General features: G+C 43.1%; 1 protein-coding gene across 1 annotated transcript; it reads right to left on the bottom strand.

Annotated features, from left to right (window-relative positions):
- Positions 1–61,783: 61,783 nt before the first annotated feature.
- On the bottom strand, positions 61,784–124,510 carry LOC138673005 (organic solute transporter subunit alpha-like). Its single transcript, XM_069761534.1, has 8 exons — positions 124,163–124,510; positions 93,042–93,193; positions 90,194–90,267; positions 86,757–86,915; positions 84,508–84,619; positions 79,225–79,371; positions 70,705–70,810; positions 61,784–62,553 (listed from the first exon to the last, which is right to left on the bottom strand). The coding sequence occupies exons 1-8, from the start codon at positions 124,272–124,274 to the stop codon at positions 62,369–62,371; spliced, it is 1,047 nt and encodes a 348-aa protein (XP_069617635.1). The 5' UTR covers positions 124,275–124,510; the 3' UTR covers positions 61,784–62,368.
- Positions 124,511–144,179: the final 19,669 nt, after the last annotated feature.

Below are 144,179 nucleotides of genomic sequence, written 5' to 3'. Positions count from 1 at the left end.
TGCAGATTTAGCAGGTTTACACATTTGGAATTAACTTGGCATTGTGACATTTGGACTGTAGATCAGCCTGAAAGTGTGAAATGCACTGCAGCAAAAAAGAATGTTATTTCTTTGTTTATTTTTTTTTTTAAATTGTGAAAAGTCTTTTCAGAGGGTCATTTATTATTCAACCCCTCAACACACCAGAATTCTGTTTGGTTCCCCTAAAGTATTAAGAAGTAGTTCAGGCACAAAGAACAATGAGCTTCACATGTTTGGATTAATTATCTCTTTTTCCAGCCTTTTCTGACTATTTAAGACCCTCCCCAAACTTGTGAACAGCACTCATACATGGTCAACATGGGAAAGACAAAGGAGCATTCCAAGGCCATCAGAGACAAGATCGTGGAGGCTCACAAGGCTGGCAAGGGGTACAAAACCCTTTCCAAGGAGTTGGGCCTACCTGTCTCCACTGTTGGGAGCATCATCCGGAAGTGGAAGGCTTATGGAACTATTGTTAGCCTTCCACGGCCTGGACAGCCTTTGAAAGTTTCCTCCCGTGCCGAGGCCAGGCTTGTCCGGAGAGTCAAGGCTAACCCAAGGACAACAAGGAAGGAGCTCCGGGAAGATCTCATGGCAGTGGGGACATTGGTTTCAGTCAATACCATAAGTAACGTACTCCACCGCAATGGTCTCCGTTCCAGACGAGCCCGTAAGGTACCTTTACTTTCAAAGCGTCATGTCAAGGCTCGTCTACAGTTTGCTCATGATCACTTGGAGGACTCTGAGACTGACTGGTTCAAGGTTCTCTGGTCTGATGAGACCAAGATCGAGATCTTTGGTGCCAACCACACACGTGACGTTTGGAGACTGGATGGCACTGCATACGACCCCAAGAATACCATCCCTACAGTCAAGCATGGTGGTGGCAGCATCATGCTGTGGGGCTGTTTCTCAGCCAAGGGGCCTGGCCGTCTGGTCCGCATCCATGGGAAGATGGATATCACAGCCTACCTGGAGATTTTGGCCAAGAACCTCCACTCCTCCATCAAGGATCTTAAGATGGGTCGTCATTTCATCTTCGAACAAGACAACGACCCAAAGTACACAGCCAAGAAAACCAAGGCCTGGTTCAAGAGGCAAAAAATCAAGGTGTTGCAGTGGCCTAGTCAGTCTCCTGACCTTAACCCAATTGAAAACTTGTGGAAGGAGCTCAAGATTAAAGTCCACATGAGACACCCAAAGAACCTAGATAACTTGGAGAAGATCTGCATGGAGGAGTGGGCCAAGATAACTCCAGAGACCTGTGCCGGCCTGATCAGGTCTTATAAAAGACGATTATTAGCTGTAATTGCAAACAAAGGTTATTCCACAAAATATTAAACCTAGGGGTTGAATAATAATTGACCCACACTTTTATGTTTAAAATTTATAAAAATTTAACTGAGCAACAAAACTTTTTGGTTTGTAAGATTTATGCATCTGTTAATAAATCCTGCTCTTGTTTGAAGTTTGAAGGCTCTAACTTATTTGCATCTTATTAAACCTGCTAAATCTGCAGGGGGTTGAATACTACTTGTAGGCACTGTATGCGGTGCCATCATATTATATACTGTATGTGGGGGCTATCATACTATATATATGGGGACCATCATACTATATATACAGTATATGGGGTTAGTATATCTCAAATGTCAAATAAGTAATATAAATGGCACTTCATATAGCTAATTTCAAAATATATGAAGGCTAATATTAATTAGACCCAAAAATAAAAAGAGAACCATGATAAAAAGTAAAACATCTTTATTTAAATCCAAATATAAAAACAAGTAAAAAAAACTACAGAGTGCTTGGTATGAGGGACGCCACTATGCACTGACTACAACAACTACTGCTGAAATACATAATAAACGATGATATTCTTATATAGCGTCAGGGACCTACCAACTATGCATATGAGTACAATAAATTAGTACATCTATACCATATCTTATGTTTATGACCTTACAGGGATTGTTGCAGCCAGCTGTATTATATTTGTCCATTCCTCATTTGCATTTTTAGGTCTAAAACGTCAGTATAGATCCTACACAGAGAAAGGAGTACAAGTCCAAACAAAAATTAATAAAATAAATATTTTATTAGTAAATGAATAATCGTAACCTGCATAAGAGCAGACATGCTTTATAGTGCGCACTGACAGATACGTCTCATGGGTGAGTCCGGCAGTCCGTAAAGGGGTACCCCTTTTTAACTTTACACTATGTTAGGTAAGTTAGAATAAGGGTTGATGGAACATCTCATGCTGGTATGCATGGCCCCCTCATCCCTATCCAGGTATGTATGCCCCCCAGATCCCCATCCTGGTATGCATGGCCTCTCATCCACATCCGCGTCCCTCTTTCAAAGCATTCTGTAGTTTTTTACTTGTTTTTATATTTGGATTTAAATAAAGATGTGTTACCGTATTTTTCAGACTATAAGACTTGTACTTTTTTCCTTCAAAAATGTGGAGGAAAATGGGGAATCCGGACGTACCTGCTGTGGATGGGTAGGTGTGGGAGTGACAGCGGCAAAGCAGCAGGTCACATGAGGCAGGAGCCAGCTGCTGCGGCTAACACCTGGGCCCACTACTAAAGAGAAATGAATATAGACTGCTCTCCACACCCGTGGGAGTAGAGAGCAGTGAATATTAATTTCTCTTTAACAGCAGACACGCTGTTAGCCGCAGCTGCCTGCTTCCTGCAGCTGCTGGGCTCTGAAGTGTGTTACCGCTACTAATGGTAATTAATAGTCACTGCTCTTCACTCCCATGGGAGTGGAGAGCAGTGAATATTCATTGATCATTAATAGTGGGCACACTAACCTTAGCCACCAACTTACTGCAGCTGCCGGGTGATCACATGTGCCTGCTATTAAAGAGAATGAACATGAGAGTGGAGAGTAGTGAATATTTATTCCCTTTAGGGATGAGGGGGGCCATGCATACCAGGATAGGGGTGAGGGGGCTTTGCATACCAGGCTAGGGATGAGGGGGCTATGTATACCAGGATAGAGATGAGGAGGCCATGCATACCAGGATGGGGATGAGGGGGCCATGCATATCAGGATAGGGATGAGGGGGCTATGCATACCAGGCTAGGGATGAGGGGGCTATACATACTAGGATAGGGATGAGGGGGCCATGCATACCAGGATAGAGATGAGGAAGCCATGCATACCAGGATGGGGATGAGGGGGCCATGCATACCAGGATAGGGATGAGGGGGCCATGCATACCTCCATAGGGATGAGGGGGCTATGCATACCACGATAGGAATGAGGGGGTCATGCACACTAGGATGTGGATGAGAGGCCATGCATACCAGGATGGGGATCTGGGGGGCATACTTACCTGGATAGGGATGAGGGGGCCATGCATACCAGCATAGGGATGAGGGGGCCATGCATACCAGGATAGAGATGAGGAAGCCATGCATACCAGGATGGGGATGAGGGGGCATGCATACCAGGATAGGGATGAGGGGGCCATGCATACCTGCATAGGGATGAGGGGGCCATGCATACCAGGATAGGGATGAGGGGGCCATGGGTACCAGATGGGGATGAGGCCATGTCTTCCTGAATTGGGGACATATATATATACCAGGATTGGGATATTAGTACAGAATTGATCACATTTTTTGCTTCAGGTTCAGACACATCTAGGTTTATTGTCCGGTGCGTCTTTAGGTCTGAAAAATACGGTACTTTTTATCATGCATCTCTTCTTATTTTGGGGGCTAATTAATGTTAGCCTTCATGTGTTTGGAAATTATATATATGGCGGGACCATCATACTATATCTATTGCCACCACCAATCAGTGACGGGCACAGTCCGGCGGCAACATGGCAAATCCTTCCTCCCTGCAGTCAGTGCCCGCTCCATACTCCCTTCCAGTCAGCGCTCACACAGGGTTAATGTCAGCGCCAACGGACCACGTTATGCTGCGGTGTTATGCACTCCATTAACGCTATGTATACCAGGATAGAGATGAGGAGGCCATGCATACCAGGATGGGGATGAGGGGGCCATGCATATCAGGATAGGGATGAGGGGGCTATGCATAGCAGGCTAGGGATGAGGGGGCTATACATACTAGGATAGGGATGAGGGGGCCATGCATACCAGGATAGAGATGAGGAAGCCATGCATACCAGGATGGGGATGAGGGGGCCATGCATACCAGGATAGGGATGAGGGGGCCATGCATACCTCCTTAGGGATGAGGGGGCTATGCATACCACGATAGGAATGAGGGGGTCATGCACACTAGGATGTGGATGAGAGGCCATGCTTACCAGGATGGGGATCTGGGGGGCATACATACCTGGATAGGGATGAGGGGGCCATGCATACCAGCATAGGGATGAGGGGGCCATGCATACCAGGATAGAGATGAGGAAGCCATGCATACCAGGATGGGGATGAGGGGGCATGCATACCAGGATAGGGATGAGGGGGCCATGCATACCTGCATAGGGATGAGGGGGCCATGCATACCAGCTTTTACTATTGATGCTGCCTATGCATAAAAAATCGTTATATACTCACCGTCCGTCGGCCCCTCGGATCCACAACTGGCCTTTCCCGCTCCTCGTGACGCTCCGGTGACCACTCTATGCATTGCGATCTTGCGAGATGATGACGTATCGGTCTCACGAGACCGCTACGTCATCATCTCGCGAGACCGCAATGCACTCTTGAGACCGGAGCGCGCGAGGAGTGTCGGTAAACGCTTCCTGGATCCGGGGGCCAACAGAAGTGAGTATATAACTATTTTTTATTTTATTTCTTTTTTTTTAACAGGGATATGATGCCCACATTGCTATATACTACGTGGGCTGCGCAATATACTACGTGGGCTGCGCAATATACTACGTGGGCTGTGCAATATACTACGCGGGCTGTGCAATGTACTACGTGGGCTGTGCAATGTACTACGTGAGCTGTGCAATGTACTACGCGGGCTGTGCAATATACTATGCGGGCTGTGCAATGTACTACATGGGCTGTGCAATATACTACGCGGGCTGGGCAATATATTACGCGGGCTGGGCAATATACTACGCGCGCTGGGCAATATACTACGCGGGCTGTGCAATATACTACGCGCTGGGCAATATACTACACGGGCTGGGCAATATACTACGCGGGCTGTGCAATATACTATGCCGGCTGTGCAATATACTACGCGGGCTGTGCAATATACTGCGTGGGCTGTGCAATATACTATGCGGGCTGTGCAATATACTACGTGCGCTGGGTAATATACTACGCGGACTGTGCAATATACTATATACTAGCCATGATGAAGATCTTTTAGATCGAAACGCGTTGCTATTAGCAGGTTTTTGTCGCTGTTCACATTCCCTTCTGTGCAGGGATGATTTTTAAGGATATGGATCAATAAAGGACTTTTAATCGCAAAGGAGCTGGAACAATCTTCACATTTCTTGTGCTATATACTGCGTGGGCTGTGCAATATACTACGTGGGCTGTGCAATATACTGCGTGGGCTGTGCAATATACTGCGTGGGCTGTGCAATATACTTCATGGGCTGTGCAATGTACAACGTGGGCTGTGCAATGTACTACGTGGGCTGTGCAATGTACTACTTGGGCTGTGCTATACACTACGTGGGCTGTGCTATACACTACGTGGCCTGTGCTATACACTACGTGGCCTGTGTTATACACTACGTGGCCTGTGTTATACACTATGTGCGCGGGCTGTTATTTACTACGTGAGCTGTGTTATATGCTATGTGAGCTGTTACACACTCCGTGGGCTGTGCTCCATACTACGTGGCTGTGCTATATACTCTGTGGCTCTGCTACATACTCTGTGGGCTGTGCTATATACTCCGTGGGCTGTGCTATATACTCCGTGGGCTGTGTTATATACCGTACTCCGTGGGCTGTGTTATGTACTACGTGGTGTGCTATATACTACGTGGCTCTGCTATATACTCTGTGGGCTGTGCTAAATACTCCGTGGGCTGTGCTATATATTCCGTGGGCTGTGCTATATACCACGTGGCTGGCCGTGAACAATCAGCAACAGGCGCAGTCCGCCCACAAATTGGCGCGGGAGTTGAACCACGCTTCGCTAATTGGTCGCGGCTGGCCAAATCCTGTGTATTCAATGTATTATTCTAAAATCTTCATAAATAAACTACCTACATATTCTAGAATACCCGATGCATTAGAATCGGGCTACCATCTAGTAGTATATATATTTGGCTGTGTGGGCCATCATATCATATATGGGGCTGTGGGGACTAACACATTATATATATTGGGTTGTGGGGACCATCATAGTATATATATATGGGGCTGTGGGGACTATTATCTAATATATAAAGCTGAATGTGTGTATGTGTGTGTGTGTGTGTGTGTGTGTGTGTGTGTGTGTGTGTGTGTGTGTATGTATGTATGTATGTCCGGGATTGGCATCTGCACCGTCGCAGCTACAGCCACAAAATTTTGCACAGTCACACGTCTGGACCCCGAGAGCGTCATAGGCTATGTTGTGAAGCGAAATTTTAACCCCGCGCGTTCCAATTCACCAAACAATTTTGCCCCTATCTACATAATGGGGAAAAAAGTGAAAGGAAAAGTGTTGGAGGCGTCGCAGCTACAGCCACAAAATTTTGCACAGTCACACGTCTGGACCCTGAGAGCGTCATAGGCTATGTTGTGAGGTGAAATTTTAACCCCGTGCTTTCCAATTCACCAAACAATTTTGCCTCTATCTACTGTACATAATGGGGAAAAAGTGAAAGGAAAAGTGTTGGAGGCGTCGCAGCTACAGCCACAAAATTTTGCACAGTCACACGTCTGGACCCCGAGAGCATCATAGGCTATGTTGTGAGGTGAAATTTTAACCCCGCGCTTTCCAATTCACCAAACAATTTTGCCCCTATCTACATAATGGGAAAAAATGAAAGGAAAAGTGTAGGAGGCAAATTGACAGCTGCCAGATGTGAACAAGGGAGACTTAAAGAATGAGAGCGATGGCGCCAAAGAGTATATACCGTACAGTTGCTAAGATGGGGCCCCGACATGGGATACTCACCACACACGGGGATATGAACATAGTAACATAGTAACATAGTTAGTAAGGCCGAAAAAAGACATTTGTCCATCCAGTTCAGCCTATATTCCATCATAATAAATCCCCAGATCTACGTCCTTCTACAGAACCTAATTGTATGATACAATATTGTTCTGCTCCAGGAAGACATCCAGGCCTCTCTTGAACCCCTCGACTGAGTTCGCCATCACCACCTCCTCAGGCAAGCAATTCCAGATTCTCACTGCCCTAACAGTAAAGAATCCTCTTCTATGTTGGTGGAAAAACCTTCTCTCCTCCAGACGCAAAGAATGCCCCCTTGTGCACACACACAACACACACACAAAATGCGCCACACACTACCACGTGCTTGAACACATATTACCCTCAGCACACATTTCACCACAAATACACCAACCTCGCCACATAGAAGTCGAAACACAAAAGTCGCCACTCAAAATTCGCCACGCGCAGAACTCACCACATGCAAAAACTAGGCTCTTGCAAAACTCGCCACAAGTGCAAAACTCACCTCATGCAAAACTCGCCACACGCAAAACTTGCACACGCGGAAAAATTGCCACATGCACAAAAGTTGCAACACATGCAAAAGTTGCCTCACACAAAACTTGCACATACTCAAAAGGCACCACACATAAAACTCGCCACGCGCAAAACTCACCATGCGCAAAACTTGCTGCACACAACTTGCTACACTAACCTGTCACATGCAACTCGACACACAAAAAGTTGCTACACGCATGTTGCCACACAAAACTCATCTCACAAAAGTCGCTACATGCATGTCGCCACACGCAACTCAACACACACAACTTGACAAACGAAACTCGCCCTAAAACACACACAAGTCTGGTATTATCCTTCAAAAATAAAAATCTGATTAATAAGCAGACAAACTACAGCAAATGTACCATATAGGAAATACGGCAGCTGTCAGTCACATGACCTGTCTATTATGTGTATGTGTGAGCTAATATATACTGCCAGGGGGAGGGCTTCCTGTTGGCTGGGGATTTATCAGGCTGCCAATTTAGCTTACAAATACTGAGGTAAAAATACTGAGCAAATAACGTGTGAACGAAGTCTAATACAGGAGAAGATGACACACAGGTATATAGTATATACAGGAGAGATGACACACAGGTATATACTATTTAGAGGAGGAGATGACATACAGGTACATATATATACAGGAGGAGATGACATACAGGTATATACTATATACAGGAGGAGATGACACACAGGTATATACTATATACAGGAGCAGATGACCTACAGGTATATACTATATACAGGAGGAGATGACATACAGGTATATGCTATATATAGAAGATGACATGCAGGTATATACTATATACAGGAGGAGATGACACACAGATATATACTATATACAGGGGAGATGACACACAGGTATATACTATATACAGGAGGAGATGACATACAGGTATATACTATATATAGAAGGAGATGACATTCAGGTATATACTATATATAGGGGAGATGACACACAGGAGGTATATACTATATACAGGGGAGATGACATACAGGTATATACTATATACAGGAGATGACATACAGATGTATACTATATATAAGGGAGATGACAAACATGTATATACTGAGGTGATGAGGTGAAAATGAGAGGTGTGAGGTGAAAATGAAAAGGTGTGAGTGCAAAATGAGAGGAGTGAGGAAAAATAGTGGAGTGATCAGAAAATGACAGATGTGAGGTTGAAATGACAAGTGTTAGGGGGGAATGAGAGGAGTGAGGGAGAAAATGAGAGGTGTGAGGGAGAAAATGAGACATGTGAGGGGGAAAATGAAAGATGTGATTGGGAAAATGAGAGGCGTGATGGGAAAATAAGAGAAGTGAGGTGCTATATCTAACCACAGATATTTACTATGCCCAGGCAACGCCGGGCTCTTCAGCTAGTATTATATATATGGGGCTGTGCGGACCATCATAGTATACACAGTGGGTACGGAAAGTATTCCTTTACATTTTTCACTCTTTGTTTCACTGCAGCTATTTGGTAAATTAAAAAAAATCATTTTTGTTCTCATTAATGTACACTCTGCACCCCACGGTTGGGCCGTGCACCAGCACAGTCATCTGTGGATACAACCTCTTAGGGAGGCAAGCTCTTCCCTCCTTTTGCCATAGCCCATCATCCTCCCCAGATTGTGACTGAAGCTTGAGAAGAAGCCTAAGACTTATTGGCCCTGTTGACTCTGGTTGAGCAGGTTGGGTGGCCTGGGCTGTTAAGACCTCAAGATCTGAGGGGTCCTTCAGAACTGCCCCTTAAGCTGCCTGACCTGCTAGTGCATTTTCCTTGGCCTGTGATGTTTTGGCATACGTATGGACCTTCACCTTGATTATGGCCACTTTGCTAGCTTCCATCGGTTTCATAACTGCCTGCATGTTTTTAATAGGTTTTCCCATTGCTGTGATGAAAGATTTAGCCTTCCATATGGGTCCATAGTTATGTGCTATGCTGAATCCATATCTGCTATGTGTATGAATGCTAGCAGTGTGATCAATAGCTAGTGTGCAAGCTTCAGCAAGGGGCTTCAACTCTGCTTCCTGTGCTCACATGTGTACTGAGAGTGGTCTTGCTTGCATAACTGCGTGTTTCATAGCGATTGTATAACCTGCATGGAAAGTCCCATCTAGGGCATATCTGGAACCGTCCCCACAAAAATTTAAAGTCTGGATTTTGCAAAGGGATTTCTGTCACGTTTGACAATCCAGCTGTCTCTTGTTCCATTAACCAGAGACAATCATATTTCACTTGCTACTCCACCTTCATTCCCACATCACCCTCCTTTGGGAGAAGAGTGGCTGGATTGACTGTAGCACACTTTTTGAAAGAAAGTGAAGGGAGTGAAGCAATGCACATTGAAGTCTGAGATGTCTGGCCATGGATAGGTGTTTATGCTGGACTTAGGACAGAACTTCATGTATGTCATGCAGTGTATGAATGACAGTTGGAAAGTCAAGAACAATAGAGTATGCCTTGTGAACTATTATGTCAACAGCAGCAATAACTCTGATGCATGAAGGAGCATCTCTTGCTACTGGGTCCAGGTGAGCCGAATACTATGCAATAATGCGTTGTCGGGAACTATGGGTTTAAGTCAAAACAGCTGATGCAAAGCCTTGGAACTCAGCACAATAAAGGTTAAAAGGAATCTCATAAATGGGAATGCCCAGTGCTGATGCAGACATGATGGCATGTTTAAGGGCGTAAAAGCTATCAAGAGCATCTTTCGATAAATGAAAGGGTAACTTAATTGAATCATAGAGAGGCTGCATATATGAAGCAGCATTAGGGATCCATACAATAAGAGACTAGGCCCAGAAAGGTACAGATCTGATTGACAGGTGTGGGGACAGAAATGGATTTTAAGGCCTGAATGCGATCAGTAGTGAGTTACCTGGTAGGTCCATACAGGCCGTGACCCAAAAGACAAACCTTTGGTTTACAAAACTGAAGTTAATCCTTGGAGTTCTTACATCCATTTTGTGCTAGAAGCTGCATGACACTTATGGAAGCAGTCCTATAGCTCTCAGCATCTGGTGCACATGTGAGGGGAGCCAGGGCCGTAGTCGTGGCTGGCAAAGACTGCTCAATCACGCCCTGGTCTCCCAACACATGAATACAATGTCCCCTTTTCAGCATACCTTCTGCTTCACCTTCTGCACCATCAGGGTCCCAGCGGGGCTGTTGAAGTTCTGCTGCTGGCATCATTAAACATAAAGAGGCAGAGTCCAGTTCTAACTCAACAATAAAAAATGTACTTGCTTCAGTACACTTTTGTACAGCTTCACCAACTTTAGAAGTTCCCCTGTCCATTTTGCACCAGACATGTAGTTTGCTGCCATATCCTGGTGTTGCCCTGCATCGCCTTCCTGCTGCAACCTTCATCCACCATCCGGCCCTGGATAAACTGGGGTCCTAACTTTAATGTTGCAGGGTCACTGTGCTGTCTCAGGCTCTAAGCCCTACAGGACTACTTGGGCTTCCTGGCTCCACTGGGCTGTCTGGGCTCCCTGGCCCTACTGACCAAAAAACAGTAAGGTTACTATTTTATCCCACAGTTGACTCCTCCTATGTAAACAATGTACACTAATGTACCCCCATCTAGTGTCCACCTTGATGTACTGCACGTACCCTAAACTACAGCATAATATCGTACAATACACTATATACAGTTATATATATTACACATTAATGCAGAGGGGTGGGGTACACATCAGTCCTGGTACACCCCTTAAACACAGATAAACAAATCATCCACATACTGTAGCAGCACGACTGTGTGTGGATTCAGTTTTGAAGGACTTACTGCAGTTCTGCTGAGTATTGTGTCAGTGAATTATGGGCACCTTGTGGTAATACTGTCCAAGAATATTGTTTTCTCTGAAAGATCTCCTTCCTTTGATTTAGTCAGAGCTTCTAAATCCTTTCAGGCATAGTCATAGGTCTCTCATATCTCCTGTAGGGATCTGACAAATGCTGTTGGGTTCTTTTCAGGGTCTGGGAGCTGTTTTAGTATGGCCAGCTGGTCTCCTGGGTTCCATGGATGGTATTCAGTCACTCTAACCTCCCTTGTGTCACCTGTCCCCCCCCCCACCGTTTTGGGTATCTTATAAGAGGTCGAGGCCTCACCCTTCATCTCTCTATTCTGCCGGCTGTCCTGTCTGATCCAGGGTACTTATTTTTGCAGCAGTGGGGGGGGGGGGGGGGGGGGGGGGGAGAGAGAGGATATCTAGCCTATTCTGTAGGGAATCTGTTTTTATAAATTGGGTCTTAGTGTACAGTAGGTACATGTGGGCAGTACGTCCAGTATTTGTCAGGTATGCACCTTTTGCAGTGCTATGTCTTGGAGCATCACAGGCAAGCCAAGTGTCTCTGCAGTCTGGGTTCTGTTGTCCACAGTTCCAATATGTCCATCCTACAGGTCCATTGAACGAAGGAGGCACCTGAGGAGTAGGGCTGGCAACAAGACTACTCGGAGTGCTAGTCAGCTGAATTGTTTGGGGATCATACACATGATAACAATACTTATTGCCAATCTTATCTTCTTTGTAGCCACCCATCTTCAGATCCTTTGAAACTTTCAACCAACTCTGGCGGTACTCTCCAAACCGTGATCTTTCAACCAACCACATTATTCTGTATAAACCTTTCATATTTAACATCACTTAGAACACCGCTCGAAGGCATTCCTGCCCTTGTCAACAACTTTCCACATTTTTCCACTGAACGCTTTCCTTCTCTGCTCTCAATTATCTAATAAGCGGTTCCAACAAATTTATTCTCATCCCCACCTTCTTCCTTCTCCAGTTTTTTTCCATCTTGCTCTGTTCTTTACTAATACACAAAAGTCTCCACTGAAAACGATTGCGCAGTACTATTGTAATGAGTTTACTGTGACAGAGTGAAGCCAGGAGACCACAGCATCTGATTTCTCCTACTCTTGCACAAATTAGAAGGACTTCACCTTCATATTAAACTATGCAAGTTTCTTCTAGCAGTGAAGGTATTAATCTGCTCAGTTGAGAGCTCCTGGAAACTTTCCTGTGTTAAGGCTCTCAGCTGTGCACTGTTAGCTACTCCCAACTCTTACATAATCTGAGCGCTCGCTAGCACTCATAGTCAGAGCTAGCTTTTGCTGAATGGCTGGAGGTTGTTGGTGGCTGTTATTGGAGAAAACGTTTGTTGAATGTATCTGTGACTGTTGCTAGGTTTTGAGCGTGTGATCAATCCCTTTCTTCTCCTGCTTTGGTTTAACCCCATCCTCCACTCCTCGGTGCATACCTTTGTTGTCTGTGTGAGTATATTTGTATGTTTGATATTTTTCGTTATCTCTGTTCGTATTATTTTGTTAGTCTGGTTGGTGTATTACGGTACACTACTACTCCCCTCTTCCCTGGGTGCGGGAATGGTACAGACTAAAGCCGGATTCAGGAGCTAATGCAAAGTATGTGGCTCCGGCATCTTCACCATCAAAAGTAATCCAGGGAACAGGGCTAGCTAGGGTGCCCCTAGCGGTTGGGTCAGGGAAGGAGACCCTGGCCCCGGGGCACCTGTAAACAGAAACTCCTATTCCGGATTCCTTACTTAAACACAGATTCTTCTACTGAATCTGATTGCACAGTATTCTTATTCCAGACTCTCAAAGCAAGGCAAACAGCTGCAGGGCTATGGCCCCCTCTCTCTCCCTTTTCTTATCCTACCTACTAATTTAACTCTTTAATTCTGTCTGGCTCAACAGGGATCAGCAGGAAGGACTTCTACTCTTTTGATCACAACCTATTCAGAATTTTTGAGGGGAATCATCCAGGTCAGCTATTCTTTTACGTATGCTACAGACCAAACACAAACCATGTGTGTACAGACCAAACACAAACCAAAAAATGCAGAGATTCAAAAACAGCGATTGGCTTCCTGGGAAAACAGCATAATTTACTTACGCATGAAATCTATTTTTATTCAGTATAATTGACTGGACTTAGCATACAACTCACCTGGTCTTAGAAAATGTCACCAGGAGGGATCAGATAAATTGTAAGAAAAAATTTCTTACCTTGCTGTTCATAAGTGGCCACTTTATCTGTCCATTCCAGGAAACACGAATCAAGAGTAGTCCAGATGGGAGTAGTTGTTGTCCGGTCTCTGTTCAGGCACCAAATGTACTGTGAGTGCAACGCGCCCGACAGAGTTGATGTGCAAGGCCGGATTAGAGGTGTTGTGATGAACAAGCTCAGTGAAACAATACAGTACACAGTACACACACACTCACACACACAGTGTCCAGCAACTATTTTGTGGGATTCAGAGATAGATGTGTCTAAGTGTCTGGTTCGATCCAGAACATCAGGGCCTTGGAATGTGTAGGGGAGGTTTCTTTATAAAAGTGCTACAGGATAGATTAAGAGCATAAAATGGGGTTTGAGAAAACAAAGAGGATCCTGATTTCCCACAACCTTCTGACTGACATTTTTGACTGCCAGAAATAGCATAAGTTTGAACATACCCTTGATACACAAAAAAACACAGGCTGCTTTATAGAATACAATGTTCTATCTAGGGATGGGCGAACATGCTCGTTGATACCTGGATATTACTAGAGTATCTGGGTACTTGGCGAGCATTAGCCTGTGCTTGATTTCAAACTCGAATCCCTGCCCCGCATGTTTGGTGCCTGCAACACAGCCAGTATTGCCTGTGGATCATTGTAATGCTGTAGCCATCTTTGTAGTGGCATTACTATAATTGGCTGGCCATATGACATCATCAGACGCCATGACGCTTGGCACACTGATGTCATTGCACAGCTCTGAGACAGTTGTTATTGGAGGTAAAGAGTGCTTGTCCAGGCTTGTGTGTGCACAGTTTAGCGAGTTAGAGTCCTGTAGTGTTGATACTGGTGCTGAAGTTGAACCATCATCCTTCTAAGGGCTAATCTTGTGCTTTATTTGTTTGAATTAGAGACATTATGTATTTAGCATAGGGAGGGAGAGTTGCAGGAGCAGGAAGAGTGGCTGAACATAGTCTCTAGTCAGGGATTAGGGCTTTGCAGCCCTTTGCTAAATATGTAGCCACAGCAGTTAACCACATCCTTTTTTTGTGTATGAAACATTTGACTATATTGTGATCCATAGAGAATTACATGCTTTATTTCAAATACTTACCCATAGAGTATTCCATGCTCTGGGGTACATGTCAATGGCATATAACACTCCAAAAAAGCATTTACTTTTTTTAATGTATTCACGTACTCATTCATAGAGTATTCTATGCTCTGCGGTACATTTCTGTGGCATATAACACTCCAAAAAAGTGTTGAAATTTTTTTCTGGATTCACTTATTCATTCATAGAGTATTTTGTGTTCTGGGCTACATTTCTGTGGCATATAATACTCCAAAAAGTGTTGAAAATTTTTCCTGTATTCACTTACTCATTCGTAGAGTATTCCGTGCTCTGGGGTAAATTTCTGTGGCAAATAGCACTCCAAAAAATCATTCAAATTTTTTTCTGGATTCACTTACTCATCCTTAGAGTATTCAATGCTTTAGGGTACATTTCTGTGGCATATAACCCTCCAAAAAATATTGAAAAATTTTCCTCTGTTCACTTACGTATCCATAGAGTATTCAATGCTTTGGAGTACATTTCTGTGCATATAACACTCCAAAATTGTGTTCAACAATTTTTCTGGATTCACTTACTCATCAATAGATTATTTCGTGCTCTGGAGTTTATTTCTGTAGCGTATAATACTCCAAAAAAGTTTAGCTTTTTTCTATATTCACTTACTCAACCATAGAGTATAACATGTTCTGGGTACATTTCTGTGGCATATAACTCTCCAAAAAAGTGTTGAAAAAAATTCTGTATTCACTTACCCATCCATAGAGTATTTCATGCCCTGAGGTACATTTCTTTGATTCATAATACTCTAATTCAATTAGTAATCCATACAGAGTAATGTGCTAAGTTGACAACAAAGATGGCAAAATCACATGAGAGTCTCGAGGTAGTGACCAGAAGAATGTTGGAGCCAGAAGAAGCTGGTGCAACAGTGGTGGCAGGAGCCTGTGGTCCAAAACCGAACGATTTCCCACAGAGGCCCGAGCCTCATTGATGGGGGTTCTTGTGGAGTGCGGATAGGAGAGCCAAGATCTAGAACAGACCTGGGCAAGATGCGGCCCGCGGGCCGCATCCGGCCCGCCTGATGTTTTTAAACGGCCCACCAGCTAGCTGTCACTTCTGACAGCTGCCCCGGCACCGCTCGGCCATCCGCCAGATGCTTCTGAGGAGGACCGCTGGCGGCTGGAGTGAAGGCCCCGAGCTCATACGCATCGGCCCTGTACGTCACGTGCAATGTGAGCAGCAGAGCCGGGTTGATCACCTGTTTATCGGTGGTGGCAGCCATCTTCCCGAGGCCGCGCATGCGCAGATGGAGTGCTCTGCTTCACGGGGCTTCAGGAAAATGGCCGCGGGAGGCCGCACGTGCGCAGATGGAGATCGCGGCGGCCATTTTCCTGAAGTCAAGTTTGCAGATTTAGATCTCGGCTTCAGGAAAATGGCCGCCGCGATCTCCATCTGCGCATGCGCGGCCTCCCGCAGCCATTTTCCTGAAGCCCCGTGAAGCAGAGCACTCCATCTGCGCACGCACGGCCTCAGGAAGATGGCCGCCGCCACCGATATTCAACCGGGCTCTCTGCTGCTCACATTGCATTCCGGGCCACTGCGTCACCTCACCAGTGGAAGGGACCCTGCGCACGCCACACTGCACCTCTGCCGCCGCACCTATGCTGTTGCCACACCACTGCTGCAACCCCCCCATGGACACCAGGTCGTGGCGTCGCCCACCTAAGCAGGAAGGGACCCTGCTCAGGTGCAAGCCACACCGCATCACCCCACCTCTGCTGACACCATGCCTCCTGTGACCCTGCTCTGCCACCACCAGCCCTCAGGTAAGATACTGTAAATTCGGGCAATAAGACGGACCCCCATCTTATAAAAAATCTTTTTTTCTGCAATTTTCACCCCAAATTTGGGGTGCGTCTTATAGTCCGAAAAATACAGCAATTATATTAATCCGGCCCTCTAAAACCATCCCAATTTCTCATGCGGCCCCATGGCAAAATTAATTGCCCACCCCTGATCTAGAAACTGGTCAGCAGACTGCAAGGCATAGGCTGGTCGGAAGAAACAGGGAGGCGAGCCAGGACCAGAGTTGGAGAAATTCTATTGGGCCCGCTAGCTGCAAGGTACCAATAGTTTGCATCCCGGGGAGAAGTCGCTACATATGATCGGCAGCGGAAATGGGAGTCCATATAAGAGTTTGGGATCCGTCATCATATCTCATTCAACCAGCGGGCAGTAGAGACAGAACACTAGCCTCAAAGGCTCAAAGAATGTAAGTCCGCAAGGACAGGGTCCTCTCCCCTCTGTACCAGTCTGTCACTGTAAATTTGTTTACTCTAAACGATATCTATAACCCTGTATGTAACCCCTTTCTCATGTACAGCACCATGGAATAAATGGTGCTATATAAATAAATAATAATAATAAAAAGGCTACAAGATCTGATGGCTGGAACCATAGTCACATTTCTCAACACAGATGGGCAACATTTTTGGTATGCTGTGAGTGTGATCCTAGAAGGAAGGGAGCAGGATGAACCCTTCTTGAGGAATGAACGGATCTGGGAGAGGCTCCCCAAGATGGCTCGAGATGGGGCTGCTACCATCCTGAGAGATCGTACTGTCCCTGAGGTTCCCCAGCTCCTATGTGGAAGCAGGCAGGTTAAAAAGGGGTCTGTCGCTCATTTCTATATGTCGGGGCTCCAGCACTACCTAACGCTGGGTCATGTACAGCCCAGGCACCTAGGAATCAGACTCCTGGAAACACGTCAAAGCTGTCCCCCCAGTCTCTGGAGGAAGAAGAAGAAGCGGACACCTGAAAAGGATTTCTGTATCATCCGCCTTATAATTTTTTCCTGGATTTGGACTTTCGGCAAAGTCTTTATGAGTGTAAGAGTGTGGCAACTACACTTTAAAAATATTTGAATGAGGCTCTCCAGATGTTGCTTTTCAGATGTCCCTCCTTATAATTCCTGGCTTTGCCTTTATGAGTGTAGAAGTACATTAACTACACTTTCAAAATATTTACATTCAAAAAGTTTTTCTGGATTCAGTTAGTCATCCGTACAGTTCAATGCAATTATTGCTACATTACGGTGGTATGTAAAACTACAAAAATAAGCGTTGAAAAATATTTTCTGGATTCACTTAGAGTATTATGTGCTTTTTGTAACATTTCGGTGACATATACCCCTGTAAAAAAGCATTAATTTTTTTTCGATATTATATTGCTCATCCATATAGAATTATATTCTTTTCAGTACATTTTGGTGGTATATAACCCTCCAAAAACGGATAACTTTTTTTCGCAATTATATTGCACTTCCATAAAGTATTACATGCTCTGGGGTACATTTCAGTACTAAAAACCCTCCAAAAAAGCGTTTTTTCATTATTCAATAACTCATCCATATAGTATTATGTCCTCTGGAATACATTTTGGTGGTATATAACACTACAAAATGCGTTAGGAAATGTTTCTGTATTCATTTATTTTAGTTATTCAATTATATAGTGCTATAGAGACATTATTGGCAATGTCCCCATTGGGGTTCACAATCTAACTTCCCTAACAGTATGTCTTTGGAATGTGGGAGTAAACTGAAGAACCCAAAAGAAAGTTCCACAAAGGCAGGGAGAGCATACAAACTCCTTGCAGATGTTGTCCTTTAGTTGAATTACCCATCTATATACTATTACATGCTCTGGGATAATTTTCTGTGGTATATAACCCTTGAAAAAAGCATAAAAAAATGTATCTGCATCCAATTACTCATCCATAGAGTATTACGTGCTTTCGGTTACATTTCATTGGTATATACCCCTCCAAAAAAGCGTTCAAAAGTTTTTCTGCATTCAATTAATCATCAGCATTTGATGCTTTCTGTGACATTTTGGTGGAACATAAAACTTCAAAATGCATTTAAAATTTTGTCTGGATTCAATTAGTCATGCATACAGTATTAGGTTCCTTCTGTTAAATTTCTGTGGTACATAACACTCCAAAAAAGGGTTGAAAAATTTGTGTGTATTCAATTAGTCACTCATAGAGCATTGGGTGTTTTCGTGACACTTCGGTGGTATATAAGACTCCAAAAATACATTTAAATATTTGTCTGGATTCAAATACTGATCCATAGAGTATTACATGCTTTTTTACATGCTATAAAACTCCCAAAAACCCTTCAACATTTTTTATGGATTCAGTGATTCATCCTAAGGGCTCCTTCTCACTTGCGAGAAATACGTCCGAGTCTCGCAGGTTAAAACCCTGCTCTGGCGCCGGCACTCCAGAGCGGAGCGTGCAGCTCCATATATTGCTGTACGGCCGCACACTTCGCTCTGGAGTGCCGGCACCAGAGCAGGGTTTTAACCTGCGAGACTCGGACGTATTTCTCGCAAGTGAGAAGGAGCCCTTAGATTGTAATACTGTTCTTTTTACATTACTCAACATGGGAGAAGGGAAAAAAGGATTTTCACAGTGCTCGCCAGAGTATCACAGGACCACGGGTGCAGGTTCAATGTCTCTGGAGTCCACTTGCAGGCAAAAAAAGAATAAACCAGCACCAGGTGATTTCCATAAAAATTCTAATTTTGTCTTTTATTTAATCCATTGTTTGTAAAAAGTTAAAAACATATATGTTATAGAATGACAAAGGGCAAACATCCCCAGCATGCCTGATGTGTTTCGGACTTTATGTCCTTACTCATAGGCATCTAAAAATACAATGAACATGCAAAAAAAATTTGAAATGCCAGAATGACGTTTTTTTGGTGCCGCTGCATTGCAATAAAATGCAATAATAAGTGATCAAAAGATTGTATCTATACCAAAATGGTGACTATAAAAATGTCAGCTCAGTGCACAATAAAATAAGCCCTCACCCAGCCCAGATTACGAAAAATGGAGACGCTACTCGTCTCGGAAAATGGTGTTATTTTTTTTTTATTTTTTTTTTTACAAATTTTGGATTTTTTTTACCACCTAAATAAAAAAGAACCTAGACATGTTTGGTGTCTGTGAACTCATAATGACCTGGAGAATCATAATGGCAGATCAGTTTTAGCATGTAGTGGACATGGTAAAAAAAAAAAACAACCAAAAAACAATTGTGGAATTGCACTTTTTTGCTATTTCACTGCACTTGGAATTTTTTTTTTCCCATTCTCCAGTACATGATATGTTAAAACCAATGGTGTCACTCAAAAGTACAACTTGTCCCACAAAAAACAACTGCTCACATGCCCATATTGACTGAAAACTAAAAAAAAGTTATGGCTCTTTGAAGAAGGGGAGCAAAAATCAGAAACTCGAAAACTGACATACCTCTGGTCGTTAAGAGGTTAAAAAGTAACCGTTTCAATTTTTATTTCATAAATCAATAGTACACATAAAAATAAAAATGTGATATATCTTATCAGAGAAATCTGCTTCTTTCGTTGCCAGGACTAATCATTAATTCTCAGTGAACATAGATTTTTACATTACTGAGATAGGGGATGGCAGCTGCTACTGATAAGGTCTGACCCATAACTGATGTTTGGAGGGGGTGCCCTTACCGATCAGATATTGATGGCCTATCCAAAAGATATCAATAAAAACATACTGGTCAACTAGTTTAAAGGGGCTTTACACTCATAGTTAGGGGTCTAATATGCTGCTGCCAGGGCCACCTAAAATCTGGTTCCCATGTGTGATTTAATAATGAATAAGCCGTCATTCTGATCAATTAAACCTCTTTTGTAGCAATTACATTTTTAACAATTTTTAAATAAAAGGGTTTTTCTAATACTATCAGTAATATTGGAAAATCCTAATACATACTAATCTATGGTGTTTGCTGTATGGAGCAGCTCAAAACCAGTCTTTACTGCCATCTTGTGTCAAACGTTTGTAGTTACACAAATTGTATCCATTTTTAAATTAATTTCTTAGATCAGGGGTCCCCAACTCCAGTCCTCAAGGCCCACCAACAGGTAATGTTTTCAGGATTTCCTTTGCATTGCACAGGTGATGCAATTATTACCTGGGCAAGACTAAGGAAATCCTGAAAACATGACATGTTGGTGGGCCTTGAGGACTGGAGTTGGGGACCCCTGTCTTAGATGACCTGACATGGCTGATGAATTTACATGGAAAATCCATGTCAGAATGGCCCTGTAATCTTTCTTTTTTAATTTTGCCTTTCTTGTATCAGAATAAATATCTTTTTTATACGCTAGATTCACAAAGTGCCCTGTTTAAGATCAGGATGATATAGCTATTCTGGCATGCATTGGATTTTCATAGTAAATATGCCAGCCTCATCAGGCTGAATACATCAAATTAATAATGTATACATGTTGGATTGGGAAATCCGCTGACAGATTCAGGCTTTGTTTACATGTTTAAAGAGGTTTCTGTTCATAACAATCACAATGAAATATTGGTTCCTATGTACAATAGTCACCACCAGAGCCTGCTGAGTGCCACTTGTAGATGACAGATCCCAGAGCCTGTTGATTTAAAGAAAAAAAGAACACTGCATAGAGCACTGTTTTTCTCATTATTTAGGGCAGTGTTCCCCAACTCCGGCCCTCAAGAGCCACCAACAGGTCATGTTTTCAGGATTTCCTTAGCATTGCACAGGTGATGCAAGTATCCATTATATCCATTCCCTGTACTGCATCACTGTATCCTGTTTGGTGTTTTAAGAACCACACATGAGTAGGTAGAACATAATGAAGGATACATACTGTAGGAGAATATGCCAGAAACAGGACGAAAAAGATGGGAGAAGACATATAGCGAAAAACACAGTGCAGAAGACATGAAGATGACACAGGAAGAGCATTTAACATAGATAAGACACAATGGCAGGGTCACTACAAAAACGCACCAGAATTTCGACATCATGTGCCGTGCGACACATTTGTCAGGTGTTTTAGACCCTTTTTTTCATGTATTGTCACAAAGAGTCTGTGGCTCAACATGCACCAAATTGAGGCACAAAAGAATGATCTACATCTATAATATAACGCTGGGAGCGTCACTCTGTCCGAAGCCTTTATAGACTGCGCAAGCGCAAGCGCCGGCGCAGTCTGGACCCCACAGAGTGACGCTCCCAGGAGATCGCGGGAAGCGTAAACACTGAATGCACACCGCGATCTCCACCGGAGAGTCAGGGACTGCCCATGAGGGTAAGTATATTCACCTGTCCCCCATTCCAGCGCTGCGTGCGGCTCCGTCTCCGTGTCCCGGTCCTCTGCCTGGGACGTTCAGTTCAGAGGGCGCGATGACGCGCTTAATGCGCGCCGCCCTCTGACTGACCAGTCACAGCCAGAGGACCCAGAAGATGGCAGCGCGCAGCGGTGGAACGGGGCCAGGTGAATATAGCAAGTGTCGGGGGTCTGAGCTAGCGACGATACCGGCACCTGACCCCCACAGCGCGCCGGTGTCCCCGCCTGCTCAGGCCCCCCCGGAACTCGGCGCCCAGCGACGATAGGTGAGTATGTTTTTTTTTTATATATATATTGCAGCAGCATACGGGTCATATACAATGGAGCATCTTATGGGGGCCATAAACCGTAATGGAGCAGCATACGGGGGCATATACAATGGAGCATCTTATGGGGCCATCAACCATAATGGAGCAGTGTACGGGGCATATACAATGGAGCATCTTATGGGGGCCATAAACCATAATGGAGCAGTGTACGGGGGCATATACCATGGAGCATCTTATGGGGGCCATAAACCTTTATGGAGCAGTGTACGGGGGCATATACCATGGAGCATCTTATGGGGGCCATAAACCATAATGGAGCAGTGTACGAGGGCATATACTATGGAGCATCTTATTGGTGCCATAAACCTTTATGGAGCAGTGTATGGGGCATATACTATGGAGCATCTTATGGGGGCCATAAACCTTTATGGAGCAGCGTATGGGGCATATGGATGGGAGCAGCAAATTAAAGAACTGTGGCGCAGGATGGGAGCAGCACATGACAGAATGGGGTGCAGGATGGCAGCAGCACATGACAGAACGGGGGTGCAGGATGGCAGCAGCACATGACAGAACGGGGGTGCAGGATGGAAGCAGCACATGACAGAACGGGGGCGCAGGATGGGAGCAGCACATGACAGGATGGGGGCGCAGGATGGAGCAGCACATGACAGGATGGGGACGCAGGATGGGTGCAGCACATGACAGGATGGGGACGCAGGATGGGTGCAGCACATGACAGGATGGGGACGCAGGATGGAGCAGCACATGACAGGATGGGGACGCAGGATGGAGCAGCACATGACAGGATGGAGACCATATACCAATATAAATGCTCACCACCTGGGCGTAGAACGGGTTCAATAGCTAGTTAAATAAATAAGGGGGTAGGAGTGAATCCTGCATTGAGCAGGGGGTTGGACACGATGAACCTGGAGGTCCCTTCCAACCCATTCTATGATTCTTAACCGGGAAGCAGGACGAAGTAAGAATACTGTCATAGGATTTATTGACAAAATTATCACCTTGCCCGAGCCACTGTATAGTGCCCCCTTTAGAGCAATTTGCATGGGAGAAGCATAGGATCACGGCACCCTATACACCAGGGGTGTCAAACTGCATTCCTCGAGGGCCGCAAACCATGCGTGTTTTCAAGATTTCCTTAGCTTTGCACAAGGTGCTGTAATCATTATGTGTGTAGGTGATTAAATTATCACCTGTGCAGTACAAGGAAATCCTGAAAACATGACCTGTTTGCAGCCCTTGAGGATTGCAGTTTGACACCCCTGCTATACACCATCTTTCTCTCCCCTGTCTTTTGAGGCATTAGTTTAATCAGGGTAGTGTTTGGTAGATTTAACTTTGTAGCTCCTTTTTCTACCCCTATATTTTACCTCAGGTTGATGTTTTGGTATGGGCCGTTCCCCCCCTCCGGCAGGGAGGGTTAATGGTACTCACTTTCTGGATTCTCATTCAACCACTCAGCTGATTGGGCAGTTTTGGACAGCAGACATTTGATTGGCAGAAGGTGTTAAGCGGGAATCAGAAGATGATATATGCCTGAGATTCCTGTCAGAGGCGTTAGTGCCAGCAGTTGAAGCAGATGGAAGCGGCTCCCCACAAAGTCAGGATGGAGGAACTTTTAAACCTGGTTGCTGCGAGAGCAGAGAAGAGTGGGGGTGAAGACTGGCTGAAGATGGTTCTCCTGTCCAGTGGGGATGAAGATACAGTCATGGCCAAAAGTATTCACTCCATTGCAATTCTGTCAGATAATACTCAGTTTCTTCCTGAAAATGATCGCAAACACAAATTCTTTGGTATTATTATCTTCATTTAATTTGTCTTAAATGAAAAAACACAAAAGAGAATGAAGCAAAAAGCAAAACATTGATCATTTAACACAAAACTCCAAAAATGGGCCAGACACAAGTATTGGCACCCTCAGCCTAATACTTGGTTGCACAACCTTTAGCCAAAATAACTGCGACCAACCGCTTCCGGTAACCATCAATGAGTTTCTTACAATGCTCTGCTGGAATTTTAGACCATTCTTCTTTGGCAAACTGCTCCGGGTCCCTGATATTTGAAGGGTGCCTTCTCCAAACTGCCATTTTTAGATCTCTCCACAGGTGTTCTATAGGATTCAGGTCTGGACTCATTGCTGGCCACCTTAGAAGCCTCCAGTGCTTTCTCTCAAACCATTTTCTAGTGCTTTTTGAAGTGTGTTTTGGGTCATTGCCCTGCTGGAAGACCCATGACCTCTGAGGGAGACCCTGCTTTCTCACAATGGGCCCTGCATTATGCTGAAACATTTGTTGGTAGTCTTCAGACTTCATAATGCCATGCACACGGTCAAGCAGTCCAGTGCCAGAGGCAGCAAAGCAACCCCAAAACATCAGGGAACCTCCACCATGTTTGACTGTAGGGACCGTGTTCTTTTCTTTGAATGCCTCTTTTTTTCTTCTGTAAACTCTATGTTGATGCCTTTGCCCAAAAAGCTCTACTTTTGTCTCATCTGACCAGAGAACATTCTTCTAAAACATTTTAGGCTTTTTCAGGTAAGTTTTGGCAAACTCCAGCCTGGCTTTTTTATGTCTCGGGGTAAGAAGTGGGGTCTTCCTGGTTCTCCTACCATACAGTCCCTTTTCATTCAGACGCCGACGGATAGTATGGGTTGACACTGTTGTACCCTCGGACTGCAGGGCAGCTTGAACTTGTTTAGATGTTATTCTAGGTTCTTTATCCAACATCCGCACAATCTTGCTTTGAAATCTCTTGTCAATTTTTCTTTTCCGTCCACATGTAGGGAGGTTAGCCACAGTGCCATGGGCTTTACACTTCTTGATGACACTGCGCACGGTAGACACAGGAACATTCAGGTCTTTGGAGATGGACATTGAGATTGCTCATGCTTCCTCACAATTTGGTTTTGTCAAGTCCTCAGACAGTTCTTTGGTCTTCTTTCTTTTCTCCATGCTCAATGTGGTACACACAAGGACACAGGACAGAGGTTGAGTCAACTTTAATCCATGTCAACTGGCTGCAAGTGTGATTTAGTTATTGCCAACACCTGTTAGGTGCCACAGGTAAGTTACAGGTGCTGTTAATTACACAAATTAGAGAAGCATCACATGATTTTTCAAAGGGTGCCAATACCTTTGTCCACCCCCTTTTTATGTTTGGTGTGAAATTATTTCCAATTTGGCTTTGGGACAATTCTTTTTGTGTTTTTTTTTTATTTAAGACAAATTAAATGAAGATAATAATTACGCATGCGGATTTCTTGCAGAAAATGTCCAGTTTTGCTCATGAAATTTCTGCAAGAAATCCTGAACGTGTGCACATAGCCTGAGAGTGGCATCAGAATAACAGGATGACGTGGGACCAGTGCTTGACGTAAGCATGACAGGAGAGCGGGAGCCAGACCCGGAAGCAAAAAAGGCATTACTCACCATCTGGAGGTCAGGTGAAGAAAAAGAACAGCCCGTCTGGTCAACTTCATTAGCAGAGTCTCGGAGATATACGGGCGCTATGCCAATAGTTTGTCACACCAACCTGGGAGATCTGGGGTAGAAGATCATTGCTTATTGTGAATTGCAGATCTTCCATTTAGGCCGGAGTCACACTACAGCGAGATATGGCCGAGTCTCGCAGGTTAAAAACAAGTTCTGGCACCGGCACTCCGGAGCGGAGCGCGCGGCTCCATGTATTGCTGTGTGCCCGCACGCTCCGCTTTGGAGTGCCGGTGCCAGAGCTTGGTTTTAACCTGCGAGACTCGGCCAAATCTCACTGTGTGTGACCCCGGCCTTAGCTTGTGTATTTGGATCCTATATTAAATGAATTTGGTTTTCTTTGGTGCTGAAGAGGTTAACGACCCTTTCTTTGCTGAAATATGCAGCTCCATTTCAGCTGCTTATGATCTGGTCATCAAGTTTTTCTATAAAACCTGGCCAGACCATCTTTGTCTTGCCAGTGTAAACTCTGGTTTCTTGCTCTTATGAGACGCTGTGCTGAATAGGAGTTCGTTGTTGCTATTGGATATTCATCTTCCTGTGCTAAAGCTAAGTAGTTGGAGTTGGAGTTGGAGTTGTGGTGTTCTGTAGGTTCTTCCCTGGTTGACTAAACACAATCTGGTCATAGACTGGTAGGCCAGAGAGATCAAGGGGAGTGATTTTTGCAAAAATAATTGCCTAGGTGTTACTTTCGCTAATGTCTGCGCTAAAATCACTGCATCGTGCCTTTTCAATTTTGAGGAAGTGTTCTCTGAAAAGGGGTGTCAAGAACTGCCTCCTCATTGTATGTATGTATGTATGACTGTCTTGGGATTAAGAACGTCAAAGCAGATGCTTTTTCTCAGTTTCCCTGGTGGTGGAAGTACTGATGATGCAGTAGATTGCAAGTAGGGTGGCCATCTCTGCAGTGTGTTCTGAACTTGAGGGTGATATATTGGAAGCTCAGGGGGACGCCCCTGCTGGTCCTTCAGGGAAATTGCTTGTACCTGTTCATCTGCATCTTAAAATTTTGAAGACATATCATAACTCGGCTCTAACTGGTCACCCAAGTAGTAAGGCGACTTTGACCTCCTTTCTCGTTTCTGGTGGCCAAGGTTGCGTAAGGATGTAGTTAACTTATTGCCTTTGTTGTGTCTGTGAACATTCCAAGACCCCGCATACTCGTCCATCTGGGGCTCTATTGCTATTTGACCATTCCTGATCGACTATGTACTCCTTTATCCATGGATTTCATCATGGATTTTCATTTGTCCTCTGGTAAAACTGTTATCTTAGTTGAGGTGGATAGATTTAGAAAAATAACACGCTTTATTGCTTTACCTGCTTTTCCTAACGCCAAGATACTGGCTCAGGTGTTTATCACTGAGATTGTGAAGCTTCACGGAGTTCCCTCCGATGTGGTGTCAGATCGGGGGACCCAATTTGTATCTAAATTTTCAAGAGCGGTTTGTGCTAGTTTAAGGTTGCGTCTATATTTTTCTTCGGTGTTCCCTCTTCAAACTAATGACCAGACTGAACGCCTAAACCAAAGTTTGGAAACTTACCCCATATGTTTTCTGTCAGATAACCAGGAGGATTGGTCTTCCTTTGTATGAATTGGCTGTCCGCTGGTAAGTTGCCATTTTTTGGCACATATGAGCTGATACTTTCTCTTCATTTGGCCCATCTGGTTAAGGCTGCTTTGACACATCAGTTTTTTGCATCATCCGCAATCCATTGAATTTTGAAAAAAAACAGATCCAGCGTTTGATGCCGCTGGAATTACCGACGGATTGCAATGGATGGCCTCACGTTTCATTCATCATTCACCGGATCAGTCGACAATTGTCTGTCCTGTGGCCGGAGACCATGGACAAAGTAATGTTTTTTTGTCTCCGTTGAAAAAGCGGACAGCGACGGATCCGTCGCCGTCCGTTGCTTGTTAGAATGGAAGCCTATGGGCACCGGCTCCGTCAAATGACTGAATCCGGTGATGGATTCCATTTTTTTTAACTGAGCATGCTCCTATTGTTTTAGGATCCTTTAGCCAGCCCCCCTAGTCGGATACATCGAAAAAAAGGATCCGTCGCATCAGTTTTTCACAATCTGCGACGGATGTTTTTTTCAAAATACGACGGATTGCGACTAATGGCAAAAAACTGATGTGTGAAAGCAGCAATCTGGCCCCAAAAGGTCCTGGGGCTCATCGTAGAAGGTTGATACTGTCACGAGTGTGTCACGCCAACCTGGGAGATCGTGAATAGAAGATCACTGCGTATTGTGAATTGCAGATCTTCCATTTAGCCTGTGCATTTGGATCCCATATTAAATTAATTTGGTTTACTTTGGTGCTGAAGAGGTTAATGACCCTTTCTATGCTGGTCAGAAATATGCAGCTCCATTTCAGCTGCTTCTGATCTGGTCCTTAACTCTTCCTATAAATACCTCAGCCACTGAGGACTCTCAATTCCTAATATTTTTCTATAAAAACCTGGCCAGACCCTCTCTGTCTTGCCAGTGTAAGCTCTGCTTTCTTGCTCTTAGGAGACACTGTGATGAATAGGAGTTCATTATTGCTATTGGGGATTCATCTTCCTGCGCCGTGTGCTAAAGCTAAGTAGTTGAAGTTTGAAGTTGGAGTTGTGGTGTTCTGTAGGTTGCTATTGTGTGTGTGTGTGTGTGTGTGGGCGTTTATCTCCTGTTCCCCTTTCCCATGTAGTTTATTCCTCCCTGTAGCTATCACCCTCCATATTGTTTGCCTTTCATTTCTGTTCCTTGCCTCATGGGGTGGAGGAGAGGACAGATTATGGTTTTTACAGGAGCATAGTAAATTCAGAGACTCAGGCCTCTCTACCTTAAAAGCACAACCCCCCCCTCCCTCCCCCGGGCTGGGATAGTTCAGGTCCCAGCTCCAGGAACAGTTTGAGGCTCCTCCTTCTTACTGAAAACCATCACAGCATGATACGCTGATGAATGTAAAGCACATGGTGCCAGTAAGTAGCGGAGAAGGCATGAGGAGAGCAGCTATGAGGTGGCAAGGGTGGTAGTCATGGTTAGGGGCTGCTGTTTTGGCACACCTTGGCACCCCACAAAGAAAATGTAATATCCCGTCTATTGTGTGGTTTGTGTGTAATGCAAGTCACTCACTTTTGGATTGGAGGTCTCCTCAGGTTGCACGGTCCCAGTTCCAGATGTCACCACACACTGATTGACAGACTCCGAGTCCATTTTTAACAACTCAATTTTACTCAACAAGTTCTGTTCAGTCACAGACACCGCACAGAAATTCTCAATGATCACAGTTCCTTCCCGCTGTGCTGTCCCTTGCTTTCCTGACAATCTTTATTCTGGAAACATACCACCCGGTACCACAGCTTCCCATGTAGCCAAACTAGTTCTTGCTTGGGGGGTCCCCACCCGTTTTCCCTTCCGAGTGCAAAATAAAGAATGGTTCTTACAAACGTTTTCCAGACTATAGGTTTTGGACTTTCCCGGACATCCCACTGAACCTAGTCGATGTCGTTCTCATGCTCCTCATGTTTCCTCGTACCCGTGTGACGTTTAGCCCTATGGCCCTGAACTGTTGGATCTTTGAACTTGTTTCTGGATCAACCTCACAGATCTCCATCCAACTCACTAACTTACTATGACTAGGAAGTGTCTCAACAATCGCTACTATCACTAATCCTACACCTCCCCAGTTGAAAATTCCCTATTTCCTGACTTCTATCCTGAACTTATCTAGCTTCCTAATATACAATGCCGCCACTGTACTAAACCCTATACTAACTGTTGCTATTGCTCTAACTAAATCCTACACTTGTGCTATAATTCCATAACTCCATCCCTAGTCCCATAAAGATACATAACTATACATTACACATACATCATCACATAATAAACCATTTTACACTTAAAAAATACCTGTTTAACTAGGTAAGGATGCAGGGCATGACTTCACCCCAACACACCCTTACACAGCCAGGAGCCATGTCAGAGCCAGCTATTGGTGAGAACCTTAAAGAGAACCTGTCACCCCCCAGGGCCTATTAAGGTAAAAGAGCCACCTTCTGCAGCACTAAGGCTGCATTCTGTGAAGGTGTCTCTTATGTTTTTGATCCCTAACAACGCTGAAATATTCACTTTTATAAATTGTAATTGTGTTAATACCTGTATTGAGTCTGTGGGGTACGTTTTCTCCTCCTGACTCAGCCGACCATTATCCCCTCAGTGCACCGGGTGCTGCCTCCTCTGTGTTTCCTCATGTCACCAGTGCCTGTGCTCTCATTTTTCGGGCATGCGCCATGCAAGCTGCCTTGGAACTCACGTCAGCTGATATACTGATATCGTGCCTGAGTGTAGCGGAGGCCCGAGATCCCACCCCACAGTGTGTTATGAGTTATTCACACTGCAGGACTGAGAATCTGGCACTGTGCGCAGGCGCGGTCTACTTTCATCACTTGATGTAAGTTCCAGGGTAGCGCGCTTGCCCGAGAAATAATTGCAGAGCGCAGGCATCCGTGACGGCACAAGACAGAGAGGAGGTGGCACCCGGTGGGATGATGGACGGCTGAGTCAGAAGGAGAAAACGTACCCCCCGAACTCAATACAAGTATGGCACGCAATTTATAAAAGTGAATATTTCAGCATTATTAGGGATCAAAAACATAAGAGCCACCTTCACAGAAGGTGGCTCTTTTACCTTAATAGGCAATGGGGGGGTGACAGGTTCCCTTTAACAGTGATATGACATTAAATAAGGGTAAGCAGATGACTGGATGTTAATTGTTCTGGCATGTGTTGTCATTATTTGAAGGTTTTATGGAATTGGTTAATAGCTCGGTGGGCAAGACCAACATCCTGAGTTTTGATCTGTATGGTAGTACAGACCCTGGAAGTAGTAGGGCTAATGTCCCACCTGCCAGCGAAATATGAATGTCTGATCTACTCAGGGCCGGCTCCCGGTTTTTGAGGGCCCCGGGCGAAAGAGTCTCAGTGACCCCCCCTTTAACACATACCACGATTCATGATCGCTTATAAACACAGCCATGTAGTATAACACAGCCCACGTAGTATATAACACAGCCCACATAGCATATAACAGCCCATATAGTATATAACACAGCCACATAGTATATAACATGGCCCACGTAGTTTATAGAACAGCCCATGTAGCATATAACAGCCCATGTAGTATATAACACGGCCCACGCAGTTTATAGAACAGCCATGTAGTTTATAGAACAGCCATGTAGTATATAGCACAGACATGTAGTATACATCACAGCCCCCTCAACCCCAAGAATGGCCCCATAGTCCAGTACTCACTGTTAGTTACAGAAAAAAAAACACTCCTCACCTCTCAATGTTCCTGCGCCGCGCTTCTCCCTCCCTGCTCCGGTCTCAGCGGCTGCCGCTGCACTGCCTGACACACAGCAAGTGCGCAATGACGTCATCACGCACCCGCAGCGGCAGTGTCAGAGATAGAGTGAGGAATGATGGGAGAGGGAGCGTCTGGTGACGCTCTCTCCTCCATCATTTGCTTTGAACTTTACCGGCAGACACCAGTAAAGTTCAAAGCGGCGGCTGGGGAGTTGGCGCCTGCGACAGGTGGCCCCCTGCCTCACAGGGGCCCCATAGCAGCTGCGTGATGTGCCACTAGGGGGGAGCAGGGGCGCTAAGCACTGGCAGCTGCCTGCCCCTAACGCCGGCCCTGGATGGGCCCCCCTGTCTCGCCAGGGTCCCGGCACTTGCCCGGGTACGCCGGGTGCTGACGCCGGCCCTGGATCTACTGATATAGCTGCAGGGGTTAATCCTCCTGTGGAAAGGAGAAATGTAATAGTAACATGCCTGGCAATATGGTAAATGTTATCCGAAATGTGAGAGACCCGGCCGTAGCTGGAGATGGAAGATTGTGTGATACTGCTGCTGTGTGGGTTAATCCTCCCATGGGAGGGAGTGAAGAAAATAATATTCTTAACAGTGGTGCAGCAGCTCCAGTTAGATCCAATAGTGTACCTGGGATTTGTTTGAAAGAATCATTAACATGCGATATGGTTTACATTTGACTCTTGCAGTGAAAGAAAATATTTAGAAGGGTGATTAGGTTGATATATTTTCATTATTACCTTTGGGTAGAGAACATAAAGTTGAAAAAAAGGATAAGGAAGAGGATAAGAAACGCACTGTGTTTTTGTCACGACACAGCTGTCAGGTTATCCGGGACCAAGGGCTCCTTCCCTGTCCCTATCACTAGGAGCCCCTTAGCTCACCCTATTCCCCGGGATACTTCTGAAAGTGAAGATGCTGGGGCCTCTACCTTTGCCTTATCTCCTGAGTTAGCCCTCCGTCTGTTCTCTTCCCCCACCCAGGGAAGAGGGGTGCTATTGTGCACCGTAGTACACCAACCTAACAAGCAAGGCTACACAAGTAAGGGTTAACAGAAAACTCCAGGCATACAAAATATTCACTCAGATAACAGAGGAATGCACCAGGGATTGAAGCATGGAGAATAAATAGAGAAGAAGGGAGTTACCACACTTACAAACCATGCAACAGTCACAGATGACTACTCCAACACTCCTTCTCATATGAACACCTCTTCTTCCTGAAGCCATGCAGCAATTGCTAGCTTTGACAAGGATTTACATCAGAGCATCAGAGCCCAGGATATAAGGTGAATGGGAGTGGCTAACTGAGCTCAGCTGCGAGCACAGGGCTCTCTAACATGGCTGACTAAGGCTACGTTCACACTAGCGTTGTGCGCCGCTGCGTCGGCGACGCAACGCACAACGCACGCATGCGTCGTTTTTTGCCGAAAATCGGACGCAAGAAAAATGCAACTTGTTGCGTTTTCTTGGTCCAACGCTTGCGGCAAAAAAGACGCATGCGTCGCACAACGCAACTAACAAAAACGCATGCGTCCCCCATGTTAAGTACAGGGGCGCATGACGCGTGCGTCGTCGCTGCGTCGCCCAACGCTAACCCGACGCACACTAGCATAACGCTAGTGTGAACGTTACCTAACCCCTGTTCTTCCAGGAGGAACAAACACCATTAAAATGAAGGAGAAGTGCTTGTTCTCAGCGTAGGAGTAGGAGCAATCAGATGCCACTGTCTTCTAGCTCCTCTCTGTTACTGAAACTCAGACAGTTTTAAGTCATTTCATAACTGGATTTTGTGTTTTTGTTTCAATTTGGGGGGGAAAAGTCACTGAATAAATGTTCGGAACACTTTCATTATCTTGATAGTGCTGGAGGCCTATGGGAACTTTGGTGGGTCTGCGTGGTATATATAAGTATATAAGATGAAATGTTCTGGCAAACATTTATGTTACATCCTATGATGAGGCGAGATCAGAAACACATTGGCTTATGGATTAGTCTTTTGATCTCTTGGCGTTCAATGCCATCAGGACAGACCGTTGGTCAGAGCTCATTTCGTAAAGGAGTCTGCTTAGCTTTCAATGAAGGTCAATGTAAGTGTCTCAATAACTGCCAATAGCGGCATGAATGATCATTTTGTGGATCCCCTCACCCAATGGTTAGATGCTTCAAGAAAGCGAATCAGTCTCTGCAACAGCAACCCAGTACTTACAAGTTGCTTTCTAAAAGTTCAAAGCAGTAAAGTTAGCAAACATTTTTTCTACATCAATTGAGTGCCAAGTTCTTCATTGATATTATACTACGGTTTGGTCTACTACTTGTGCACCTGCTGCCAGGAGTGCCGTACTCTACTACTTCAACACTGAGAGGCAGGGCATGCAAAACCAGTGGGCAGAAGGGTGCCCTAATTATCATCGACTGATTAGGTTAAAATTCAGTTTCTGCAGAATAAAGACAGTGATTTGAACACTCAAGATGCATTTTATAAAATTAGTACATGGGCTATGTCCCCCACAAGACTATGTGCTTAGTTTATACTGTCAGACCAGGCTGCAGAAAATGAGAAGCCTTGGAGCTTCAGATAATGTTTTTATTAGTACCAACACATTTCGGCATTGGATTGGCACCTTTCTCAAGATCAAATAGCCAAATGAGCAGCTACAATCTTTATAAAGGGTAAAGTTGGGTAATAATAAAGAGAAACACCCATGAATGAAGAGGGTGGAAAGACAAGAAAAAAGTGAAGATACAGAGGAGGTAGAATAGTCAAAAAAGAGGGGAGAAGAAAAAAACTCTCCTCTGTATCTTCACTTATTTAGTTATTTTACTCACTTATATAGTGACATTAATTCCACAGATACAGATATCATCTTTAAGGTTGGACTTCAAAAAGTGAGATTTTAATGGGCTCAGAATGAGGGTAGGAAAGGTCCAATGACTGAATATTCTATAGGACAGAAATATACAAGAAGGATGGGAGATTTTGCCTAATGAAATTGTCACTGTACAATTGATAACAATCCGGAAAAGAAGGAAGAATTGGAAGCATTTAAAGAGATCAGGGTGGATGAACACAGAACTTAATCACTTGTTAAAAGGAAAAAAAATAAATGTATATTAAATGGAAAGAGGGGATATATCTGAAGAAAGATACTGTATAATGCTGTCTGCAGGGAATGGAGGGCAAGAGTTAGAAGAGCTAATGCCAGTAATGAAGTGAGGCTTGCAAGGGAGATCAAAAGCAGTAAAAAAAGGATTGAGGGGGTATGTCAAAAGCAAAAGAATAGTTAAATATGCTATAGGATTTTTACAGAATGAAAATGGTGAAGTGGTCAAAAATGATGCTGAGAAGGCTGAACTTTTAAATTCCTATTTTGCGTCTGTGTTCTCTAAGAAAGCAATTGTAACATCACCTGATATTCTTGGTGCCATCAAAGGAATAAAATAATCCATACTATCTATAAACAGAGAGATGGTGAACACACAGCTAATTTAAATTAATTTAAATCTCCTGGTCCAGATGAATTAAATCCTAGGGTATTGGAAGAGTTAGCAGAGGAAACTGCAAAACCAGTAGCCAGAATCTTTGAAAAATCAGGGAAATGTGGTATATATAATATATCTCAACTTCAGCAAAGCATTTGATAAAGTATCTCATACTATCCTTATTGAAAAAATTACCAAGAATGGGATTGACAAGGCTATGGCTAGGTGGATTCATGTTTAATTACAAAAAAGAAGGTTAAGAGAAGACTTAATAGCTGTTAACAAATATCTGAAAGGATGCCAGTGTAGATGGACTATTCTCATTTGCACATGGAAACACTAGAAGCAATGGAATGAAGCTGAAAGTGAGAAGTAACAAATTAGATACTAGAAAAAACTTTTTAGACAGTGAGGGTGATTAATGAGTGGAACAGGCTGCCACGAGAGGTGGTGAGTTCTCCTTCAATTGAAGTCCTAAAACAGAGCCTGGACAGACATCTGTCTGAGATGGTTTAGTGAATCCTGCATTGAGCAGGGGGTTGGACACGATGACTCTTGAGGTCTCTTCCAACTCTAACATTCTATGATCACAATCTACATTCCCTATTAGTATGTCTTTGGAGTGTGGGAGGAAACCAGAGATCGCAAAGGAATCCTACGCAAAAAAGGGAGAACATGCAAACTCCTTACACTTTTTTTCTTGTCCTTACAACTCTCCCCCCCCCCTTTTACAGGGACATTTACCTCTATTGTTGCCACCCCTTAACCCTTCATAAGCTTGTAGTTGTTGTACCCTGCTCATTTGAGTTTACGACCCAGAGAAAGGGATGATCTGAACATACCGCAGCTCCTGGGCAGGGGAGGAAGCAAGAGAGTATAAAGAAAGGATAGCATTGGATCACAGCTGTTTTTTTCTGTGAGGTAAAAATTTGTTTAACCCCTTCATGACCGTGGGTTTTTTTGTTTTTCCGTGTTCGTTTTTCGCTCCCCTCCTTCCCAGAGCCATAACTTTTTTATTTTTCCGTCAGTTTGGCCATGTGAGGGCTTATTTTTTGCGGGACGAGTTGAACTTTTGAACAACATCATTGGTTTTACCATGTCGTGTACTAGAAAACGGGAAAAAAATTCCAAGTGCGGTGAAATTGCAAAAAAAGTGCAGTCCCACACTTGTTTTTTGTTTGGCTTTTTTGCTAGGTTCACTAAATGCTTAAAATGACCTGACATTATGATTCTCCAGGTCATTACGAGTTCATAGACACCTAACATGTCTAGGTTATTTTTTACCTAAGTGGTGAAAAAAAATTCCAAACTTTGCTTAAAAAAAAAAAAAAAAAATTGCGCCATTTTCCGATACCCGTAGCGTCTTTATTTTTCATGATCTGGGGTCGGTTGAGGGCTTATTTTTTGCGTGCCGAGATGACGTTTTTAATGATGGCATTTCAGTGCAGATACGTTGTTTTGATCGCCCGTTATTGCATTTTAATGCAATGTCGCGGCGACCAAAAAAACGTAATTCTGGCGTTTCGAATTTTTTTCCCGCTACGTTGTTTAGCGATCAGGTTAATGCTTTATTTTAGTTGATAGATCGGGCGATTCTGAGCGCGGCGATACCAAATATGCGTAGATTTTATATTTTTTTTATTGATTTATTTTGATTCGGGCGAAAGGGGGGTGATTTAAACTTTTATATTTTTTTTATTTTTTTCACATTTTTTTTAACTTTTTTTTTTACTTTTGCCATGCTTCAGAAGCAGGCACAACTCGATCACCTCTGCTACATAGCAGCGATCTGCTGAGCGCTGCTATGTAGCAGAAATGGACGTGTGCTGTGAGCGCCGACCACAGGGTGGCGCTCACAGCCACCGGCGATCAGTAACCATAGAGGTCTCTAGGACCTCTATGGTTACAATGGAGACGCATCGCCGACCCCCGATCATGTGACGGGGGTCGGCGATGACGTCATTTCCGGCCGCCCGGCCGGAAGCGGTAGTTAAATGCCGCTGTCTGCGTTTGACAGAGGCATTTAACTAGTTAATAGGTGCGGGCAGATCGCGATTCTGCCTGCGCCTATTACGGGCACATGTCAGCTGTTCAAAACAGCTGACATGTCCAGGCTTTGATGCGGGCTCACCGTGGAGCCCTGCATCAAAGCAGGGGAGCAGGCATCGGACGGTATAGTACGTCCGATGCCGGTAAGGGGTTAAAAACAGTCAATGAAATGTTTTACCTCAGAAAGAGAATCCGCTGGGACAAGGGCGTACACTGACAGCTTGGAGCCCCTTTACAAGGAATGTGTATGGGCCCCCCTCCCTGCCCAACATACCGCATATGATGAGGGGAATTTGGCCATGGCACCCCCCGGAGCCTCGGGTCTTGAGCAACAGGCCAGATTGCCTTCATTATTACCAACCTGCAAGCAGGGTCGTACATAGAGTTCACAGGGCACCATAGAAAAGTTCTATGTGGACCTCCCAACTCCTCTAAAAATATATATATGCTTAGATTTTTTTACTCAGAAGGAGATAGAAATAAATATATATCTGTTAGCATTCAGTTCTGCTGGTTCCATAGCAGTCATACTTGCAGTCAGGTGACAACTAGTGTCAGCTATGTCCGTGAATAGAACAATGCAGACGTGGCTGACACTGTAGTTGGCCCATGACAGCAAGTGTGCAAAGCGCATCCTCGTGAGAACTGCTGGACCTGGCAGAGCCCAACCATGTATACAATAAAGGAAATAATTATTTGATGCCCACTGACAGACATAAATAATAATTTTAAGGGTAGGTTAATTTTAACAATGAGAGTTAGAATATCAAAAATAAAACCAGAAAATCACATTGTATAAATTATATAAATTTATTAGCATTTTGCAGTGACAAATAAGTATTTGATCCCTCTGGCAAACAAGACTTAATACTTAATGGCAAAACTCTTGTTGTCAAGCACAGCTGTCAGACGTTTTTGGTAGTTGATGATGAGGTTTGCACACATGTCTGGAGGAATTTTGGTCCACTCCTCTTTGCAGACCATCTCTAAATCATTAAGATTTTGAGGCTGTTGCTTGGCAAATCAGAGCTTCAACTCCCTCCAAAAGTTTTCAATGAAATTAAGGTCTGGAGACTGGCTAGGCCTCTCAGTGACCTTAATGTGCTTCTTTTTGAGCCACTTTGCTTCCTTGGATGTATGTTTTGGGTCATTGTCTTGCTGGAAGACCCAGCCATGACCCATTTTTAATGTCCTTGTGGAGAGAAAGAAGTTGTCACTCAGGATTTTATGGTACATAGCTCCATTGATTCTCCCATTGATGCGGTGAAGTAGTCCTGTGCCCTTAGCAAAGAAACACCCCCAAAACATAATGTTTCCACGCTTGACAGTGGGGACTGTGTTTTTTGGGTCAAGGGCAGCATTTCTCTTCCTCCAAATGCGGCGAGTTGAGTTAATGCCAAAGAGCTCAATTTTTGTCTCATCTGACCACAGCACCTTCTCTCAATCACTCACAGAATCATCCAGATGTTCATTGGCAAACTTCAGACAGGCTTGCACATGTGCCTTTTTGAGCAGGGGGACCTTGCGGGCACTGCAGGATTTTAAACCTTTAAAGCGTAATGTGTTACCAATGGTTTTCTTGGTGACTGTGGTCCCAGCTTCCTTGAGATCATTAACAAGTTCCACCCATTTAGTTTTAGGCTGCTCTCTCACCTTCCTCATGATCAAGGATACTCCATGAGGTGAGATTTTGCATGGTGCCCAAGATCGATGTCGATGAACAGTCATTTTGTATTTCTTCCATTTTCTTACTATTGCACCAACAGTTGTCTCCTTCTCACCCTGCATCTTACTTATGTTTTGTAACCCATTCCAGCTTTGTGCAGGTCTATGATCTTGTCCCTGACATCCTTATAAAGCTGTTTGGTCTTGTCCATGTCGTAGAGATTAGTCTGACTAATTAATTGAGTGACTGTGTGGACAGGAGTCTTTTATAAAGGTGACTATGTAAGACAGCTGTCTTTAATGCAGATAACGAGTTGATTAGGAGCTTTTAACTGGTCTGTAGGAGCCAGAACTCTTAATGGTTGGTAGGGGATCAAATACTTATTTCTTACTGCAAAATGCAAATAAATGTACCATACTTTTCGGACTATAAGATGCAACGGACCATAAGACGTAACCCACATTTTTAGAAGAAAAAGGGAAAAAATTAATTAGTCAAATGAGGGTCCGTCTTACAGTCCAAATTCAGCTTACCGGGGGTATGGTGTGATCGGGAGCAACTGGGAGCGCTGGTGGAGCGGGGTCACAGGAGGTGTTCGGTGGTCTGGTGATGATCTGACTCATCCCAGGCTGGTGCGGCAGGTTCAGTGCAGCGGGGGCTCTGCCATTTTGTGAAAGCCCCAACACATCCATTCCAGGATTTTGCGCAGCTGTTTCGCAGATGCTCGGTGGTCAGGGGGCTCCACTGACATTTTGTGAATTTGCAGAACTCCCACACATCCAGCCCTTGATGTTCACATTGGCCATAAAACATACAAAACCTACAAGAAACAAAATGAGCAAAAACCCTGCTGTAACTAAATAAGTAAACAGCAAAAGTGCATCTAAATAACAAAGTTCTTAGCAATACTGTTTTTGATCAAAATAGCATAAAAGCCATCCCACCGCGGTAAGGTGACTCTGATCAGGAGGTCCTACACTGTCTAATATTAAAAACCTTAGAGTTTTTCCTCATTTTGTTTCTTGTAGATTTTGTATGTTTTAAGGCCAATGTGAACATGCGTTTATGTGCTGCATGTATACCAACTCAAACCAAACTCAATTTTTGTGTGTTTTTTCTTTATATTTTTGCATTCTGTGCAAGCTGGGGTGTGGCCTCCTTCTTCTGAGCTGGAAATTACATTTAACGGCTTCCCCAGACTGGTGTCCACTGGTTGGGACTCTGTCCTTTTGTCTACCCTTATTCACATACTGAGGTCAACTTTGACACATGGTAAGGTTTTTAATACTAGACAGTGTAGGACCTCCCGATCAGAGTCACCTTGCCGCAGTGGGATGGCTTTAATGCTTTTTTTTTTAATCAAAAACAATATTACTAAGAACTCTGTGTTATTTAGATGCACTTTTGCTTTTTACTTATTTAGTTACAGCAGGGTTTTTGCTTATTTTGTTTCTTGTTGGTTTTGCATGTCTTAATTATGTAGCAGGGGTTGGGGTAACCCCCTCATAGAATATAATGTAGCCCCCTCATAGAATATAAAGTAGCCACCTCATATAGTATAATGCAGACCCCTCATAGAATATAATGTAGGCCCCATAGAATATAATGCAGTCCCCCATAGAATATAATGTAGCCCCCCCTCATAGGGTACAATGCAGCCCCCTCATATTATATAAAGCACCCCCTCATAGAATACAATGTAGCCCCTCATAGGGTATAATGTAACTCCCCTCATATAGTATAATGCAGCCCTCCACAGAATATAATGTAGCCCTCTCAGAGTATAATGCAACCACCTCATAAGGTATAATGTTGTCCCCTCATAGAATATAATGTAGCCCCCTCATAGGGTATAATCCAAACCCCTCGTAGGGAATAATGCAGAGCCCCTCATAGGGTATAATGCAGCCCCCCACACAGAACATAATGCAGCCTCCCCCCCACAGAATATAATGCAGCCATCCCTCATAGGTTATAATGCAGCTCCCCTCATAGGGTGTAATGCAGCCTCCCCCACAGAATATAATGCAGTCTTCCTTAATAGGGTATAATGCAGCCCCCCACAGAATATAATGCAGCCTCCCCTCATAAAGTATAATGCAGCTCCTCCCACAGAATATAATGCAGCATCCCCTCATAGGGTATAATACAGCCCCCCTGCTGTTGTGAATTCTGTTGTCGAACTCCCTCCTGTGGTCGTGAATGGTACTTCGGCGAGTTCTGTCCATGGACTCCCTCTGGTGGCTGTGAGTGAAGCTGCTGCTTCTGAGGTTCCTTACACAGGTGACGTGGTTTATCCTTTGGTTGGCTGCTCTATTTAACTCCACTCAGATCGTTACTCCATTTCAGCTGTCAATGTTCCTGTGCTGGTTCAGTTCGCTCTTGGATCTTCTGGAGACCCGTCTCTTCCTGCAAGAAGCTAAGTCCCCGTTTGTTATTTTCTGTTCATGGTTTTCTAGTCCAGCTTGCTTTCATGATTTTGTCTTGCTAGCTGGAAGCTCTGGGATGCAGGGTGGCGCCTCCGCACCGTGAGTCGGTGCGGGGGTCTTTTTGCACACTCTGCGTGGTCTTTTGTAGTTTTTGTGCTGACCGCAAAGATACCTTTCCTATCCTCTGTCTATTTAGTTAGTCTGGCCTCCCTTTGCTAAACCTGTTTCATTTCTGTGTTTGTGACTTTCATCTTAACTCACAGTTAATATTTGTGGGGGGCTGCCTTTTCCTTTGGGGAAATTTCTCTGAGGCAAGGTAGGCTTTATTTTCTATCTCTAGGGCTAGCTAGTTCTTAGGCTGTGCCGAGGCGTCTAGGCCTGTTAGGTACGCTCCACGGCTATTTCTAGTGTGTGTGATAGGATTAGGGATTGCGGTCAGCAAAGTTCCCACTTCCCAGAGCTTGTCCTGTGAGTTTAACCATCAGGTCATTCCGGGTGCTCCTAACCACCAGGTCATAACACCCTGCCCAGAATATAATGCAGCCAGAACTCAGTGATATATATAAAAAACAAACACAATACTCACTTCTCTTCACTCCCACACTGATTCTGGCTCTGTTCCGGTATCAGCAGCTGCACTGCTGTCTGCCTGGCGCACAGCTGGTACGCGATGAAGTGACGTCATCGCGCACACGCAGTGTCAGAGGCAGAAGGGAGTGATGGCAAAGGGAGAGTCACCTGACGCTCGCTCCTCTATTGTTGCTTTCAACTGTATCAGCATCTATGATGATGATACAGTTGAATGTGGCATGCACTGAGGGGCAAGCTGGCGCCTGGCCCCCCTGACTTAAGTTACAGCACCATAGCGCCCGCATGGGCTGGGGCCCCTGGGGGAGTGGGGGGCCTTGGTCTGTCGGCCATGATAGCAGGCAGTGCTAGATGCAGTCTATTAAAGTGAAATTAATATTCACCCCTATCCATGCCCACGGGGGCATGGGGAAGGGTGAATATTCATTTCTGTTTAGCAGCGGGGACAGGCTATAGCCACAGCAGAAAGCTTCTGCCTCCTGTCACCCGCTGCTGCTCCGCTGCCCCCTAGCAGTTGCGTAGTGTGCCGCTATTAGTGACACGCCACTGGCTGGGGCCCAATGGAGCAGCGGTGGCCCTAGGTAGCTGCTGGACTTGTATGCCGGCAGGTGTCAGTGCCTGGGCCCACCGGAGAATCCTCCAGTTCTCTGGTGGGGCAGTCCGACCCTGCACTCAGGAGATATCAACTCCAGCCACAGGGTCGCAGCAGTGGATTTTCACGCTTAAGTAGGTGTTGTGCCTTCAATAAACACCACCAGGTGAGAGCTACCACCCCTCACTGGTGATTTTTTTTAAAATGGGTCTGCCCTATTCTGTGTGCTCTGCCGCTCTCTAGTTATTCTATCAAAGTATTTGGCACCTAATGAGTTAACTTTTGCTAAGTCCAAGTGGGTGTTATCAGATAGCAACTCATACAGGGAGTAGTGCACACGCTCAGTGAAGTTAACTCATTATGTGGCAAATACTTTTTTTGCTAATATTTCTGCAATAGGTAGGCAAAAAAAACAACATGAAATGATTTATTCCGTTCTGCAGCCACTATTATATCATGTCCATCTCAATATGAAAAATTTGGTGTAAACTTCTACATCTTGTGGTTATTGAATTACTCAAAACTCCTACACTATCACATTCTGAATCCACGTGTCTTTCCTGGAGGAGTCAGTACAATATTTTTGTGGTGACCATTAAATCTAGATGTAGTCGCTGGAATTACATTTATCAAATGGTTTATTGCCCTTTTATAATACTTGACTAGGGTTTGTGTGATCTGAGTGTACTTTGTGTTCTTGGAAGATATCCTATGAGTCAGCCACCTCTGAGATTGGCTTTTTACTTTAATGGTGTCACGTAATTATCTTCTTGGTCACGACTGTTTTTACTATAGTCTCTTGGCTCATATTCCTAATGTGCTTTATTTGTCTCCATTTAGATCATACACTCCATCACTTTGAACACATCAGTCCGTAACAATACCATTACTGAATCCACTGACATGTTTCTAGATTTCAAAATATCGTAAAAGGAATCAGTCTCATCACACATGCAAAAATTTTAACCTATTAAAAAAATGGAAATGATGAATTTACTTACAGTTTTTAATTTATAGTTCAACATGTTTCTTAGGTGATGTTCCTAGAAATGTGAAAAGTCGGTCACATTATTAAAATAATTCTAACTAAATGAGATTCATAAAGCAAATTTTTTTATTACTCTTTGACAGCTTAGACATCTTCAAATTAGTTAAAATTAGACTGGATGTGCCACATTTATCACACTCATGATCATGATAAATTTGGTGCATCTTTAGACTCCAATGTCTAAATTTATACCACATCTTCGCATATCTTAGACCATTTTTCCTCCAAAATTTTGACATAGCGTGGTGCATTATAAAACTATAATCCCTTTCACACTATAAACAAACCCAAATAACAATGGAAGTAAAAAAGCCAACATAAAATATAAGGACATTTATTTGTTAACTAATCAAAGATAAAAGATAGACATGATATAATAAGAGTGTATGGGACACAGAGATCCATCCTCCAAGGAAGCCAATTGACAATAAAATTGCAAGTATGCCATAATCATGCAATCATATACAAATCTGTATGTATGTGTGGCATCCCAGGAGTTCAGGTACTCAAAACCCTGTTTTAGGGCAGCTTCCCTGGATAAAGATCCTGGTTTGGAGGAGGAGCTAGTTTAGTCTAGATCAGACAGTCTGTGAGCGAGAGCAGACAGGAAAGGAGCAGAGGAGAGATTTCAGGGCTCAAGGAGCATATAAGTGGGCCTCTGAGGAGCCAAAGCGCAGAGACCGGGTACCAGGAGCCCGAGGCTAGAGTGGAACTGTAGGACACCTAGCAGAACCGGAGGGCATAGGATTACACGGACAATGCCCAAATTAAGCCTGTGGTACAGCAGCATCCTGGAGCTTGGAATCACCATGTGGAGACCCCAGGAGGAGCGGTTCAAGCTGCCTACCATACAGGTGCCTGTCCCAGGACAGGAGAAAAAACTGAAAGAATTAGGACCTTGTTTGGAACACTTCAGGCAGCAAGGGACTTTAGCAAGTGCAGAGTGGAAGGCTCTTAACCTGACTTGCCAAGGGGATTCCACTTGTTTCCGGGCTGCCTGGACTCCTATGTACCTGTTGCCGGTGCCCTGGACTGTGGCCTCCCAACTACAGTAAACCAGGTAAAGACTTACAACTTGTGTCCTTTACTCATTTACCGGGAACCATCATCACCGCCATACACTTTAGGACCCCTGGGGACCCCGCTTCACCTGTGGGAAGTATACCATCAGTGCTGCAATAACATTCCCCAGAGGACCCCTTTAACGCAGTGTGACTCCCACTATTGACCGAACACCACAGGTGGCGTCATGACAGACTTATTCACAATTCTCCTTTAAAGACCATTCCCCTTTACAGTGAGTCCCAGGGCCACGGACCGGGTCGTAGTCACTGTCACATCCCCTTTAAAAGTGACCAGACCAGGTGCCGAGTACCCTACCCATTTGGGCGACTCACATGTAATAAAATCATAGGCCCAGTGGCCAATAAACTGACCACATATATATGTATAAAAGCAGATAGAAAACTCACAAGAGTGCTCTAGTGTAGCACCCCGGGTTCCAGTCCAGGTCCTTCCAAGTCTCTTCTATTGATTTATTATTATCTTATTCAAGCCACAGTTGGGCACCATTGTGAGGATATACAGAGGGTACAGAAAGTTTTCAGACCCCTTTAAATTTTTCACTTTGTTTCATTGCGGCCATTTGGTAAATTCAAAAAAGTCGATTTTTTTTTTTTACATTAATGTACACTCTGCACCCCATCTTGACTGAAAACAGAAATGTAGAAATTTTTGCAAATTTAATAAAAAAGATAAACTGAAATATCACATGGTCATAAGTATTCAGACGCTTTGCTCAGACACTCATATTTAAGTCACATGCTTTCCATTTCCTTGTGATCCTCTTTGAGATTGTTCCAGGGCCGGATTTAAGAGGTGGGTGGCCCAGGGCCCATTTTGGAGGGAGGCCCATTTTTCAAGGTGTTGCAATATACACAAAATGAAAACGAACGCAAGTTTATTTACAAAAATCAATTACGCAGAGTAATTCTGGTAAAATCTTTCATTTTTTACAATCCAGGCACTTTCCTTGATTTTCGTGCTGCAAAATCACTAATGATGTCACTAAAGTGCAATTCACGCAGTATATTTGACTCGATGCTCATGATAGCCAAATTTACAAGTAGATCCTGCTTCATGGATGTCTTTAATCGGTTTTCAACTAATTTGAGTTTTCAGAAGGAACGCTCACCACTGCAGTTTGTTACCATCAAAATTAGATATATCCTTAGAGCTCAGCTATCTCAATATTTGGGAAAGTGTCCTACACACCCTTTTCCATGGTAAGCATGCATATGAAAAGTTCAGTGCTGATATCTTTTGGCTCCTTGTCTGTGAATATATTGGCAAATGTTGCAAACTGACACAGTTCATCGATAAATATAATGTCCAAGTCATCTGAATAAGGCCTGACGAGTTGCTCTGCTGTGGCCTTAAGCTCATCTGAAGACAGGTCTTTCAGATGGCTAAAAAACCTAAATTTGCTTGATATATCTTTATATGCTTGAAGATGTTGGTCAAGAGAAGCGATAAACTGATCAATGATAGGCAAGAAAGTTTCTGTTCTTTACTTTTTGGAAGGGCTGAGTTATACTTCTTCCGTATGGCCATAATCCAATGGAATGAGACACACGTTTTGGCGCCTGTGTCGAGTTATCGTCTGAACATACTCAGATGAACCAGTCTGCTCTTCGCCTTGCTTCTCATAAATTTTGAAGGAGTAACGCTTTGATACGACATAGTTTTTTAAGCTGGTCAGTGACGCCACAGCAGTGTTAAGATCAGTTTTGCGTGTTGCTGAATAGGTAGCGCCTAGAAGCTTCTGTTGGGATCAGAGAAGGCTGCCGCATGCCATAAGCTAAGCATTAGGTACAGGGAGGGTACTAAGGAAGTCTGTCTAGGCCAGCTAGGTCAGTGGATGCTGATACAGGTCAGGTGCCATGACTCTGCCACTTTGCGCCAGCCACTGAGATGTAGGACCGTAGCCAGGTCCCTACACATTCAATAGTTTCTCTTTTGTTAAATGTTCCTTAACATTAGAAATGGTTCACAGCAAAGAGACGTGTATATTACATGTTTTGAGATATTTATCTCTATATTGGTGGGAGGCCCCCGCCTGGTGGGTGGCCCAGGGCCCGGGCCTAAATCCGGGCCTGGATTGTTCTACTCCTTCATTGGAGTCCACCTGTGTTTAATTTAACTGATAGGACTTGATTTGGAAAGGCACACATCTGCCTATTAAAGACCTCACAGCTCACAGTGCATGTCAGACCAAATAAGAATCATGAGGTCAAAGGAACTGGCCAAGGAGCTCAGAGACAGATTTGTGGCAAGGCACATATCTGTCCAAGATTACAAGAGAATTTCCACAGTACTCAAGGTTCCTAAGAGCACAGTGGCCTCCATAATCCTTAAATGGATGAAGTTTAGGACCACCAGAAGTCTTCCTAGACCTGTCTGTTCAGCCAAACTGAGCAATCATGGGAGAAGAGCAATGGTGAGAGAGGTAAAGAAGAACCCCAAGATCACTGTGTCTGAGCTCCAGAGATGAAGTAGGGAGATGGAAAGTTCCACAAAGTCAACTATCACTGCAACCCTCCACTAGTCAGGCCTTTATGGCAGAGAGGCCTGACGGAAGTCTCTCCTCAGTGCAAGAGATATGAAAGCCTGCATAGAGTTTGCTAAAAAACAAAAGATGGACTCCCAGACTATGAGAAATAAGATTCTCTGGTCTGAGGAGACAAAAATAGACCTTTTTGGTGATAATTCTAAGTGGTATGTGTGGAGAAAACCAGGCACTGCTCATCACAATCCCAACAGTGAAACATGGTGGTGGCAGCATCATGCTATGGGAGTGTTTTTCAGCTGCAGGGACAGGACTGGTTGCCATTGAAAGAAACATGAATGCGGCCAAGTACAGAGATATCCTGGATGAAAACCTCTTCCAGAGTGCTTTGAACCTCACACTTGGCTGAATATTCACCTTCCAACAAGACAATGACCCTAAGCACACAGCTAAAATAGCAAAGGAGTGGCTTCAGAACAACTCTGTGACCATTCTTGACTGACCCAGCCAGAGCCCTGACCTAAACCCAATTCAGCATCTCTGGAGAGACCTGAAAATGGCTGTCAACCAATATTCAGGATCCAACCTGACGGAACTGGAGAGGATCTGCAAGGAAGAATGACAGAGGATCCCCAAATCCTCTGCAAGGAAGAATGACAGAGGATCCCCAAATCCAGGTATGAAAAACTTGTTGCATCATTCCCAAGAAGACTCATTGCTGTGCTAGCTCAAAATGATGCTTCTACTCAATATTGAGCAAAGGGTCTGAATACTTATGACCATGTGATATTTCAATTTTTCTTTTTGAATACATTTGCAAAAATTTCTATATTACTGTTTTTTTCAGTCAAGATAGGGTGCAGAGTGCACATTAATGAGAAAAAGATGAACTTTTTTGAATTTATCAAATAGCTGCAATGAAACAAAGAGTGAAAAATGTAAAGGGGTATGAATACTTTCTGTACCCACTGTATGTGTGCCTCTAGGCCTTTCATCTTTGTTATAAACACATAGTATAGTATGGTATAGCTACATAAATTGAAAAAAGACCTAGGTCCATCAAATTCAACCTTTCTCCACCAATTATACATTTTTGTCACAAAATTATCTATAACCCACAATGTTATATGCACTTATGAAACTATCCCAAACTTTTTAAATAGCTGTTACAGTGTTTGCCATTACTACCTTTTGTGGTCGGGCTCTAATTATAAAGAACCCTTTCCTATTTAGCTGCCGGAATTGCCTTTCTTCCACCCATAATGAGTGCCCTCTGGTGCTTACTATGGCGTTAGGAGGGAATAACAGAAAAACGACTGGCAAATCCAAACTATTGTGAATAGGTGCATACCACGATGAGCTACCTCCATACACAATATGCAAAAAAGGTTGCACTCTATTGTGCCAAAGCATGTCTAATATGAAATACATGAAATATGAATAGCAAAATGGCTTTTTGAACATTAGGAAAAATATTTGAGACGCTTTGCACAGAATTTGGCCAAATAGTGTGAGCGCATCAACCATCGTCAAGGTGGTCTCATTAATCTGATGGGTCCCTGACCTCCCTGTCCAAATGTGAACACTTACCGAAGGCCAATGTCTGTATGCCTGGGTGAATGTGGACACCTCTCTCAGTAAAACCTACATATATGGGTTGGCCGGAACCAAGTGTGATTAGATGTAATTAAAAACCACATGGTGAAGGGAGGAGTGCTCAGTCAGTAAGCTAACATAGAAATGACAGAAAAACGACTGGCACATCCAAACTAGTATGAATAGGTGCATACCAGGAGCAGATACCTTTTTTTGTATATGGAGGTAGCTGCTCCTGGTATGCACCTATTCACAGTAGTTTTGGATGTGCCAGTCATTTTTCTGTCAAAAGCAAAGCCTCTCAAATATTTTTCGTAATGTTCAAAAAGCCATTAGGAGGGAATAAGTCATGTGCCAGTCCTTTGTATAGACAACATACAGGTGCATCTCCGAAATTAGAATATTATCAAAAGGTTAATTTATTTCATGTTCTTCATTACAAAAAGTGAAACTCATATATTAGACAGTCATTACAGACAGATTGATCTATTTCAAGTATTTATTTCTTTTAATGTTGATGATTATGGCTTACAGCCAATGAAAACCCAAGTCAGTATCTCAGTAAATTAGAATACTTTATAACAGCTTGAAAAAATGATTTTAAAATCCAAAATATTGGCCTACTGAAATGTATGTTCAGTAAATGCACTCAATACTTGGTCAGGGCTCCTTTTGCATCAATTACTGCATCAATGTGGCATGGCATGGAGGCGATCAGCTTGTGGCACTGCTGAGGTGTTATGGAAGCCCAGGTTGCTGTGATAGCAGCCTTCAGCTCATCTGCATTGTTGGGTCTGGTGTCTCTCATTTTTCTCTTGACAATACCCTATAGATTCTCTATGGGGTTAACATCAGGTGAGTTTGCTGGCCAATCAAGCACAGTAATACTGTTGTTTTTAAACCAGGTATTGGTACTTTTAGCTGTGTGGACAGGTGCCAAGTCCTGCTGGAGAATGAAATTTGCATCTCCAAAACGTTTGTCAGCAGAGGGAAGCATGAAGTGCTCTAAAATTTCATGGTAGACGGCTGCGCTGACTTTGGTCTTCATAACACAGCAGACCTACACCAGCAGATGACATGGATCCCCAAACCATCACTGATTGTGGAAACTTCACACTACACCTTGAACATCAAGGTCCAAAAGTCGGGAGGAAGAGTGGAGAGGCACACAATCTAAGCTGCTTGAGGTCTAGTGAAAAGTTTCTACAATCAGTGATGGTTTGGAGAGCCATATCATCTGCTGGTGTAGGTCCACTGTGTTTGTTTTGTTTTTTATTACAAATTATTATTTTTATTACTATTTATTTATATAGCACCATTCATTCCATGGTGCTGTACATGAGAAGGGGGTTACATACAAATTACAGTAAACAGACTAACAATAACAGACTGATACAGAGGGAAGAGGATCCTGCCCTTGCGGGCTTACATTCTACAGAATTGTGGGGAAGGAGACAGTAGGTTGAGGGTTGCAGCAGCTCTGGTGTTGGTGAGGCAGTAGCTCCGATAGTGGTGAGGAGGCAGCGGGGTCATTGCAGGCTGTAGGCTCTCTTGAAGAGGTGGGTTTTCAGGTTCTGTCTCTTGATGAGCTAAGCAGGGTTAAGGATGGACTGGAGAGGTGCAAGAGTCTTAGCGAGAGTCTTAGCAGGGAGGCCACAGAACAGAAAAGGATGTTGCAGTAGTCGAGACTGGAGATGAGGACGTGCACAAGCATTTTATTAGATTGAGGGTTGAGAAAAGGACAGATTCTGGAGATATTTTTGAGCTGGAGGTGACAGGAGGTGGAAAGAGCTTGGATGTGCGGTTTGAAGGACAGGGCAGAGTCAAGGTTTACTCCAAGGCAGCGGACTTCCAGTACGGGGAAACCGTGATGTCATTAATTGTGATAGATAGATCAGGTAAGGAAGGTCTGTGAGATGGAGGAAAGAGGATGAGTTCAGATTTGTCCACATTGAGTTTGAGGAAGCGGGAGGTATAAGCTGTGGGGGTCCAGGATTGGGAGATATGTCACCAGCAGTGAGGAGAAGCAGAGAGGGAGAGCAGGTGGTTGGAGAGTGGCCAGCTTGTTTTATGTTATGTAAGAGGGAAGTGGAGATGATGCCATGGACTATAGCCCCCACCCTGGATCTGCCCCATCCACCTCCCCTATGCCATGGACTATAGCCCCCACCCTGGATCTGCCCCATCCACCTCCCCTATGCCATGGACTATAGCCCCCACCCTGGATCTGCCCCATCCACCTCCCCCACCGCTCCTACCCAACATCCCCACAGTCCCTATCCCTATTGCCTCTATACACTTGCTTTGGCAAAACTGATGTGTATTTGCTCCTGCCAATAAAGCTTCTTTGAATCTTGAATCTTGATTATTTGGTTAGAGGGTGCTGGGGTTTGGGGATAGTGAAGGAGAGTGAGGAGGAGTAGTGGAGCAAACACGGTAAGAGCATATGTAAACATGGTGAAGGAGTAAGATGTGTTAAAAGAAAAGCTAGGTCCAAGTAATAAGAAATGCTTACTCGGCAGACATACCCAAAACAGACAGATACATAATGTGGTGTCCTGACTCCTGCCATTGAAAAAACTGCAGCTTCTTGATGCTTAGCTGCAGTGATGCTTTGCTGCATGGGGACGCGTGCCAGACCCCACACTGCGTGCACCCCTTAGAATGCTACTAAATGCTACCAAATAAAGGCTGTTATATTTGATGTGGTCGTTTCTGCTTCTATTGTTATTGAATTGATATGTTTCATTGAGAGTGCCCTTAATTCACTCTGGCCACATGCAGATATTTATCCCTTTCACACTATACCTGGTTTCACACATCCAATTTTAACAGTCTGAGTACAGACCGTGATGTGTGGACGCGTCACAGGTTTCCTGTCCCATACTCACTAGTCGCTTATATGCCTATTAGGACATATACAGCCAGTCCAGACATTATGGTCTGAAATCAGACTCACTCATTTCCTACTAAGCCATACATCCATATGAATGTCTGAATTCTGGTTTGATGTGAGCCATGATTCTGGTGTATTTTGAATGGTAAATTTGACCCATAGTGTAAATTTAATATGTGGTGATCCTTCTTACTAACTTACATTATGAACAAGCAATACTTTTTGAAATTGCAGTCCTGAAGCTTTAATGTTGAGTGTCAGGTACCCAAGAAGTTAAAACTTCTTTCTTCAGCTATATGCGTGTGTAGCAATATGATGTGGAGAAAGTGTTGTTCTTTTTACCGTCTAAAAGAATTAGTGACACCTCACAATCTTTTCTCCTGGCCCTCCTATATCGATGAAAAGCTTTTTTTAATATATTTTTCATAATATATATGTGTTTATTTATTTTATAAACTGCTAAGTGACAGACTCTAAGGCCTTGTTCATTTGACTGCTACTGCATCCTTTCTGAATTGATTTAGGACAGATATGACAAATCATTTTCAAACAGATCTTAATAAATCCTAATAGATTTCTGACTTTTAATAGAGTCTTTGAGAGTTCCACTGTCCTTGATGGCAACAACATCACTGCTCACCGTGCTATACAAGTTTTTTGGTCAGTACTTAATTAGTATTTATAGGCTAAAAGGTCCAAGACATACTGTAGAATAAGAGTGAATCTTTCAATTTTCATTTTTCTCTTTGTAGGTCCCACTCCTGGTTTTGATTTACAATTACTGATGAAACACTGAACAAAATAACAGATCTGACTAAAACATAACTCTTCCTTAGCCTGGTTTCAGATGTCCAGCACTCGTTGTCCAAGTGCAGACCATGATGTCTGGACTGGCCGCCAGTCTCCTGAGCAGTCCATCCAGATATCGTGGCTCGTGCTCGGGCCGTGAATGACCGAACTGCGAAAGCGACCTTATCATTTGTGAACCCTTGTGGACACTGTAAACTTGTTTTTGTTACACATTTTGCTACAATATAATCTGCCATAGTCAAGGTCTTATAATTTGCATTTGTTTTGGCTACAGCACTGTCTGTAATATAACATTTAAGAAAACAAGAAGATATTGAGAAAACTAATTATGAAATCTAATGAAAAAAGAGAAAAATGAAGTGCACTTACCCGTATTGATAATTCACAAAACTTTATTCGGACATAGTACAGGAAAAATGCAGGGAGGGAAGTGAAACAAACGGACAACGGCCGTTTCGTGCCTTAGCACTTCAACGGGTCCTCAACGGGTGGTGAGGACCCGTTGAAGTGCTAAGGCACGAAACGGCCGTTGTCCGTTTGTTTCACTTCCCTCCCTGCATTTTTCCTGTACTATGTCCGAATAAAGTTTTGTGAATTATCAATACGGGCAAGTGCACTTCATTTTTCTCTTTTTTCATTGGACTGCTATGTTGTACTTTGGAAGCTGCACCCCGTACAGGTTTTTGGCTCTCTGATGAGTTTTGGGTTGTTATCCACAGGGTCCAACTATATAGCAGCAGTGCAGTGGTTTTTTCTACTTTGCTTTTTGCCTCAGATAATTATGAAATCTGTCTGACTGAAAAACAATGGTTTACTTTTGTAATGTTACACTTTATGAAGTTTTTGAGAAGATTCTTCATCCTTGCAGGTGAACTTGACATGTTTACATAAATCCATAAAATGTAATAATTAGTGATGAGCGAGTATGCTCGTTACTTGAGTTTCTTCAAGCATACTTGGGTGGTCTCCGAGTATTTCAGCGTGCTCGGAGATTTAGTTTGTCGACGCAGCTGCAGGATTTGCGGCAGCTAGACAGCTTGAATACATGTGGGGATTCCCTTACAAATAGGCAATCCCTGCATGTGTTCAGGCTGTCTAGCAGCCACAAATCATGCAGCTGCATCAACATAAACTAAATGTCCGTGCACGCTGAAATACTCAGACCACCCAAGCATGCTCGGAAAAACTCAAGTAACGAGCATACTCGCTCATCACTAGTAATAATCTGACATATACTGGTTCACATTGATGCAAATAACAGTGCTAATTTGATGTTGGGGATCTGCAGTGTTTCTCTATTTTGTAAATCATATATGACTCCTATTATACACAATACATATCTTCATTTATTACTTAAAGGAAATCTGTCAGCAGGATTTCACCCCCTCACCCAAAATATTTATGTGCACTAGATGGTGGCCCGATTCTAACGCATCTTGTATTCTAGAATATGTATTTATGTATGTATATAGCAGCCACATAGTATATAGCACAGGCCACGTAGTATATAGGAGCCATGTAGTATATAGCAGACAAATACTACGTGGCCTGTGCTATATACTATGTGGCTGCTATATACATACATATTGTAGAATACCCAATGCGTTAATACAGGCCACGCAATATATAACAGTGGCCACGCAGTATATAACACACCCACGTACTATATAACACAGCCCATGCAGTATGTAGCAGCCACGCAGTATATAACACAGATGACGTAGTATATAACACAGGCCATGCAGTATATAACACTGGCCATGTAATATATAGCAAAGCCCACGCAGTATATAGCAGCCACGTAGTATATAACACTGCCCACTCAGTATAAAGCAGCTACGTAGTATATAACACTGCCCATGCAGTATATAACAGTGGCCACGTAATATATAGCACAGCCCACGCAGTACATAGCACAGCCCACATAATATATAACACTGCCTATGTAGTAAATAGCAGCCACGCAGTATCAAACACAGCCCACGTAGTATACAGCAGTGTGGGCACCATATCCCTGTTAAAAAAAGTAATTTAAAATAAAAAATAGTTATATACTCACTCCTGGGATCCACCGTAGCTCCGGCGATACGCGCGCGGCTGCTGCCATCTTCTGTTCCCAGGATGCATTGTGAAATTATCCAGATGACTTAGCGGTCTCGCGAGACCGCTAAGTCTTCTGGGTAATTTCGCAATGCATTACCGGGAACGAAAGATGGCGGCAGGCGCGAGCGCATCGTCGGACAATGGAGGGTGAGAATAGCAGGGTTTTTTTTAATTATTTTTAACATTACATTTTTTTACTATTGATGCCACATAGGCAGCATCAATAGTAAAAAGTTGGGGACACACAGGGTTAATAGCAGCGGTTACGGAGTGCATTACCCGCGGCATACTGCAGTCCGTTACCGCCGGCATTAACCCTGTGTGAGTGGTGACTGGAGGGGAGTATGCGGGCGCCGAGCACTGACTGAACGGGAGTAAGGAGCGGCCATTTTCTTCCAGACTGTGCCCGTCGCTGATTGGTCGTGGCTGTTTTGCCGTGACCAATCAGCGACTTGGATTTCCATGACAGACAGAGGCCGCGACCAATAAATATCCGTGACAGACAGACAGGACAGACAGAAAGACGGAAGTGACCCTTAGACAATTATATAGTAGATGTGGCTCTAGCAAAGGCAAGTCCAGCAATATCTTTACATGACCAGTCCATTCCTTCATTGCTAAGAAAACAGCCTTGGAATTAATTTGCATATGAGGTTGTAGATCTGAAGCCTCTGTCACTCCAGCTCTATTTTCACTCAGCACTATCTCCTGCTTGACTGATAGCTCTTTTGCCTGAAGTCACACAGCATTGAAGCTGTGAGCTAAGCAGGAGGAGGCAGCACTGGGCGGGAAATAGAGCTGGAGTGACAAAGGCTTCAGATCTTCAGACTCATTTGTATATCAATTCGAATGCTGATTTCTTAGTAATAGAGGAAAGGACTGATCATGTAAAGTTATTGCTGGATTTGTCTTTGAAAGAGCTACATGCACATATAAATAATTTGGGTGTAAAATCCTGCTGACAAATTCTTTTTAATTGTCTAAATTATGCTGTGTCAACTTTTAGAAAATAGCCACTGTAGTGACCAAATGATCAACGGTCCTTCAAAACTAGGTGGCATTACAGATTCATGGTCGCCTAATAAATAAATGGCCTGGACAGGGATCGTCTTTACAACTCTGGTTTACAGAGGTGTCCTAAATGGGCCCTTTTCTGTGACATCTCTTTTCCCTAACAGGTTATATGGACAGGGAATGGCTTTACTTTAATGCTAAGAGAGAAACTTATGCCATAAAATTTTATTATGTTTAATACTAAATATCTTGTATTATTACTATCATGAACATTACTTTTTATTGAAGCATTTTTGTGGCGCTTTATCAGGCAGGTTCCAAACAGAATCTGCCAGAAAAAGACATCATGTGCTCAAAGTTTAATGAAGCTTTTCTGAAGCCTTTTGATTGACAGCGTCTAGTTTGAAGAGTATTCCATTATGAACTGTATCAAAGAAGTGACAAGCGGTTTTACTTTTTCCACCAGAAGTTTTTTTTTAAATTTTAAAGCAGAAAAAAAAATGCCCAAAACATTGAACGTCTGAACAGCAAAGTGGTTTTACAATAGCAATAAAGAGGAATAGGTTTTTTCAAGTGTTTTTAAGTAGACCCACTCCAAAGCTAAAAGTAAATTAATTCTTGTTCACACGCAAATACTAAATGTTATTTAATCTTTGCCAGAGTCATTATTTAAGGGAGTGATTCTGCTTTAATGTGAGTTTATGGAGGCGGTCATTTTTTCTTTGTGTAGAGTGGGGATAAAGATCATCTCTCCATTTGGAGGACCTGTCATGTCCCGAATTACACAGACAATCCACTGATTTATAGAAGAACTCACCACCTCTCATGGCAGCCTGTTCCACTCATTGCTCACCCTCATTGTCAAAACGTTTTTTCTAGTATCTAATCTGTATCTTCTCCCTTTCAGTTTCATTCAATTGTTCTTGTGTTCCCATGTGCAAATGTGAATAAGGATGATCCCTCTACACCAGGGATGTCAAACTCAAGTACAGAGCGGGCCAAAATTAAATACTTGGACAAAGTTGTGGGCCAGCCTTCATATTTATTAAAACAATGTCTACAATTGAGGATGTTTTTCCTTATCAACAAATATAAGTACATTCATATGCTGTGAAGGAGCTAAAGGTATTGTCCGGTCTAAAATGACAAGTCTGCAGTCACTCTGTGTGACTGCAGACTTGTGAATCTTCCCTGCGCGTGCTCTGTGAGGATTCTCTGAGTCAGTCGGGAACAGCGGTCACGACACCGCATGTATGCATTATGCAAACTCCTGGCCAGAACCTGACTGGGCTGTATTTGGCATGCTTAATATTAGAATATTGCACAAGGCCAGAAGCAGTTTAGTCAGATTCTGGCCAGGAGTTTGCATATCAAATACTTGCAGTCACATGATCGCTGTTTCCGGCACTGATATCAGAGAATCCTCATAGTGAGCAGTGTGCCCTGGGAGGATTCACAAGTCTGCAGGTACACAACTACATATTCACTATTTGCTGCAGGGGTGAGTGACCGCACAGGGAAGAGCACTAGTTTCAGGCACTTTATGCAGGACCCCATTCGTACTTTAGTGTGTATGGGAGAGAGGAAGAGGGAGAGGGAGGGAGGAGTGATGCTGCGTGTATTTTTCTGGGGGGTTTTAAGGTGGCAAATTTTGTATATTGAAGAAAACAAGTAAAACTTAAGCACACTAGCAATTCGACAAAACTGACATCAAAAGCCTCAAGTCTGTAGTAAAGGAAAGAACAAATGGCATGGTATAATAATAATAATTTTTATTTATATAGCGCCAACATATTCCGCAGCACTTTACAATGAAGCGGGGACATGTACAGACAATAAATTCAGTACAAGATAAGACAATTTAAACCGTGACATTAGGGGTGAGGTCCCTGCTCGCAAGCTTACAATCTACAAGGAAATGGGGGGACACAATAGGTGAAAAGTGCTTGTTATTTCAGGTCTGGCAATTATAATAAATAGGGATTTTCATATAAGGCTGCATGATCCGGTCATCAGCTCGTGTGTTTAAGTGCAATAGTCAAGCTTCAAGTATGGTATAAAAATTTAAGCAAACCTACAGTGCTGTAATCTTCAGAACAGGAGAGCAACATATGCGAGTAATCCCTTCTGTGTTTGTGAATGACTCAGGAGCCAGTACAGTTCTTCTGCCCCTTCCAGGAGAGGCAAGCTGTGGTCAGGTGGGGATTTACTACATATAGAAGAAAGGTCTTAAGGTACCGTCACACTAAGCGACGCTGCAGCGATACCGACAACGATCCAGATCGCTGCAGCGTCGCTGTTTGGTCGATGGAGAGCTGTCACACAGACAGCTCTCCAGCGACCAATGATGCCGGTAACCAGGGTAAACATCGGGTTACTAAGCGCAGGGCCGCGCTTAATAACCCGATGTTTACCCTGGTTACCATCGTTAAAGTAAAAAAAAACAAACACTACATACTTACCTTCCGCTGTCTGTCCCTCGGCGCTCTGCTTCTCTGCCCTGTGTAAGCACAGCGGCCGGAAAGCAGAGCGGTGACGAGGTAAGTATGTAGTGTTTTTTTTTTTTTTCTTACTTTTACGCTGGTAACCAGGGTAAACATTGGGTTACTAAGCGCGGCCCTGCGCTTAGTAACCCGATGTTTACCCTGGATACCAGTGAAGACATCGCTGAATCGGCGTCACACACGCCGATTCAGCGATGTCAGCAGGAAGTCCAGCGACGAAATAAAGTACTGGACTTTCTGCAGCGACCAACAACATCACAGCAGGATTCTGATCGCTGCTGTGTGTCAAACTGAACGATATAGCTAGCCAGGACGCTGCAACGTCACGGATTGCTAGCGATATCGCTCAGTGTGACGGTACCTTTAGCCTTTTTTGCAGGCTAAACATTCCCAGATCCTTTAACTGTTCCTCGTAGGACATAGTTTACAGTTTACTCACCATCCTAATCTTTAATACTAACCTAATTAGAACATTAGCATGCTTGATATGAAACCTTAGAATTGAAAAATCAAATCCACAGCAGCTATGTTTTAGGTAAAACCTGTTCATATATTATAGGGCTGAGATAGAAACATATGAAATCGAATCTTTCTGTTTATCTATCTATCTACCTACAGTGGGGGAAATAAGTATTTGATCTCTTGCTGATTTTCTAAGTTTGGCCCTGACAAAGACATGAACAGTCTGCAATTTTAACCCTTTTATCCCCAAGGGTGGTTTGCATGTTAATGACTGAGCCAATTTTTACAATTCTGACCACTCTCCCATTATGAGGTTATAACTCTAGAACGCTTCAACGGATCCCGGTGATTCTGACATTATTTTCTCGTGACATATTGTACTTCATGGTAGTGGTAAAAAAAAAATTTCCAACTTTGAATTTTTATGCCCTTAAATCACAGAGAGATGTCACACAAAATACTTAATAAGTAACATTTCTCACATGTCTACTTTACATCAGCACAATTTTGGAACCAAAATGTTTTTTGTTAGGGAGTAATAAGGGTTAAAAGTTGACCAGCAACTTCTCATTTTTACAACACCAATTTTTTTGAGGGGACCACATCACATTTGAAGTCATTTTGAGGGGTCTATATGATAGAAAATACCCAAGTGTGACACCATTCTAAAAACGGCACCCCTCAAAGTGCTCAAAACCACATTCAAGAAGTTTGTTAACCCTTCAGGGAATTTTTGGAATGTTTAACAAAAAATGAACATTTAACTTTTTTTCACAAAAAAATTAATTCAACTCCAATTTGTTTTATTTTACCAAGGGTAACAGGAGAAAATGGACCCCAAAAGTTGTTGTGCAATTTGTCCTGAGTACGCTGATGCCCCATATGTGGGTGTAAACCACTGTTTGGGCGCATGGCAGAGCTCAGAAGGGAAAGAGCCCCATTTGAATTTTCAATGCAAAATTGACTGGAATTGAGAGGATGCCATGTTGCGTTTGGAGAGCCACTAATGTGGCTAAACATTGAAACCCCCCACAAGTGACACCATTTTGGAAAGTAGACCCCCTAAGGAACTTATCTAGATGTGTGGTGAGCACTTTGACCCACCAAGTGCTTCACAGAAGTTTATAATGTAGAGCCATAAAAATAAAAAATCATATTTTTTTTCCACAAAAAATGATCTTTTTGCCCCCAATTTTTATTTTCCCAGGGGTAACAGAATAAATTGGACCCCAAAAGTTGTTATGCAATTTTTCCTGAGTACGTTGATACCCCATATGTGGGGGTAAACCACTGTTTGGGCGCATGGCAGAGCTCGGAAGGGAAGGAGCAATGAAATTAAGATCGGACGCCATGTCGCGTTTGGAGAGCCGCTGATGTGCCTAAACAGTGGAACCCCCCAATTCTAACTGAAACCCTAACCCAAACACTCCCCTAACCCTAATCCCAACCCTAACCATAACCCTAACCACACCCCCAACCCGAACACGCCCCTAACCCTAATCCCAACTATAACCCTAACCACACCCCTAACCCTGACACACCCCTAACCCTAATCCCAACCGTAAATGTAATCCAAACCCTAACCCTAACTTTAGCCCCAGCCCTAACCCTAATGGGAAAATGCAAACAAATACTTTATTTTATTATTTTTCCCTAACTAAGGGGGGTTTAATTTACTATTTATAGCTGGGTTTTTAGCGGATTTTTATGATTGACAGCCGTCACTCACTGAAAGACGCTTTTTATTGCAAAAAATAGTTTTTGCGTCTCCACATTTTGAGAGCTATAATTTTTCCATGTTCTGGTCCAGAGTCATGTCAGGTCTTGTTTTTTGCGGGACAAGTTGACATTTTTATTGGTGCCATTTTCGGGCACGTGACATTTTTTGATCGCTTTTTATTCCAATTCTTGAGGCAGAATGACTAAAAACCAGCAATTCATGAATTTCTTTTGGGGGGGCGTTTATACCGTTCCACGTTTAGTAAAATTAATAAAGCAGTTTTATTTTTCGGGTCAGTACGATTACAGCGACACCTCATTTATATCTTTTTTTTATGTTTTGGCGCTTTTATACGATAAAAACTATTTCATAGAAAAAATAATTATTTTTGCATCGCTTTATTCTGAGGACTATAATTTTTTAATTTTTTTGCTGATGACGCTGTATAACAGCTAGATTTTTGTGGGACAAGATGACGCTTTCAGCGGTACCATGGTTATTTATATCTGTATTTTTGATCGCGTGTTATTCCACATTTTGTTCGGTGGTATGATCATAAAGCGTTATTTTTTGCCTCGTTTTTTTTTTTTACGGTGTTCACTGAAGGGGTTAACTAGTAGGACAGTTTTATAGGTCGGGTCGCTACGGACGCAGTGATACTAAATATGTGTATCCTGTATGTGTATTTTTTTTTTATTTAGATAAAGAAATGTATTTATTGGAACAATATTTTTTTTTCTTTATTTAGGATTTTTTTATTTTTTACACATGTAAATATTTTATTTTTTTACTTGTTTACTTTGCCCCAGGGGGGACATGACTATATATTATCAGATCGCTGATCTGACACTTTGCAGTGCACTGTGTCAGATCAGCGATCTGACAGGCACTGCAGGAGGCTTGCTTGCTCAGAGCAGGCGCTTGCATGCCACCTCCCTGCAGGACCCAGAAGGAGCCCTGCAGCCATTTAGGATCTGGGGCCTGCAGGGAGGAGGTAGGAGACCCTCGGAGCAACGCGATCACATCACGTTGCTCCGAGGGTCTCAGGGAAGCATGCACGGAGCTCTTTCCCTGCGCGATGCTTCCCTATGCTGCCGGAACGCTGCGATCATGTTTGATCGCAGTGTTCCGGAGGTTAATGTGCCGGATGTCAGCTGTGATAGTCAGCTGACACCCGGCCCCGATCGGCGGCACTACCCCCGTGAGCGCGGCTGATCGGTGATGATGTACTATCCCGTCGGTTGTCATACTGGCCCATACCACCTCGACGGGATAGTACGTCATATGTCAGAAAGGGGTTAAGGGTAGGTTAATTTAACATTGAGAGCTAAAATGTAAAAAATAAAATCCAGAAAATCACCTTGCATAAATTATTTAAATTTATTTGCATTTTGCAGTGAGAAATAAGTATTTTATCCCTCTGTCAAACAAGACTAGACTTGATGGTAAAACCCTTGTGGGCAAGCACAGCTGTCAGATGTTTTTTGCAAGGGATCAAATACTTAAGGTACTGTCACACTAGACGATATCGCTAGCGATCCGTGACGTTGCAGCGTCCTCGCTAGCGATATCGTCCAGTGTGACAGGCAGCAGCGATCAGGCCCCTGCTGGGAGATCGCTGGTCGGGGAAGAAAGTCCAGAACTTTATTTCGTCGCTGGACTCCCCGTAGACATCGCTGAATCGGCGTGTGTGACACCGATTCAGCGATGTCTTCACTGGTAACCAGGGTAAACATCGGGTAACTAAGCGCAGGGCCGCGCTTAGTAACCCGCTGTTTACCCTGGTTACCAGCGTAAAAAAACAAACAGTACATACTTACATTCAGCTGTCTGTCCCTTGCCGTCTGGTTCCTGCACTGACTGCTGGCCGTAAAGTGAAAGCAGAGCACAGCCACAGCGGTGAGTCACCGCTGTGTGACTCACCGCTGTGCTGTGCTTTCACTTTCACTTTACGGCCAGCAGTCAGTGCAGGAACCAGACGGCAAGGGACAGACAGCTGAATGTAAGTATGTACTGTTTGTTTTTTTACGCTGGTAACCAGGGTTAACATCGGGTTACTAAGCGCGGCCCTGCGCTTAGTTACCCGATGTTTACCCTGGTTACCGGGGACCTCGGGATCGTTGGTCGCTGGAGAGCTGTCTGTGTGACAGCTCTCCAGCGACCAAACAGCGACGCTGCAGCGATCCGGATCGTTGTCGGTATCGCTGCAGCGTCGCTAAGTGTGACGGTACCTTTATTTCCCCCACTGTATCTATCTCTTATCTATCAGACAGATGGCAGATAAAGATGAGATTATAGATATTTGTTAAATAATTCCCGTATAAACTACAAAAAGACAAAAAATATGAAATAAAATTTGTTAGGATATTAGCAGCTCAAGCTGATGTTATAAATTAACTCGATATATTTATATTAGTCTAAGTGGGGCCAGTAAGTCAGAACCAAAAACTGAAATGCACAATTTCGCTTTACAATCTTTAGATTTGATAATGATTATTATCAGTCTATACATAATATATCAAACCTTAATTCTATGTATACAAATATAAAGTTATATAAAGGGATTTCCATTAGTTCAACAAAAGTTCAACATAATGAATCATCTGTCTGTACAAGGAGATGACGAAACTCCACAGAATTTCTATGCGTTATTCTGTTAAAAATCCCGTAATTGTTTTGGGGTATCTTTTAAACCTTCTGAAATCCTTCATCAATTGCCTTTCCATTGAGACAAAGTGTACTATTCTGCAGATTATCCTTGGTCCCCTCATCTTCACTAAGTGCAGGTCTCTGTTCGTATCTCCTCCGATAGAGCATTCGGCAGATCACTGTGGTCAGGAACATTTCAATGATTAGAAGTTGCTGATTCATGTCTGAAATAAAAATGACATTCACACAATATAAGATTTAGGGTGATTTATGGTCAATAGAGGTTTTGCTTCTATTTACTGGAACTTAAATTTAGTTTAGCTGCAAATTTACGGTAAGTGTAAAACTAACAATTACATTTTAAAACATATTATTATAAAAAACAAATTCATAATCATTCTGGAGGAAGCTGTAGATATATCTTCTATTTAAGATACAAGAAATTGTGTGTTTAATCACAATTTCAGGCTGGATAGTCTCACAAGAATGGCCTCCTAGTGATCCCTGTGAGGTAGTGATACCATAGAGTGTGGACAAGATCTATATGAATGGTAATTGCCCTGGCCAAATCTTATAAAGGCTTACCACCATAGCAAAGATAGAAAAGGTTGTTTAGAAGTAAAATCTCCACTAAGACGTAAAAGAATAGGTAAGCATATGCTGGGCCTCACGAAAAATGGCCTCAAAATGGAGTGTTGATTACAAGGGCCCACTGGGTCCTCAAGAGGGTAGAGGCCACAAGCTTTCAACTTTATGCCCTCCCTATAATTTAGTGCTGACTCACTGCCCAACCTCTCTGGGTGCCCAGCATTTTCCTCCTGGCTGCCACTCTTCTCTTCTTTTGCAGCCCACCACTCCGCATGTGCTTGTTCATGACATTTTAAAGATCAAAAATCACAAATTGCTCCAGACTCTGGCCAATGCCCCAATGCCCAAGACTTGACAACAGTCCTATTCTGGCCTGAAGCCGTGAAGTAGATTTAGTTTGTGAGCCTGTTATGATGTGTATGTACCAACTCCAAATAGTTAAGACTTGGCTTATGATCTTGATTTCAATTATCTGCTGCACTCCCTGTCCTCTGCTTGGTCTTCACTTATGACTGATCTGATCACAGACATAGCTTCCCTTCATGACACAGATGCTGCTGCCACTTTTTATAACACCACAATAACAACAACACTCGATTCGTCCGCCCCACTCATGCATAGTAAAACTCGTACAATTAACAGGCAGCCCTGGCTGACCAGCCTGACCAAAGAATTGAGACGGGCTTCCAGGATTGCTGAGCGGAGATGGAAGCGATCCCACTCTGCCGACCACTTCACTGCATACAAGCAGTCCCTCGCCAGCTTCAAGTCTGCGCTCACTGCCGCAAAACAAACTTACTTCTCATCCCTCATATCCTCCCTGTCCCACAACCCTAAACAGCTTTTCAACACTTTCAATTCTCTACTCCGTCCCCCCGCACCTCCTCCCTCCCCCCTCATTTCTGCTGATGACTTCGCCTCTTTCTTTAAACAGAAGATCGATACGATCAGAGAAAGCTTTGGCCCACAGCGCCCACTGCCCCTCTTAGCTGCTCAACCCTGCTCCTCCAAAACCAGCTTCTCCACCATGACAGAAGATCAGCTCTCCACCCTCCTGTCAAGATCACACCTCACCACCTGCACGCTTGACCCGCTCCCATCCCACCTCATCCCTAACCTTTCCACGGTCTTCATCCCAACCCTAACGCCTCACTCACAACAGGTGTCTTTCACTCATCCTTCAAGCATGCCAAGATCACACCCATCCTCAAAAAGCCCTCCCTCGACCCATCCTCTGTGTCTAGCTATCGCCCAATATCTCTTCTCCCTTATGCCTCCAAATTGCTGGAGCAGCACGTCCATCTTGAACTGTCCTCCCACTTCTCCTCCTGCTCCCTCTTTGATCGGTTACAATCAGGCTTCCGTTCCCATCACTCAACTGAAACTGCCCTAACTAAAGTCACCAATGACCTACTAACTGCCAGGAGCAAGCGACACTACTCTGTCCTCCTTCTCCTGGACTTGTCTTCTGCCTTTGACACTGTTGACCACTCCCTTTTGCTACAAATCCTCTCATCCCTTGGCATCACAGACTTGGCCCTTTCCTGGATCTCGTCATATCTAACAGACTGAACATTCAGTGTCTCCCTCCCTCACACCACCTCCTCACTTCGCCCCTTGTCAGTCGGTGTTCCTCAAGGCTCTGTTCTAGGACCCCTACTCTTCTCCATCTACACTTTCGGCCTGGGACAGCTCATAGAATCCCACGGTATGCAGTACCATCTCTACGCTGACGACACGCAGATCTACCTCTCCGGACCTGACCTCTCCTCCTTGCTTACCAAAATCCCGCACTGTCTGTCTGCCATTTCAGCCTTCTTTTCTGCTCGCTTTCTACAACTGAACATGGACAAAACAGAATTCATCATCTTTCCCCCATCTCACTCTACCCCTCCACCAGACCTATCCATCATTGTCAATGGCTGCTCACTATCCCCAGTCCCACTCGCCCGGTGCCTCGGGGTGATCCTCGACTCTGCCCTCTCTTTCAAGCCACATATCCAAGCCCTTGCCTCCTCCTGTCGTCTCAAACTCAAAAATATTTCCCGGATCCATGCTTTCCTTGACCGCAACACTGCAAAAACGCTAGTGCATGCCCTTATCATCTCCTGCCTCGACTACTGCAACCTCCTACTCTCTGGACTCCCCTCTAGCACTCTGGCACCACTCCAATCCATCCTACACTCTGCTGCCCGACTAATCCACCTGTCCCCCCGCTATTCCCCAGCCTCTCCCCTGTGTCAAGCCCTTCACTGGCTTCCTATCGCCCAGAGACTCCAGTTCAAAACCCTCACACTGACATACAAAGCCATCCACAACCTGTCTCCTCCATACATCTGTGACATGGTCTCCCGGTACCTACCTACACGCGACCTCCGATCCTCCCAAGACCTCCTTCTCTACTCCCCTCTCATCTCTTCTTCCCATAACCGCATCCAAGACTTCTCCCGTGCTTCCCCCATACTCTGGAACTCTCTACCCCAACACATCAGACTTGCGCCTACCATAGAAACCTTCAAAAAGAACCTGAAGACTCATCTCTTCCGACAAGCCTACAGCCTGCAGTGATCCTCAACCTACTGAACAGCCGCACAGCCAGCTCTTCCCTCTCCTAGTGTATCCTCACCCACCCCCTGCAGACTGTGAGCCCTCGCGGGCAGGGTCCTCCCTCCTTATGTACTCGTGTGCCTTGTTATCTGCTCATGTTTAATGTATTTGTCTATATTTGCCCCGTATTCACATGTAAAGCGCCATGGAATAAATGGCGCTATAAAAATGTATAATAATAATAATAATAATAATCTGTGCTCCTTCTGACTATGATTCCTGCTTTCTGCTGTGTATCTGCAGCTTTGACATGTGTTTTTTTCTTCTCCTCCGCCATAAACCTGGGAATTCCCTGAGTAGGAAAGTCCACACTACCTTGCAGAGGTTAAAAGTAAAGTCCGCAGAATACTAGAGGTTAAAAGTAAAGTCCGCAGAATACCTAAACTCCCAGGTTTATCTTGAAGCCAAATCCTTTAGTGACTCTGTGAGTAAATGTTTACAATTAGACACATTAATTTGGATTGAGATTGGACAATGTGATGTGGCTGGAGAACAAGGCACAAGGTGTTGTGAAGTGGCCTATTCAGATCTTTAAAACATTGTGTAAAAGGCCTGATAGTTCTATTTAAGTTCCTATTTAAGTTCCAATACATGAACTAGCATTGTACCACATGCTCCATATCAGCTTCAGTGTGTAGGTGTACTAATACATTGAATGTTTAAAAGCTTGTCAAAAATGTATTGGAAAATTGTACTTTTATAGAGATTTATTTTGCTTCTTTCTTTCCTTCCTACCTCCAGCCCTTCCTTCCTACTGTCATCCCTCTGTCCCCGCCTTTCTTTTCTTTCTTTCTTTCTTTCTTTCTTTCTTTCTTTCTTTCTTTCTTCTTTTCTTTCTTTCTTTCTTTCTTTCTCTAAATTATGCAGACTGTAGCACTTGCTGTAATCCCAGGACCACATAGTTTTCTTATCGCCTCACTCCCATGTTTTGTTGTGATGTGATAACTAATCATCGATCACACTTCCAAAGTGCATAGTAGCCCTGTCAGGCTAACCCGCCCACTAATATCGTGTGTCGGAATGAGATGATAATAGAGAAAGGACAAGAGCTATACAACTAGTTTGATTGTGTGTCAGACGGCATATTACATGTTTTATAGCTATTGAGGATAGTGTTAAACAAACAATCAACCTCTTCTATAGTTCCTATTATTAGTATTGTTACACAATGAAACATTTTCCAATTCTCTTTGTTACAAAATATACTGTAACCTTAACAACAGGTCAATATAATGATACCCCAAACTATCATCTGTGTCTGTGACATTTTCCATTTATATTGTCAGACAAATGTTATTTTATTTCTATTTAATTGTGTAATTTGCTATTTCTTGGGATTCAGCTCTAATTTTTGGTGTGAGTATTATTTCTCGCTGTCTGTGTTTTTGCTAGTGAGCGGAACGAGACATTATCAGGACCTTTCTTCTGTCTGATTATTCAGTTCTGCTTTTAATTGCACAAAGGTTTGAATCTCTCAAATAAAACTTAAAATGGAGAAGACACTAAAAAGGGATTGTCTCAATTTGGTAAATTTGTACAAAGTGCTTGTAAAAAGCAAGGCCCTCTGCAATTTACTTCTTATTAAAAATTCTCTCTTGCCTCAAGAACGGAGGAATTTTTAATTTTATTCTTCACAATCACAACGTGTCTGCTAGGCAAGGAGAGAACGCTTCCTATCTCTGTGCTGTAGAACCTTACAACTCTGCACTGTGATGCCGAGGCAAGGCTGCATTTGGTAGCATCACTGGCACCTGATGCTACTTTGGTTTAATTTTACAATTAATACTGAGAAATGTATCATATTTAATGGAGACATTGGTGATCTCAGGGGCACATTATCTATATTTTTTTATGAATATTATATATTTCTCAGTATTAATTGTAAAAAATAAAATAAAATAACTATCCTATAGCTGGGATATATATATGTATATATATGTGTGTATATATATATATATATATATATATATGTATATGTATATATATATGTGTGTGTGTTAAGTATAAATTATTTTAATCAATATCTCACTGAACACAAGGACATGTTTCATAAAACATTTTTTAACTCATGATGTGAAAGTAGGGTTAAAAAAATATAACTTTCAGTACAGAAAGTTCTGTTTTACTCCAATTAGTTGATGCGAACATAATTAAACCTAACCTTAAAAACTACTTAATCTAGTATTTTGTATGACCTCCATGATTTTTAAGACCATACCAAGTCTTCTAGGCATGGAAGGAACAAGTTGGCAACATATTAGAAAATCTATCTTTTTCCATTCTTCAAGAATGACATCTTTTAGAGTCTGGAGGCTGGATGGAGAGTGATGCTCAACTTTTCTCTTCGGAATTCCACATAGGTGTATGATTGGGTTCAGACCAGGACACTTCGTCACCGAATCTTTCTCCTTCAGAAATGCAATAATGGTCTTAGATGTGTGTTTTGGGTCATTTGTTAAGGTGGAAAAGAAAGTGTATGTCTACCAAGGGCAAGGTGTGATGGCAGCATGTTCTCTTTCAGTATATATGCCACTCTAGCACTTGAAGGTTCTGACAAGAATGCTTTATATCCCTCTGCTCCACTGAAATAATAAATACACATTGGACATGGCTAAACCTGCATATTGAGCGCAGCAGGACTAGTAGGCCGATCTTACAGCAAATTGCTAACCCAGGTCTATGACCAGCTTTATCTTTTAGTGCCTACTAGAGATTTCAGATCAGATATCCCAGATATCTGATCATCTTGTCACCATAAATGTATGGTTACGGTTAGCAGTTAAGGTACCTTCACACTCAGCAACTTTACGAGAACGACAACAATCTGTGACGTTGCAGCATCCTGGATAGCGATCTCGTTGTGTTTGACACGCAGCAGCGATCTGGATCCTGCTGTGCCATCGCTGGTTGGAGCTAGAAGTCCAGAACTTTATTTCGTCGTCAGGTCGGCGTATATCGTCATGTTTGACAGCAAAAGCAACGATGCCAGCAATGTTTTACATGGAGCTAACGACCTGCGAGATCGATAAGTGAGTCGCCGTTACGTCACAGGATCGCTCCTGCATCGTTCTGGAGTTGCTGTGTTTGACGTCTCTACAGCGACCTAAACAGCGACACTCCAGTGATCGGCTCGTTGTCTATATCGATGCAGCGTCGCTGAGTGTGACGGTACCTTTAGAAATGTATCTTATCATTTCTTATCTTATCTATGGTTATCTCAGTCTCTGGGTCAAATCCGCTGTATTGTTATAGTGCAAATAGTGATATACATGGTGTGTTTTGGTGGAGAAAGTGTCCTTTCTCTTTGGTGTGAAGACAGAAGAGATGTCACTTCATCTTCAGGGGCAGTCTAGAGCAGCTGCAATAACTCCTTAAAGGGGTTGCCTAGTATTTTATATTGATGGCCTACCCTTAGGACAAGTCAACGATCTTAGATTGGAGAGGGTGTGATGAATTGCAGAGTGGAACTACAAAGCATAGTCAACTGCATAGCCGGGGAATTCCTCCACCCCACATGTAGAACCCCACCGCACACATAGAACCCATTCCACATGTAGTACCCCATCCAACCCATAGAACACCTCCCTTAGAACTCCACCCCACCCATAGAACCCCACCCTAACTTCTGATTTTCAGCTTTCTGTATTCGTAGAAAACTGCCAATCAGTGGTGTGGGCGGGGTTATACACAGCTCAGCATTCACAGAACTGCTAAATCTGCATCAGATAATACAGTGATTTTATCAGAACTGCAATAAACAGACCAGTAAGTGACACATCATTGGAACTAGGGCCTTTCCCTCTACATTATGTTGCTCTCAGATGAGGTAGCAAAAACCTACTGACAGATTTCTTAAATATTATTTGTATTGCTTTGCCATGAATGAGTAAATTGCATCCAGTTATTAAAAGAAATCCACTGTTGCTATGATTCAATGAATTATCAAATCCAGAATCCAAGAGCTATGGCAAGTATATGACTAGATTTATAGTATTTAGCGCACGATGTGGTGGTACTGCCCTGCTAACGATCTTCCCAAGTTAGAAGCCTACTGAAACAGACTAAAGGACCTTTTGAAAAGCTTAGGAAGCCTTTGCAGGTGTTTTTAGTTATTCTAATTTACTGAGATAATGACGTTTCATTGGCTGTGCGCCATAATCATCAACATTAACATAAATAAACACTTGAAATAAATCACTAGGTTGTATTGACTCTATATAATATATGATCTTCACTTTTTGTATTGAAGAACTGAAATTAACTTTTTGATGATATTCTCATTTTGTGAGAAGCACCTGTATGTAATTAGTGAGCGATATCTATAAGGCCGGGTTCACATAGCATTAATGGCGTCCATTAAATGGACTACGTTACACCGCTGCATAACGCGGTGGTAACGTAGTCCCTAACACCGCCATTAGCTTCTATGTCGGACGCATCGCTAGCACACGCCCACAATGGGTGTGCGCTAGCGATGTGCCGTCATTGAGTGACGGACCCTGAGACGCGGGCTGCAGCGTTTCCGGGTCCGTCACTGCTAGCGCATATAGAGATAGATGCGCTAGCGCGATGGAGAATGTCGGCACTTGCGTCAGCAGCCCATTCACATATGTGTTGAACGGGCTGCTGTTTAACGCAATGTGAACACGGCCTAATACAGCTGTAGATCATTGAATGTATGGCATTTATATTGCACATCATCGTAATACATGAAATAGCAGTAAAAGCCACTGCAGTAAATACTTTTATCACAGGTTCCATTTACATAAGGCATTTTAAAGGGAAGTGCAGGAAAAAAACAGGAATAATGAGTTCTGCCAAAAAAAAAGAATTATTAAAAAATGCTATGCAATTCCAAACCAATACCGTTTCTTCATTAGGTAAGTTCCTGCACTGCCGTGAACCATGACAACCTATGTGCACTGAGGAAACTATTATAGATCACTCAGGGCACTTCGTTTACTTTGGTCTCACTGTATAAGCGACCACCGATCAATACAAATTTACTGATCAGCTGCCATAACATGCCATGGTCGATCCATGTAAACAAGACCATAAGCCCTGTTCAGTTCAAGCCCAGAGATCAGCAAGTTATCACTAATCCTTTGGATAAATCCAAACTAAGAAAGTTTATATTTTACAATATGTCCAAATATACATATTTACTCATATTTACTCACATGAGGCTCTGGCTGTACTGGGAAGTGGTGGAACGCAGGAAATAACACGTGTGGTGCCAAGAATATTGATGATTGAAGTCTGAAGTTGGCTCAAAATAACAATGAACTAAAACAATGGAAATGAAAATGTTACATCAGTTGTCTAAAAGGAGAAAATAATTACACATCATGGTTCGCCTTCTAGAATGTACTGTAATGTGATTGTCATGGATATATTGGATGGATGATAGCAATGGATTATACAGATAACTATCTCTCTGGCCTAAATTTGGTTGGTTGTTATTGAATTTACATATAAATCCCTGCATTGTTGGACTGAGGTGCCAAGGGCTCACCAGTAACATTGATTTTACAGGTCCACTCTACAGCTACATGCAAGTATTACCTGACCCTTGTGTTCAATTTTTCAGCCAACACATTCTCTTTACACGTACATGAAACGATGGCTGCAGCCACATCTCCACTAGAGATCAGCGAACCTTTCAAGGTTTCGGATCGGCGAATGTCCCGATGTTCATCCAACATGTTCGACGAATATACCTGAACCCCATTGACTTCAACGGAGGCAAAACCAAATGCATAGACAACATCTTCAGGAGGGGCAAAAAAAGCTGCCAAAACACCTCTCCATTACTAAGCCATAGGCTTGATGTCACTGGATAATAAAAAGGTGACATCAACCCCACAAATATAACCCCACTTGCCGCCACCACCACAGGGCAAGTGGGAAGAACTGGGTAAAGCGCCAGCACCATTACAACTCTTCCCATGGCGCTTGTGCTGACGTTAGTGAGTTGAACTGAGTTCATTGGCTGTGAACTCTCAGGGCCTTTCTGACACCACCGCAAGCATGAGAACTTTCTCACGCTCTCAGTGACGTTAGTCATGCCTTAGGAGTTCACCGCCAGGTACAGAGCAGCGGTAGCACATGTTGCTCAGTATCTCTGCTTGATGCCTTTCTGTATAGTTGCAACATGCAACAATGCAGCCTGCCATCTAGATCTAGCAAAGCTAGACCCGTCGCGGGGCAAATGAATTATTATCTTCTCTGCGGACAGGTGAGGAATATTGTTGTTTATTATTTTAATTCTGTTACAGGAGACATTGGCTTCTGTGGACTATGCGATTACGTGAGTATGGTTTAATTTAGATTCATTAAATGAGTCTGTGTCATTCTTTCAATTAAATGACTTTATTCTGGGCGTGTGCTTATTTACAATATAACCGTAGGATTAGTAATGGATAGGCACCTTATAGCTGCCTCTCCATTACTAACCCATGGACCTGATGTCACCGGACAATACAAAGGTGATATCAACCCCACAAGTATGAACTCCACTTGCCACCACCACAGGGCAAGTGGGAAGAGCCGGGCAAAGCACCGGAATAGGTGCATCTATTAACTGCGCCTTTTCTCAGGTGGGTGCGGGCTGCTATTTTTAGGTTGGGGGGACAATATTCATAGCCCCTTACCAGCCTGATAATACCAGCCCCCAACTGCCTGCTGTGCAATGACCTTCTTCATTGAGAAGGAGAATGGTAACACCCAGCTGTTAAATTATTATGTTTCCAGGTGGGATAACAGAGTTCTAAGAACAGATGCTATAAAATTGTTATGAATATTATTAAAATTGTTGATGAAAATATTTAGGACAGACAGACCAGTAGAGTTGCTAAGTCCTCTTTAAAGGGAGTCTGTCACCCCTTTTTTTCAATTTGAGAAAAAATATGGTTCAATTGTGCATGAGCTCTGCATTACAGCAGTACCTTTCATGTCCCCTGATTCCCCACCTTTGCTAAGAAAATACCTTTGTAATCTCTCTGTTTTACTATGTAAATTACCCCGGTCCTGTCCAATGGGCGGGGCCTATTTGCTGTCTCTCCTCCCTCTCCTCGGTGTTCTCGACGTAACGAGATCTGTGAATAGCACAGATCATGTACAGTTTCTGGGCATGTGCATTGAATTGGCCTCTAGCGCCTGCACAGTATGCTTTTCCAAATGGTGGTCAAAGCATAAAATCACTATTGCGCATGCGCCCGCATTTTTCATTATGTTCTATGCCCCCTTGCATGGCAAGACTTCCGTGGTTCAGAACGTAATGTAAAATGGCGCATGCGCAATAATGATTTTTATGCTTTGCCCACTGCTGGGCAAAACATACTGCGCACGCGTGAGAGGCCACTTCAATGCGCAGACACAGGAAAACAATGCCAACACAGGAAAGAAGAAAAATGAATGCGTAGAGCAAGGCAGGAGGTGGGGAGAAACGGCCCCGCCCATCGGACAGGATCGGGGTAATTTACATAGGAAAACGGAGAGATTACAAAAGTATTTTCTCAGGGAAGGTGGGGAATCGGGGGATATGAAAGGTACTGCTGTAATGCAGAGCTCATGCACAATTGAACCATATTATTATCTCAAATCTAAAAAAAGGGGTGACAGATTCTCTTTAAAGGGAACCACAAGCTCCATGAATCAAACTCTAGATGCATGAGTGCAGCCAGGATATATTTTACTCTGAAAGGTTATGGAGTTTCAAAATGGTTTGAAAATCCAGCCAGGGACTATAAGTCTCGAATGACTAGTCCAAGAGGCAGGTGCCTGGCGGCTTCCCCCTACTCCACTCCAGTTGACTTACAGGTCTCCCACTATATGTGTTATAGGGAAAGATCTGTCAGTCAAAGGGATCATGGCTGGGAGAAGCAACCAACGACCACACTTGTCAGCTGAGACACATAGACCCTGATACATCAAAGTGTTTACCCGAGTTTCTTATAAAAAAGCTTCAAAAAGTCGCTGTCATGATCCCGTCAGTCACCGTGTCCTAGGGATGCTGTGGGTGGCAGGTAAGCCACCCTATGGATAGGAGGGGCGTGTTGGGCTGTCAGTGTAGTGTTTGAGTTAGGGTACCGTCACACAGTGGCATTTTGATCGCTACGACGGCACGATTTGTGACGTTCCAGCGATATACTTACGATCTCGCTGTGTCTGACACGCTACTGCGATCAGGGACCCCGCTGAGAATCGTACGTCGTAGCAGATCGTTTGAAACTTTCTTTCGTCATCAAGTGTCCCGCTGTGGTGGCATGATCGCATCGTGTAACAAAGGTGTGCATGATATTGTATACGATGTGCGCATAGTAACCAACGGCTTCTACATCACAAATATGTCATGAAATTATCGCTCCAGCGTCGTGCATTGCGAAGTGTGACCACAGTCTACGACGCTGGAGCGATAATGGTGCGATGCTGGAGCGTCACGGATCGTGCCGTCGTAGCGACCAAAGTGCCACTGTGAGACGGTACCCTTAACTCCAGGTGTTTTCCTTTCTAGATAATTGCCAAGCTATTTAATTGACTGTCAATGTTGGATCATTGCCAATTGTAGCTTCAGCTCAGTGGAGTGCTTACTATGTGCTCTGTATTTTGACTACCCGTTTGTATAAACCCTCTTGCTTTTCACGTATTCTGACTTTGGTTACCAGACTCCGGACTTTGCTCTTTATCCATTTGTCTTATCCCCCTGTCTTTCACGTACCTTCCTGGCTTTTGACATTGGACTACTTGACCACTCTGTCTCATGACTAGTCCATGACCAGTGACTAGTGTCAGTCGCACAATGCAGAGTTGAGCAAAAATTCAGCTAATTTTGGCATCTTCAGTTTGGGCAGCTCCACCAAATGGGTTGTATCTAGTGAGGAGTTGGGATAGGTCATTGTAATTCCCAGCCATCAAATGCATCAATACTGGCAGCTTTTTTTTCGACAGAGATGTTATTCCAGTGCCTGACCAGAGTAGCATTCCAGTGGAGGTGCACCATATTCAATAAGTAGTGTGCTCCTCCTAATGAATTTGGTGCATCATTCTCCAAAACGACCCCCTCCCCACTTATTTTCCAGGTGGCTTTTCAAAGTATAATTACTCTCAAATGCTGCAGTGTTTCAGAGTAAAACATTGACGGCTACTGGCAGGTTCCCTGTTTGAATGTTTTAGGTCTTTTGAATATTTTCCCCAGCCCTTGCAATGTGTAAAAGATGGACAATTTTGTTTGAGTTCTGAAATTTTTCTTGTGATGTTACAGAAATTGACTGGTAATCATGTTTTCTCTCACAGCTATAAAATCTCATGAGAACCCTTGTGGGACTTTCCTTTTTTCTCAAGAAGAGTGTTTTTTTTTTTTTGCTTTTTTTTTTTACAAAACACTTAATCAGGAATTCTGGGAAGCGGCTTTGGCACCGTGACATATATTATTATCAGTAAGTAATATTTATGGAAACTGTATTTTCATTTTTAGCAAGCGTTGTTTAAAGGAAGTTGTGAACATTGTAGAATGTATGTTTAGACCCACAATATTTCTGTATATTGGAATTCAAATTTAAAAACACAAATTATTGTCCCCTGATAAAGTAGCTCACAAAACGTGCATTGGCCAGTGTGAGGTTTGGCAGATATGGCTTATGGTTGGCATGGGCTTATATTTAGGATGTTTTATGGGGTCTGTTTGTATTTATATATATATATATTTTTTACGAAGTAGTCCTGTTGCTCTTACTTACACTTGTTACCTTCCATGATATTTATCTTTAGAAACTTTATTGTTCAAAATGTATTAAGCCTGTGAACTGAAAAGCACACTCTCCAATAAGTTTTAATGTTTTTTAAAGGTGTTTTATTTAGCTTTTTTGCTTGACAATTTGTATTTTTGTATATTGGATTAATAAAGTAATTGAATTTATACTATTTTCATGTTTATTTCTATGTTTGCAGCCAGAGTATATATAGTTTTTCATTTGCTTTTGGGACTCTTAGTTGCTTTTAATTACATACAAGTATTTATGATGATAAGGAATCAGATTACTTTTTTATGCGATCAAATGTTAAGCCTACATGTTGCAAGAGTCTAAATTTTACTATGTTCACACCACTACAGTCTCTGTTGAATGGGTACTCTAAAGACTCATTCAGACATTCGTAGATCTTGATCCAGTCTCGGACCACGATCTATGGACTGGCTGCGAACGGACTGACTTAAGGTACCGTCACATTAAGCGACGCTGCAGCGATCTAGACAACGATGCCGATCGCTGCAGCGTCGCTGTTTGGTCGCTGGAGAGCTGTCAGACAGCTCTCCAGCGACCAACGATCCTGAAGTCCCCGGGTAACCAGGGTAAACATCGGGTTACTAAGCGCAGGGCCGCGCTTAGTAACCCGATGTTTACCCTGGTTACCACTGTAAAAGTAAAAAAAAAAAAAAACACTACATACTTACATTCCTGTCGCATCCCCCGGCCTCAGCTTCCCTGCTCTGTGTAAGGGCGCTTGCCGGAAAGCAGAGCGGTGACATCACCGCTGTGCTTTGCTTTACAGCCGGCCGGTGCTGACACTGGGGGACGCAGGGAAGCTGACGCTGAGGAACGTGACAGGAATGTAAGTATGTAGTGTTTTTTTTTTTTTACTTTTACCAGCGCGGCCCTGCGCATAGTAACCCGATGTTTACCCTGGTTACCAGTGAAGACATCGCTGAATCGGCGTCACACACGCCGATTCAGCGATGTCAGCAGGAGATCCAGTGACGAAATAAAGTCCTGGACTTTACCCAGCGACCAACGATCGCCCAGCAGGGGCCTGATCGTTGGTTGCTGTCACACATAACTCATATATATAATCTCGAAGAGCATAGGGTTATCAAGTAGTAACAGGTGAACTCGTAAATGTTTGGGTCCAACGGGTTCTGCCAAATATTTTGAAAAAGTTTGGTTCGGGTACCAGAACGGTACCTGAACTCAAACCTGAACCCAATACCAATGAGGAACATCCAGTGTTTCCCATGTTGTCATCTATGCGACAGCACGAGAAGTGCTGTCTCTGATCGGCGATAAGTTCATTACCGCCAGTCAGTGGTGCGGTTCCCATGCTGTCATACAGATGACAGCATATGAGGCAGCAGCTGTGACCGGCGGTAAAAAGGTTACCACCAGTCACAGGCATCGGCTGATAAGAGTACAACTCTCATCATTGTAAGGCTTCTTTCACACTAGCGTCGCAATGCGTCGGGGAGAGATTCCGACGCTAGCGTTTAACGCATTCCAAAATGGAGGCAGCAGATGCATTTCTCCGGCGCATCCGCTGACCCATTGTAAGGTGCGGGGAGGTGGGGGCGGAGTTCCGGCCGCGCATGCGCGGTCGGAAAAAGCGGTCCGTCAGGAGCAAAAAACGTTACATGTAGCGTTTTTTGCTCCCGACGGTCCGCCAAAGCACGACGCATCCGTCGCTCGACGGATGCGACGTGTGGCAATCCGTCGCAAATGCGTCGTCAATACAAGTCTATGGGGAAAAAAACGCATCCTGCAAGCACTTTTGCAGGATGCGTTTTTCTGCAAAACGATGCATTGTGATGGATTGCAGAAAACGCTAGTGTGAAAGTAGCCTAAGCCGGTATCTCTGATAGATAGGGCCCGGTCTCGTTACCGCTGATAAGAGCTGTTGTTTCCCGCGCTGTCACACAGATGACAGCAGGAGAAACACTGGATGTTTGGGGAGAAGTCCGTGTTCGGGGTCCGTGCAAAGACACTAGATGTTCGGTACGGACCACTAACTTTAACGTTCGGGTTTGCCCATTCCAATTATTAAGCCAAATTCATAGGCTTTTTTTATTTGCATAGGATAATTTAATATGGCCACATATTAGGTTTCCAATACTGTTTATTAAGGGTTATCCACTATCCACTCAGGCTGAATTGCTATGTTTCTAATGGATTAATTGTAGAATTTAAATCAGTTCTGTCCATACTGTTGCAATGAATATAAATTATTTGACTGACTGGTGGCAACACTTGTGTTAATATAGATTTTCAAGTCCTAGATATTCAGTTTCTAAAATACATGCTTACATTTACTTTGTTTTAACAAAAATGAACCTGCAGTACATTACTAATTTCCCAATATTAGGTCCATCATTGTGGGCTGACATTTTGTAACATATCTTTAGTGCAACCAAAACTCAAAAATCCATATATACTGATAGAATTCAATAGTAATGTTATAGCTGCCAAAAAGAGCTGAAGCCAAAGTTTTCAGCTGATTCATGCCTCCTGAACCTTGGGCAAAATGAATTACAAACTGGTTCCATGCTGTGTTTTTTCGTTTTACAGAAAACAAACTTTGAAAAGCAGGCTGGAGACTCCCGGGACAATTCTTTAAAGTGTTTATGCCAGAAAACACAGTGCGGAGTTGCACAAAAATGTTGTAACTTTAGGTGTTTTCACACCACACCAGTTTTGGGCAGCTCTGCCAAAATGTGCAGGTCCGGGGAAGAGCCAGGGCAGATTGGGGCATGGCTACGCATGCCCATCAAGTTCATCAACAGTGGTTGCCTGTCCTTCACCAGAAATTTTCCGCTTGTCCTTAACTGGAGAAACATTGGAAGCCCACGCACCGCTGATAAGATGCTCCAAATTCATTAGGTGGTATACGCCTCTTAACAAATTCGGCTTATCTAATTCCTGTACACCCCTCATTAAGACTGGCATAGGAAAAGCCTGTCTTAATGCGTCTCTGCTGACTAGTCTGAGGCGGGTCCCTGTTGGTTTCTCCCCGCCCTGCTCCCCTTGACTGACAGGTCTGTCCCTAAAAACACACAAAGAGAGAGACCTGTCTTGTCTAGAAGACAGGGAGGGAAAAAAAACACCAGTTATTTGCTGGACTAGTCATCCTAGTTTCGTCATCCCTGGTCAGTGTTTTATATGCTGTCTCTGATCTTCCACTGCTTTAAAGTGAAACATACACGGCTGCAATAACGGAGCCAGACCGATTCTAGCTGCCTGCGGTTCAGGTGATATGTTCAGGTGACTGCTTCTCTTTAGAAGCTTACTGCCTACAGTTTTTTTTTTTATAAAGAAAGGGTTGTCAGGGATTTTGTTAAAATGAGCTAAGAGCAAGTAACATTATCAAATAATAAAATAACATGTCACATTCATCTTTCATGAGAATGCTCCAGCCAATCGCTAATTGAGAGCTCTCTTGGCCATCGTGACCATTGGTGACAGTGATTGGAAGGACGCAATGTTGGCACTAAGTTGTTATTACCAGGATTCGGGATAGGTTACCGGGATCCAACTACTGGGACTGACCAGATATCCATAGAATTGTGCTCTGGAGCCCAGGGCTCTGTATGGAGCGGAGGTGCGCATACACTACTCTGCTATATTCATTGTTTATGGGACTGCTGGAAACATCCAAGAGCTGTGCTTTGCTTTCTCTGGCAGTCCCATAGACAATAAATAAAGAGCAGATAGAGCATGTGCACCTTGCCCCATTGAAGGCGAGGCTTTGCAAAGTCTGGTCCTCAGGTTCTAGAACCCATTTCTCAAGATTGCTGCAGGCCCCAGCGGTCAGAACTTCAGTGATCAGTAAATTAGGGGATAACTAAATATCTTGGAATTAACCCATTAACTCAGTGTAAGTCTCATAGTCACAGTTATGCAAGTTAAAAAAGTAAAGTATAATAATTTGATTCTTACCTGGTAACAAGCAAATTTTGGAATAATATTTCTGTCCACTAAGGAAGGTCTGACGAGATTAAACATGATTCCCACTGCCCAGAGTGCAACAATAGTGATCACGCCAACAATTAGATTAATGTAAATTGTAGAAGATTCTGCGCGTGCCTGAAAAGACCAGAGCACAGTCATTAATAGAGCTCATGTTGTACTACATTATTGGATGCTGATATGACATTGATTAAAGTGAATCTGTCACTAGGTTTTAGCTATCTCCTCTAAGTGCAGTATAGTATAAAGTAAGAAATCCTGATTCGAGTGATGTATCACTTAGTTTACTGGGTGGAGCCGTTGTGCTGCAACCAGAGTTTTCAGATGTAGCATGTAGAAGCGCTCAGAAAGCTAACTATGCCCACACCCCCCTGATTAGCAGCTTCCTGTCTACAATGTGGAGTGATGGTAAGCTGCTAATTAGTGCTGGGGGTGTGGTTGGACAAGAAGGTACCTGGCCATCTAGTGATAATCTCCTGCTGATAAGACACTCATTGTATTGCACACAGCCTAATAAGTGAAACCTTCCTGAAATCAGTGCCTCATGCTGCCCTCAGATTACATAGAAAAAACCTAATGATGACAGATTCCCTTTAAGCTAAATCTTTTTTGAAGGCGCAGTATGCATTGTATAATTCTTTATTATAGTGCTAATTCAACTGTCCATGGACTGATATAATATGGACTACTTTTAATCATTGTTTTTTAACCACAGACTGTTTTTCTACAATAGAAATACAAGCGTCTAGTGTGACATTCATGCCATATTTTATGGGAAAACAACTTTCCAGTATCTCTGACAAAATCTTAAACAGAGAGTGCGGAGTATGATAGTTTAAAAATGCGAGCGACCATTCTAAAGAGGAAATTAAGTAAAAAAGTCATTAATATATCATACATAACATCACAGTTTCATCACTGAACTTTATTCTGGAACGACCACTGATTTTTAGAATTAAAGAGCCTTATAGAGGGTCACATCTCCTCATAGTACCCCACTCCTGTAATCAGCTAATTAGTGACAGTATCTGTTAGTACAGAATGACTGTTCAAACCAAGCACAGGCCCTTGGAACACCCAGGGTGTGGCCAAACATATTTTTGCATCTTCCCACCTACTTGTTTAGTATCTATTTCCATCCCTTCTTCATTGATTGATAGCTCTGTCTGTACAGGAGCCAAATAAGAGCGAAGATAGATGGAAGACATGAAAGTAGACGTTGCAATGAACTGCTTAGCTACGTCACTGGTGCATTTAGTGTATGAGCTTAGTTTGAATAGTCATCTTGTGCTGACAGATTCCTTGTAAAACCTGTGGCACTAAGTTGTCATTACCAGGGAAATAACTTAACAATGGCCTCATCTAACAGTAAGGCTGGGTCACACTGTCAGTATTTGTTCAGTATTTTACCTCAGTATTTGTAGCCAAAACCAGGAGTGGAACAATCATAGGAACAGTATAATAGAAACATATGCATCACTTCTGTATTTATCACCCACTCCTGGTTTTGGCTACAAATACTGACCAAACACTGACCAAATACTGATAGTGTGACCCCGGCCTAAAAGTTTATTAGTTATCCAAACCAACCAATCAGCATTTAACTTTCAGTTTCCCAGATCAATTTATGAAATTAAATCTGAATTTTGATTGGTTGCTATGTAAGATTGTCTTACTATTCCACATTTTTGGTAAATGAGGTCTGATGACTGTCATTGGATTGAATGTCGTGACAGATTTTAAGCAGCAATAACTGACTAAGGAGTTAGGCAACTTTCGCTCTGAGAATCAGAGTAGCTTTAGGTGAGACCTCACAAATCTGATCTTTTTTGTATTTATAATACATGAGAACATTATGTTGTCTGGATTTTTTCTTTATAGGCAATGTCCGACATATTCTGTGGTTTGCAAATGGGGAGCAAAAAATGGCTAAATCTTATATCCATATGTAACTGCCTATTGCGCCATAGAAGTAGAGCACAAATTGAAAAAATGTGCTGGCAAGTACTGAATTGAAAATACACCTATGAAAAAAAAGATAAATATATGATAAAAATGAATATAATAACAAACATCAGATCACAGATAATCAAAAAAACAAATGAGGAACCTTCTGGATATTCTGGATATACATGTAACACTGCAATACACTCAAGAGCAATGTAAGCCTACCAATAAGGGCCAGAAAGAAGAGAAGGAAACTAGAAAATTGTCTTAGAGTAAATATGAAAATTGATATTAGAAAGTAGTGAAAGAATAATAGACCAAAGTAATTCAACAGGGAACCAGGGATCCATTTCTCCCAAAACATGTTTCACTGGGAAAGCTTCATCTGGAGGTCTTTAAAGGGACACTGTCAGCTGAATTTGGAGGGAACAATCTTCAGCCATGGAGGCGGGGTTTTGGGGTTTTTGATTCACCCTTTCCTTACCCGCTGGCTGCATGCTGGCTGCAATATTGGATTGAAGTTCATTCTCTGTCCTCCATAGTACATGCCTGCAAAAGGTGCAATCTTGCCTTGCGCAGGTGTGTACTATGGAGGACAGAGAATGAACTTCAATCCAATATTGCAGCCAGCATGCAGCCAGCGGGTAAGGAAAGGGTGAATCAAAAACCCCAAAACCCCGCCTCCATGGCTGAAGATTGTTCCCTCCAAATTCAGGTGACAGAGTCCCTTTAATGGTGCATGCATAGCAGCTTTACATGTACAGTACAGACCAAACGTTTGGACACACCTTCTCATTTAAAGATTTTTCTGTATTTTCATGACTGTGAAAATTGTACATTCACACTGAAAGCATCAAAACTATGAATTAACACATGTGGAATTATATACTTAACAAAAAAATGTGAAACAATTGAAAATATGTCTTATATTCTAGGTTCATCAAAGTAGCCACCTTTTGCTTTGATGACTGCTTTGCACACTCTTGGCATTATCTTGATGAGCTTCAAGAGGTAGTCACCGGAAATTGTTTTCACTTCACAGGTGTGCCCTGTCAGGTTTAATAAATGGGATTTCTTGCCTTATAAATGGGGTTGGGACCATCAGTTGTGTTGAGCAGAAGTCTGGTGGATATACAGCTGATAGTTCTACTGAATAGACTGTTAGAATTTGTATTATGGCAAGAAAAAAGCAGCTAAGTAAAGAAAAACGAGTGGCCATCATTACTTTAAGAAATGAAGGTCAGTCAGTCCGAAAAATTGGGAAAACTTTGAAAGTGTCCCCAAGTGCAGTTGCAAAAACAATCAAGCGCTACAAAGAAACTGGCTCACATGAGGACCGCCCCAGGAAAGGAAGACCAAGAGTCACCTCTGCTTCTGAAGATAAGTTTATCCGAGTCACCAGCCTCAGAAATCGCAGGTTAACAGCAGTTCAGATTAGAGACCAGGTCAATGCCACACAGAGTTCTAGCAGCAGACACATCTCTACAACAACTGTTAAGAGGAGACTTTGTGCAACAGGCCTTCGTGGTAAAATAGCTACTAGGAAACCACTGCTAAGGACAGGCAACAAGCGAAAGAGACTTGTTTGGGCTAAAGAACACAAGGAATGGACATTAGAGCAGTGGAAATCTGTGCTTTGGTCTGATGAGTCCAAATTTGAGATCTTTGGTTCCAACCACCGTGTCTTTGTGCGACGGAGAAAAGGTGAACGGATGGACTCTACATGCCTGTTTCCCACCGTGAAGCATGGAGTAGGAGGTGTGATGGTGTGGGGGTGCTTTGCTGGTGACACTGTTAGGGATTTATTCAAAATTGAAGGTATACTGAACCAGCATGGCTACCAAAGCATCTTGGAGCGGCATGCTATTCCATCCGGTTTGCGTTTAGTTGGACCATCATTTATTTTTCAACAGGACAATGACCCCAAACACACCTCCAGGCTGTGTAAGGGCTATTTGACAAAGAAGGAGAGTGATGGGATGCTACGCCAGATGACCTGGCCTCCACAGTCACCAGACCTGAACCTAATCGAGATGGTTTGGGGTGAGCTGGACCGCAGAGTGAAGGCAAAAGGGCCAACAAGTGCTAAGCATCTCTGGGAACTCTTCAAGATTGTTGGAAGACCATTCGAAGTGACTACCTCTTGAAGCTCATCAAGAGATCGACAAGAGTGTGCAAAGCAGTCATCAAAGCAAAAGGTCGCTACTTTGAAGAAACTAGAATATAAGACATAATTTCAGCTGTTTCACACTTTTTTGTTAAGTATATAATTCCGCATGTGTTAATTCATAGTTTTGATGCCTTCAGTGTGAATTTACAATTTTCATAGTCATGAAAATACAGAAAAATCTTTAAATGAGAAGGTGTGTCCAAACTTATGGTCTGTACTGTATATCCAGCGGGTTTCCCATGTTTTTTTTAAGAATATTTATTATCTGATGTTTGTTTTTTAAATTAATGTTTAAAATATTTTTTTATCTGGTTTTATTATATATTAGCAAATTTGAAAAGTAGCATAAAGCTACAAACAAGGATACAAAGCGCAATAGGGAGTTATCTGAGTATTTTGGATTGTTGATAACGGTTAGCATAGTTATCAGGCGCTGCCTGATCCACAAAAGGTTTACACTGTGTAAAGAGCCAGGATATATGGACTTCAAGTGCACTGCTGATTTAAAGGATCAATTAATATGGTGGTTTATTGTCAACGCATTTCAACATCAAATCTTACTTACGGTATGTGGTTGTCCTAAGGAAGGAGTCAAATTTGACTCTGAAATGCGTTGATAATAAACCAACTTATATTAATTTGCTTTTGGATACATTCTTCAAATCAGCGCACTTGAAGTTCACGTATCCTGGCTCTTTATATAAGACTAAAAATGACATTTGTCGGTTCAACTCGGCCTAAAATTCTGTAACCCAACGGAAGGAAACCCCAACTTTTTCTCTTTCTCTTAGAGAACATTTTATTGCATACTACAAATATGGCATTCAGAAGTAATCCTTGGATCAGGGACCCATATATAATAATCTAGTACATGTAATTTGTAATATTGTTACATTCAACATGGGCATCCAGGATCCTTTTGAACCTTTAGTGACTGCATCATTACAACTACAAAATAAAGCAACAACAGTATACTGATACTCAAAATCTCCCAAATTGCCTGATTTCACCCAACACCACCTATTACACCTACTTTAGTCTAATGTGAAACACACTACTCAGTCATACTCTTATTGTGTCCTCTGTTCTAAAGAAAGAGATGAACGTTGTATATCCATTAACAGTACAATACTTACATCACCAAGGGCGTATGTTCCATTAGTCCAAAGCACAACTGACAAAAACATAAATATTGGCCTCAACAAGGCAAACTGAAAGGTTCCCAACTTCAGGATAAATAAAGTACGACTGAAAAAATGGAAAACAAATCGGAATATTATAACTTATTGTTTCATTTTTTTGATTTATGCTGATATTTATTATTTTATAATTTTGCATTTATATCAAGAGAATTTCTGACACATAACATTCGAATCATTATATTCCATTTCTATTATACATTGCACACGGTATATATATTTATAAAACTGTTGGATTTTTTTTTAGGAAAAATGGACTACTAAATTGGAAATCAGTAAAGTCAGAAACAAATGCCAAATATCAGCGTCATCTGTTCAATTTCTCTTATATTTGTTGATAATATCAAGATTTTTCCCTTGGATAATTTCAATAGACAATACCATTTTAAATTATGCAGTCTGATTCAACTAACTTTTTTTAGGTGCCTATACAACTTGAACAATTATGCGTCAGACAGCTATTCCTCCTAACGCTACCGCTTTTTCAGTATACATGCTTGCTCATCTTAAATGAGCATGCATGTATTCTCAGTGGATAGAGGGAAAAAAGCAGCTTCCAGACACCTGCGGCAGAAGCTTAACTCCCATTGAAACAAAGGATGGCTAATGTTGAGATGCCTTGCCATCGGGGCTAATGTTGAGATGCCTTGCCATCAGGGCTCATGTTGAGATACCTTGCCATGAGGGCTATTGTTGAGATGCCTTGCCATGAGGGCTAATGTTGAGATGCCTTGCCATGAGAGCTAATGTTGAGATGCCTTTGCCATTGGGGCTAATGTTGAGATGCCTTGCCATTGGAGCTAAAGTTGAGATGCCTTACCATTGGGGCTAATGTTGAGATGCCTTGCCATTGAGACTAATGTTGAGATGCCTTGCCATCGGGGCTAATGTTGAGATACATTGCCATGAGGGCTAATGTTGAGATGCCTTGCCATGAGTGATAATGTTGAGATGCCTTTGCCATTGGGGCTAATGTTGAGATGCCTTGCCATTGGGGCTAATGTTGAGATGCCTTTGCCTTCGGGGCTAATGTTGAGATGCCTTTGCCATTGGTGCCAATGTTGAGATGCCTTGCCATCGGGGCTAATGTTGAGATGCCTTGCCATCGGGGCTAATGTTGAGATACCTTGCCATCGGGGATAATGTTGAGATGCCTTGCCATCGGGGCTGTCACGGCCACTCCTTCTGCAGCCGTGCCTGCTGCTGGGACCACCACCGCTCCCCTGCTCATACTTACCCGCTGCGGCGCGCTCCTCCTGCAGGCGAGCATCCTCTCCTTCATTCTTCTCCGCTCCCTGGTTGCCGTCGGGTGCGCGTGCGCACTGCCCACTCCAACACTTCCTCTTTCTGATTTACAGGCGCTCCCTATCTCCTCTCTGTGATCCTGGAGGACCGTGACTCGGAAGTCCTTCAGCACTCCATGTATTTAAGGTGATTCCTTCCTCTGCTCCTTGCCTGTCTGTCATTTGTGTCTGTGTCTGTCAGCTCTTACCAAACTGTACTTCATCTTACGCTGCTCTATCCGTCCTATGCCCAGCTTCTCTATTTTGTACCTCCTACTATCTGTCTCCGGGTTCCAGCTTCTGTGGTAATAGTCTCCATTGGGTCTGCCCCTAACGCTCCCTGTATAGGGGTGGTCTTCCTGGTCAGCTCACCTTGGGAGGTTTGTTGTTGTGGATCTGCAGGTCCATTCCAGGTGTTCGAAAAGATCTCACAGGGGCTAATGTTGAGATACCATGCCATCGGGGCTAATGTTGAGATGTCTTGCCATCGGGGCTAATATTGAGATGCCTTTGCCTTTGGGGCTAATGTTGAGATGCCTTGCCATCAGGGCTAGTGTTGAGATGCCTTGCCATTGGGGCTAATGTTGAGATGCCTTGCCATCAGGGCTAATGTTGAAATGCCTTGCCATCGGTGCTAATGTTGAGATGCCTTGCCATTGGGTTAGGCCAACATTTTTCTAATGTGTTTTAGTTCTCCAGCAGAAGGAAGAGTGGCCTACTGATTCCTATCATTGCTGTAAAAAAAATCATTGCCTACTAGAAAAACTGTCACATAAAATCCATGTATGTATCATTATAATCAGATAACATATCAGAATCTACGTGTGTATAGCAAGCCAAGCAGATTATCTTCTGTGATAACAGAACCGTGGAAGGGTAGGTATTAACACCTTGTACACCAACCTGTGAATATTTTTTCTTGGAAAGCACACACAGCAGCAGCACAGCGGTCCAGTGGAAAGCTCAAGCCTTGTGTCGGCATACTTTGTGAGGAACGCTCTGCTACCGCCACTTTCACTCACCAGCATCAGCTGAAATTTGTGTATGAGGACAGACAGAAACCTAACAGAGAGGAGAAAACTCAGATTATGGTGTCTCAATGGGCCATAATTATTCTAAACAGCGGAATGTCCAACATCACATATAGAAATGGTGGCTGCATGGTAAAGGGATGTTGGGTGATATGACTTGGCTGGGCCAAAGAGAAAAGGTGATGGATTGGTACTGTGGAAGTACTAAATACGGCCATACTGATTTTTGATAATATTTACTACAAACAGTTTTTAACATCAAAGCACCATCCTTTTAGGACGTATGGGCATGAAAGAGAACCTGTTTTATGGGTCCCAGCACAGAAATTTACTGTTTGCAGAAGTGGGATCCAGGGCAATTGCACTTCAAGGCTATGTTCACATGTCCAGTAAGGATCCATTAGAATGGATCCAGCAGTAATCCGTTGGTAAAAAAGTTCTGCAGACACAGCCTTTTAGTCTGTTTTTATAAAAAAAAGATTCTGACGGATCTGTTTTTTTTAACATTGAAGTCTATTGAAAACGAATCCGTTAATTTGCCATCCGTTTTTTTTCATTTGTAAAGGATTCGTTGTTTGCTTATTGGATCCGTTACAAATGGAAGAAAACGGAGATGAGGTTAGGTCAAGAGGATTATGGCGATAGAAAACGTTTTTTTTTTTTCTGTATTTTAAATGGTAAAAAAGTTGGTTTGTGTCACCATTTTTTGAGACCTGCAATTTTGTATTCTTCTGTCATTACACCTGGGGGCAAGTTAGGTCTTGTTTTTTGCTTGTGCAGCTGTCATTTATATTGAGTCCATTTTGGGGTATTTGTTTTGCATTTATTGGTGAATTGAGGCAACAAAAAATCACTAATTCTGGATTTTTATTTTTTTCCCTATTTGGGGTCCACTTACACAAGCAGCAACACTAAATGTTATTTTCCTTTTTACTTTTTATATTTTGCTGTTCATCTTTGGGGAAAAGGCAATGTTTTAAGCTTATATTTTGTTTTTTTATATATACTTTTTAATGATTTTTTTTTCCTTTTTGAATTGGTCTGCTTAGGGGATTTGAATCTGTGACTGCTTGGTAGCATATACAGTGGGAGCGGAAAGTATTCAGACCCCTTTAAATTTTTCACTCTTTGTTTCATTGCAGCCATTTGGTAAATTCAAAAAAGATTATTTTTTTTTCTCGTTAATGCACACTCTGCACCCCATCTTGACTGAAAAAAAACAAAAATGTAGAAATTGTTGCAAAATTATTAAAGAAAAACTGAAACATCAAATGGGCATAAGTAATCAGACCCTTTGCTCAGTATTGAGTAAAAGCACCCTTTTGAGCTAGTACAGCCATGAGTCTTTTTGGGAATGATGCAACAAGTTTTTCACACCTGGATTTGGGGATCCTCTTCCATTCTTCCTTGCAGATCCTCTCCAGTTCCGTCAGTTGGATGGTGAACATTGGTGTTCATGCAGGTCTCTCCAGAGATGCTCAATTGGGTTAAGGTCAGGGCTCTGGCTGGGCCAGTCAAGAATGGTCACAGAGGTGTTCTGAAGCCACTCCTTTGTTATTTTAGCTGTGTGCTTAGGGTCATTGTCTTGTTGGAAGGTGAACCTTCGGCCAAGTCGGAGGTCCAGAGCACTCTGGAAGAGCTTTTCATCCAGGATATCGCTGTACTTGGCAGCATTAATATTGGGCAAGTGATGAGCAAGTGATGGATGAGCAGTTCCTGGTTTTCTCCACACATACCACTTAGAATTATCACCAAAAATGTCTATGTTCATCTCATCAGACCAGAGTATCTTATTTCTCATAGTCTGGGAGTCCTTCATGTGTTTTTTTAGCAAACTCTATGCGGGCTTTCAAATGTCTTGCACTGAGGAGAGACCATAAAGGCCTGACTGGTGGAGGACTGCAGTGATAGTTGACTTTGTGGAACCTTCTCCCATCTTCCTACTGCATCTCTGGAGCTCAGCTACAGGGAGCTTGGGGTTCTTCTTTACCTCTCTCACCAAGGCTCTTCTCCCAAAATTGCTCAGGTCTAGAAAGACTTCTGGTGGTCCCAAACTTCTTCCATTTAAGGATTATGGAGGTCACTGTGCTCTTAAGAACCTTGAGTACTGCAGAAATTCTGTCGTAACCTTGGCCAGATCTGTGCCTTGCCACAATTCTGTCTCTGAGCTCCATGTCCAGTTCCTTTGACATCATGATTCTCATTTGGTCTGACATGCACTGTGAGCTGTGAAGTCTTATATAGATACAGTAGGTGTGTGCCTTTCCAAATCAAGTCCTATCAGTTTAGTTAAACTCATCTGGACTTCAATGAAGGAGTAGAACCATCTCAAGGGTGGATCACAAAGAAATGGACAGCATGTGACTTAAATATTAATGTCTGAGCAAAGGGTCTGAATACTTATGACCATGTGATATTTCGGTGTTTCTTTTTTAATAAATTTGCAAAAATTTCTACATTTCTGTTTTTCAGTCAAGATGGGGTGCAGAGTGTACATTAATGTGAAAAAAATGAACTTTTTTGAATTTACCAAATGGCAATGAAACAAAGAGTGAAAAATTTAAAGGAGTCTGAATAGTGATGAGCGAGTATACTCGTTGCTCGGGTTTTCCAGAACACTAAGGTGATCTCCAAGTATTTGTTAGCGCTCGGAGATTTAGTTTTCGTTGCCTCAGTTGCATCATTTACGGCTGCTGGACAGCCTGAATACATGTGGGAATTCCCTAACAAACAGGCAATCCCCACATGTACTCAGCCTGTCTAGTAGCTGCAAATCATGCAGCTGCGGCGATGAAAACTAAATCTCCGAGCACTAACAAATACTAGGAGATCATCCGAGCGTGCTCTGGAAAACCCGAGCAACGAGTACACTCGTTCATCTCCAGGTCTGAATACATTTTGTGCCCACTGTACTTTCGCAGTGTATTGATGAGAAAAAATGACAATCACTTATTAAGCCTAGCGTCAGACTGGGATTTATAGGAGATCTCACATAACAGACTGCCATGGCAGCTCATTGGCACCACAAAATCTCAAAAGTGATAGACGCCATTTTGAAACCTGTTAAATGCTCCTGTCACACTTGGCAGTGGCATTTAACAGGTTAAAAGGATATGATTGGAGCTAGCTACCTCCAATAGCATCCAATTTCAGCTGCTGGATATAGCACAGTTAGAGCCCTCACTGCCTTGAGCACTCTCAGTTCCTGAGCCCGCACCATGCAATGCCAGCACATAGATACCATACATGTATGGTGGGCATCACTAAGGGTTAATTATTAATATACGTAATAATACTTCTAACACTTACACCGAAGCAGTAAAATCTGTAAACATTGTACTCCTAGGAATCCACATTCCAATACAGCATGTTATCGCAATGACCTATAAGAGAGGAGAATATTACTAAAATATTCCTGTATTTATGTTTGTTATGGTAGTTAATACTGATTTAATTAATATGCTGTCTTGTGGATAGCAATAACCTGTCATCGCGCCTGAGCGTCTTAATAAATTACAATGCGGTAACATATTTTCCTAGAACTTGTAACTATAGCATACCTCTTAATTTTCCTGGAAATATCTGGCTAAATTGATGAATTGATGCCCGAGTGTCGTCATTTCTCTTGTCAGCCTAGCACCTTCCTGCATTCTGCCTCTTACACATTGTTTATATTGTTGCCTAGCTCACAGACAATATAGTATGGTTATGGGGGGATTAGACTTGGCTTTGATGTCACTGGGGCCCTGCGCTCCCCACCTGATCACTAGTGATTTCACAGGACAGCAGAGTCACGTTATTATTACATCTACATACATTCTACAATATATTCACTCATTTTAAGGGGGGAGTCACACGGATGTATAACTCGGCTTGGACTGGCCGTCGGCTGTCACGGCAGGAGCATGACAGCATGGAGTTACCCCTGCGCGACAAGCTCCGCAGCGACAGTGTCCTCCCTGACAGCTTTAGTGCAGATAAACCCTGATAAATTTCTGCGTTTGGGAAATAAATCTGGAGAGCCCCCAAGGGCTAGGGGTACTCGGTACCGGGTCCTTCAGTTCTCAAGGGGGTGTGTCACGGTGACTGACCCGGTCTGTGGCCCTCGGGACGTCCGTGTATAAAGGGGGAAAGGTCTTTAAAGGGATATGTTCGTGACGCCACCTGTGGTATTCGGTCAGGGTGACCGATGCTGCTTTAAGGGGTCCGCTGGGGTGATGTTATGGCAGCTAGATGGTATATCTTACCACAGGTGAAGTGAGTCCCCAGGGCTTCCCAGTGTGTAAATGGTGGATGGTGTGAAGAACGAGGACACAAGGTTGCAGTCTCTTTACCTTTACTGAAGGCTTCAGCATCCACAGTCCAGAGCACCAGATCACAGGGCAGGCAGTCCGGCCGGTTTGGAGGCAAATCCAGAGTCCCCTTATCCAGGTGGAAATCAGTAGCCTTCCTCTAGTGCCTGGGTGTTGTAGCACCTTATTGCTGAGCCTCTCATAAGGTCCTCACAACTGTTGTAGATGTTCTAGATGTTATGTCTCTTTCTCTGTCCCCCGGATGGATAGGACAACCCGTATGACTGGTGGCCTGAGGCTTTTTACAGGGCCTCTGAGGGGTGCCACCGTGCCTCCTGGGTATGGGGCGGATCAGTAACATGAAATTAGCTGTCCTGCCGGTCTCTGGAGCAAGGCATAAAGGACTGCTGCTCCTTCGGTGCTCCGGCTACCGGATCCTGCGCCTCAGAAGGAGGCAGCCTGTGCAGGGCAGAACTCCTTCTGGTTTCCACTCCTTTTGCTATGACTTTGTTTCTCACCCTCTACAATACAGTTCTCTGTTCGTGTCCTTTCTTAGGGGCTGCCGCACGTGGGGCAGGCACAGCTCCGTGTCCTTCCATCTAGGCCTCTGACATGATCCCAACCCTGTCAGGTACCAACTACCTGAGCGGAGCTCAGGAAGCAGCTGCCTGAGTGAAGCTCAGCCAGCATCTGCCTAACTTCCTATCCAGACCACCAGTTTTACCTAACTGTGAAAAGTGCCCTAATAAATAGGAGCATAGCTCCCTCTGGTGGACTGGAGTATGAAATGTGTTGCATGATTGTGATAACTGGCAAAGAGATCTCCTTTATTGCCTCCAAACATATCATCACTCCCCCTCTAGAGGAGAATGATATTACTGCAACGACCAGGACCCTGGGGCGCTGCAAATCACCATATCTTTTTTTCAGGATGGACAGATACTGTATTTTCTCTTCTGGGTGCCTATATGTCAGCAGTGAGCTAGCATATCCAATTATTTTATTTAGCATATATTTCTGTGCTGTCACGCTCCTATTGGGAGAGCCGACCACCAGTCCGAGCATTGTGTTGCGATCCTCGTCCGAGTTATACGGCCGTGTGACTCTACCCTAAAACAGAAAAGCTCAATATTGATCAAGTACCTTATTTCACATTTTGATAGAGCCCATGTCACCTTTTTATGGGCAGCATGACATAGGACAGGAGGAAATGAGCAAGTTGATAAATATACCGTAGTTCTGTTTGGAGCATATGGTATAAGTTACACTTAGGAGTCCAGTGGGCGGTCCTAATGATTTACAGGTTTAGTGGGTGGTCCTAATGATTGACAGCTATTTATATACAACATATAGGGAAAGCTGTCAATCACTCAATAGGACTTGTTGAAGCACAGTCAGCGCGAAACAGCCATCGTCCACAGAAGATTTCCGCTCCTCTCCCGCTCTACCCGTTTTATGGATTAAATAAAGGACTGTCTTAACCGGATGGTGAGTGCCACCTTTTTTCTTTTTTTGTTGGACTATATTGGATTTATCTTTTTGGTGTGCACCCGTATTCCCACAATTGTCTGGTGTTCAGCTAACCCACAGGTAGGTCTTCCATCGCAGCTGTGATAATCACAGAAGTGCTGGCAGTACACTCCATATCACACTCAATAGGACCGCCCACTGGACTCCTAAGCAGAGAAAGTGTGTGGTTTTAAATAAATAATGAATGTTTTCCCTCTGCTCAGCTCCTGCGCTGTACCATGCCTGCATATCACACACCATGTTAATACGACATATTACTTTAGTTGGAGTAAAGATCCCTTATTTTTCTGAAGTTTATTCTAATTTCCCTTTTTGTACTGATTGTACATACGTACCGGTGCAGCAGAATTTATCCAGATAATTATTGCCTTTTTGGAGCCGGCCATTTTCTTGTACATGTAATGTGCTTCTTCTAAGAATACCAGCAAAGTGACTAGTGTCATAAATGTTAACATAGCAAACAGCAGCATTCCCGTCACATCCATCTCTGCAGAAACAAATAATAAAACTGATTGTCGGCACAAAGGTAAAATGATACAACTTCTATCCAAACTGCACAGTCGGCCTTTTTACTAGCTAGAATATGATTGCGTACTTACACTTACGAGCTGGGGAGAGGTCATTCTCACTGTATCCATTTTAGTACCTTGTAAATTACTGTAATATTTTGTAGACTGCATAACTTATAGGCATATTCATACCTGACTGGTACGTTTTATGGAACTTCAAGTAAATGCTATCAAATGCCTATAATGAGAATGAACAGTATCCAAATGGGAGTGTAGCACACAGGCAGCGGCTTTGAAAACGACGGGAGAACTTGTGATTATAAGAAACCCCAGATCATATTGGTGACCTCTTCTAGTCAGCATATGGACAGTCATTTTAACCTTAAATCTATGTTCACAGGTTGCGTTTTTGTTGCGTTTTTTTTTTCTGCAGAAAAACCTGCTCTCTTGGCAGTAAGAAGCTTGCCACAAAAAAGCAGATTTTCCTTGTTTTTTTGTTGCGTTTTTTTGCTGTGTTTTTGTCATGCTACATTTGTCTCTTGTGCATGCTGATAACGTTTAGTGCCTCCCAAAAAAATCTGATTCTACTTCATCTGGTTTTGGCATAAAAATCGCAGCAAAACCTGATACATGCGTTTTTTCAGCTTTTTCTTCACCATCCAATACTTTCAATGGGTGAAAAATGCTGAAAAAATGCTGGAAAAACGCTGACAGAAGTGACAGGCTCCATTCTGCAAAAACCCCGGGTTTTGCACAAAATACTGAGGACAAAAAAAACCTGTGTGTATGAGATTCCTGACATCTCATAGACATAGCTGGTACCATAAAACATAGCTAAAATTTTCATAAGAAAGCTCGATGTGAATACTTTTCTGCCCAATGATGACAGAAGTATTCTAGGAATGATACCTTTATTGGCTAACCAGAAAATAATATGTTTACAGGGTTTCAGAGCACAGAGGCTCCTTCTTCAGGCATGATTACACATAGATTAATAAGAAACAAGCACATTTAAAGAATAGTACAGCAGGATATTTGTTAGGGGGTGGGAAGTGTGATGAGTCCATAGATAAGCCAAGGTAATCAAATTAGGCATTTTCTTAAGGTACCGTCACACTCAGCAACTTTTGAACGATAATGATAGCGATCCGTGACGTTGCAGCGTCCTGGATAGCGATCTCGTTGTGTTTGACACGCAGCAGCGATCTGGATCCTGCTGTGACATCGCTGGTCGGAGCTAGAAGGCCAGAACTTTATTTCGTCGCTGGATCACCCGCTGTCATCGCTGGATCGGCATGTGTGACGCCGATCCAGTGATGTGTTCACTGGTAACCAGGGTAAATATCGGGTTACTAAGCGCAGGGCCGCCGTCAGCTTCCCGCACTGACTGTGAGCGCCGGCCGTAAAGCACAGCGGTGACATCACCGCTGTGCTCTGCTTTACGGCCGGCCGGCACTCACAGTCAGTGCGGGAAGCTGACGGCGAGGGACGTGACAGACACCGGAATGTGAGTATGTAGTGTTTTTTTTTCTTACATTTACAATGGTAACCAGGGTAAACATCAGGTTACTAAGCACGGCCCTGCACTTAGTAACCCGATGTTTACCCTGGTTACCCGGGGACTTCGGCATCGTTGCTAGCTGGAGAGCTGTCTGTGTGACAGCTCTCCAGCGACCACACAAGGACTTTCCAACGATCACGGCCAGGTCGTATCGCTGGTCGTGATCATTAGAAAGTTGATCAGTGTGAAGGTACCTTTACAAATACAAAGGCCTTTACAAAGAGGCAGTGGGAATAATGTTCTTTCTTAGTTATCTGGAGTCCTTCTGGTGGAGGTGTGAATTGTATCCATGTAGTGACTCATAAATCCAGGTGTTAAATTGAGACCTAGTGTCAACGAATTAAACATCTTCATTAGTTTGTATTCCCAAATTTTTCTTTCTCTGTGGTCCTTAAAATTACCTTTTAGTATTAAGACTTTTAAATCCGTCATACTGTGTCCAGGTCCAGAGAAATGTTTTCCCACCGGTTTCCATTTCAATCCTGATTGTGTGTCTGTGTAGATTCATCCTAGTTTGTAGTCTTTGCATAGTTTCCCCAATATAAATACTTCCAGGGCACCTCGTACATTGTATCATGTACACCACGTTGGAGGATGTACAAGAAAAGGAACCCATGACCTTATAGTCCTGATTTGTGTTTGGTACACGGACTATATCTGTTGGTAATATGTGGGTACAAGTTTTGCATTTTTTATTGTTACAGGGGAATGTGCCAGTCACTGATGGTGATGGGAGGACACTTCTGACAAGGAGATTCCTTAAGTTAGGGGGCTGTTTGTAGGAGAGAAGTGGTAGTTCTGGGAATATGTCTTTCAATTTGTGATCTCTATGGAATATGGGTTGGAGATCAGCCCCAATTTTCCTTAGGATGCTCATGTGGGGGTTGTATGTGACCACAAGAGATACCCTGTTGTTATCCTCTCTCAGTTTGTAATCCAGGAGGCGGTTTCTTGGGATCCTTGTAGCCCTGTGGATCTGCTCATCTATTACCAGTGGATGGTATCCTTGTTGTAGGAATGTGTTCCTCAGTGATCGCAGCTGTAGTTCCCTGTCTTTGCTGTCTGAACAGATCTGAATATACCTCAGAGCTTGTCTGTAGATGATGGATTTTTTTGTGTGTCTTGGATGAAAGCTGTTCCATCTAAGATAAGCCGGACGTCCGGTAGGCTTGTGGTAAATGGATGTCTGTATGGCATTGTCCTTAATGTATATGGTCATGTCCAGAAAATGTATTTGGGTCCTTGAAATGTTGAGGGAGAGCTTGATGGTTGGGTGGTACTTGTTGAAGTTATTGTGGAAGGTGAATAGATCATCTTTTAAGCCTGTCCATATTATTAGCAGATCATCAATGTAGCCAAAGTATGCAAAAGGTTTAACAGAACAAGATGACAAAAATTCTTCCTCTAGTTTCGCCATAAATAAGTTAGCATATTGTGGGTACATTTTGCTTCCCATGGCGCTGCCCATACACTATTGGTATAAATTGTTCCCAAAAGAGAAATAGTTGTTGATAAATTGCATTGTTGGTTCTGTGGCTAGATTGTTCTTTTGAAGGAAATATTTACATGCTGCAATTCCATCCTCATGACTAGTCATAATTAGGGTTGAGCGAAACGGATCGTTCATTTTCAAAAGTCGCCGACTTTTGGCAAAGTCGGGTTTCATGAAACCCGACCCGATCCCTGTGTGGGGTCGGCCATGCGGTACGCGACTTTCGCGCCAAAGTCGTGTTTCGTATGACGCGCTTGGCGCCATTTTTCAGCCAATGAAGGAGCGTGGGCAGAGTGATGACATAGGTCTTAGGGGCGTGGACGCCTATCGCCATCTTGTCGCTTGTGCGCTGTAGCGATTTGCAATGTGTAACACCAGCTTTTCTGTTCAGGGACGGAGGAGAGAGAGAGAGAGAGAAAAAAAAAATTCTCATTGACTTTGCATTGGGTTTCGTGCTTCGGACGATCCCCGACTTTTCGCCATAATCGGCCGATTTCACTCGACTCGACTTTTGAGATAGTCGAGTTTCGCAAAACCCGACTCGACCCTAAAAAAGTAAAAGTCGCTCAACCCTAGTCATAATGAACATGACAGATTACATCCAGGAACAGACAACTCTTGGATATAAAATACTACACTCCAATTCAGGGAGATCCGACCAAAGGAACTAACACATATCATCAATGGATTTGATTCCACTTCATCCTCACTGCTGGAACTAATACTAGACAATCCCCAAACAGGTACCTTCTACATGTTGAGAACAAAAATCCCAAATGCATATTGTGAAAAACGAGGTCTGGCGGAAATCTTACCAGCCACCCCCCGAACTCACTAAATCAGCTCAAAAAATACCAGGTGGACCCCGACACGCGTTTCGCAGCAGCACAGTACCGCTTCCTCAAGGGGATAACCACTTTGTGCCGAAAAGGACCTTGAAATAGCCCCTGACCCAGATCACATGGTACTCGGCGGCCAATCACGGTGGCGCTGTCGGCGCATGCGTGCTGCGTCCGGCAGGTCCTGGCCGTGGAGCTCGGAGTCAGGACAAGTGCGCACATGCGGGGAGCAAAACAGCACCCGGGACGTGTGAACGAGGCCAAGAGACGCCGATCCACACCAGGGCACAGGGGACCGCAGCGCGACACGCACGGCCACCAATGAAAAGTGTGTTCAAAACACGGAGCGTGGATATAATCATTCCATATCATGCCAACCACCCCACAACAGATCAGAGACCCGGTATATGCGTTTCTGCATTAACAAAACATAAAAAAGGACACATATTAAGTAAATAGTCCCGTCATAGTGCATCAAATCCACATTCCAGGAGAAAGTTCCTCTATTCAAGAGAGCAGTGTCCATTATGGTGGACGGCAGAAGGAGTCACGCTTCTTCTTGAAGAATTTTATCAGGCCCCCCAAAAGTTGGGGTGGCATCAATCACGAATATTGGCAGGGCCAGAAGCACATTCATAGGGAAAACCCTAGGCACCAAATCTATTCAGATCACTAAGAAAACAAACATTAAAATCAGATACAAAAAATAAAATATTAAAAACAACATCCTGACCGAAAAGGGGATGGAGGCCGAGGAGGGGGGGATTTCATATGTATATGATGGGGAGCAGGAGGTTCATTTTACATAAAACACACCACGGGCACTAATGGTGCATAACGATAGTAAAATTTCTCATAGATAGGAGGCAAAGCTAAGTGCTTCATTTAAGCCATTCAGTGACATGGTGCCGAGCTGCAATATCCATTTTGTTTCTTTTTGTGCTAAAAGCTTTTTATTGTCCCCACCCCGAATCCCCAGATGTAAAAGATCAATGTATGATGCGAACTAAAATGGCGTGGAATTGATTTAAGATCAGATATATCTGACACTGTCCTGGCCGCACCAATGTCCCGCACATGCTCACGAACTCGGACTCTAAGTTCCCGAGTAGTTAACCCCACATAGACCATGGGGCAAGGACATGTAGCATAATAAATTACGTTGGTTGTACTACATGAAATCCGTTCTCTGATGTCAAATTCTCTAGTTCCATCAGTGGAAGCGAAACTAGAGCAGCGCAGGACATTGGTGCAGGCAAGACAGTGCCCGCACGGAAAACATCCCCGATTGGGACCACTAGTACCAAATGGGTTGTTCGGGGTGGGGACATAGTGGCTACGCACCAATAGATCATTTAAGTTTTTGCACCTCCTAGAGGTCATCAGTGGAAATGGGCCAAGAGAGGCCACCAGGGAGGGCTCAGTCCCAAGGACAGACCAATGTTTGACAAGGATGGAGCGCATGTTGTTCCACTCATGATTGTAAGTATAAATAAAATGGATGGAACCGGCTCCATCCCTATCATCTCTGGTATTGGGACTTTAACTGAGAATATCTCAGGTTGGGTGGAGAACATTCTGAAACCCTTGGTGAGGCGCACACCCAGCTATATCCAGGACACCACAGATATTCTTTGCAAATTGTCAGCGCTGGGCCCACTTCCAGAGGACACTCTACTAGCCACCATGGATGTAGAGTCTCTCTATTCCAACATTCCTCATGAGGATGGAATTGCAGCATGTAAATATTTCCTTCAAAAAAACAATCTAGCCACAGAACCAACACTGCAATTCATCAGGTTTGTGCTCCATCACAACTATTTTTCTTTTGGGAACAATTTATACCAATAGTGTATGGGCAGCGCCATGGGAAGCAAAATGTCCCCACAATATGCTAACTTATTTATGGCGAAACTAGAGGAAGAATTTTTGTCATCTTGTTCTGTTAAACCTTTTGCATACTTTGGCTACATTGATGATCTGCTAATAATATGGACAGGCTCAAAAGATGATCTATTCACCTTCCACAATAACTTCAACAAGTACCACCCAACCATCAAGCTCTCCCTCAACATTTCAAAGACCCAAATACATTTTCTGGACATGACCATATACATCAAGGACAATGCCATACAGACATCCATTTACCACAAGCCTACCGGACGTCCGGCTTATCTTAGATGGAACAGCTTTCATCCAAGACACACAAAAGAATCCATCATCTACAGTCAAGCTCTGAGGTATATTCGGATCTGTACAGACAGCAAAGACAGGGAACTACAGCTGCAATCACTGAGGAATACATTCCAAGGATACCATCCACTGGTAATAGATGAGCAGATCCACAGGGCTACAAGGATCCCAAGAAACCGCCTCCTGGATTACAAACTGAGAGAGGGTAACAACAGGGTATCTCTTGTGGTCACATACAACCCCCACATGAGCATCCTAAGGAAAATTGGGGCTGATCTCCAACCCATATTCCATAGAGATCACAAATTGAAAGACATATTCCCAGAACTACCACTTCTCTCCTACAAAAAGCCCCCTAACGTAAGGAATCTCCTTGTCAGAAGTGTCCTCTCATCACCATCAGTGTTGTGAATTCCGTTCTTGGGCTCCCTCCGGTGGTTGTAAATGGCACTTTTGTGAATTCTGCCCTTGGGCTCCCTCTGGTGGTTTTGAGTGGAACTGCCGCTCCTTGGGTTTAGCTTTAGCAGCTGCTTTCACTAATCGTCTCTCCTGGCTCTGCTATTTAACCTGGCTCTAGTCTTCAGCCTATGCCACTTGTCAATGTTCTCTGGCTGGATTCACATCTCTGCTTGGATTCTCCTGGTTTCTTGACCAGTTCTGCAAAGATAAATTCTGGCTTTGCTCATTTCAGTCCACATGTTGTGGACTTATTGTTCTGTGCATTCTATTTTTGTCCAGCTTGTCATTATGGATTTTTTCTGTTAGCTGGAAGCTCTGGGAAGCAGATTTACCCTCCACACCTTTAGTCAGGTGTGGAGATTTTGTAAACTCTGTGTGGATTGTTTTGTAGTTTTTATACTGACCGCACAGTATCCTTTCCTGTCCTATCTATCAAGCTAGACTGGCCTCCTATGCTAAAATCTGATTTCATCTCTGCGTATGTTATTTTCCCCTCCTCTCACCGTCAATATTTGTGGGGGGCTATCTTTCCTTTGGGGATTTTTTCTGAGGCAAGATAGGTTTCCTGTTTCCATCTTTAGGGGAAGTTAGATCTTAGGCTGTGCCAAGGGGGTCTAGGGAGCGTCAGGTACCCCCCACGGCTATTTCTAGTTGCGCTGCTAGGTTCAGGGTCTGCGGTCAGTACAGATACCACCTCCTTCAGAGCTTGTCTCATGTTGTTCCTAAACCACCAGATCATAACAGTACAAGTGGCCAAAAATGAATTAAATGTATCTCAAAAGAAGGAAAAGAAAGTTCTGAACCATTTTTTTTTCTGTGCTCTGGTTTGCCTCTTTTTTCCTCTTGATATCTGGGTGGTGCAGGATATATGCTCGGGCATGGATGTTCAGGGTTTGTTTTCTAGTGTGGATCAACTGGCTGCAAGAGTACAGAGTATCCAGGAATATGTTGTCCAGACTCCGGCTTTAGAGCCCAGAATTCCTACTCCGGATTTGTTCTTTGGGGACAGATCCAAGTTTTTGAACTTTAAAAATAACTGCAAATTGTTTTTTGCTTTGAAACCCCGTTCTTCAGGTGATCCCATTCAGCAGGTGAAAATCATCATATCCTTGCTGCGTGGTGACCCTCAAGACTGGGCTTTTTCTCTTGAAACAGGGGATCCGGCATTATTGAATGTAGACGCATTTTTTCAAGCTCTCGGATTATTGTATGACAAACCTAACTCTGTAGAGCATGCTGAAAAAACACTGTTGGCCCTGTGTCAAGGTCAGGAAGCGGCAGAGTTATACTGCCAGAAATTTAGAAAATGGTCTGTGCTCACTAAATGGAATGAAGAGGCTCTGGCTGCTATTTTCAGAAAAGGTCTTTCTGAAACCCTTAAAGATGTTATGGTGGGCTTTCCTACGCCTGCCGGTTTGAACGAATCTATGTCTCTAGCCATTCAGATTGATCGGCGTCTGCGCGAGCGCAAAGCTGTGCACCATATGGCAGTATCCTCTGAGCATAGTCCTGAACCTATGCAATGTGATAGGATTTTGACTAGAATAGAACGGCAGGAATTCAGACGTGAGAATAGGCTGTGTTTTTACTGTGGTGATTCGGCTCATGTTATCTCTGATTGCCCTAAGCGTACTAAGAGAGTCGCTAGGTCTGTTACCATTAGTACGATACAGCCTAAATTTCTCTTATCTGTGACCCTGATTTGCTCATTGTTGTCCTTTTCTGTCATGGCATTTGTGGATTCAGGCGCTGCCCTGAACTTAATGGACTTAGAATTCGCCAGACGCTGTGGTTTTTCCTTGCAGCCTTTGCAGAGCCCTATTCCTTTGAGGGGCATTGATGCTACACCCTTGGCTAAGGATAAACCTCAGTACTGGACACAGATGACTATGTACATGGCTCCTGCACATCAGGAAGATTGCCGTTTTCTGGTGTTGCATAACCTGCATGATGTTGTTGTGCTGGGATTTCCATGGTTACAGGAACATAATCCGGTGCTGGATTGGAAAACTATGTCTGTGACTAGTTGGGGTTGTCAAGGGGTACATAGTGACGTTCCTTTGATGTCAATTTCCTCTGCCCCCTCTTCTGAGGTCCCTGAGTTTTTGTCGGATTTCCAGGATGTATTTGATGAGCCCAAGTCCAGTTCCCTTCCTCCACATAGGGACTGTGATTGTGCTATTAACTTGATTCCTGGTTGTAAGTTCCCTAAGGGCCGACTTTTCAATCTGTCTGTGCCAGAGCATGCCGCCACGCGGAGCTATGTTAAGGAATCTTTGGAGAAAGGGCATATTCGGCCCTCTTCGTCACCATTGGGAGCGGGTTTCTTTTTTGTTGCTAAGAAGGATGGCTCCTTAAGACCCTGTATTGATTATTGTCTTCTTAATAAGATCACGGTCAAATTCCAATACCCCTTGCCTCTGCTTACTGATTTGTTTGCTCAGATTAAGGGGGCTAGTTGGTTTACTAAGATTGACCTCCGAGGGGCATATAATCTTGTTCGTATTAAACAGGGTGACGAATGGAAAACTGCATTTAATACGCCCGAAGGCCATTTTGAATACCTTGTGATGCCATTTGGGCTCTCTAATGCTCCATCTGTGTTCCAGTCTTTCATGCATGATATTTTCCGCAATTATCTTGATAAATTCATGGTCGTATATTTGGATGATATTTTGATTTTTTCCAATGATTGGGAGTCTCATGTGAAGCAGGTCAGGATGGTGTTCCAGATCCTTCGTGATAATGCTTTATTTGTGAAGGGGTCTAAGGCTGGTTTCACACTAGCGTTTTTGAACGCATGCGTTTTTACAAAAAAAAACGCATGCGTTTTTTTCCCTATATTTAACATTAAAAACGCGTGCGTTTTTTGATGTCCGCGTTTGTCCGCGTTTGTGAACGCATGCGTTTTTTAACTGCATGCGTTCACTTTCTAAAATGCAACCTGTAGTATTTTGCAAAGCGTTTTTTTTTTCCAAAAAAACGCATGCGTTCACAAGCGTTTTTTTTTGGAAAAAAATTGCATTGGAGTCAATGGAGACGCATGCGTTTTTTTGGACATGCGTTTGTATGCGTTTTTTTTGACGCATGCGTTTTTTTGAAGCATGCGTTTTTTTTGGCACCATAGTTAAGATAAGGTTGTCTAGACACTGATAAGGCTCCCCCATAGCTGAAGGGTTATAAAAGGAAGGCTGGGGGAAGTTTCTGGTCACTTCTCATCAGACTCCAAGGAAGACAGCACCCTGCCCGGACGCATTGTTGGACAAGACACAGAGCAATGTGAGTATATCCTTGCCAATGCATTATTCTTCAATTTTTTGGATCTACATGTCCTAATTTTTTCAATGTTTTTCTTTCAACACGCATCAGAATGTCTTCTCCGGTTTCTTCGTCTGATGATGAATTCCAGCCACGGCAATCAGAAGTGGATCACGTGAGCGAGGTAATTTTTTGTTCCGTCAGCTTGGTAAGTATTGACTGTCACATCGACACGAGGCAATTATATTTTTTTTATTCTATAGAGCACTTCAACTGAGGGACAGAGAGGTACGGAGCAGCGGAGTCAAGGTCCAGGTGGAAGACGGCAGCGGGTATGTATACCAGGCAGACTGTCCTTATTTAAGTTGTCTTTCATATTTCTGCCCTTTCTCATTTTTTTTTTTTTTTTTTAAAATGTGGTTGAGCAAACTTAATTTTTTTTAATTAAATTTTAGGTTTCACAACGGGACGATGACCACATCGATAATGACCTGCTAATCACTCTGGTACAGGAGCGAGTCCCGTTGTGGGACAGCCGGGATCAACAGCACTCCGTCAATAGTGTTATCCGTCGTTTGTGGAGTGAGGTGGCCCAAGCGTTGTGGGATGGCTGGGAGAATTCAACGCCACGGGTCCGTAATGCATTTGGTAAGTATTGCACGATAGTGTGAAGAAACAGACCTTGGCCATGCTCTCTTGACTGTGTGTGATGACAGAAACTTTTCGTAGTTTCTGTCATCACACACAGTCACGAGAGCATGGCCAAAAGTCCTGATTCTGACCATTATATTTTATTGTTATTTCACAGTGGACAAAGTAAGAACACGTTGGCGTTCCATGAAGGACCGCTTCAACAAGGACCTGCGTGCAGAGAAGAGTGCAGCTAGTGGTTCCGGAGCAAGGCACCGGCTGTACAAGTACCACCGTGTGCTGGCCTTCCTGAGACCGGTCCTTCTCTTGAGAACGTAAGTATTTGTCACATGCCTCCGGTTGTATTGCATTGACATAATCTGTCATTTTTAATTCCATAGGATGTACCGTCTTGTTATCGTTTGGTATTAATTTTCTGTTTTATTTTTTCACAGCACACACTGCACGACTGTCGCCACAGGTTCTGGAGCGGTCCTTCAGCCGACAGCCACGGACCCGTCCCAGCCATCCAGCAGCGCAGCACCAGGTGGGTCTTCCACAGTCACTGGAGACCAGGGAGCTGGCCCATCAGGTCTTCCCCTTTCGCAGTCCTCTTTCGCTGCACCCATTTTTGCGGGCTCATCCCGGCAGCGACAGAGGGCTTCGGATAGGTCCCTCATGCCCGAGTTTTTGCACTTGAGCTCGGTTTTACACGAAGCTATCAAGGCTTTAAGTGACAAAATGGATGTGTCCCATAACCTGTTACAGTGCCGCATCCAGGATGTCGCTAAAAGCCTTGATCAAGTTAAAGCCGACCTCCAGAAGCCAGCTCATCATTTTTTTAATAAAATCCACCAGAGCATGTCGGAACACCTTAGCCCTGATCTCCAGCTGAGTGTGATGCAGGCCTGCAATGTTGCTTTGGGGCAGGCTATGCAGCAGAGTCAGAGTCGTAATGTGGCGGCATATCCAACTGTGCCGTCACTGTCCGAAGTAAACACCATTCCTACCTCTGCTGCATACCACTGCACGGCCACCTCTATTCCCTCAACAGGTGTTCTCCAGTACAGCGCCAACACGATGACGAGTGCTGTTGGACATCCCACCGCCACCACCGTGACGACCGCTGCTCCGGCTTGGACCTCCTCCGCTGACACCTCTATGACGCAGGACCCTGGCGTGGCTTATCGGCCCGGCAACCTCCCGATGCAGCAGGACCAATCCATGCAATATCGGACCGGCCCACCCCCGATGCAGCAGGACCCATCCATGCAATATCGGACCGGCCCACCCCCGATGCAGCAGGACAGAGGCCTGGCATATCTGACCGGACCCACCCCGATGCAGGAGGACCGAGGCCTGGCATATCGGACCGGACCAACCCCGATGCAGCAGGACCGAGGCGTTGCTTTCCGGGCAGGAAACCCCCCGATGCAGCAGGACACATCCATGGCGTATCGCACCGGGCACCCCATGATGCATGACCAAGCCATACGTTTCCGGGCAGGACCCACCCCGATGCACCAAGAACCATCCATGGCTTTATGTTCCCCCCCACCAGCAATGCAGCAGGACGCTGGTATGGGATTTGTTTCCCCCCCCCCAACGAGGCACCAGGATCCTGGGAGGGTTTTTGTTTTCCCCCCCCCAACGAGGCACCAGGACCCAGGCGGGACTTTATCTTTCCCCCCATTGGACTCAGAGATTGCCGAGCGCTCCACAATGGAGACTGACTGTGAAATTGTGGAGCCGGGTCCTGACGTGTCTCCCACCCAAAGTTTACACCCTAGCCCCAAAAGACTTCCCCCAACCCGGAAAACACAGAAAACTGGCAAAACCCATAAGAAACAGAAAACTTTGTTTATTCCTCCCCCATCACCTTCCGATGTGTCTCAACCGTGCAGTTTGTCTCAAGCCCCTCATGTTTTAAGCCCCATCCCCGAACTTCCAGACCCTTCAAGTTTTGTTGCCCATTCTCCTGCAACCTCTGCCTCCTCCACGGTGAGCCAGGCTTCAGTTCTAAATACCCCCCAGTTACGGCACTCAACCCCAAGCCGGCGTGGTTCAACCCGGCGCGGTAAAAAAAAATAAATTTGTGTTTTTCCCCAATAAAAAAAAGTTTATTTTCAACAATTATGTTTGGTTTATTGTGTCTTTCACCACTCTAAATACACACCAATAAACTGCGTTTACACACTTTTATTCTTTTGGCCTACACATATCTCCAGTAGTATAAAATACCAGACAATATCTATATGTGTTTCTTTAGTATACAGATATGAGTTGGCCAAAAAAATAGTAGTTATTTCCATACTCTTATTTTTAATTTTTAACTGGTGTAGTGTCACTGTACAAAGAGAAAATGGTGTAAATCAAGTTCAGAACTCAACTGAACCGGTCAGATGTCAAAATAGACACCTGACCTGTTTAGTTGATTACTGACTTGTATATTCACCATATTCTATATAGCACATTATGTGACAATGTTTGTCAAACTGATGGGACAATGGTTGGCACACGCTAACTATCTATCCTCACCTTGGCAGGTGTAAGAAATTTTGAATTCATGATCATGTTTATGTTCATCATGAATTCATTATTTCTTACACTTGACTTGACGGGAATAGAGAGCGTGCCAGTCGTGACGCAATGACGTCAAGAAGATTACCAATAAAGAAATTTAAATCTGGTTACATTATAAGTATGCGTGTTTATATCATTGTTTGTAAACCAAAATAGGGAGTGCAACAGAGGTCAATTATGATTAAAAAAATCAAATTATTACCTCATCAACTATCACCCACTCCTTGTTTTGGATTACAAATTATGATATACTACTACTGCCCATCTTTGTTCAACCTTTAGAGAGGAAAAAGACAGGAGACCTGGTGAACACAAAAAAGTTTATTAATTTGAAAAATTGGTATCAGTATTTAATATTTGGTAAACATTAACATACAACAGGACATTTAAACAACATTGTCCTGCCATGAAACCCGTCCAATATCGGACACAAAATAGGCCGCAAATTGGTCACGCATAAGACCAACGGCTGCAGTTGACCTCATCGGGTGATGATGAAAATCGGGCAATGGGTGTGAAATTGGTTCATCAAGTTCAATGTGGGGTCGCTCCTTAGCCATTATATAATTGTGTAGAACCACACAGGCTTTGACCACCTCGTCCACTGTTTCCACTTTTAGATTGATGGCTGTTGCGAGAATGCGCCATTTTGCAACCAGAATGCCAAAGCTGCACTCTACGGTTCTTCTTGCCCTTGTCAGTCTGTAGTTGAATATTCTGCGAGTATGGTCCAAGTCCCTACTAGAATATGGCTTCAGGAGATTTTCACACATCTGGAAGGCCTCATCCCCAACCATAACAAATGGCAGCGGTGACCCTTGAGTGTTGGGGAGAGGCTGTGGAGGTGGGAAATTAAAATTGTTGCCATACACACGGCGGCCCATATCAGAGCTCTTGAAGGTCTGGGAATCATTGCCACGGCCAAAAGCTCCAACGTCCACGGCGATGAAGCGACACTCCGCATCCGCTATTGCCATGAGCACTATCGAAAAATATTTTTTATAATTAAAAAACTCAGATCCGGTTCTTGCAGGTTTAACAATGCGGATGTGCTTCCCATCCACCGCCCCTAAACAGTTTGGAAAATCACACACGTTCAAAAATGTTTTGGATATTTCCCGCCACATGTCCACGGTGGGTACGGGTATAAACTCCTCACGGAGTACATTCCATAACGCACAACAGGTGTCCACAACAATTCCGGACAGGGTTGAGATTCCAAGGCGGTATTGGAAGTGCAGGGAAGATAAACTCTCTCCTGTGGCCAGAAATCTAGAAGGAAAAGAAACCAAAAAAAACATTATAAAACGGCTCTTATTATATGTTGTTTTTCAATAAGAACAATTTTAAAAAAACAACCCAAAATACATGTCATAACCCCAAAATTTGACTATCATTGGTTTATTTTTGGAACATACCGTAATGTCACCAACAGACGTTCCTCGGGTGGAATTGCTCTACGGAGCCGTGTGTCCTGTCGCCGTATGGAACCTTCGACACGAGACAGTAATTCACGGAAAGAATCTTGCGACATTCTGGTGTAATCCTGGAATTTCTCCGGGTTGGCATTCAGCTCCGCATACAGGGTGTGATATGCTCCGCGGGTCTCACGCACTTCAATGATGGGGTGCCTCCAAAAACGCCGACGCTGTCTCCTTCTCCATCTTTGGCGGTTTCGGTCTTGCTCCCAAGCAAAAACACAGGCAAGGAAAATCTTGAAGCTGAACTCCAGTTGGAAATTAAAGTTCGCTATTGAAAGATCCATCGTGACACCGGAAACAGTAGCAAGCTCTGAAACTTTATGTACCCCTAGGGTCTATATATTGAGTCCCAATCATGTACGCCCTCTCTAGCCCACTCTATTCTCATTGGTTGGTTATTGTAACCTTTTTTTTTTTTTTCCAAAAATGCACAAAAAACGCAAACGCATGCAAAAACGCATGTAAACGCGTGTAAACGCTGCGTTTTTTTGACGCACGCGTTAAACGCGTGCGTCAAAAAACGCAGCGTTTACACGCGTTTACATGCGTTTTTGTAACATGCGTTTTTTTAAAAAAACGCATGCGTTCAAAAACGCTAGTGTGAAACCAGCCTAAGTGCCTATTCGGAGTTCAGAAGGTCTCTTTTTTGGGTTTTGTTTTTTCTCCCTCGTCTATAGAAATGGATCCTGTTAAGGTCCAAGCTATTCATGACTGGATCCAACCCACATCTGTGAAGGGTCTTCAAAAATTTTTGGGCTTTGCTAATTTCTATCGCCGTTTCATTGCCAACTTAGGCGAACTCAGTCGAGGGGTTCAAGAGAGGCCTGGATGTCTTCCTGGAGCAGAACAATATTGTATCATACAATTAGGTTCTGTAGAAGGACGTAGATCTGGGGATTTATTATGATGGAATATAGGCTGAACTGGATGGACAAATGTCTTTTTTCGGCCTTACTAACTATGTTACTATGTTACTATGTTAACTTTTCCAGTGTGGTTAAGCCCCTTACTGATTTGACGAAGAAGGGCGCTGATGTGACGAATTGGTCCTCTGAGGCTGTTGAGGCCTTTCAAGAGCTTAAACGCCAATTTACTTCTGCCCCTGTGTTGCGTCAACCGGATGTTTCTCTTCCTTTTCAGGTTGAGGTCGACGCTTCTGAGATTGGGGCAGGGGCCGTCTTGTCTCAGAGGGAGTCTGATGGTTCTTTGATGAAACCGTGTGCTTTTTTTTCCAGAAAGTTTTCGCCTGCAGAACGCAATTATGATGTCGGCAATCGGGAGTTGTTGGCTATGAAGTGGGCGTTTGAGGAGTGGCGACATTGGCTTGAGGGAGCTAAACACCGTGTTGTGGTCCTGACGGATCATAAGAATCTGATTTACCTCGAGTCGGCCAAGCGGCTGAATCCTAGACAGGCTCGATGGTCCCTGTTTTTCTCCCGTTTTGATTTTGTGGTCTCGTATCTTCCGGGATCTAAGAATGTTAAGGCTGATGCCCTCTCTAGGAGTTTTTCGCCTGATTCTCCTGGAGTCCTTGAGCCGGTTGGCATTCTGAAGGAGGGGGTGATTCTTTCTGCTATCTCCCCTGATTTGCACCGGGTTCTTCAGGAATTTCAGGCTGATAGGCCTGACCGCTGTCCTGTGGGAAAGCTGTTTGTTCCTGATAGATGGACAAGTAAGGTAATTTCAGAGGTTCATTGTTCAGTGTTGGCTGGTCATCCTGGGATTTTTGGTACCAGAGATTTGGTTGCTAGGTCCTTTTGGTGGCCTTCCTTGTCTCGCGATGTGCGTGCTTTTGTGCAGTCCTGTGGGACTTGCGCCCGGGCCAAGCCTTGCTGTTTCCACGCTAGTGGGTTGCTTTTGCCTTTGCCGGTCCCTGAGAGGCCCTGGACGCATATTTCCATGGATTTTATTTTGGATCTTCCTGTTTCCCAGAAGATGTCTGTTATCTGGGTTGTTTGTGACCGGTTCTCTAAAATGGTCCATTTGGTACCTTTGCCTAAGTTGCCTTCCTCCTCAGATCTGGTTCCATTGTTTTTTTAGCATGTGGTTCGTTTGCATGGCATTCCGGAGAATATTGTGTCTGACAGAGGTTCTCAGTTTGTCTCTAGATTTTGGTGAGCCTTTTGTGCTAGGATGGGCATTGATTTGTCATTTTCTTCGGCGTTTCATCCTCAGACTAATGGCCAAACTGAGCGAACTAATCAGACCTTGGAGACCTATTTGAGATGCTTTGTGTCTGCTGATCAGGATGATTGGGTGTCTTTCTTGCCATTGGCCGAGTTTGCCCTTAATAATTGGGCTAGTTCGGCTACTTTGGTTTCACCTTTCTTTTGTAATTTTGGTTTTCATCCTCGTTTTTCTTCTGGGCAGGTTGAGCCTTCTGATTGTCTTGGTGTTGATTCTGTGGTGGACAGGCTGCAGCAGATTTGGACTCATGTGGTGGACAATTTGACTTTGTCTCAGGAAAGGGCTCAACGTTTTGCTAACCGCTGTTGGCGTGTTGGTCCCCGGCTTCGTGTGGGGGATTTGGTTTGGTTGTCTTCTCATCATGTTCCTATGAAGGTTTCTTCTCCTAAGTTTAAGCCTCGGTTTATTGGTCCTTATAAAATTTCTGAAATTATTAATCCGGTCTCTTTTCGTTTGGCTCTTCCAGCCTCTTTTGCCATTCATAATGTTTTCCATAGATCTTTGTTGCGGAGATATGTGGTGCCCGTTGTTCCCTCGGTTGACCCTCCTGCCCCGGGGTTGGTTGAGGGAGAGTTGGAATATGAGGTTGAGAAGATTTTGGATTCTCGTTTTTCGTGGCGGAGGCTCCAGTATCTTGTCAAGTGGAAGGGTTATGGCCAGGAGGATAATTCTTGGGTTGTTGCCTCAGATGTCCATGCTACCGATTTGGTTCGTGCTTTTCACTTGGCTCATCCTGATCGGCCTGGGGGCTCTGGTTTAGGGTTCGGTGACCCCTCCTCAAGGGGGGGGGGTACTGTTGTGAATTCCGTTCTTGGGCTCCCTCCGGTGGTTGTAAATGGCACTTTTGTGAATTCTGCCCTTGGGCTCCCTCTGGTGGTTTTGAGTGGAACTGCCGCTCCTTGGGTTTAGCTTTAGCAGCTGCTTTCACTAATCGTCTCTCCTGGCTCTGCTATTTAACCTGGCTCTAGTCTTCAGCCTATGCCACTTGTCAATGTTCTCTGGCTGGATTCACATCTCTGCTTGGATTCTCCTGGTTTCCTGACCAGTTCTGCAAAGATAAGTTCTGGCTTTGCTCATTTCAGTCCACATGTTGTGGACTTATTGTTCTGTGCATTCTATTTTTGTCCAGCTTGTCATTATGGATTTTTTCTGTTAGCTGGAAGCTCTGGGAAGCAGATTTACCCTCCACACCTTTAGTCAGGTGTGGAGATTTTGTAAACTCTGTGTGGATTGTTTTGTAGTTTTTATACTGACCGCACAGTATCCTTTCCTGTCCTATCTATCAAGCTAGACTGGCCTCCTATGCTAAAATCTGATTTCATCTCTGCGTATGTTATTTTCCCCTCCTCTCACCGTCAATATTTGTGGGGGGCTATCTTTCCTTTGGGGATTTTCTCTGAGGCAAGATAGGTTTCCTGTTTCCATCTTTAGGGGAAGTTAGATCTTAGGCTGTGCCAAGGGGGTCTAGGGAGCGTCAGGTACCCCCCACTGCTATTTCTAGTTGCGCTGCTAGGTTCAGGGTCTGCGGTCAGTACAGATACCACCTCCTTCAGAGCTTGTCTCATGTTGTTCCTAAAACACCAGATCATAACACATCAGTGACTGGCACATTCCCCTGTAACAATAAAAAATGCAAAACGTGTACCCACATATTACCAACAGATATAGTCCGTGTACCAAACACAAATCAGGACTATAAGGTGAAGGGCTCCTTTTCTTGTACATCCTCCAACGTGGTGTACATGATCCAATGTACGAGGTGCCCTGGAAGTATTTATATGGGGGAAACTAAGCAAAGACTACAAACTAGGATGAATCTACACAGACACACAATCAGGAATGAAGTGGACACTCCGGTGGGAAAACATTTCTCTGGACCTGGACACAGTATGACAGACTTAAAAGTCTTAATACTAAAAGGTAATTTTAAGGACCACTGGGAAAGAAAATTTTGGGAATACAAACCAATGAATATGTTTAATTGGTTGACACTAGGACTCAATTTAACAACTGGATTAAAGGTACCGTCACACATAACGATATCGTTAACGATATCGTTGCTTTTTGTGACGTAGCAACGATATCGTTAAGGAAATCGTTATGTGTGACAGCGACCAATGATCAGGCCCCTGCTGGGAGATCGTTGGTCGCTGCAGAAAGTCCAGAACTTTATTTTGTCGCTGGACTCCCTGCAGACATTGCTGAATCAGCATGTGTGATGCCGATCCAGCGATGTCTTCACTGGTAACCAGGGTAAACATCGGGTTACTAAGCGCAGGGCCGCGCTTAGTAACCCGATGTTTACCCTGGTTACCAGCATTAACGTAAAAAAACAAACACTACATACTTACCTTCCGTGTCTGTCCACCGGCGCTGTGCTTCTCTGCACTGGCTGTGAGCGCCGGCCAGCCGGAAAGCACAGCGGTGATGTCACCGCTCTGCTTTCCGGCTGACCGGCGCTGACAGTGCAGAGGAAAGCAGAGCGCCGGAGGACAGACATGGAAGGTAAGTATGTAGTGTTTGTTTTTTTTACGTTTATGCTGGTAACCAGGGTAAACATCGGGTTACTAAGCGCGGTCCTGTGCTTAGTAACCCGATGTTTACCCTGGTTACCAGGGGACTTTGGGATCGTTGGTCACTGGAGAGCTGTCTGTGTGACAGCTCTCCAGCGACCAAACAGCGATGCTGCAGCGATCGACATCGTTGTCGGTATTGCTGCAGCGTCGCTTAGTGTGACGGTACCTTTATGAGTCACTACATGGATACAATTCACACCTCCACCAGACAGACTCCAGATAACTAAGAAAGAACATTATTCCCACTGCCTCTCCATTTGTAAGAAAATGCCTAATTTGATTACCTTGGCTTATCTATGGACTCATCACACTTCCCACCCCCTAACAAATGTCCTACTGTACTATTCTTTAAATGTTGTGCTTGTTTCTTATTAATCTATTTGTAATCTTGCTTGAAGAAGGAGCCACTGTGCTCTGAACGCTTGCAAACATATTATTTTCTGGTTAGCCAATAAAGGTATCACTCCTAGAAAACTTCTGTCATCATTGGGCAGAAAAGTATTCACATCGATTTTTCTGGCTAACACGGTACCACAATACAATTTGTTATTGTACATCATCATAAGAAAGCTGAACCAAAATGCACCAAAAACACATACATGTGAACATACCTTAACATATAATGGATGGAATGGAAGGGGTTACCTAATGCTCCTCCTGTCCTGGGATTGGGGGGGTTTGTACCCCTCCCCGCCCCACCAACACTGCATCTCTACCATTGTCCCAAGTGTTTGGAGAAATGCAGTGCTAGAGCAGCAGGGGGTAAGTAAGGTTAACTCTCTTATTTTTAATACCTCATTTATGTAGATTCAAAAACATTAAAGTTGACAATTCCTTTAATGCCACCTTCAGACTTCCGATAGTCTCGTAGAATGCTATTTGCAAGTCTCTCCTTCAAACCACATATCCGAGCCCTTTCCACTTCCTGCCGACGTCATCTCAAAAATGTTTCCCAAATCCGTACATTCCTCAACCTAGAATCTGCAAAAACTCTAGTGCATGCCATCATCATCTCCCGCCTTGACTACTGCAACCTCTTGCTAAGTGGCCTCCCCTCTAACACTCTCACGCCCCTCCAATCTATCCTAAACTCTGCTGCCTGAGTAATTCACCTGTCACCCCCTCCCCCCCCCCCCGCTATTCCCCAGCCTCTCCCCTCTGTCAATCCCTTAACTGGCTCCCCATTACACAGAGACTCCAGTTGAAAATCCTAACCATGGCATACAAATATTAGATTTCTCCCGCACATCCCCCCCTATTCGGGAACTCTCTACCCCAACATATCAGACTATCACCTTCTGTGGAAACCTTCAAAAGGAACCTGAAGACCTACCTCTTCCAACAAGCCTACAACCTACAGTAACCACCAATCCACCAAACCGCTACATGACCAGCTCTGCCCTCAGCTATTGTATCCTTACCCATCCCTTATAGATTGTGAGCCCTCGCGGGCAGGGTCCTCTCTCCTCATGTACCAGTCATTACTTGTATTGATTAAGATTATTGTACCTGTTTTTTATGTATAACCCTCCTCCCATGTAAAGCACCATGGAATAAATGGGGCTACAATAATAAATAATAATAATAATATTAATAATTTGTGGTTTTCAGAGACTTGCCTATTTTTCATCTGATAGTCGGATCAAAATCAGTAATGCAAATCTTTGAGTCCGTGAAAAAATCGTACCACGCTCGCATGTCATGCAAGTGTGATCTGATTTTCACAGAGTGCTAGAAAGGAGAAGGTGGATAAACTTCTTTTTTCTCCACGTTTTCTCCACGTTTGAAAAAAAACTGGTGTCACTTGGACTACATTCAGATCAAACTCTGATCAGTCGGATGAAAATAATCAGTCCATGAGAAAAAATAAACGTCTCAATGAGGCCTAATACTGCAGGTGGTGTACCAGTATTTCTCCATACATACGTCAAGCTAATCAACAGAGTCCCAAATGTATTGATGACTGAGATGTAGGCTCAAGTTGTTACCAGGTTGAACCTGGTGTTGTGTTCTACAGTTTCCTAAACACAAATGTATTAAATTCAGTAAATTACATTTGGCATGACTCTAAAACCCTACTATTCAAAGTCAGGGATTTTGTAGGATTATAGTCAGTTGTATTGGTATCCAGTTATACCAAGCAGGTGATAATGATCATCATTTTCATATGTTTGTTGAAAAACAGTAATTAATAGTGATGAGTGAATATTCTCGTTACTCGAGATTTCCCGAGCACGCTCGGGTGTCCTCCCGAGTATTTTTTAGTGCTCGGAGATTTAGTTTTCTTCTCCGCAGCTGGATGATTTACAGCTACTAGCCAGCTTGATTACATGTGGGGATTCCCTAGCAACCAGGCAACCCCCACATGTACTTAGCCTGGCTAATAGCTGTAAATCATTCAGCTGAAGCGATGAAAACTAAATCTCCAAGCACTAAAAAAATACTCGGAGGACACCCGAGCGTGCTCGGGAAATCTCGAGTAACGAGTATATTCGCTCATCACTAGTCATTAACTGAAACAGAAACAGATGTGTGACAGGCTTAAAACTGAATGAGTAACAGCCAAACCCTGCTACAGCTCACACATCACAGCAAAAGTGAGAACAGCAACAAGACACAAGGTAGTTATATTGCATCAGCAAGGTCTTTCCCAGAGAGAGATTTCAAAGCCAACTGGGGTTTCAAGATTTACTTTCCAAGCTCACTTGAAAAAAGCACAAAGAAATGGGAAAGATTGAAGACCATACATGCAGCAATTGTCCAAAAAATTTAGTGTAGCATATGAAAGACACATCATGCTTCTCTTCAAAATTGGCAGATCTCCAGCAGTGCCATCAGCTCAGGACTGGCAGAAACCAGTTGTACCCATATGCGCCCATCAACTGTTTGGAGATGTCTGGCCAGAAATGTTTTTTTATGGAAGAATTGAAGCCAAAAAGTCACTCCTTTGGCATAGAAACAAGCAACTAAAGTATTTAAAGCAAAGGGTGGTTACACCAAGCATTGATTTGGTTTAGATTTTTTTTTGTTCATTGACTTTGCATTTTGTTAATTGATAAAAATACATTATGAACACTTCTATTTTTCAAAGTTTTCTTACAGTGCAGCGTTATGTCACACCAGGCTATAACCTGTTCACAGTACCGTATATTTATCTATAAATCTTCAGTCCTGTCATATGTTGTGTAAAAAAATAGATTAGATTTAGAAACATATTACTTTAATATGCTTTGAGTCAACCAATTTGACCTAATATCACAGAGTACTGAGCACATCTCAGCATTACAAGTATCGAAAAATCTCTGAATATTTATCATGTGTAATAGCTGGTGACTGACGTTGAGTGAGAAGTCTGACAAAGGTTAAAGTTGACTTCTGCATGTGTCAATCACCTTTAATAGCGCCAAGGAACACCATAAAGAGGTGTGACAGTGAGTTCTTCTGTCATTGCAGGTTATTTACCTTTCCATCTTTTTCCTTAAGTACAGCTAAGTCAGTGCCAACACAGAATAAAAAAATATATCCACCCATAAATGACTTCTGTACTAAACCTGAATGTGGTAACAGCATAGAGGTTATAGATCTCACACCTTGAGCTAAAAGAGTAACCATCATTTAAAAAATAATTCAGAAATCAATTGAACATGTAAAAATAAGAAGCTATATCATAAATCTTAAAGAAATCTGCTTTACTTCTTTCTCCTACTGGATTGATCATTCGAGTTCCAAATTTTCAATTTAGGAGTAAAATCTGTCTTCAGTGAATACAGACTTTACTGAGATAGGAGATGGCTGTTGGTGCTCATAAAGTTCTAAGGAGAACAGTATTGTCATTTCAGGAGAACTTGAATCAGAATGTCTGACTCTGCCTCTATCTCCTTCTAACTTCTCTTCCCCTTCATAGTAAAGCATCAGCTGCCATCTCATATCTCAGTACTGGGAAAATAAGTCTTCACTGAATCGAGAGTTTACAGATTTTAGTCAAAAATTGAGAGTGAAAGATCAGTCCAGGCGAAGAAAGAATCACATTTATCTGATAAGATATATTACAAAGTTGCTTATTTTCATATTTATGATTGATTTATGAAAAAAAAAAAATTTGAATGAAGGTTACTTGTGAAGGTGCATGAATATATCTACATGGTTTAAAAAGTAAAATAAAGAAAGGATATTTTTTTTTATCAAACAAGCTTTAGCTTTAGAGCCTAGATCAGATTTCAATATGGTGTAATGCTTAAAGGGAATGTGTTATCAGAAAATTACCTATGGTATAAATCCATTTTAAACAACAGGAGGTATAAGGCCGAGGTCACACTTGCAAGTGCAATGCGAGAAACTCGCGCGAGTCTATTGCATCAATACCCGGTGCTGCTGCCAGCACCCAGGACCGGAGCGTGCGGCTGCATGTATTTCTATGCAGCCGTACACTCCGGTCCCGAGTGCCAGCGGCAGTGCCAGGTATTGATGCGATAGACTCGCACGAGTTTCTCGCATCACACTCGCAAGTGTAACCCCGGCCTAAGTCTTACATAGCCCCAGGAATCCGTATAAAAATTGCAACTAATTTTTATTTTTAAACAGAAAAAAAATAACTTATAAAAAAGTTCCAGACAATTTTAAAAAAATACTTTTAACACTAAAACCTGATTCAAACAATAGTTAATTTTCTCATGACACATTCCATCTAAGCTACTGAAGAAAAGCTCTGTAAGGCTGCCGTCACACTATCAGTATTTGGTCAGTATTTTACATCAGTATTTGTAAGCCAAAACCAGGAGTGGAACAAATAGAGGAAAAGTATAATAGAAACAAATGCACCAGTTCTGCATTTATCACCCACTCCAGGTTTTGGCTTACAAATACTGATGTAAAATACTGACCAAATACTGATAGTGTGACTGCAGCCTTATAGTATTTCTCACTTTACCAAGAGCCTCTGAGCAGACCGATCATGTAGTCACATAGTGCTCTACACCCTCTGCCCACCTGCACTTATAATGTGAATCCTACATGATCAGTGCAGTTTCCAAGGTTAGAAGGGTGGAAGGATCTTTCGTGACATCATGGTCATGTGAACAAAGGTTCATCAGTCTGCAGGAGTATGGAGAAAGTGAAGAAGTGCAGTGTGTGACTGTGTAACATACAGTTGTGCTCAAAAGTTTACATACCCTGACAGAACTTCTTTCTTGGCCTTTTTTTTTAGAGAATATGAACAGTGGCGTAACTACAAAGTTATGGGCCCCGGTGCGAACTTTCAAATGGGCCCCCCCACCATGCCAAAATATTTTCCACCCAAATTCACATTTTCCTTATTAATTTTGCACACTATAGCTTTATTGCAAAGTTGTATAGTGTGACCTCAGTTGCATAACTATCCAGTGCCCCATCCTGGCATATATTTGTTATGTAATGTATAAAAGAAAATAAACCATTATACTCATCAGGGGCTAACATAGAAGTCATGGGGATCCACATAAGAAGTATAATGCACCCCCATAGTCCTCCTTATAGTATAATACACTTCCCATAGTCCCCATATAGTATTGTACACTCCTCAGTCCTCCATATAGTATAATACACTCCTCCATATATTAAAATACACTCCTCATAGTGCTCCATATAGCATAATACACTCTTCGTAGTGCTCCATATAGTATAATACACTGCTCAGTCCTCCACATAGTATAATACACCCCTCATAGTCCTCCATTTAGTATTATACACTCCGCATAGTCCTCCATATATTAAAATACACTTCTCAGTCCTCCATATAGTATAATACACTGCTCATAGTGCTCCATATAGTATAATGCACCCCTCATAGTCCTCCATATAGTATAATACACTCCTCAGTCCTCCATTTAGTATTATACACTCCACATAGTCCTCCATATATTAAAATACACTGCTCAGTCCTCCATATAGTATAATGCATCACCATCGTCATACATGTCGTACAATTCACTTCCCATAGTATGATGCACCCTAGTTCTTCATATAGTATAATATATTCCCCATAGTCCTCGATTCAATATAATGCAGCCCACATACAGTATAATACAGCCACCCCACAGAGTATACTGCAGCCCTGCCATACAATACAATGTAACCCCCATAGCATATAATGCAGCCCCCCTCAGTGTAATGCAGCCCCTCCATACAGGGGCAGTGAGAAAGACACAAGCAAATGGTGACTAGGGGGCAGGGGAGAAGGACACAAAGGCGCTAGGGGAGACAGGCACAAGGGTAACATAGGGGGGCTAGGGAGCAAGGAAGACAGGCACAAGGGGACACATGAGGGCTTGGAGGCAGGGGAGAAGGTTACAAGGGGACTAGTGGGCAAGGGAGACTGACACAAGGGAGACTGGCACAAGGGGACACAGGGACTAGTTGGCCAGGGAGACTGACAAGGGGATACACAGGGACTAATGGGCAAGGGAGACTGGCACACGGGGACAAGGGACACAAGCATAAGGGAACAAAGGAGACAGGTGCAAGGGGACACACAGGGACTAGTGGGCAAGGGACACTGACACAAGGCTACACACGCAGACAAGGGATGTTGCAGAGCAGGAGAAGCTGTCTCACCGTGCTGCTGGAGCTGCTTCCTGTATCTCTCACATACCCCAGCTGCCCTCTCCCCCTAGATACGCCTCTGACTGTTGCCGTGCGGGAGGGATCTCCTGCACTGCAACATGGTGTTGGGTGCCTCTGACCTGCCGGGCCCCTGACCTGCCGGGCCCGGTCGCAGTGGCGACCGCTGCGACCGTGGTAGTTACGCCACTGAATATGAATGAATGAATGAATGTTAGCACTAAAACATTTTCTCCACTCATGGTTAGTGGTTGGGTGAAGTCATTTATTGTCAAACTACTGTGTTTATCCTTTTTTAAATCATAATGACAAGCCAAAACATCCAATAACCCTAATCAAAAGTTTTCATACCCCATTTCTTAATACCGTGTATTGCCCCCTCTAACATCAATGATAGCTTGAAGTGTTTTGTGGTAGCTGTGGATGAGGTTCTTTATTTTCTCAGATGGTAAAGCTGCCCACTATTCTTGGCCAAAAGCCTCCAGTTCCTGTAAATTCCTGGGCTGTCTAGCATGAACTGCACGCTTGATATTTCCCCAGAGTGGCTCAATGATATTGAGGTCAGGAGACTGAGACTCCAGAACCTTCACTTTGTTCTGCTGTAGGTCGACTTGGCCTTGTGTTTTGGATCATTGTCATGTTCGAACATCCAAGTACGTCCCATGCCAGCTTCCGGGCTGATGATTGCAAATTTGCCTCCAGTATTTGCTGATAATGTGCAGCATTCATCTTTCCTTCAACTTTGACCAAGTTTCTTGTGCCTTTTGTACCTCACACATCCTTAAAACATCAGCGATCCACCTCCGTGCTTTACAGTAGGAATGGTGTTCCTTTCATCATAGGCCTTGTTGACCTCTCTCCAAATGTAACATTTATGGTTGTGACCAAAAAGTTAAATTTTGGTCTCATCACTCCAAATTACCTTGTTCTAGAAGTTTTGAGGCTTGTCGCTGTGCTGTTTTGTGTATTGTAGGCTAGATACTTTGTAGCATTTGCGCAGTAATGGCTTTCTTCTGGCGACTCGACCATGCAGTCCATTTTTCTTCATGTGCCTCCTTATTGTGCATTTTGAAACAGCCACACCGCTAGTTTTGGGTTTTTATTTGCTTCCCGAACAATTTTCCTGGCCGTTGTGGACAAAATTTTTGTTAGTCTACCTGACCTTGGTTTTGTTTTTACAGAGCCCCTGATTTTCCATTTGTTAATCACAGTTTGAACGCTGCTGACTGGCATTATGAATTCCTTGGATATCTTTTTGTATCCTTTTCCTGTTTTATACAGTTCAATTACCTTTTCCCGTAAATCCATTGACAATTCTTTTGCTTTCCCCATGACTCTCAATTCAGAATCGTCAGTGGCCGGATGAAAGATGCAAGAGTCTGTCTGGATCCCAGAAACTCACTCAGCTTTTATACACACATACTGATTACAAGCAAATAGGTCACGGTTGAGTATGTTACCTTTAGTAGTCATAACCTATTTGTGTCAACTTCTGTGGGCCAAAATCACTAGGATATGTGAACTTTTGATCAGGGTCATTTGGATGTTTTGGGTTGTCATTATTATTTTAAAACAGAAAACACAGTAGTTTGACAATAAATGGCTTCACCAAACCACTAACCATGAGTGGAGAAAAAGTTTTGGTGTTATCATTCATATTCTCTGAAAGAAGGCCAAGAAAGCAAAAATTCTGCCGGGGTATGTAAACTTTTGAGCACAACTGTACAGTATGTGTGTAACATGCAATATATGTGTGTGTATAACATACAGTGTATGTATCATGCAGTTTGTATGTGCGTATGCATGTAACATACAGTTTGTGTGAAAGATGCAGTTTTTGCAACATGCAGTATGCTTGTGAAATATTCAGTGTGCATGTAGCATACAGTGTGTATGTAAAGTGTGTATGTAATATGCAGTGTGTCTATGTGTGTAAAATGCAGTGTTTATATGTAAAATGCAGGATTTGTAACATACAGTGTGTGTGTGTAACATGGAGTGTATGTTTAGTATGGAGTGTGTGTAATATACTGTGCGTGTGTAACATTGAGTGTATGTGTAACATATAGTGTGTGCTTGTTTAAAAATACCAACACTGCAGATGAGCAGTTGTAGATGTAAACTTATTGGCAATCACCAAACGAGAAAAACGCTCATCCATCTGGTGATTGGGACATTTATACTGGAAAAAAAGTAATCGTTCTTGGCAATGTATCAACTGGTGTAAACAGGAGATGTGCTGCCAGTCACATGATATTATATGGAGACGGAAGGCTCTATTAGCGATTGTTCTGCCCCATCGGTTTTTGTCAGCCCATGTAAAGGATCCAGTAAATAAGCGACAAATGACTTGAATAGATACTATCAGCGCTTGCTATTGGCCTAAAATTGGCTTGTGTGAATGCACTCTAAGGTCTGGTGCCCACGATCCAGAAGTAGCAGTGGTTGGGACACAGCACATGTTCTCTGCATCGAAAGCGCTGCCGTCTATTGAACGCAGGTGAATTCTCTGTGATCAGTGAACTGTGAGGATTCACTGCATCCAATACATTGTATTGATGTAACTTCTCTTGTGGAGACTGGCTTGTCCACAAGAGAAATTAACATGCTGCAGTCTGGAGAGATGCGCCGAATGTCCGTCTCCGCGGATGATCCACGCGTGTCGGTGCACACATAGTGGACATGGGATTTGTAGAAATTCCATATCCACTATGCTGTAACATCTGGACGCTCCGATGTGAAGTGATATGGTGGGAGTTACACAGGTCATTAGGTGATCACATAACCCCTTCTAGCCATCTTTAATCACAATTTTTTCAGACAGGTAAATTGGGTGAAAAGATGTACAGCCACATTCTTTCCCCTACTCTTCGGCGTAGCACATCATCCACTTTCTGTACGTGTTCTTTGAGTATGGAATTAGGCTAATAACAGTAATCTGTAGAGGAATGTAAGCCAGTGGTTTCATTACCTTTTTACACCCACTCTGGGGAAATGAAGCATTATCTGATTGCCATTGAATTCAGTCAGTGCCTGTGTAATGCATAGAAATGCTGCTCCTATGGCGAGAGATACTCCGTGTAACTTGAGATCACATAGAAGAGAACGCCTTGTCAACATCCTAAAATAGTACTTGCAAATGGGTTTTCTAAACCAGACATCCTCTGGAAATGTAGGGCACACAACTCCCAAATATTATTGCTTTCCACCCATCTGTGCACTGAAACTAAACCCGGCTGATTGAAAATGTAATTGAGGAGCTCTGATCTGTGATCACTTTTTGCACAATCTTGGTACAGTTTTACGAAATAGACTTAAATGTTTGACATAGTAATTCTAAAGATTTTGCTGATCAGCCAGGGTTGGACATTATCATCAAATACTGATGTCCTGCAAACATCCTAACATTGTACAAATGTGTACAAATGTTAGGATAAATGACAATTAATACTCATATTTAATACACCAAGAAAATTACTGCTTCATAGATGTAAAATACTCTACGGTAGATCTTATTGACAGAATGAGATCACATTTATTCCTTAGTCAGATTCCTTTCTATCAATCCGAAGTCACACATAGAACAGCTGCTTCCTGGCCCATCTGGAGCAAAAGGAGCTATCAGTACTTAAAGGGGTTGTCTGGGCAAAGTATATTGATGACCTAGCCTCAGATTATCAGATTAGTGGGAGTCAAACAACCGACACCCCCACTGATCAAATGTTACAGGCTCCGGCAGCAGCTGGATGTTAACACATGGAACGGAGCTGCACTACACTCTCTATTCAATGTGTAGTGGCCTCTGCCAAGTACTGGTGAACAGCTCCTATTCTTTCCATGTTGGAGCCAGTGTTGGAGCTTGTACCATCCATCAACGATCTGATCAAGTAAGAGAAAATTCCATGTGTATTGTAACTTTATTCCATACGTGCCAAAACCACTAAACACAGATCCTCAAACATCTGACGCGTTTCGGTAGTAAAGCTTCCTTATTCATAGCCACTCTGATATTGGCTTATCGGATAGGTCATCAATATATTTTGATCAGACAGCCATTGTAATAAGTCATAAAAGTTTGGCCTCTGTTATAGATTTTTTTTTATTTGTTCTTCCAACTTTCACATTGTGAACATTTTCAGAAAAAAAATATTTTGGGTTATATTTACATTTTTATTGGAGGCTGTGTTAGCAATTTCAGATTCCAAAAACTATATCGGAATCTGGATATATCCCCTGGAAAGGGCAGCTTTGGTATCTTTCAGAGAAAGGATGCCGTACATCTTTGTTGGGTGCAATCTGATGTTTTATCAGATAGCACTCGGCCCAATGTTATACTGTGGAGCATTGTAGATCTTTTTCTCCTGACGAAACAGTCTGTGGAAAAATGGCACCTATGCTGTGAGTGGCTCCACAAATCAGATCACTCGTACCAATTCAAGTCTATAGGTGTGTGCAAAACATCGGATTGCGCTCGGATGTCATCCAAGTGCAGAATGATTTACGTGGACACAGACAATGATGAAGATGGAGAAATTAAGTTCTCCATCTTTGCACCTGTGCTCCAATGTTGTCATGTGAGAGATCACAATACACTGCTACTCGGCTCAAACTCTGACAGAGATTGATCCACGTGTCATTAGCATAATAAAGACGATTCTCTAAGAAGAGAATTAGCGAGCTCCTATTGTAAGACTCCATGTACATGGCCCAAAATTAGGGACAGAGACTTTTCTCCTTCTTACCATAATCCAGACATGGAAGAAGAAAAAAAAGAATGATAGACGCATGAATCAGAAGTGTAAAGGGATTTTCAGTTTCCATGCCTATAATAGTTGTGCAGTCCTGAGCTACACATGAACTGTCTTCAGCTGAACTTATCTGCTTGTGTCAATGACTCATCTACTGATAGTCATTTGTTTCCTGGTGGGAATGGAATAGCCTTACGGGCAGGGATAGGGTCATCTGGTGGTAACAAATGCAATGTGACTACAAATCCTCTGTTTCTGGATTAAACAATGTCTATTCTAAAACTTCATCTAGATATTACATGTACTGTTCCTAAAATGTCATTAAAGTGCAATGAACTGTACTTACGTTCAATAATTTCATGTGCATATGGTGCCTGTCTGCTCCTACAGATTGGGTTGAAAAGAGGTTTCGTTACATTTGGAGTCTCGGTTGGCATCACCTCTTGGGTTGGATCCATTTTGTCCTCCACTTGTTAGAGACACTTCACTGGTTTCTCTTTCTTGCTCCTTGCCTTTCTCGTGCTATATCTGACAGTCCAGAGTTCTCTTCTGATTAGAAGACAATGCTGCTCTGATTTCGCTCTGTCTCCAGAGGAAGTCTGTGTTGTACAACGGGCAGATCTGCTAAAGAAATAATGAAAAAAAAGTTTTCCCAAGTTGGGGCGTACTCTGCTTCTGCTGCTCTGAACTTCTTATACTTGGCTGAACAAGTCTTAAACCAAGGCAAGTTCAGCTAAACATCAACCAGAGGAGATAAAAGTAGGCGGTAAATCAGTTATCCAGGTGTAATACACAAACTTGGCTTGTATCTGACTCCCTTAATAGTAGTAATAGAAGATATAACAGACACAGTCACCAGGGGGACTCCGATCACTTCAACGCTTTTACTTTTTTCTCTTATTTGAGTTCAATTTGCAATTTGAAACGTAAAGGAATTCCCAATTACCTCCACATCCAATACTCTGAACACGTGGCCATTAAAATCAATCAAACTAACTAAAATTCCATCTTGGAGCAACAAAAAATGCATACATCTACCCAGGGGTGGACACAGACAGAAGACGGCCCCTGTGGAAGAACAATATACGGCAGTCCAATAAATTATAATGCGCGATTTCACTCGCTTTTAGGGTGAAAGTGGGCCCCTTACCTCCTGGGCTCTGTGTGTTCCACCAATGGTACATCCACCCATGTTTATCCCTTAATACCAGAGGTTAGATCATTATGGCAAGACATTTTTATGGGCAGGTCTAATGGCTTTTATTTTGTTTTATATTTTTTACACTATTTTAGGTATTTTTGCATCTATTTTTCCCAAAATAAATATGTTTTCATCTTTAATGCTTCTTGTGTGTAAATAGATAAAATTCACTGTTTTAAGCACGCCAAGATCCTCAGAACTAGTATTTTATTTGGGTCAACCATCACCTACCTTTGTTTAATATATCTCAAAGCTGGTTTGGCACCATGGCTCCATAAATGATTAGTGGAAGGGTGTTTTTTGTTTCTTTTGTTATTTGAAAGCCATTTATGAAGCGTGTACTTTCTTACATCAGCCTTGTTGCCAGTGGAGCATACCATCTAGCTTTATTTTTGGCACTGTTTATACAAATTATGCGACCAATGTAGTCAATTATATGCTTTTAAAGGAAACTATTGAATGCAGGAGAAATCCTTAGGCTGTGTACCCATGATGAGTTTTTGGTGAGTTTTGATTATCTGCCCGATTTCTGCACCTATTAGGTAAATTATGTCACTTGTGGGTTTTTTTTAATTTTTTTGTGCTTTTTTTATATACATGTTCATTGCAATTTTGACGCTAAGGTTTTTTTGTCTCTTGATAGTATGTCAGGTTTTAAACAAAGTTGCGTTATTTTTTATAGTTCCTGGTATTGGATTTGACAACATTTCTTTGATAAACTCATGTGTGGATTACATACATTTTGAGTGTGTTTCTGCAGTTTAAATGCACTAAAAACACAATCCTTTTTTACCCGCAGATCTTCCACATCTAATGCAATTCAATTAGCACATAAAATTCATTGGACACTAAAAGAAATTGCCATATTACGGATTGGAAACCCACAATGCAGGTGAGTTTTCGCCGCGTGAAAAAGAGTACAGTGGGCATGAGATTTCTGATCTCCATCCACTTTGCTGGAACTGTAAGACGTTGCATTACTGATGTAGCAAAAATACGCAGTATCAAAAACTTGGCAGCTATAGGAATTTGTTATAAAATATAATAATTAAACCTATTAGGAGAAAGATCTAATACATGTGTGTATTACAGGTTAAGTACGTCTATGAGGTCTTTGGAGGTGTACCAGTTTTTCTGCAGACTCAGCCCCTCATTTCCGCTGTTTCTCAGCAGTTACATTTTTGACCTGACTCTTGAGCTTGCTAGCATACTTTCCACAGTTGCTTGGGAAATAGAAATACATGCAGCCGCACGCTCCGGTCCTGAGTGCTAGCGGCAGTGCCGGGTATTTTTGCGAGAGACTCGTGCGAGTTTCTTGCATTACACACGCAAGTAATCAGTTAGGAACTATTCTAATCTCATCAGCTGGGTTGACTGACTTTTCCCTCTCATCCCATTTGTTCTTCTTTCCAAATTCACACATCCTCTTCTTAACCCCATCAGATTCTCATGCATATTGTTATCCAGCGCCCATAGCCCTGAACAGCTCGTTTACACATAACAAAAACATGGCTATTGCTGGAATAGGACATTGGATCTCAGATATTAAAATACCATTTTATTCAGCTTCCAATGACCTGCATTCCCATATACACAGCTTAGGAGGGTTCACCCTACTGATAGATTCCCTTCAACAATCCTGTCATTTTCATAATTCCATGAATTTTTCTTTTTCAATGTTGCAATTTCAATGTTAAATAGTGTATAATAAAAGTAATCTTTCTTGACATCTTAATTGGTCATCCAATTAATAATCAATTTTGCATATTTTAATAAACAGTGTTCCACAAAAATCCCAGACAATGAGATGTCTTGAGAGCTGGTTGGTCCATTTTTGGCACCTCTCAATTCCAATGGGGCATTTCAGGGACCCATTCATAAAACTGGTGAGGGCTGAGTGATAAAATTCTCTGCAGCCAGTAAGCGATCACATATCCTTTCACAATGGTTCACTTGGTGAGGTGGATTTGCTAAATCGTAGATCAGTGTGAGCAGCATAACTGAGGGGAGTTGATGATGTGGCCAGTAGGTGCAGCAAAGCTGAGTGTGTGGACAGCATCTTGAAGTGGCAGAACAATGTATGCACACTGACGAGCAAAAGGGTAACAATGTTTTGAACTTTTGACTTTCACGCTCCATATCTCACCATCCACTACAGCTTCGAATGTGAAACTACCATCATTTTATAGACAATCATCTTGCCTATCTGATACATAAATTTGACTTGCAACTATTTAGCATATGATTAGTTATGCAGATTCTTGTCATGTCACTGCATTGTTACTGTTTTGCTCCTGGTGGTGGAAAAATCTTTTTCTTCCTGTTCACTACAAATTATAACCTGTTCTCACATTCCCTAATAGCTCAGTGTATTATATGGGTTGATTCCCAAGTGAAAAGTGATTGGTTCGAATCGAGGAGCAGCCATGAAAAAGATTTCACAAGAAAAGAGAAACAGCATCATTCAGCTCATCAATAGTAGTCTCTCTACCAAGAAAATCGCCAAACTGCATCATGTGAGAGCCATAACAGTTGGAAGAATATGAAATAAATCTGTCCATCCATTCAGAAGCAAAGAGGTGGATGTCCAGGCAAAATATTAGAATCAAGAAGTTGGCTCATCGCAAGGTCTATCAGTTCCATCGTCACAAACTCAGCAGTAGAAGTGGCTGGTATGCTTTGTAATATTAAGATGACAGATATCTATGCAAGCACCATGCAATAATGTTACACAAGTCTGGAATGGTGGCCGAATAAAGGTGAAGAGGCCTTGACGTCAATATTGTCATAGGAAGCTTCGGCTCAAGTTTGCAAAAAAATATGAAAGGTGAACAGTAGAAGATTGGAAATGGGTTATTTGGAGCAGTGAGGCAAAACTTAATAGGGGGTTGTTTCCCAGCCAAAGGGATTGGATACTTGAGCAGAATTGATGGTGGTCTCAATACTGAACTATATATGAGTATCCTACAAGACTTCGTACACTCTATTATGGATACGAAGTGAATGGGTATGAAAAAGATGACATAGTGTTCCAGCAGGACAATGACTGGAAGCATACATTGAGATTGATGAAGAAATGCTTCAATGACTATGAAGTAGAGATGCTGGATTGGCCCCAACAGTCCGCAGACCTCAATCCAATCGAACTCTTGTGGGTAAAGTTGAGGAAAACGCTGTATACATACCCATTTCACTTTTTAAAAAGATTTGAAGAGTTTTTACTCAGTTACTGCTCCATAAACATAGTATGGACACATCGTAACTTCCAAAATGTCCCTCACACTGCTCCACTCCATACTGTCCTCCTGAGCTGAGTTCACTCTCTATACTGGAGCTCATCTCATACTTCACCCCCCCTGCACACAGCTACTGGCACACTGTGCCCTTACATTAACATCTCTTCGTCTCCAGTAAAAATTTCTATAATCTTCGACTACATAGAGCAGTTACGGTACCTTCCCCGCTTACTTTGCTACTTCTTCAGTGCACTAGTGATGGCTGAAGTATGATGAGGTTAGTTAGAATCTAATTAGTGCTCCTCTGCCCCTGTCCTGGTGCTAACATCTTCAACTGAGTTCACGTCTGATAAATGCAAATACACTTGAATGCAGAAAAAGGGAATCAGCCTTCTACTGGTTCTCTGAGCGGGCCATCAGAAATCCTTTGGTGGACTGCACATAGCCTACATGACATTTGTTGTGCAGGTGTGTCCTAGAGAAATTTTGTTTAATTAGTCAAACTATAACAATTAACACATTGCCATGTTCTGTCTGCTCAAGATGGTCCTTTTTCCACATAACCCTTCTGCTGTTGTCTACTGAAAGGATATACTTTGGTTAGGTCTCCTTTAAACCTATGAGCCAAATTCTCCACAAATCTGGATATGTCCCTCAATTGGCTGCAGACAAACAGATATTTGAGCCTTGTTACATTTATATGGATAATCAAAGTGTCTATTGTCACAAAACAATAACTTCTGATGAGCAGAAATTTAGAGCATTAGTGGAATATTATTGGACTTGTGTATATTTTTTTTCTCGACACATTATCATTATTTCTATAGTTGTGATGTTTAATGATGATCAGCAGAAAATGTACTGTTCCATTGTATTGAATCTTTTGTGCCAATGACACAATGTTTTATGGTGGATGTTCTGATCACAAGTTTGCAACAAAATATCGCAAAACTTGTTAAAGCTGAGCCACTTTGGAGAGAATTTTAGTTTAAAGGGTTTAGTTCCATCAGATTCAGTGATCAACTGTTTTTCGTCAGTTCATGTTCCCTAATCTACAGCGATCAGTTGTTATTGCCTAGGTAAGCTCCATGTGAATGTACATATTTCTGAATGTTTACATGTCATTCATTTAACTGAATGTGCAACCTTGTAATAAATGACATATGAGTCTACCAGAGGTGGACTTGACCTTTCCAATAGCTTGAAGCTCTGGTCCATATAAGGGAGGACTAAGCTCCCTGTGACATCCATATGCTATCAGGAGGCATATGCAAAGAAGTTGTCTATGCAATACAAACTTTTTAGAGCATTTCATATCTAATGCTTTATTCTCTGAACCTCTTAAAACAAATTAGTGTTTTCTTGTCTTTCAGTAAAATATTGCCTACCTGGCTAATCCAGTACAATAAGCAGCTACCCAAACTCTATTTGAACTTACTGGGAAACTGCCATGTAAATAAAAACACTACTAACCTGCTTATATTGGGTTAGTCTACAGGTTAATAGTGTTCTAAAGCAGCCTGGCCACCATACTAAAAGACCAACTATGGGGAGGAAATAAATTTTATTCCTTCTGGCAGCCTCCGGCTTTCAGTCACAGAGGTGCAGCCTTCAGTCACCACTCAGTACATAGTGAGTGGTGGTTATAAAATCACCACTGGCAACCGACACTGCATCAGTAATGAGCCAGTTGTGAGTAATTACAGGGCGTTTTTACAGCTACCACTCACTGTGTACTGATTGGTGACTGAAACCGTGACAGCCTGACAGCCGTGCCTCTGTGACTGAAAGCTGGAGACAGCTGGGAGGAATAAAGTTCATTTCCTCTTGGTAGCCAGTCTTTCAGTGCAGAAGCCAAGTAGAACTTTGAATGCTATTATCCTGTAGATTAACCTCATATCTGCAGGTTAATAGCGGTTTTTTACATGACAGGTTCCTTTTAAAAGGTATAAACAAATTATTATATTAAGTTGAACTATTTTGTTATAAGACCAGCAAAGCTCTCGTCTCCAATCTACTTTTTCTAAACTGTTTTCCACTACCATACAGCACTATCACGCCATCACTACACTGCTAAGTTAAGGGGTGACAATATCTTGAACCTTTGACTTTCAGGCTCCATGTCTCACCATCCATTACTGCTTTTAACGTGAGACTACCATCATTTTATAGACAACTAGATGGCAGCCCGATTCTAAAGAATCGGGAGTCTAGAATCCATATATACTTTATTTATTCAAATGTAAGAATAATACAATTAATAAATAATAGTAAGAAAGAACAAAAATAATAGGCAGTATATGGAGAAAACACCAAACAAAAGTTCAAAATTGGTGTGAAAATGTCACTGAACCACTTCACAACTAAATATATATAGTTTTGGTAAATGGTATTATCATTTTTTTGACGAAATTCGGCAGGAGCTTGAAGAGCAACGTCACTGGGCCCGCCTCCACGCAGTAGAAACTTGCTGTGAGGTAAAAATTCAAAAATCACACCAAAATGGCGGGCGGAGTGTGTCATAGTACGGCACGTTTCTGATTGGTCGCTCGCAGCAGGCGGCAACCAATCAGACACTGGACACTGTTGACGTCACTTATCTCCGGACATTAGCTCCGGACATTAGCTCCGGACATTAGCTCCGGACATTATCTCCGCACATTAGCTCCGGACAAAGCCACGGAAGTTGGCACAAATTGCAGGAAGTAGTATTCTAGGCAATTATATATTAGATCATCTTGGCTATCTGATCCATAAATTTGACTTGCAACAATTTTGCATATGATTAGTTATCATGTTGCATAATGTCAATGTTGATTCGGTTTTAATACTAGAGTTTAGGACAATCCCGAATGGAGGGATGGCTTTTATGGGCTTTTTTTAATCAAAAATTTGTTCTGCTAAGTATCGGATGTTATTTATATTGCTTTTTTACTTACAGCAGGTTATCTAATATATAATTGCCTAGAATACTACTTCCTGCAATTTGTGCCAACTTCCGTGGCTTTGTCCGGAGCTAATGTCCGGAGCTAATGTCCGGAGCTAATGTCCGGAGATAAGTGACGTCAACAGTGTCCAGTGTCTGATGGGTTGCCGCCTGCTGCGAGCGACCAATCAGAAACGTGCCGTACTGTGACACACTCCGCCCGCCATTTTGGTGTGATTTTTGAATTTTTACCTCACAGCAAGTTTCTACTGCGTGGAGGCGGGCCCAGTGACGTTGCTCTTCAAGCTCCTGCCGAATTTCGTCAAAAAAATGATAATACCATTTACCAAAACTATATATATTTAGTTGTGAAGTGGTTCAGTGACATTTTCACACCAATTTTGAACTTTTGTTTGGTGTTTTCTCGATATACTGCCTATTATTTTTGTTCTTTCTTACTATTATTTATTAATTGTATTATTCTTACATTTGAATAAATAAAGTATATATGGATTCTAGACTCCCGATTCTTTAGAATCGGGCTGCCATCTAGTACAGTATATTTATTTTGATTCTGTCTTAGGTTTTGCCTGTTTAATTGCCATAGTGAACATACTCCTATTTGGCATGCTTATACTTCAGTTAATTTTTTTCAGTTTAGTTATATGATTTGTTATGCGCATTCTTGTCATGTCACTTTATTGTTACTGTTTTGCTCCCAAAATTTTCTATTATTTTGCTAGTATTAGTAAATCTATCTTTGGCTTTCAACACTGCTTCAATCCTTCTGAGAATGCTCTTGATCAGATTCAAGCATGTCTTGACCGAAATCTGATCCCAGGTCCCTTCTGCACATTCCCAAAGTTGGTGCATACTGGTCAACTCACTAGGGTGTGTATACAGCTTTTTCTTCAACTCTACTCACAAGTGTTTGATTGGATTAAGGTCTGGGGACTGTAGGTGGGCATTCCAACTCTTCCACTTCATTGCCATTTAACCTATTCTTCGCCAATTTTGACTCATGCTTTGGGTCGTGGTCCCGCTATAACACTATGTCATCCTTTTCATACCCATAATACTCGAGTGTACAAAGAATCTTGTCTTGTAGGATATTCACATATAGCTCAGCATTGAGACTACCATAATTCCAGGTCAAGTATAAAATGCCTTTGCCACCTCCACTGCTGTGCTTGTCGTGCAAGAACTAATAGACCTTGTGATGAGTTGACTTGTTGACTCCGATATTTTGCTAGTTGTCCACCTCTTGGCTTTTGAATGGATGGACTTCATTTCCTATTCTTCAAGCTGTTATGGCTCTCATATGATGCAGTTTGGCACTTTCTTGGCTAAGAGACCGCTATTGATGAGCTGGATGATGCTGTTTCTCTTTTCTTGGGAAATTTTCAAGGCTGCTCTTCGAATCGAACCAGTGATCTTTCACTTGAAAATGAATCTAATAACACTAAGCTATTAGGCAAGAGGACAGATTGTAATTTTTATTATGCAGGAAAAAATGTTTTCCATCTTCAGGAGCAAAACAGTAACAATGCAGCGACATGGCAAGAATCTGCATAACTAATCATATGCTAAATAGTTGTAAGCCAAATTTACAGTATGTATAAGATAGCCAAGATGATTGTCTATAAAATGATGGTAGTCTCATGTGAATTTGAAGCTGTAGTGGATGGTGAGCTATGGAGCTTGAAAGTCAAAAGTTCAAAACATTGTTAACTTTTGCACATCAGTGTATAGCGTAATTCTACACAATATATTAGGAACCAGTAAAATATTACATTCTGAAGCAATGAATCATCACAGAGCCCCAGACATGTGGGATTTAAGATTTCACAAACGGGCTGGACTGAAATTCATTATGGGAAGCTGTGTTAACTTTGGAAACTTTCAAAACAGGTTAATAAGGCATTCTAGCAAAAATGTTCAAAACACATGTCCAAATATAAAGTCTGCACCTAGGGATTACTTAAAACTTTCACATTAAATAGTTATTGTACAATAGAAGGATATTCCCTGTAAAGTCATTGTAGTACTATCACGTATAGGTGGCGGGGATGCAGGGAAGTAGCTGGGATTAACAGGATGTCTCTGCAGTTTTAATGCCCTCTCCAGGAAAGGCCATTTCTTTGAAGCATTTTATCAATTGTAAATCTGAATTGAATTGTCCTTTTTTACACTGGTGAATAAATCCAAATCATTCACTAATATGCAACATTTAATCTTTCATAAAACTAGGCTTTACATGTTTTGATAATGTATGCAATTTACTGACTTGACTGCTTGTTCAACCATAGCTTGTGATTGAAAGAGTACAGCCCGTCTTTAGATGTTCTACTTCTTCAATATAGTTGAAATAGTACTCACCAGGTAAATAAGCATGGAGAGAAGCCAACATTGTCCAAACTTCAAATCCATTGCATGATCTTACAATCAAAATTTTTCGGTTTGTGATTTCTGTTGTATTAAGTAGTCACCTGTACGTCTTTACACACAAACAATTTACAAGATGAGTGCAATGGACTGTCGAAATTAGTAAGCAATTTCCAAACTAAGCTCATTGTCAAAGGGTGTAAAGTCACCCCAAATCTAGACTAATTAAATAACCATGATTCGAAGCACAGTATTCTCCTAGTAGTTTCTCTGCCATGCAGCACTTAAAATGCCTTTAATCTGTCAGCAGGTTTTTGCCATGAAATCAGAAGATAGTGGGAGATAGAGGTGTCATGCTGTGACTGTATGGAAATAGGGAAAGGGGCCCTGCCCCATGATTAAGGGTGCTTAGTCACCGGAAACGCGTTGACATTGGTTTTAAAATATTTTTTTGTATGCTGATGTTTTGTCCTTTCACTATATTTTAAGTGAAATAAACTATGGATTTTTCACTATTTCGTTGAGCTGGATCTCCTTCTCTTTCCTAAACACTATGTTTGACAAGTGTGACCAACCTGTCAATCAGTTTTACAAGCGGTGCTACAGATCGCTTGGAAAACGCTAGCATTCTGCAAGCTAATTACGCTTGCAAAACACTAGTGTATAGCGGGAATACGCATGCCAATTCCGCATGCGATATACCCGTGGCAGGAGTTGCAGAATTGCCGCAGAAATTCTACAACATGTGCACTTAGCCTAAATTGGAAAGAAATATTGTTAACTATGTTTCATGTGAATTTTCATGTGAATTATATTATAAAGATTCTTATTAACATGTCATGTGCTGTACCATGCGGTGACCCACTGAACTTTGACACTTGACATTATTTGTCATGTGGCTCTATCGGTGCCGATATTCAAAAACTTGACCTATTTAAACAGCATCTCTCCCTGGTTTCCTGTATACAGTGCCTTGCGAAAGTATTCGGCACCCTGGAACTTTTCAACCATTTCCCACATATCATGTGTGGTGCAGTGACCAATGTGACAGACAGGGGGTGCTGTGTGTTCTGTGTCTGCACTGCAGGACGCACTTGGTTGTATAACTGTGGCGATGAGACAAAGTCCGGCAGGATTATAAATGGTCAGTATGTATGTCGCAGAGGAAGACACTCTGCGTTGTCAGTCTAAAGTTATGTTGTGTTCTGGGACCTGTAGTCGCACAAGTAATGGTGTAGTTCTAATGGGAGACTGGCAGGGCTAGTTATGAGAGTTGGGAGGGTCAAACTAGCCACACACACCCACACTCCCACCCAGGGGAGTGGTTATAGGTATGTAATGTGGTTCATGTGGGTCATGTGGGTTCCTGTGTGTGGATCTGAATGATCCAAGTGCAAGGCCCTGGAAGCCTGCGTTGGAAGTCCTGGGGAATAGGATTCCTGAATAACACATGGTTGGGTTTTGGCACTGAGTGGACGGTCAGTGTTGGAGTCTCCTGGCAGTGGAGATGTCCTGGAAGCACTGAGAGACCGTCGACCTGGACGGTCAGTGTTGGAGTCTCCTGGCAGTGGAGATGTCCTGGAAGCACTGAGAGACTGTCGACCTGGATGGTCAGTGTTGGAGTCTCCTGGCAGTGGAGATGTCCTGGAAGCACTGACAGACAATCGACCTGGACAGTCCGTGTGGAGGACTTGGGACTGACGTGGAGTTAACCTGTGGAGCAGGAGCTCCTGAGAGGTAACCCCTGGTATGGGGAAAAGAACTGTGTGCAAACATACGACAGTTGTGGAACTGTGCAGTCACCTGGTCGCTGGAGAGTTACAGACGTGTCTACTGAGTGCTTTGTAAAACCACATGTGTTAAAGCAACAGACTACGTGTAAGCTGGTGATTTATACATATTAGTCCAATGATTAAATCTCCAAAGAACACATTCAACACAATAGTTCACAAAAAAGGCCCACCATGCTATTAACCAGGCCACAGAATGTTTAGTTCAAACACATAAATTTATTTATAACAATTGAAAAAATGCATCCTTCAACATATACAATTTCCTAGTATACAGAATGCCTCCAATCCAATACTTGGTTTAATGTGACAGTACAGATGCAGCCAAAAACCACTATTTGTTTCAAGGCACCTAGGCCCCCGGAAGAAGAGCTTATCGAAACGCGCGTAGGGGTTCCTACTGGTCTTGAGTACATGTACAGAGGTAATTATGGTCTTATGATTATGCCATAGTGAGGCTGTGCCTGGCAACATTGCAATACTTCATAGATTTGGGTGCCTTGAAACAAATAGTGGTTTTTGGCTGCATTGATGATTTAAACAATTTAGGTTTATATTATCGTATAAGCCTTATGGGCGACTTGGATAGGTAGTCATGTATTTATGCACATTGGCACTTTAACATTGGGGATCTTCCTCTCAGACAATTCATTGGACATATTACCCAAAAATTGGTCCAACAATAATTAATGAATAAATTATTTTGGTACTTATTTTATTACGAAGTTTCAATTGTTTGGACATCTGTACTGTCACATTAAACCAGGTATTGGATTGGAGGCATTCTGTATACTAGGAAATTGTATATGTTGAAGGATGGATTTTTTCAATTTTTATAAATCAATGTATGTGTTTGAACTAAACATTCTGTGGCCTGGTTAATAGCATGGTGGGCCTTTTTTGTGAACTATTGTGTAAGCTGGTGATGTACAACCTGACATACAGTGCGGTTTATGACAATTAACCCCTTCGTGCCATGCGCCGTACTATTACGGCGCTGCGGCAACTGCAATTGTGCCAGCCGCAGTACTAGTACGGCGCACCGATCATCGGGGTCTTGCGCTGAGCGCCGCGGTGATCGGGTGCGGGTGTCAGCTGTATATGACAGCTGACACCCCGCAGCAATGCCCACGATTGGCGCTAGCGCCGATCGCGGGCAATTAACCCCTCTGATGCTGCTGTCAGTAGTGACAGCAGCATAGAGGGGGATCGCGCAGGGATGGGTGCTCCCTGCGCTCTCCCACCGGAGCAATGCGATGCGATCGCGTTGTTCCAGTGATCCGGAAGGAGTCCCCGGATCCAAGATGGCCACGGGACTACTTCTGGGTCACAAAGTGAGGTGGCTAGCCGGCGCATGCTCAGAGCAGGCGCCGGAAAGCCTCCTGCACTGCCTGTCAGATCACTGATCTGACACAGTGCTATGCAAAGTGTCAGATCAGCGATCTGATGTAATATAGTGATGTCTCACCCTGGGACAATGCTAGAAAGGTTAAAAAAAAAATAGAATGTATATAAAACAATTTAAAAAAAATCCCCAAATAAAGATAAAAAAAAAAATTCCCAATAAATCCATTTATTTATGTAAATAAAAAAAACAATAAAGGTACACATATTTGGTATCACTGCATCCATAACGACCCGCTCTATAAAACTATCCCACTAGTTAGTGAACACCGCAAAAAAATAAATAAAAAACAAGGCAAAAAACAACGCTTTATTATCATATTGGCGAACAAAAAGTGGAATAACATGCAATCAAAAAACGGATATAAATAAACATGGTACCGCTGAAAACGGCATCTTGTCCCGCAAAAAAAAGCTACCATACAAAATCATCAACAGAAAAATAAAAAAGTTATAGCTCTCAGAATAAAGCGATGCAAAAACAATTATTTTTTTATATAAAATAGTTTTTATTGTGTAAAAGCGCCAAAACATTAAAAAAATGATATAAATGAGGTATCGCTGTAATCGTACTGACCTGCAGAATAAAGCTGCTTTATCAATTTTAGCACACGTAGAACGGTATAAACGCCCCCCCTAAAAGAAATTCAGGAATTGCTGGTTTTTGTTCATTGTGCCTCCCAAAAATCGGAATAAAAAGTGATGAAAAAATGTCATGTGCCTGAAAATGGTACCAATAAAAACGTCAACTCGTCCTGCAAAAAACAAGACCTCACTTGACTCTGTGGGCCAAAATGTGGATAAATTATAGCTTTCAAAATGTGGTGTTGCAAAAACTATTTTTTGCAAAAAAAAGCGTCTTTTAGTGTGTGACGGCTGCCAATCATAAAAATCCGCCAAAAAATGATTATAAAAGTAAATCAAACCCCCCTTCATCACCCCCTTAGTTAGGGAAAAATAATAAAATTTAAAAAAATGTATTTATTTCCATTTTCCCATTAGGGTTAGGGCTAGGGTTATGGCTGGGGTTAGGGCAAGGGTTAGGATTAGGGCTAGGGTTGGGGTTAGGGCTAGGGTTAGGGCTAGAGTTAGGGCTAGGGTTAGGATTAGGGCTAGGGTTAGGGTTGGGGTTAGGGGTAGGGTTAGGGCTAGGGTTGGGTTAGGGTTAGGGTTGGGGCTAAAGTTATGGTTAGGGTTAGAGTTGTGTCTAAAGTTACTGTTGGGGCTAAAGTTAGGGTTGGGGCTAAAGTTAGGGTTTGGATTACATTTACGGTTGGGATTAGGGTTGGGATTAGGGTTAGGGGTGTGGTTAGGGTTATGGTTGGGATTAGGGTTAGGGGTGTGTTTGGGTTAGGGTTTCAGTTAGAATTGGGGGGGTTCCACTGTTTAGGCACATCAGGGGCTCTCCAAACGCGACATAGCGTCCGATCTCAATTCCAGCCAATTCTGTGTTGAAAAACTAAAACAGTGCTCCTTCCCTTCCGAGCTCTCCCGTGCGCCCAAACAGGGGTTTACCCCAACATATGGAGTATCAGCATACTCAGGACAAATTGGTCAACAAATTTTGGGGTCCAATTTCTCCTGTTACCCTTGGAAAAATACAAAACCAGGGGCTAAAATATATTTTTTTTTGTGGAAAAAAAAAGATTTTTTATTTTCACGGCTCTGCGTTATAAACTGTAGTGAAACACTTGGTGGTTCAAAGTTCTCACAACCCATCTAGATAAGTTCCTTGGGGGGTCTAGTTTCCAATATAGCATCATTTGCGAGGGGTTTCTACTGTTTAGGTACATCCGGAGCTCTGCAAATGCAGCATGACGCCTGCAGACCAATCCCTCTAAGTCTGCATTCCAAACGGCGCTCCTTCCCTTCCGAGCTCTGCCATGCACCCAAACAGTGGTTCCACCCACATATTGGGTATCAGCGTACTCAGGACAAATTGAACAACAACTTTTGGGGTCCAATTTGTCCTGTTACACTTGGGAAAATAAAAATTTGGGGGCTAAAATATCATTTTCGTGGAAAAAAATATATTTTTTATTTTCACGGCTCTGCGTTATAAACTGTAGTGAAACACTTGGGGGTTCAAAGTTCTCACAACACATCTAGATAAGTTCCTTGGGGGTCTAGTTTCCAATATAGGGTCACTTGTGAGGGGTTTCTACTGTTTAGGTACATCAGGGGCTCTGCAAATGCAACGTGACGCCTGCAGACCAATCCCTCTAAGTCTGCATTCCAAACGGCGCTCCTTCCCTTCTGAGCTCTGCCATGCACCCAAACAGTGGTTCCCCCCACATATTGGGTATCAGCGTACTCAGGACAAATTGGACAACAACTTTTGCAGTCCAATTTGTCCTGTTACCCTTGGGAAAATAAAAATTTTGGGGCTAAAATATCATTTTCGTGGAAAAAAATATATATTTTTTTTTCACGGCTCTGCGTTATAAACTGTAGTGAAACACTTGGGGGTTCAAAGTTCTCACAACACATCTAGATAATTTCCTTGGGGTCACTTGTGGGGGGTTTCCACTGTTTAGGCACATCAGGATCTCTCCAAACGCGACATGGGTTCCGATCTCGATTCCAGCAAATTTTGCATTGAAAAGTAAAACGGCGCTCCTTCCCTTCCGAGCTCTGCCATGCACCCAAACAGTGGTTTACCCCCACACACGGGGTATCGGCGTACTCAGGACAAATTGCACAACTTTTTTGGTCCAATTTGTCCTGTTACCCTTGGAAAAATAAAAAAATTTGGGGCGAAAAGATCATTTTCTGTGAAAAAAATATGATTTTCTTTTATGGCTCTAAATTATAAACGTCTGTGAAGCACTTGGAGGTTCAAAGTTCTCACCACACATCGAGATTAGTTCCTTAGGGGGTCTACTTTCGAAAATGGTGTCACTTGTGGGGGGTTTCCACTGTTTAGGCACATCAGGGGCTCTCTAAATGCGACATGGTGTCCGATCTCAATTCCAGCAAATTTTGCATTGAAAAGTCAAATGGTGCTCCTTCCCTTCCGAGCTCTGCAATGTGCCCAAACAATGGTTTACCCCAACATATGGGGTATCGGCGTACTCAGGACAAATTTTACCATGACATTTGTGGTACAATTTCTCCTACCCTTGTTAAAATAAAACAAATTGATCTGAAGTAAAAATTTTGTGAAAAAAAGTTAAATGTTCAATTTTTTTTAAACATTCCAAAAATTCCTGTGAAGCACCTGAAGGGTTAATAAACTTTTTGAATGTGGTTTTGAGTACCTTGAGGGGTGCAGTTTTTAGAATGGTGTCACTTTTGGGCATTTTCTGTCATATCGACCCCTCAAAGTCACTTCAAGTGTGAGGTGGTCCCTAAACAAATGGTTTTGCAAATTTTGTTGTAAAAATGAGAAATCACCGGTCAACTTTTAACCCTTACAACTCCCTAACAAAAAAATTATGTTTCCAAAATTGTGCTGATGTAAAGCAGACATGTGGGAAATGTTGTTTATTAACTATATTATGTGATATAACTCTCTAATTTAAGGGCATAAAAACTAAAAGTTTGAAAATTGCTAAATTTTCACAATTTTCACCAAATTTCCATTTTTTTCACAAATAAATGCAAGTCATATCGAAGAAGTTTTACCACTATCATAAAGTACAATATGTCACGAGAAAACAGTCTCAGAATCACCAGGATCCGTTGAAGCGTTTCAGAGTTATGGCCTCATAAAGTGACAGTGATCAGAATTGTAAAAATTGGCCTTCTCACTTAGGTGAAAACAGGCTTTGGTGAAGGGGTTTGTCACGATATGGTATGAAATATCATAAGTAGTTCTCTTGCTAGCCTGCGTGGGCTAAGCCCCCCTTCTTGGAGTGATGCTGCAACAGTTTGCAGCTTCAAATTCCTTCCCTTTCACTCATCCAAGAGCTGCTTTGCCGGTGTAGATGGGGGAGGAAGAGTTTATTACCTCTAGCTCAGAGAGCTGAAGTATTTACGACCGGCATTCTTGCAGTGGAAAGTGACAGGCTAGAACTGGATTCTAACTTTCCAGAAATGCATGGAAGTCCTTTGTTTGGTTTTGTTAAGATATTACACAACCCGTTTACGTAAAAAAACACGAAAATATATATTCTTTACACCCCTCGGTGGATCTATTCACCACGTAAAACCTGAGCTTCTAACTCCGTCTGGTAAAGAAGTAGGGTTTTCTCTGTAAATATGTATCCCAGATAGGACATATTTGATCTCATTAGAATGCTCACGTTAATCCAAGATGAATGCTAGGTTTGTTATGACTCTGACATGTTTTGTAGTGAAGTTATAGAAATCAGAGAAAATAGTTTAAAGTTTACCCAGAATGTAGAGAGAGGAGGGTCTGGATAAGCCAGCCTTTCTGTGATGTCACAGCCTTAAAGTTTTAAGTTTGTGGCAGGCTCCCCAGCTCAGTTTTCTGCTTGATTTCTTCTTCTGAACTTCTTGTTTTCTCCTGAAGCCAGCAGCACGTCCAAATGAGCTGGGACGTATGGTTGCCTGCCATGCTTTGAACATGTGAGTATTATCTTTTCTCCTTTATTCCCTTTATGTTATAATTACCCGTGTACATATTTGCAATTGTCTCATTTGTAACATCTTTATAAAATATTTTTGATAAAGCACTGCCTAATTTTTATGGAATATAATATTTAATATTAGTTCGTTCTCCTGTTCTAAACTGTACCCTAAGTCTTCTGAAGGGAAATACGCTACTGTTGTGTTGGGTTAGCTTCGGACCCGTTTAATCGAAGCTGGTGGCAGTGATACCGATAGTGTGCAGACTTTTGGGTGATGCTGAAGCGGCTGCGGGGTTGATAATTATTGTTCCTGCCTGAGTGGGAGTAGTTTATCGCGTCGCTGCAGTGTGCCCAATAGCCAGTACATAGCAGGCAGCCTTTCTGGCGACCAATTACCCAGGGTGCAGTACCTAATCTGATCTGAGAGTAAGGGGGGCGCCAGAGAGCTGCAAGTGTTAAGTGGAACTATAAGCGGGATATACATAAATCCCTGCATTTTGTGGTATATTGAAAGCAGTGGGATACCTAGCATAAGCCCCTGCTGTAAACTAAGAGGTCAATAGCCTTGTGTGTGTTTTCTCATCACATTGTTAGCAGTGGAGGGATAACTAAGATAAGCCCCCCTGCACATGTGATAGCCGTCTGTTGGCCCAAAGCCACCCCGACCCGTGACGTAGGGGTGACGGTCACGGTGTGAATTGTGACAAATTGGTGGCAGCGGTCAGGGGAATCCTGACATTTGGTGGCAAGGCGGTGGGATATATTAGAGCATTAGTGATTTGGTTTGAGCAATCATTCCTCTCACTAAAAACTTGCAGAAAGTTCTTGCGAGGACTCTGCGCAAATAAGTTTGGAGAACGAACTCAGTGTTTTTTAGTTGTGAGACAATTGCGTACTGGTAATTATCCCCTCCCTTCTCTTTGTTTTTCTATCTTATCTTTTATTTGGCAACCATGGCTGCGAAAGGGGAAGCCTGGTACAACCAGCAGAAGAAGGACATTCTTGCTGGGATATGCATGTACCATGGCCTGAACCCCCAGGACAAGTCCAAGGCTCAAATGGTCGCTGACCTGGTGCAATTCAAAGCTGACCAAGCCAGGTCACAGAGCCCAGAGGCCGCAGAAGCCAGCACCAGCGAACATGGTGCTGCAGCAGAGGTCCAACCACTGAATGCTGGCCCTGTTAGCAATCCGGGCGCATTGGACCCCCACCTGCAGGCGGCCTTGAAAGAATTCCCCACTGACGACCATGAGGGACGTCGGCAGCTGATTCAGCAATACCGACAGGAGGCCCAGTAAGCCGAGAGAGAGGCCCGAGCTGAGAGAGAGGCCCAGCGAGCCGAGCGGGAGGCTGAGAGAGCCGAGCGCCAAGCCCAGCGAGAACATGAACTGGAGATGCTCCGGCAGGGGGGGATGCCCTCCACTGCCCAGAGACGTGAGCCCAGCAGCGCTCAGATACCTAAGCCCCGGCCCGATCACTTCCCTGTTATGGAGAAGGACGGAGACCTGGACACGTTTCTGCGGGCCTTTGAGAAAGCCTGCAGACAATACCGGCTGCCTACAGATGAATGGGCACGATACCTGACACCAGGGCTGAGAGGCAAAGCTCTGGAGGCGTTTGCTGCCCTCCCTCAAGAACAAGATGGTGACTATGAGGCCATCAAGCAGGCTCTGATAGCCAAGTACCAGCTTACACCCGAGGTGTACCGTAGAAAGTTCCGGACCCTCCAACGTGGCCCACACGACAGTTACAGTGATGTGGTGCATGGACTGGGGACCCACTTTGACCAGTGGACCCAAGGACTGTCAGTGACCACCTTTGCACAGCTGCGAGACCTGATGATCAAAGACCAGTTCTTAAATCTTTGCCCAGCTGAGGTGCGACAGTTCGTGATGGACAGAGAACCCAAAGACATGACGAAAGCAGCGCAGATTGCCGATGCCTATGAGGCCAACCGTAGATCGGAAGCGCAGAAGCCAGTCACCACCAGCTGGAGAGGGGGTAAGCCTGCAACCAACGCCAGTACCCCTGCCAGCCAGCACACCAGAGGTCCTGTCCCCGTGGCCAACAGCACCAGACCTACCACCGAACCTCGCAAGTGTTTCACCTGCCATCAGACTGGTCATATCAGTCCCTCCTGCCCAACCAATAAGAAGAACACCCCAGCCAAGGCCCCAGGGCCTAATGCAGCAGTTCTTTTGGTGGGTGGTGTGGTTGGGAGGGTGTGTGACAACGTACAGCACGTCACTGTGGGAGGCCATGTTGCTACAGGCCTCAAGGACACCGGGGCTGAACGAACCCTCATCCGACCCGAACTGGCGGCCCCTGAAGAAATCATTCCGGGGAAAACCTTAACTGCCACTGGGATTGGGGGCATCAGCTGTCCCTTACCGATGGCCCGGGTTTTTATTGATTGGGGTGCTGGGAGCGGGGTGAAGGAAGTGGGGCTGTCTGATAATTTGCCCACTGATGTTTTGTTGGGGACTGATTTGGGGAGGATGGTTGCATACTAAGTCCCTGACACTCCTCCCCAGTCTACTAATGAGGGTAAAGTTAACCCTGATGATGATGATGATGATGGGAAATCGCATGTGTTACCTGACCATGCTTTATCTTGTAATGATGCATCTAATAACCATTTTTTTCCTAGGATTGATGGTGAAAATGTTGTACCTGTGCCAGCTGACCCTAATAATGATTTTTCTGTGAAGGTTAATGTGTCCATAGGTACAGGCGTGCCCAGCCACGTCGCCCTGCGGAGTGAGACGGCTGAGGAACCCCTAACAGGGGCAAGTGTCGGTGCTACAGGAAATGGGGAGATGCATGGGAACCGTGAGGAAGGTGATGCCATAAAAGTGACCAGTGCCACCGAGGAAGGTAACTGGC

The sequence above is a fragment of the Ranitomeya imitator genome, chromosome 3 (genome assembly GCF_032444005.1).
Source record: "Ranitomeya imitator isolate aRanImi1 chromosome 3, aRanImi1.pri, whole genome shotgun sequence".
Lineage (NCBI taxonomy): Eukaryota > Metazoa > Chordata > Amphibia > Anura > Dendrobatidae > Ranitomeya > Ranitomeya imitator.
The sequence above is the reverse complement of the archived record's forward strand: the minus strand, read 5'-3'. Positions and strand labels throughout refer to the sequence as shown.

Bases quoted from the DNA above. Each gene is read 5' to 3' on its own strand.
- LOC138673005 (XM_069761534.1), bottom strand. From the start codon at position 124,274: ATGGATCCAACCCAAGAGGTGATGCCAACCGAGACTCCAAATGTAACG. The intron at 90,268-93,041 runs GTACGTATGTAC...CCTCTCTTATAG, and splicing joins GGATAAATTCTGCTGCACCG to GTCATTGCGATAACATGCTG. The intron at 79,372-84,507 runs GTAAGTATTGTA...TGGTCTTTTCAG, and splicing joins GAACATACGCCCTTGGTGAT to GCACGCGCAGAATCTTCTAC.